General features: G+C 42.9%; 1 protein-coding gene across 2 annotated transcripts; it reads left to right on the forward strand.

Annotated features, from left to right (window-relative positions):
- The first annotated feature begins 28,091 nt into the window (after nucleotides 1-28,091).
- RNF182 (ring finger protein 182) lies at nucleotides 28,092-120,960 on the forward strand. Of its 2 annotated transcripts, XM_075828417.1 has the most exons (3): nucleotides 28,092-28,273; nucleotides 64,484-64,622; nucleotides 116,765-120,960. In XM_075828417.1, the coding sequence occupies exon 3, from the start codon at nucleotides 116,994-116,996 to the stop codon at nucleotides 117,732-117,734; it is 741 nt and encodes a 246-aa protein (XP_075684532.1). In that variant the 5' UTR covers nucleotides 28,092-28,273; nucleotides 64,484-64,622; nucleotides 116,765-116,993; the 3' UTR covers nucleotides 117,735-120,960. The 2 variants fall into 2 exon arrangements, with proteins under 2 accessions (XP_075684532.1, XP_075684531.1); XM_075828416.1 differs by lacking the exon at nucleotides 64,484-64,622.
- Nucleotides 120,961-140,063: the final 19,103 nt, after the last annotated feature.

Below are 140,063 nucleotides of genomic sequence, written 5' to 3' on the forward strand. Positions count from 1 at the left end.
TAAAGACATGTAAAACACATACAATGCATGACATACAAATAACAGGGAACCAGAAGGGTATCTTCTGGGATGCTGCATACTCCCGGACTTAAGACAAGACGTCCTCGTCGTTTTCTTGGATATGAACAGCCTAAAAGATGTAAAAAGGGTTAACATGAAATGCAAACATCTTAATAACATTGTATTCCTGTATTCTTGACTCTCGAAGGGGGAATAGGGGCGAAGATTTCTTCTGTAACAGTTGGAAGATGAGGGGCAGAAGTCTCAAGTCAAGATGAGCGGCAGTGTCCAACAGTTTATGGCACTTAGGATATGAGGGGCTCTGGTACGTCAGAGTCTATGGGGATATTCCCTCTTGAACGTAACAAGGGTTGGTAGGCTTCGGCCTAACTTGGATAGGAATAAATGAAGAAATGAAGAAGGGGCTCTAGAACATAAGAGTCTTTCTTGTTCCCTACTTGCAATTATATTCAATCCCTATAGCGAACTGGTTTCACTCCTTTAGTGGTTCTCTCTGATCTCCTGACAGGTTCAGGTACAACAACAGCAGGTACATGATGTGATCTGTCCTCTGTGTGAGTTGTAGACACTGTAGGTGTAGGATCAGGTGCAAGGAATGACAAAATTGGGGTAAACCACCAACTCAGTGGGTTCTTTATGTCCAAGTGTTGCTCTTGAGTTGAGGACTCAGTAGTTGTTACTTCAATAGCTTCAGTTACTTCTGGTAGATCAATTGCAACTGGTTCTTCAATTGATATTTCCTGTTCAATGGTAGGCAACTGTTGATCTTGTAGGCACAGTTTAAGCCTGTTACGGTGGACAATTTGCGGTTGTTTACCATCTCTTTGGATCTCATAGATATCTGTTCCTTGGTATGGGACAGCCTTGATGGTATAAGGGATTCTTTCCCACTTAGTGTCCAATTTGCTGGTTCTTTGAAAGTTTTTCAACCAGACAAGGTCTCCAACTTGAAAGGGTTTAGCATTAGCATGTTGGTCATAATCCTGTTGTTGCTTCTTTCTCGCTTCTTCCATCCTAGCTTCAACAATTTCATTTGCATCAGCCATGCGTCTTTGGTGTTCACTCACCCACTCTGTGGTTGGTAGAGGGTTCAAGTCATCTGGAACGGACACATTCAATGAAATGTCTGAAGGCAGCTTTCCTTGTCTTCCGAACAATAGGAAGTATGGGGTGTAACCTGTGGAGGCTTGCATAGTGTTGTTGTAGATGTACACCAACTCAGGCAAATGATTTGGCCAGACAGCTCTCTGATGAGGCGGTAAAGTTCTGAGCATCTCAATCAGAATCTGGTTCATCTTCTCACACAACCCATTTCCTTGGGGATGGTAAGCGGTTGTTCTTAGTTTCTTACAGTTGTACAGCTGACAAAGTTCCTGAAATAGTTGGGATTCAAATGCAGAACCTCTATCTGTCAAGATCTTCTCAGGACAGCCATAGGGTAGAAGGAAAGTTTTTAGGAAGACTGCAGCGGTGGTCTTTGCTGTCAAGTCCTTTACTGGTACTGCGACTGTGAATTTGGTGTAATGGTCGATGATGGTCATGGCATAGGTGTATCCTGTTCTACTTGGCTCCATTTTCACATGGTCGATGGCCACGATCTCCAGCGGTCGATGACTCACGATAGGATGCAGAGGGGCCTTTTGGTTTGGCTTCTCTCCTCTTGCTAAGGCACAAGCAGTACATTCTTGACACCATTTCTCGACATCACCTCTAATTCCGATCCAATAGAATCTTCTGCGAATTGTAGCTTCTGTCTTTTGAACTCCAAAGTGTCCAGACTTGTTGTGGTATGCCTCAAGGACAACTTTGGCATCTCTCCTTGGGATGACAATTTGGTGCAGCCGATTACTGGTGATGGGATCCAGCACTCTCCTCAGCAGCAGACCATTCTCTTCAAAGAGACGTTTCCTTTGTCTCCAAAGGCGAAGTAGTTCTGGGTCTGTGTTGCCTCGGCGGATTCTAATGGGTATTTTTTTGGTATCCAGGTAGTCTAGGATATCTCCAATCACTCTGCTCTCAGCTTGCAACAGGGCCCATTGTTCTTGTTCTGGTGACTGCTTCTTGGCCTGTTGGGAAGAACAATGTACCTGGGTTTTGTTGTTGATAGCATCAGGATCTGCAAAGCGGTTGTAGAATGCAGGCATCTCTACTTCCTCTTTGTAGTTGTCATCATCAGGATTCTCCGGGTCTTCTCCTGTAGGCAGGCGGGACAAGGCATCCGCATTGATGTTGGACTTGCCTGTTCTGTATTTGACCACGAAGTTGTAATTTGCTAATCGTGAAGCCCATCTCTGTTCTAAGGCTCCCAGCCTTGCGGTGTTCAGGTGTGCTAGCGGGTTGTTATCTGTGAAGACAGTGAAGGAAGAAGCGGCAAGGTAGTCCTTAAACTTCTCTGTGACGGCCCAGACCAATGCAAGGAACTCCAGCTTGAAGGAACTATAGTTCTGATCGTTTCTTTCAGCTCCTTTGAGTGCTCTACTTGCATAGGCGATCACTCTTTCTTTGTCTCCTTGTTGTTGGGCCAGCACTGCACCAAGTCCTTGGTTGCTTGCATCTGTGTAAAGATGGAAGGGCAGGCTGTAATCTGGGTAGCCCAGAATGGGTGGTTCAGTCAATAATCTTTTTAGTAACTGGAAGGCAATTTCTTGTTCTTCTTTCCAGTTAATGGGAATTCTCCTCTTCAAGTGTTCTTTAGGGTGCCCCCTCAAGAGTTCTTGTAGCGGTTCAGCGATGCGGGCAAAATGAGGAATGAATCTCCGGTAGTACCCGGCAAATCCGAGAAAGCTTCTTACTTCCTTCACAGTGGTAGGTGTAGGCCAACTGTGGACAGCAGCTATCTTCTCAGGATCTGGCTTTATGCCTTCTGTGCTCACTATATGTCCCAAGTACTGGACTTGAGGTTGGAGGAGGTGACACTTGGAGGGTTTGATTTTTAAGCCATTTTTGGTTAGGACCTGGAACACTTCAGCTAGATGCTTGAGATGATCTTCATAGGACTTGGAGTAGACTATGACGTCATCCAGGTATAGGAGCACAGTCTCAAAGTTCCTGTGACCTAGGCATCTTTCCATCAGCCTTTGGAATGTTCCAGGAGCATTGCACAGTCCGAAGGGCATGCAATTGAACTCGAATAAGCCCATTGAGGTGGTGAAGGCTGTCTTCTCCCTATCAGCTGGAGACATTGGTACTTGCCAGTAACCACTTGTGAGATCCAGTGTAGAGAAGTAGGCAGCTGATCCCAGGGCTGTCAGAGATTCTTCAATCCTTGGAAGAGGATAGGCATCCTTGTGGGTAATGTTATTAATTTTTCTGTAATCCACACAGAAGCGAAGGTTGCCATCTTTCTTCCTGACAAGAACTAGTGGTGCAGCCCAGGGGCTGTGACTTTCTTGGATGACTTTGGCCTCTTTCATGTCGTGGACCATTTGTTTCACGTCTTGGTATAGGGCAGGTGGTATAGGCCTGTGTCTTTCCTTAATGGGAGGATGAGTACCAGTGGGAATAGTGTGCTCAATGTCTTTTGCTCTCCCATTGTCCAGAGGATGCTTACTGAAGGCTTCATGGCTATCCTGAGCCACTTCAAGTACTCCTTGGATCTGGTAGGCAGGTGTTGTTGCAGTTCCCACATGGATTTCTCCCCACCAGGGTGTTACTGGTGCTTCTTCTGACGTCTTTAGTTGCTGTGCAGCCTGTTTAGCGGTGACAGTTGGAATGTCCACCAGGTCTTGCACACTGAGTTGGGACAGCTGTGCTACAGGGTAGTACTTCCTCAGGGTTACTGAATGGTCTCCTAAGTTGAGAAGACGGATGGGTACTTTCCCTTCGACCACAGTCACTAAACTTCGGGCAGCCATAACCATTGGATGTTCATCTAGTGGTATTGGTTCCACTAGGGCTTGGTAGTCAAGTCCTTGTAGGCCTGAACGGGCCCGACACCATAGCAGTGTTTCTGTGCCAGGTTTTAGGGTTACTGGATGGTGGTCCTTGATGCGAGCTCTGCAGATCTCTCCTCTGGCGTTGGTGAATCGCTGTTGGGCAGCCAGTACACGGATGGTCTTGTGTATTACCTTCTGGGCAGCCTGGGAAGCCGTGGGGACGGATTGTCGTAGGGCCTCTAGCATTTCTCCATAGCAGTGCTTTAGGATGTTCATTCCCAGAATTACTGTGGGTTGTCCTTGATCTTTAACTTTGATCACGAGGACTCCTTGCTGAGGTAAGTGCACTCCTCCCACTTGGACAGTAGGCTCCCAGTAGCCGTGCAGAGGTAGGGACTGGCCGTTGGTAGCGATGACGTCTAACCAGGCTTCTGGAGGTTGCATCAGGATCTCGCTACTCCAGTGTTGTTCAAAGGCGGCCTGCTGGATGGTTGTCACTTGGGATCCCGTATCCAGGAGGGCAGCAAATGGTACTCCATTGATGCGGATGGTAACTTCTGGACGAGGTCCGACAAACCGTGGCAGCCATTTTGGATCTTTGGGACCTATTATTTCTCCTCCCGAGGAATGGTCCTCTGCCTCGGGAGACGTCCGTTTAACGCCCAGCATTGACGTTCTTGGTGACCTATCTTATGGCAGTGTCTGCAGGCAGGTCTCCCATGTTCATCAAAGCGATCTGTCGACGTTTTGTTGGGACTATTGCGGTAGCCCTTGCTAGGACTATTTGGATAACTGTCTCTAGATGTTGGCAGCTCACATTTTACTGGAGAGCTGGCTTCTAGATTCTCCAGTCGTTGGCAGACTTGCTCCAGGCTTTTGGCAATGAGTTTCAGTTGATCTTGGTACTGATCTCCTCCAGCTGTGATTTGAGCCTGTGTAGCCTGGTAGGTGATGGGCTTGCAAGGTGTTGGATGTGGTGCTACTGGGGCAGGTTCCTCTTCTGCCTCTTTAAGAGGGGTGGTAGCCCTGACTGTTCTTCTTCTGGGCCTTCTTTCTAGTACCTCTATGGCCAGTTCTTTAAACTCATGGAAGGTGCTGTCAGGGTTCTGGACGGACATCATTTGTAGTTGATGACTCATGGAATCTGAGGCGACTCCTTCAATGAACTGCTCCCTCAGGATTCTGTCTGCTTTTTCAGCCTCATGGGGGTCGGCTTGTATCATGGCCCTCATGGTCTCCTGTAAGGAAAGAGCAAAATTTCGGAGTGTCTCACCTGGTTGCTGAACTCTGTCCATGAACCTCATCCTGAGCTCAGAGATGGATTTGGGCTCAAAGGTGGTACGTAGCTGGACCAGGATCTGATCCACAGCCTTCTTTTGGATACGTGGCCAGGACTCCACTTCTTTTAGGGCCACATCTTGTAGTTGTCCCATTAAGATCTCTACCTTCTGTTCTTCTGGAATGGGGTAGAGGCGGAACATGGCAAGCATTTTTTTTCTAAAGTCTTTTAAGGTGTGTGGTTCACCTTTGTAGTGGGGCAGCCATGGGGCCCCTGCATAGTAGGGCATGGACAGCGGCATGATGCAGGGTGCTGCAGCAGGTGTTGTTCTTTCTGTCATGGCCGGTGTAGTGACCGTGCTGAGACCGGGCTCTTCCGTGTCACTTGAGTCCGACATTGTTACTGTCCCTTTAAATTTTTCCAATGTCTATTATTGGCGCTCCCGGACTTTTAACTGAGTCGGGGGTCTTGTTAAAGGTGCTCCCGGACTTTTTATTGGGTCCGGAGTGATGTCCAGGATGCTCCCGGGCTTTTTATTGGGCACCGGTGGTGGTACAGCAGGGGTTAACTTGATGGCCAATTGAATCGGGACTCACCGATGGTATGCTGTTGCTTCCCTCTGGGCTGTACTTTGTTACCGGGCTGTTCCGTTGCTCTCCTGTGATGTTTTTGGGAGAGTTGCTGGTTGCAGGGGATCCGCGGTGGAGGTGCCGTGCAGAGGCTTCACTCATCCAAGATGGCGGCGCCTAGCAGTTTTCGGCCGTTCCCTCTTGCCTGTGCTGGATATTGTGAGTTCCTATAATCATCCAGATGGTGGCGCTAGACTGGCGCCGCAGGTTAACCTGTCTGGAGCGGCTAAATGGAACTGTGACGCAGCAGTTTGTGAGGTAAAATGGCGGATTAACCCCTTTTGGGCTGGAACTGCCGGGAAACAGTGATTTTAACCGCTTTTGGGGCTGAAATAGTCTCTTGCAGCTGTGGTTGCAGCTTTGTACGGTGGGGACCAGGGCTTTGGGACAAAGTCTCTCTGGTTTGGGGCCCACATGAGATTTAAACGTATCCTGTTCGTGACGCCAAAGTTTATATGCAGCAACCACGAGGAAGAGCTTCCCAGGAGGATGGGAGCAGTAGTGAAGTGCACGGTGTATGGCCAGAGGTATCTGTAGGAATCTCTACCTCTCCTCCCTCGCTCCTTCTCGGGCTGGCACAGTGACAGGGGGGCTGCACTATGGAAGATGGTGGTGATAGTCTTTTCCCCCGTAGCAACTCCCGTGATGGTGGTAGTAGTATGTGTGCGCCTGGCAAGGTGGTATGTGGGGTGCCCTTGATGTTATGCAGTGCAGGGACCAGACGACACAGGGGATTTGAATAACTCACGTTTACTGAAGAACTTTATACAGTCTTCCAAAATGGAGGCACGTTATCTTCTGTCCACTTCAGCAGTTGAGGGGAAGAAGGGACCAGTGGGTGACCAATGAGGGTTTCAATTGTCCAGCTATATCTAGAAATCATTCACTTTTCCAGCAGCGTGTGTAATAAATGAACTCACTTTTCTCAGTGATGAGGGTTGTAGTTGAGTGACTTGATAGACACTTCTTATATTAATTGTGGCGTGCGGCAGAACCGGTAACAGCGCCAGCAGGAGTTCTGAGGCCCAATATTATATAGACTTCTCCTCAGAAACAGACAGACAGCTTTTCAGCTAAATAATACTTGCTGTGGTGATGATAGAGATGATATGCTGGTTACAATCTCCTTACTGTTCCTCCTCTTGCATTGGGCTGCAGGTGCTGAGACCTGTTGCCAGTTGAAAGGATTGTATTAATCTGCTGTGTCAGAGCAGCTAGCAGACATGTCTGTCTCCTCACAGACACGACCCGACTCCTCCGTGTAGACTGTGAGACAGAGTCAGAGTGAGGCTCTAGGGCTGTAGCCAGGCTCCACCCCCTTTTCAAACAATGCTAGATGTACAATGCACCCTCTAGTGGCTCCCCACTGATACCTTCATCCTTCTCTTCAGCTGGTGAACAGCACACTGTGTGAAAAATAATAAAGACATGTAAAACACATACAATGCATGACATACAAATAACAGGGAACCAGAAGGGTATCTTCTGGGATGCTGCAGATCTCCACAGGATAGGGGATACATGTGTGATCGCTGGCAGCGATAGGGAGAACAGGGGACTGAAAGTCCCCTGAAGTTCTCCATCACAAACCTCGGACTTCCGGGGTCTGTGTCGGCAGCTCCGTAGAAATTAATGGAGCGCCGGTCGTGCTTGTGGGCATGCGTGACCAGCGCTCCTTTCATTTTTATTGAGCTGTGCTGACGCCGGAAGTCAGAGGTTTGTCATAGAGAAGTTCAGGGGACTTTCAGTCCCCCGTTCTCCCTATCGCTGCCAGCGATCACTCATGTATCCCCTATCCTGTGGATATCCTGTGGAGAGGGGATACATGTATTTTGTAGGACACACAGTAGGTCGCATTTTTTTTGGAGGGGGGACGCTGTATGGCGTTCCCTACAGGGGGGGGAACGCTGTATGGCGTTCCCTACAGGGGGGGGTGGCTGTATGGCGTTCCCTACAGGGGGGGCTGTATGGCGTTCTCTACAGAGGGGGCTGTATGGCGTTCTCTACAGGGGGGCTGTAAGGCGTTCTCTACAGGGGGGCTGTGTGGCGTTCTCTACAGGGGGGCTGTATGGCGTTCTCTACAGGGGGCTGTATGGCGTTATCTACAGGGGGGCTGTATGGCGTTATCTACAGGGGGGCTGTATGGCGTTATCTACAGGGGGGCTGTATGGCGTTCTCTACAGGGGGATGTATGGCGCTATCTACAGAGGGGGGCTGTATGGCGTTATCTACAGGGGGGGCTGTAAAAAAGGCACTATCTACAAGGGGGGGGTTGTGTGACACCCAGGGGAGGGGGGGCCCCAGTCAAAAGTTTGCTATGGGGCCCAGTCTTTCCTAGTTACGCCCCTGTCTACGGGTCAATATGATTATGGCGATACCAAAATTATTTCGGTACATGCGATTTTTTGATCAATTTTTAATCCACTTTTGGGAGGTAAGATGACCAAAAAACAGCAATTCTCGTAGTGTTGGTTTTTGTTTTTTTGCGGCGTTCACTGTGCAAGATAAATAATGTTATATTGTAATAGTTCGGACTTTAAGGATTCGGGATACCAATTAGGTTCATTTTTTATTGTTTACATTACTTTAGGGGGAAAATGGGAAAAGTTGTTTTTTTAAAACTTTTATACTTGTTGTTCTACAGTACATTCCTAAAATCTTTAGCAATTTTTTTTAATTAGTCCCACTAGGGAACCTGAAAATGGTATTGTTAGATTGCTTGCACAATACACTGCATTGTGCTTTTTGCCATCTCCTATTAAGCCCTAGAAGGGCTTGAAGAGGTATTCCCATCTCAGATGTTTATGCTATATCCATAGGATATTCCATAAATGTCTAATAGATGCAGGTCCCACCTCTGGCCTGGTGAGATGCCCGCCATATCCAGCTCTGCTGTTTCTGGAACTTGAAAGTCATGTAAACTGCATCGATAGCTGTTCTATGCTTTTTTTCGCAACTCATTCATTTCTATGGGAGTTACGGAAATAGCGTAGCTCAGCAAGCTTGACTGTTTCTGGAACCTGACCACCTCTGCACCTATTCTGCGCCTTGATGCAGCGGCCAGCAACCATCTTACCAAGCGGGGATGGGGTCGGGGGACCCCCAATCTTGAGATACATAAATATTTAGACTGAACTAAACAAAAAGACTTCTGATACATAGTTACATAGTTACATAGTTAGTACGGCTGAAAAAAGACACATGTCCATCAAGTTCAACCAAGGGAAGGGAAAAGGGAAGGAAAAATTTCTACACATAGGAGCTAATATTTTTTTGTTCTAGGAAATTATCTAACCCTTTTTTAAAGCCATCTACTGTCCCTGCTGTGACCAGCTCCTGCGGTAGGCTATTCCATAAATGCACAGTTCTCACTGTAAAGAAGCCTTGTCGCCTCTGCAGCTTGAACCTTTTTTTCTCCAGACGGAGGGAGTGCCCCCTTGTTTTTTGAGGGGGTTTTACAAGGAACAGGATTTCACCATATTTTTTGTATGTGCCATTAATATATTTATATAAGTTAATCATGTCCCCCCTTAGTCTTCTTTTTTCAAGGCTAAATAGGTTTAATTCTTTCAATCTTTCCTCATAACTTAAATTCTCCATGCCCCTTATTAGCTTCGTTGCTCTTCTTTGTATTTTTTCCAACTCCAGGGCATCCTTTCTATGAACTGGAGCCCAGAACTGAACTGCATATTCTAGATGAGGCCTCACTAATGCTTTGTAAAGTGGCAATATTACATCTCTGTCCCGCGAGTCCATGCCTCTTTTAATACACGACAATATCTTGCTGGCCTTTGAAGCAGCTGATTGACACTGCATGCTGTTATTGAGTTTATGATTTACAAGTACACCCAGATCCTTCTCAACAAGTGAATCCGCCAGTGTAGCGCCCCCTAGGACATATGATGCATGCAGGTTGTTGGTACCAAGATGCATAACTTTACATTTATCTACATTAAACTTCATTTGCCAAGTGGACGCCCAAACACTTAGTTTGTTTAAATCTGCCTGTAATTCATGAACATCTTCCATAGTCTGAACTATATTACATAGCTTGGTGTCATCTGCAAAAATAGAAATAGTGCTATTAATCCCTTCCTCTATATCATTAATAAATAAGTTGAATAATAGTGGTCCCAGCACTGAACCCTGGGGTACACCACTTATAACCGGGGACCATTCAGAGAAGGAATCATTGACCACAACCCTCTGGATACGGTCCTTGAGCCAATTCTCAATCCAATTACAAACTATATTTTCTAAACCTATAGTCCTTAATTTACCCATTAGGCGTCTATGGGGGACAGTGTCAAATGCCTTTGCAAAGTCCAAAAACACTAAATCCACAGCGGCCCCTCTGTCTAGACTTCTGCTCACCTCTTCATAAAAACAGATTAGGTTAGTTTGACAACTTCTGTCCTTAGTAAAACCGTGCTGGCTGTCACTTATAATGCTATTTATTGTCACATAATCCTGTATATAGTCCCTCAATAGCCCCTCAAACATTTTCCCCACAATTGATGTTAAGCTTACTGGTCTATAATTACCCGGGGAAGACCTAGAGCCCTTTTTGAAAATAGGCACCACATTTGCCCTGCGCCAGTCCCTAGGCACTATACCAGTCACTAGAGATTCTCTGAATATTATGAAAAGGGGGACAGAAATAACTGAACTAAGCTCTTTAAGAATTCTAGGGTGTAACCCATCTGGTCCCGGAGCCTTGTGCACATTTATTTTATTTAATTTAGCTTGGACCATATCTACATTCATCCAATTCAGTATATCAACTGATATATTAACAGCACTGGCACCGACTACATCAGCTGCTCTTTCTTCAGTTGTATATACAGAGCTAAAGAACCCATTTAGTAACTCTGCCTTCTCTTGATCCCCTGTGATCAACTCCCCATTACCATTATCTAGGGGTCCTACATGTTCAGACCTTGGCTTTTTTGCATTTATATGCTTGAAGAATTTTTTAGGATTTGTTTTACTATCCTTGGCCACCTGCCTTTCATTTTGTATTTTTGCTAATTTTATTACATTTTTACAGATTTTATTAAGCTCCTTATATTTTACAAAGGCTACAGCTGTACCCTCAGATTTGTATTTTTTAAATGCCCTTTTTTTGTCATGTATTGCCCCTTTCACAGAAGGTGTAAGCCATGTGGGGTTTAATTTGAGTCGTTTATACTTATTACCTGTAGGAATAAATTTTGCACTATAATAACTCAAAGTAGATTTGAAAATCTCCCATTTATCATTTGTTCCATTATTTGACATTAGTTCTTCCCAGTCTATATCCTGAATTGCAGCCCTCATCCTGGGGAAATTGGCTTTCTTAAAATTAAATGTTTTTGCCCTCCCAGCCTGCGTTTGTTTTTTACAGTATAGGTAAAATGTAACTATATTATGATCACTGTTACCGAGGTTTTCACGAACATTGACATTCCCAACAAGATCTGCATTATTAGAAATGACCAGATCCAACAGAGCTTCACCTCTAGTCGGGTCTTCCACAAACTGGCCCATAAAATTTTCCTGCAACAGGTTGAGGAAATGTCTCCCCTTTGCAGTTGAAGCCGAACCATGACACCAATTAATATCCCGGAAATTAAAATCTCCCATTATCACTACAGTACCCGCCTGTGCAGCCCGCTCCATCTGTTTATATATCTGACCTTCCATCTCCTCAGTTATATTGGGGGGTCTATAGATTACACCAAAAGTAATTTTTTCAGTGTTTACCTCCCTTTCTAGTTCCACCCACAAGGTTTCAACCTCCTCACAGTCTTCACCCACTATTGTCTCTTTCACACTCGCCTTCATATCACTTCTCACATACAGACATACACCACCACCTTTCCTATTTGTCCTGTCTTTACGAAAAAGTGTAAAACCCTGTAGATTTACAGCCCAGTCATGTGAAGAGTCCAGCCATGTTTCAGCAACACCAACTATATCTATATTTTCTTCCAGTATCAAGGCCTCCAGCTCCCCCATTTTGCTTGCTAGACTTCTGGCATTTGTGAACATACACTTTAACTTGCCTGTCAGTTGTTCACTTTTATTATCAGAAATGTGATTTGACATTAATCGGTCCTTTTTATTTACACTGATGTTTTGTAACGAAAGGATCTCCTTATCTTGTTGTCTAGTCCTCTCCCCACATTCTGTTTCTCCCCCCACCAATATAGTCTGACCCCTCTCTAACCTGGCTACCCCTTTTTTTTCTACATTGACCTCCCTCCTCAGCCCTAGTTTAAATACTCCGCCACCCCAGCTAGAATTCTCTCCCCCAGCACAGCGGACCCCCTTCCATTTAGGTGCAAATCATCTGCAGAATACAGTTTGTACCCCAATGAAAAGTCAGCCCAGTGCTCTAGGAACCCAAATCCTTCTCCTCTACACCAAGACTTCAGCCATGCATTTAACTCCCTAAGCTCCCGCTGTCTTTCCTGTGATGCGCATGGCACAGGCAGTATTCCTGAGAATACAACCTTGGAGGTCCTTCCCTTCAGCTTGTAGCCTAGTTCTTTAAAATTATTCTTAAGGCTCCTCCACCTACCATTTATTCTGTCGTTGGTACCGACATGGACCACGACAGCTGGATCATCACCAGCCCCTCCCAGCAATTTGTCCACCCGTTCCACCACATGCCTATTTTATTGAAATAGGGGCTGATTGTGTATACTTCACTATCCCATCCATATACATACAAGTAGCCTTCCTTATTATGGTGCAATGATTAAAGTGTACCTCCACATCCCAACCTGAAATCAGGTGTGGAGAGAAGCTCATGCATGCTGGGCAGTAACGTTGCTATGGGAACTGTACGACGCTCGGAAAGTATCGTGAATGGGTCCTCTTAATTAAAATTGGACCCGTGTAAACACTCTCCAGGCTCCTGCGGTTGCCATGACAACTGTACCGCCCAGCGTGCAGGAGCATCTCTCCATGCCCGATGTCGGGTGAGAGATCACAAGTGGAGGCACACTTTAAGATACTTCAGGGATCTATTCTATTTCTAATTGCTGGAATAAAACACTGCATAATGTAATCAGCAAAGCCTGTACTTTATTAAAGACTAAATGCTGAGTGTTACAAAAAGACACAGAACAATATGCTATCTCTTAAATTATAGGAAAAGGCAACGATAGGGTAAATTATTAATATATCCCAATTTATTATTATTATTATTATTATTATTATTATTACTATAAAGGGATGCTACAATCCATTTAGTATAGAATTTCTTATGCACACAGCCGTATTACAGCTCTGTGTTGTACGGAGCAGTGATAGGGAATTTGTAGAGGTGCATGGACTCTCACTGTACCTCTGTATGCCTCTGATTTCATACGGAGGGTATTTTCGGATTTCGCATGAAACCAACAGAAAAAAATGGTGTCAAGCTTCATTGTGTGTCAGATTAGGGAGGTTTTCAACCCTAGAAGCATTGCTAAAGCCTCCAGTTGTGGCATTACAACACCCAGCATGGCCTTCTCATTGGCATTCCAATTGTTTCCCATTTGTATAAATTTCATTAGTTTGATATTGAATATTTTATAAGCTAACATTCATTGTAACTAGAAAATATGACCACAACTATGTGTACACTCACACAGGTACAGAGCAAAGTTGTTGATCTCTGTAAATGCGCTAGAACAAATGCATTTGTTTTGTTCACTTTAATATTTGCATTATATTGATCTTTCCATTTAATTAATTGTTACTATATATGGACCAGGCATAGTTAATGCAAACCTCCAGTCAACATTGATTTGTCCGTGTCCACATACAGCTCTGTACACCAACTCTTTCTGTTTGTGTATTTTATACATACCTAACTTTACCATTCCAGTCTGATTAAAGTTAATGGTAACATCTAATTTCCATACTTCATACATGAAGTGAAACCCCGGGAAAATATTCAGAATTAATAAAATGAAGCTACTAGGGTCATGTAACAAACCAGGGCTATTTCTTGTTAATTCTGATCCATCAAATGCAGGTTTCCAAAGTGCTCTGCACACTATACGTCCTTACTGGGGTTGGCCACATTAGCTATACTATTTCCAAATGAGAGTCAAACGTTAAAATAGACAACTTACTAATACATTATTTTTAGCTAGTTTCCTCTGCGCTTGAGCAGGTCCTGGATAGTCAGGAAACAAAAGCATGTGCAGTGGGTTTCATCGGAGGTGTGCAGACTGACGTCTCTTGTCATTTGTCTATCCATCGGCGAACATATTATGGATAAAGCGGCAGGCTCTCAGAGGAGAAGGACCACAGGAAACAACAAAATGGCCGCATGTTACTGTACTGTATAGAGGAAGTTCCTAAAACAATGCTCCCTCCTCTGACATCACTCAGTGCTCTGCAGCTATTGGCTGAAGTTGCACTTCACAGACTTCCTGCTCGGTCAGTCCCCTGACAAACGGACTCTGTACATAATACTGAGACTTTTATGCCCCATTTTAGCTGCTTCATTCTGCATTTGGATCAGAAAGCAGGGAGAATTTCCTGGGATTCCTAGGTCATGGACCCCAATGTAGTTACCGATTGGTGCTGGGTGCATTACTAGAAACATCTGGAGCAGATGCAGAAACAAAGTCAGGAAATGAGGCCAGATGTCGATACCTGGCATACAAACAGCAGTTAGACAAAATCAGAGAGGTAGACTGAGTCGAAACCAGAAGATGAGCAAGAGATCAATAGCCAGGAAGTCTAACAAGTACCTGGCAATAAAACCAGAGGCAGCAGGGCGAAGGCGAAAATACAAGGACGAAGCGAGGGTCAGTGATCAGAACAAATAGTAGAATAGTCACAGGCTAGTGTACCTTAATACACAGGCAATAAATGCAACGCTGAATTTATTTTTTACCACTTAGTGACAGGGTTTTTTAATCCCTTAGCTGGCACTCAATAGTTAGCGCCAAGCACCGTAATTGTGCGGCACGGCATGTGTAGCCTCAGCAGCTCTGCCTGCACCATGGGCAGCTGGTGTCAGCTGTATACTACTAAGATCCCTGATGATCACACAGGCAGGACCTATTAAGATGTCTCTCAGTTTTACACTATAGTTTTACAGAAGTATTGCAGTGTCTTATGGAAGCAATCACATATTTAAGTCTCCAACTGGGACTAAAAAAAACCTTAAATAAAATGTTTAGGAAAAAAAGAAGAAATTCAAAGTAAAAAAAAAAAGAAGAAAAATCCCTTTATTATGGGAAAAATACAAATATTTAAAAAAGTACACATAATTGGTATTGCTACAACCGTAACGACCTGTACTATAAAATGAATGCTTTATTTATCCTGCATGGTAATCCTGTACTCAATTAGTCCTATGTGGCAGAAAATGGTACAAACACTGGTCAGTTTCTGTCAGTGCCTTAGTCTTTGAATGGAGCTGCAGGGCGCATTCTAAACCACCGATTGATTTAACTCCTTCTAGCTGGGATCTTGTGGCTGGGGGAGAATGGGATTACCCCATTTTGGCAATTGGTAGGGGTCCAAACGGTTGGACACCACCAATCCAGCAGTTATCACTTATTTAGTCGATACAATGGATATAAGCAGTACTAGATCAAAAGACATATAAATATAAATAGGTGGGTGCACGCCTTAGGGACACGGTCCTATGGCCCCTCAATGAACAACAAATGGGAAATCAAACAGCACTCCAAAAATAAAAGTGATTCCCACATGCGACGTTTCAGCTCAGTGTTAGATTTTCTGAAACATCGCATATGGGAATAAAAGGATCACTTTTATTTTTGTAGTGCTGTCCGATTTCCTATTTTTTATTGGCGTGATGTCATTAGAGTGGGCCAGTTGCCAAAGAACCCCACGCAGACAGTGTCTGTGAGTAACGCAGGAGATCCATGCTGAATCGAGGAGAGGTATTGTAAAGGATCTGCCAGACACAACTTCTGTGTCAACGCCCGTGGGTAATCAGTCTGCACCTGCTCCTAAGTCTGAGAGAGTGACACGATCTTCTACCAGTCAGGCTGGGAGGCTGAGGAGTGGGAGAGCCTATCACAGCCTGGCCAGACGGAGCTAGCTCCCGCCCTCTGTCTATTTATACCTGCATTTCCTGCTCAAACTTTGCCTGTGATTCTTTTCTGTTTCCTGGCTCTGCTGCTCCTGCTATGATTATTGACCTTGCTTCATTTTTGACCCTGGCTTTACTGACTACGCTCCTGCTCTGCGATTTGTACCTCGTGCACTCCTGGTTTGACTCGGCTCGTTCACTACTCTTGTTGCTCACTGTGTTTTTCCGTGGGCAACTGCCACATTTCCCTTAGCTTCTGTGTACCCTTGTCTGTTTGTCTGTCGTGCACTTATTGAGCGTAAGGACCGTCGCCCAGTTGTACACCGTCGCCTAGGACGGGCTGTTGCAAGTAGGCAGGGACTGAGTGGCGGGTAGATTAGGGCTCACCTGTCTGTCTCCCTACCCCGTCATTACATAATCACAGGCCATATACCTTTTCTACCCTGGTCCCTGACACAACTATGGACCCCCTTGAGACCCTGGCTCAGCAAATGCAGGGCCTCTCCCTACAGGTCCAAGCACTGGCTCAGAAGGGCAACCAGCATGGTGCTACCCTGGTAGTGCCTCTCACCTCACCTCTTGAACCCCACCTCAAGTTGCCTGACCGGTTCTCAGGGGACCGGAATACTTTTTTCTCCTTTCGGGAGAGTTGTAGTCTCTATTTCCGTTTAAAGCCCCACTCCTCAGGTTCTGAGAGGCAGCGAGTGGGTATAATTATGTCCCGGCTCCAGGACGAGCCCCAAGAATGGGCCTTCTCCTTGGCTCCTGACGCCCCTGAACTTTCCTCTGTTGATCTTTTTTTTTCCGCTCTCGGGCTCATATATGACGAGACTGACAAGACTGCCTTTGCCGAGAGTCAGCTGGTGACCTTACGTCAGGGTAAGAGACCCGTTGAGGAGTACTGTTCCGACTTTAGGAAGTGGTGTGTAGCTTCTCGGTGGAATGACCCTGCCTTGAGGTGCCAGTTTAGATTGGGTCTGTCGAACGCCCTGAAAGACCTGTTAGTTAGCTATCCCTCTTCTGACTCCCTAGATCAGGTTATGGCTTTAGCGGTACGTCTTGACCGACGTCTCAGGGAACGACGACTGGAACGTTTTTGTGCCTTCCCCTTTGACCCCCCCCATGATGGCTCCCGAGGTTCCGTTGCTTTATTCTTCCACGGAAAACTCTGATGAACCTATGCAACTCGGGGCCTCCGTCTCTCCCCAACAATGTAGAGAGTTCCGCAGGAAGAATGGTCTCTGCTTCTACTGTGGGGATGACAAGCATCAAGTGAACAACTGTCCTAGGCGTAAGAATAAGAACTTCCGCGAATAAGTGACCATCGGGGAGGTCATTTGGGCGCACAGGTATTTCCCGTATATATGAAACCTAATAAGATCTTGCTTCCCTTTCAGGTCTCTTTTGAGGGTAGGTCTGCCACCGGCAGTGCCTTCGTGGATTCAGGGTCTTCTGCTAATATTATGTCTGTGGAATTTGCTATGTCTCTAGCTATGCCATTGATTGACTTGCCTAAACCTGTCCCGGTAGTGGGTATCGACTCCACTCCTCTTGCTAATGGTTATTTTACACAGCATACCCCTGTTTTTGAACTCCTTGTTGGCTCCATGCATTTGGAGCAGTGCTCTGTACTGGTGATGCAGGGATTATCGTCCGATTTGGTTTTAGGCCTTCCCTGGTTGCAGATGCATAATCCCACGTTTAACTGGAATACTGGGAATCTTACCAAATGGGGTAATGAATGCATGACGTCATGTTTTTCTGTTAATTTTATCTCTCTCCCTGAGGAGGTGAACACTCTACCTGAGTTTATTCAGGACTTCGCTGATGTTTTTTCTAAAAAGGCCTCCGAAGTGTTACCTCCTCATAGAGAATTCGATTGCTCAATCGATTTGGTACCAGGAGCTAAGCTCCCTAAGGGTAGGATATTTAATCTCTCTTGTCCCGAACGTGAAGCCATGAGAGAGTATATCCAGGAATGCCTGGCCAAGGGTTACATTCGCCCCTCTACTTCTCCGGTAGGTGCTGGATTCTTCTTCGTAGGGAAGAAGGATGGTCGTCTTAGGCCGTGCATTGACTACCGAAACTTGAATAAGGTCACTGTAAGGAACCAGTATCCCCTTCCTTTGATTCCTGATCTCTTCAATCAGGTTCAGGGGGCCCAATGGTTCTCTAAGTTTGATCTACGGGGGACTTATAACCTTATCCGCATCAAAGAGGGGGATGAGTGGAAGACTGCGTTTAACACGCCCGAAGGTCATTTCGAATACCTCGTCATGCCCTTTGGGTTGTGTAATGCTCCTGCGGTCTTCCAGAATTTCATAAATTAGATTTTAAGAGACTACCTGGGGGTATTTCTTGTAGTGTACCTTGATGACATACTTGTGTTTTCCAAGGACTGGTCCTCCCACGTTGAGCATGTCAGGAAGGTGCTCCAGGCCCTTCGGGAAAACAAGCTATTTGCTAAAACCGAAAAATGTGTGTTTGGGGTGCAGGAGATACCATTTTTGGGTCAAATCCTCACTCCTCATGAATTCCGCATGGACCCTGCCAAGGTTCAGGCTGTGGCTGAATGGGTCCAACCTGCCTCCCTGAAAGCGTTACAGTGCTTCCTGGTGTTTGCTAATTATTACAGGAGATTTATTGCTAACTTGTCGGTCATCGCTAAGCCTCTTACGGATCTTACTCGCAAAGGTGCTGACTTCCTCCACTGGCCTCCAGAGGCGGTCCAGGCTTTTGAGGTCCTTAAGAAGTGCTTTATCTCGGCCCCAGTGCTGATTCAGCCTAACCAAATGGAGCCATTCATCGTGGAGGTTGACACCTCCGAGGTGGGAGTGGGTGCTGTCTTGTCCCAGGGTACCAGGTCCCTCACCCATCTCCGTCCCTGTGCCTACTTCTCCAGGAAGTTTTCGCCCACTGAGAGTAACTATGATATTGGCAACCGCGAACTCTTAGCCATTAAATGGGCATTTGAAGAGTGGCGCCACTTCCTGGAGGGGGCTAGGCACCAGGTAACGGTCCTTACCGAACACAAGAATTTTGTATTTTTTTAAAATCTGCCCGGAGGCTAAACCCGAGACAAGCTCGATGGGCATTATTTTTTACTAGATTCAACTTTTTGGTCACCTATAGGGCTGGGTCTAAAAATATTAAAGCTGATGCACTGTCGCGTAGCTTCATGGCCAGTCCTCATTCGGAGGAAGATCCTGCATGTGTTTTGCCTCCAGGTATAATCATTTCCTCTGTTGATTCTGACTTAGTCTCCGAAATTGTGACCGATCAAGGTTCAGCTCCCGGGAACCTTCCTGAGAACAAGCTGTTTGTTCCCCTGCAATTCCGGCTAAGGGTACTCAGGGAAAATCATGACTCTGCACTATCTGGCCATCCAGGCATCTCATTGCCAGAAACTATTGGTGGCCTGGGTTGCTTAAAGACGTTAAGGCCTACGTCGCCGATTGTGAAATTTGTGCTAGGTCCAAGATTCCCAGGTCCCGACCAGCGGGCTTACTATGTTCTTTGCCCATTCCCCAGAGACCTTGGACCCATATCTCCATGGATTTTAGCACCGATTTGTCTCCATCTCAAGGCAAGTCGGTGGTGTGGGTTGTAGTAGACCGTTTCAGTAAGATGTGCCACTTTGTGCCCCTCAAGAAACTACGCAATGCTAAGACGTTAGCTACCTTGTTTGTCAAACACATCCTGCGTCTCCATGGGGTTCCTGTCAATATTGTTTCTGACAGAGGGGTACAATTTGTTTCATTGTTTTGGAGAGCCTTCTGTAAGAAGTTGGAGATTGATCTGTCCTTCTCCTCGGCCTTCCATCCTGAAACTAATGGCCAAACTGAGAGGACTAATCAGTCTCTAGAACAATATTTAAGGTGTTTTATCTCTGACTGTCAATATGATTGGGTCTCATTCATTCCTCTCGCCGAATTCTCCATTAATAACCGGGTCAGTAACTCGTCAGGGGTCTCCCCCTTTTTCTGTAATTTTGGGTTTAATCCACGGTTCTCCTCCGTTTCACCTGGTAGTTCCAACAATCCCGAGGTAGATGTCGTTCATCAGGAACTGTGCACAGTCTGGGCCCAGGTTCAGAAGAACCTAGAGGCATCCCAGAGCATACAAAAGACTCAGGCAGATAGAAGACGTTCTGCTAACCCCTTGTTTGTGGTCGGGGATCTGGTGTTGCTATCTTCTAAAAATTTGCGCCTTAAAGTCCCGTCCAAAAAATGTGCTCTCCGATATATAGGGCCGTACAAGGTCATTGAAGTCCTTAACCCTGTCTCCTTCCGACTGGAGTTACCCCCGTCTTTTCGAGTACACGACGTGTTTCATGCCTCCCTCCTTAAACGCTGCTCCCCGTCCTTGGCTCCCTCGAGGAAACCTCGGGTTCCTGTTCTCACCCCTGAAGGGGTAGAATTCGAGGTGGCCAAGATTGTGGACAGCAGGATGATCCAAGGCTCCCTCCAGTACCTGGTCCATTGGAAAGGATACGGGCCTGAGGAGAGGACTTGGGTACCTGCCCGGGATGTTCACGCTGGGGTATTGCTCAGGAGGTTCCATCTTCGCTTCCCCAATAAGCCAGGTCCACCTAGAAAGGGTCCAGTGGCCCCTCTTAAAAGGGGGGGTACTGTAAAGGATCTGCCAGACACAGCTTCTGCGTCGACGCCCGTGTGTAATCAGTCTGCACCTGCTCCTAAGTCTGAGAGAGTGACACGATCTTCTACCAGTCAGGCTGGGAGGCTGAGGAGTGGGAGAGCCTATCACAGCCTGGCCAGACGGAGCTAGCTCCCGCCCTCTGTCTATTTATACCTGCATTTCCTGCTCAAACTTTGCCTGTGATTCTTTTCTGTTTCCTGGCTCTGCTGCTCCTGCTATGATTATTGACCTTGCTTCATTTTTGACCCTGGCTTTACTGACTACGCTCCTGCTCTGCGATTTGTACCTCGTGCACTCCTGGTTTGACTCGGCTCGTTCACTACTCTTGTTGCTCACTGTGTTGCCGTGGGCAACTGCCCCATTTCCCTTAGCTTCTGTGTACCCTTGTCTGTTTGTCTGTCGTGCACTTATTGAGCGTAGGGACCGTCGACCAGTTGTACGCCGTCGCCTAGGACGGGCCGTTGCAAGTAGGCAGGAACTGAGTGGCGGGTAGATTAGGGCTCATCTGTCTGTCTCCCTACCCCGTCATTACAGGTATAGAGGACCTTGAAATGCATTTGAGGGTCTGGAATGAAATAATTAATTGCCCTGGTATGTTACATGACCCTAGTAGCTCCATTCTACTAATTATGAAAATGTGCGCAGAGTTTCACTTTAAGGAGTCCTAGAAGCTAAGATGTTTGACAGGGACCTCACAATGCAAAGCTGGGGGTCACCAGTATATTTCTTTCATGACTAAACACCAGTGCCACACCTGCCATGAGGCGAGGTGATCCGACAGCCTCAGGCGGCGCCACCTACCCAAAAATGGCGGGCGGCATTTTCAGCCAGGGACGGACTGGACCGGGGGGAGGGTGCATGCAGACTTAGCAGATGTGCCGCATGATGGGCACCTCTGTAACACTCCTCCTCCTCTTTGACGCTGTACGCAGCACATGCCACCAGAGAGGAGCAGGTCTGCAGGAGGAGCGGTCGAGCGAAGAGGAGAAGTGACGAGATGCACGAAGTACGTTCCTGCCTTAGAATGGAATAATCCACCCCATAGAGCCCTCACATCACTATAATGGAAGGATAGGGGGAGGTGGTCTGAGCGTCTGACTTACTGCAGAGGGCTATATAGGAAGGGGATTCTGCCCCCCCCCCCTCCTTTAGAGCAGTCAGTCAGATGCTCAGACCCCCCTAACCTTGCAGTATAGTAACTAGTGAGGGCTCTTTGGGGGGGGATAATTCCCCCCTATAGAGCCCTATGCTGTTAGTAAAACGCCCAGACCCCCCCTTGCAGTATACTCCCGGCCCCCCCCCAACGTTGTCTGACCCCTTTTAAATTAGTAGGGGCAGGAAGCTGAGTGCAGTATAATCCTTCCCCATAAACCTGCCCCCGCTAATTCAAAAGTGATCGGCCGACGCTGAAGGGCGGTGGATTCTAGAAGGGGCGGTCTGACCATCTTACTAACAGCCGACAGCTCTATAGGGGGGGAATAATCTTCCCCATAGAGTCCTCACTAATTACTATACTGCAAGGTTAGTGGGGTCTGAGCGTCTGACTGACTGCTGAGGACTCTAAGGGGAATCTGCCCCCTTAGCAGTCAGTTAGACGCCCCACCTTGCAGTATAGTAATTAGTGAGGGCTCTATAGGGGGAGTGTTCAGCCCCATAGAGCCCACAGCTGTCAGTAAGATGCTCAGACAACCCCCCCCCCCCCTGCCATCACTTAAATTAGTGGGGGCAGGAAGCTGAGCGCAGTAAAGCTCCCCCACAGCAGTCATAGTCAGTACCCTCCTTGCAGTATAATCCCCCCATAGCACCCTCAGTAGTTATTATACTGCAAGGGGGGGGGGGGTTCAGTGTGATTGGTGCAACTTTCTAATGACTTTTGATTAAAAATGATTTTTACTTTTTAAGATACAGCTGCTTTATATCCTGTATACAGAGCAGCTGTATGTAGCGCTGAATCCTGTATCCGTCAGGTCAGCAGGACTGACGGATTCAGTGTCAGCAGGTCCTGCAGGATCGAGCTGTTACCGATCACATCTAAGTTCATAACTTAGAAGTGATCGATAATAGGCGACCTAATGGATTTAAGTCTCAGCGCTAAATACAGCTGCTCTGTATACAGGATAAAAAGCAGCTGTATCTCAAAAAGTTAGAATAATTTTCAATAAAAAGTAGTTAAAACTTTCACCAATCGCATTGATAGATATCTTTTTTATATATATATATATATATATATATATATATATATATATATATATTTTTTTTTTTTATTTATTTATTTTTTTTTTTCAGACAGCCGCGCATCATACGGGGCTGACACACGGAGCTAAGTGCCTTTTACGCACGCAAAACGCAGCGTTTTTTGCGTGCGCAAAATGCACACGCTCGTGTGAATCCGGCCTTAGCCAGTAAAAAGGCTAGCACTAACCCCCTATTATTACCCCGGTACCCACCGCCATCAGGAGTACCGAGAAGAGCCGGGTACGATCCAGTGCCCGATCATCTGAAGTGAAAGGTACTGGGGTGGCCGCAGGCTGGTACTATCCAGCTGGGAAGGGACAAAAACCGTGGCTGGTTATGAAAAATGGAGGGGATCTCACATAATTTTTTTTCAATTATTTATTTTTAAAAAATGACGTGGGGTTCCCCCTATTTTTCATAACTTGCCAGATACAATAAAGCAGCTGCAGCCTAGAATTACCAGGGTGGGAAGGGCCACGGTACTTGGCCCTTCCCAGTCTGATAATACCAGCCTGCGGCCGCCCCGCTACCTGACTGTAATTTCAGATGTCAGGTACTGGATCGTACTCGGCTCTTCCCGGTATCCCTGGCGGCAGTGGAAACCGGGGCAATAATAGGAGTTAGTGATAGCCTTGTTACTGGCTAATGCTAAGCCCAAGCCTTAGTAATTGAACGCTGTCAATCAGACAGCAGCCATTACTAAGGCCATAATAAAGTATGAAAAAAAACAGACATAAGAAAAAAATAAATTATTGGAATCAAAACTCCCCCTTGCAACCCTCTTTCACCATTTTTTTTATTTTTAAAAAAAGTAGATAATCGAAGTAGTCCAATAAATCTACGACGTAGTCCAAACGGTACAGTGGAAACCTACCAAAAAAAAGTTAGCATTATAAAAATGTAAAAATTTTTAATTTGCCACAATAGAAACTAGAGGTCAAGGAAAAATAATTCCCCTTCATGTAACTCTGCAACCTATCAACTGAAAAGTCATCCGCCAGAGGGAAAAAAATGTCCCCATGGTGTAGTACAAGAAAGCTTAATTCCCAGGTGAGGCTTTCTTGTACTCCGTCATCAAGAAAAGTTTTTCCTCCTGGCGGATGATTTTTCCGTTGACAGGTAGCCGAGTTCTTCCATAGCGGTGTTAGGGGGGCAAACTCGCCAATTGCCCAGTGACCCCAGAATGGGCCGCTACTCTTGGGCCAGGGATGTGTGCTTGCCCCCCAGACTAAAATTTGACAGCCAACACCTGGCCATTGGCTCCCTGCTCCGCCGTTTGCTCTTGCGTCCTTTTGGCCAAAATGATTACCAATACCCCAGGTATTTTTCATTATTATGTATATTCGCTTCTCTTGGACACAGCCGGGTCTTTGATGCTGGGAGAGCATGGTGTGTTGTTGTTTGGCATAGCAAGCAGGGTAGCCCGCTCTATGAATTATCAAGGCGTCACAAATAGGCTTCTACCTGGCTATACACGTTGTGCCTCATGACGTACACACTATCCCTCCATGTTTCACTCACTTGCACCCCATTATCCATTTATTTCTATTGAGGCACTTCACTCATTACTGCCCCCTATATTTCACTTATAGTATTACACTTGCACACACACTATTCATTTATTATTTCTTACTACACATCCCATGCACCACACACCACTCCCCTCAAGACTAGTGGGAGTGGCTATTATTATTTAAAGCACCTGCTCGCCCTTTCATCAGCATTTCTGACCTGGCTGTGTCCATTTGTAAGTATGGCCTTTTTCGGTGTTTTTGCATATGTCCCTGTGTTTTTATCGGTTCTGTTTGTGCATCAGGAACGTTCTGTTCCAGTTTAGGAGTTAGGGACTCGCAAGTCTGGGGATCCTTGTCGTGGATTGCGAGCTTGCGTCCTTTTGGCCAAAATGATTACCAATACCCCAGGTATTTTTCATTATTATGTATATTCGCTTCTCTTGGACACAGCCGGGTCTTTGATGCTGGGAGAGCATGGTGTGTTGTTGTTTGGCATAGCAAGCAGGGTAGCCCGCTCTATGAATTATCAAGGCGTCACAAATAGGCTTCTACCTGGCTATACACGTTGTGCCTCATGACGTACACACTATCCCTCCATGTTTCACTCACTTGCACCCCATTATCCATTTATTTCTATTGAGGCACTTCACTCATTACTGCCCCCTATATTTCACTTATAGTATTACACTTGCACACACACTATTCATTTATTATTTCTTACTACACATCCCATGCACCACACACCACTCCCCTCAAGACTAGTGGGAGTGGCTATTATTATTTAAAGCACCTGCTCGCCCTTTCATCAGCATTTCTGACCTGGCTGTGTCCATTTGTAAGTATGGCCTTTTTCAGTGTTTTTGTATATGTCCCTGTGTTTTTATCGGTTCTGTTTGTGCATCAGGAACGTTCTGTTCCAGTTTAGGAGTTAGGGACTCGCAAGTCTGGGGATCCTTGTCGTGGATTGCGAGCTTGCGTCCTTTTGGCCAAAATGATTACCAATACCCCAGGTATTTTTCATTATTATGTATATTCGCTTCTCTTGGACACAGCCGGGTCTTTGATGCTGGGAGAGCATGGTGTGTTGTTGTTTGGCATAGCAAGCAGGGTAGCCCGCTCTATGAATTATCAAGGCGTCACAAATAGGCTTCTACCTGGCTATACACGTTGTGCCTCATGACGTACACACTATCCCTCCATGTTTCACTCACTTGCACCCCATTATCCATTTATTTCTATTGAGGCACTTCACTCATTACTGCCCCCTATATTTCACTTATAGTATTACACTTGCACACACACTATTCATTTATTATTTCTTACTACACATCCCATGCACCACACACCACTCCCCTCAAGACTAGTGGGAGTGGCTATTATTATTTAAAGCACCTGCTCGCCCTTTCATCAGCATTTCTGACCTGGCTGTGTCCATTTGTAAGTATGGCCTTTTTCGGTGTTTTTGTATATGTCCCTGTGTTTTTATCGGTCTTGTAGGCCACAGCCTGGTTTAGGCCTGAGCCCTACAAGAGATCGGGAGCACACTGATGACGTCAACTGGCTGGCACGATGACGTCCACGCCGGGCCACTGAACTCAGTTAAAAATCATAAGTCAAGTAGGTAATAAAAAGGGGGCATAGAAGATGTGTTAAACCATTTTCAGTGATAATGCTGCGTTGCTGATCTATGATACTAAAGTAATACAGTAAGTAGAATTCTTTAAATCTTTTCTATACACTAAACAGCACTTTAGCAAATAAACAACAATTTTTTTTTCTATTTAAAAATGTTTATATATTGCGTGTTTGTTGTGTAAAGCTAGTAATGACAAAAACTCGGATAGATTTGGGGGGGGGGGCGTCTTTTTATAGTTCGCCTCAGGCAGCAGAGGGACTAGTCTCATCCCTGACCAACACAATAAAAAGGGTATTTACATAGCTCTTTATCCTCACACGCAGGTCCTGGGATCGTCAGAAGAAACAGCTCTGATTTACAAACTGTGACTGTAACAAACCGTGCAGCTGTGTGTTTATCACATGAACATGGACAGAATTTTATCCACTGGAACAAAACAATAAATTTTCCTACTGAAAAACAACAGAGATTTTGAAAACCATAAGGAATTAATACAGAAAGTAAACTTGAAAACTTGAGACACTCCAGCAGACGCTGTAGGAATCGACTGGTCACAGTGCAGCCACGTGACATAATTGTGCCCAAGATATTTTTGTATCAAAGCACCCGGTAAGAGGATGGCCTGCCCTAGCTTTTACCGGGTGAACTTTATAAATGGAGCCCGCAATAAAAAAATCACTGGATTGTCTCTTTAAGTTGCCATTTACGCTGGGTTCTCATGGTTGTGAACGTGGCCACGTGACGGCGCAGTTTTCAAATTGACTACAGAGAAAAGCACTTCCATTGTTTATGGCAGTTTACAATGCGGCCATTAACAATGACAGTGCTTTTCTCTAGAGTCAATTTGAAAACCGCGCCAATCTACATATCAGTGCAGTTTCAGCCGCATCGTGAGAACCCAGTCTTAGGTCTCATGCACACGGCCGTGCCCGTAATCACGGCCCGCGATTGCGGGCACAAGCGTCCGCCGCCGCATTTAGTGCCGTGCTCCCACACAAAGTATGGGAGCACAGCCCACAAAATCCGAAAAGTAGGACATGCTCCATGTTCTACGGCACGGACACCTTTCCGTAGCGCTATGGAAAGGTGTCCGCGGCCAATAGAACCAGGAGGGTCCGTAATTGCGGACCGTATTGCGGTCCGCAATTACAGAGTTTTTCCACGGTCGTGTGCATGGGGCCTTAGGCTGGGACTACATAGAGACTATTTGTATAGCAGCTTTCCACTTTTAACTCAAGCTACAGCTGCCGGCAGAGGAACATAGTTATATGCATAGAAGTGCCAACCTCTTAAGATTAGAAAGTAATGCTACAAAGAGTGATAGTCAGGCTCTGTTCACACTAACATCATGGCTTCTGATTATAACAGACCCATGACAGATATGCTGGATCCACTTTTAAACGGATACCTGGCGGACTAACTTTAATGTTGTCCGATGGAGTTCTGATATTTCTGAAGGCAAGAATAGCACTGCAGATTAATTCCAGCACTCAAAAATACTAAAAAGCCAGACATAAAGCTCTGATGTAACCCATTATCATATTGTGGAACTGAGCTGCTGTATTATGCATAAGACATTGTTAGATGAGGTCCTCCAGGATCATGTATTAAACAGGATTATGTTATGTGTTGGGCTGTATGTCTATTCTTTTAACACTGATATCTAATGACTAACTTTATTATACGCCATCTGGGCTTTTCTTTAATGGGTATATAATACATACAAATATACAATAAATCTCTAGATAGTTGTATCAGGGGATAGAAATAAATGTAACAGCCAACTATGATGTCAGAGAGGCTAAATATGTGCATTTTTCTTTTAGCTTAGATCCGCATCGCAGACATACTGTATAAACCTCTGCTATCTTTACATCTTATTTTGGCATGAACGTTACTATCAGTTATTTATGGTTCTACAATGTCAGTTGTGGTCTTGTTAATGACAAAATTGACTCAAAGTTTGGAATGACAAGGCGGTATGACGTGATATGTCACCTAGCCGGTACATTGCCAATTACCATTTATTGGCTGCAGTACCATGCCCATGAGTCCTATTTCTAGCACTATCACACAGCAGCCCTGTAGCATAAAACCAATCAGTGTTGTGCCAGGATGATGGCTCCTCCTGCCGCCTCCATTCCTTACTCAATGGGAATTCTTGAATGAACTCAGGAGGGGGTAAAGCTGCTGCTCAGTGCCCGAGTCTTTAGGCGGTCTGTTGCTATAGTGACTTCTTCCAGGATCTGCCCAGTCTACTGTGTAGTAGTAACAAAGCTGCAACCCTCAGATGCTGATGGGGACAACACAGGGAGAGGAGGAGGAGGAGCAGAGACAACTGTGTACATTGATCCTGCTGTAGCCCCAGGTAAATCAAAGACACCTTCCTTTATTTTAATACCTGTGGCTGTATTATGAGGCACTGTATGGTGGTGCCTCATTACCTCTGCCTACTGTGTACCAGGTGGCTCCCGGTGTATCCAGGCTGTGTCCGTGCAGACAGCAAATACTGCAGCAAGGGATCTAAACATAGAGACAGGAAGGTTACTGCATGGATGAGAAGGAAAACAATGTATCATTATTATTATTATTATTATTATTATTATTATTATTAATAAGTGCTTACAATTAGGTTATGACTCCTGACGACCACGTTAGAAGTATTTCTCCAGAATGTCCTATCTCTTATTGTCCTTGTATATTTCAGATACAATCACTGATTGTATAAAGTCAATATTGAATGAAATGCCATTGGGGTAATAAGCTGTGCCATGGTGTATACGGCTGGTGTTATACAGTGGCATTAGTGTTGTGTGCTGCCTGTCATTACTTATTGTGCACCTTGACTATTGATATTGAAGACTTGCTTACCTTGAACAAAGGAAACTGTGTGTGCTCCGTGCTGCCACACTCCCTAGTAGATCACTGCTGTCTACTCCACACAAAAGCAGCTTTATCTGATTTATGATGTTTTACTATGTCTGTGCAATGGCCCTAAACATAAATTTACATTAGCCTGCGCTTAGGTCCTGTGTCATGTAGTGTTCTGTCATTCACAAGGATGTGACTGGCTGCTGTGATAAGGATAGAAAACCTCTAGCTTTGGAATCATTGTAAATCAGTCACTATAAAGAAAATAGATTTTACGTTTTTACAAGGGTATTACGTGTTTTGTATCAATGAAGTATTATATTTTCATATGATGTTATATGATCACCTGTCGCTTATGTAGCACTGCAGAATACAGAATGGACCTCATGTATAAAAACTAGTGAAAAGAAAAAAGTGGAGCAGTTGCTCATAGAAACCAGAGACCAGTTTCCATGTTTCCAGGGAAGATTAGAAAATGAAAGAAGTCATTATATTGGCTGCTATGGGCAATTGCTCCACTTTTTGAATGTCCAAGCCTTTTATACATCAGCCCCAATGCATTGGTCCCTATGCCCAGTCGGACAATTTATCAGGCACATATATACCTCTTATGGCACTTTTCACAGGTAACCTATGTTTTTGTAATGTGGTAGATAACCAAATATCCTTGAGGAAATCCACCAAATATGGGAAGAACATAAAACCTCCATGCAGATTGTTATTGTTACTACTATTATTATTATTATTATTATTATTATTATTATTATTAATAATAATAATAATAGTAATACACCCCTAAATCACTGTAATATTATTTACTTGTAATGAGTTTTAATGAGTTTTATTCAGTGTTTTCTGGACAAAAAAATACTTCTTCAAATGTTTTTGTACCAAATGCTCCCAAAATATTCACAAACTTTAAGGGGTTATGTGGGGACCAAAAAGCATTAGCTGTGTACTCACTGCAGTATGTGAGTACACTTGCTAATATACATTCCGGTCCCCCCTCGTGCTCTGGGCCGGCCTTAGGGGTGTGCAACCTGTGTGAGTGCACAGGGCGCTGCAGCCTCCCCACATGTACGGGGCGCCACTGTGCGGCCGTTTGAGCTCTGTTCTCTGCTCCTCGTAAGGTTATGTTCACACGCAGTAGCAAAATACGTGTGAAATTACGGAGCTGTTTTCAGGCGAAAACAGCTCCTGAATTTCAGACATTTTTGCAAGTACTCGAGATTTTCGCGGCGTCTTTTACGGACGTTATTGGAGATGTTTTTCAATGGAATCAATGAAAAACGGCTCCAAAAACATCCCAAGAAGTGACATGCCCTTCTTTGACGCGGGCGTATTTTTACACGCCGTCTTTTGAAAGCGACGCGTAAAATTACACCTCGTCTGAGCAGAACATCGTAAAACTCATTGCAAGCAATGGGCAGATGTTTGCAGGCGTAATGGAGCCGTCTTTTCAGGCGTAATTCGAGGCGTAAAACGCCCAAATTACGTCTGAAAATAGGCCGTGTGAACATACCCTTACACACACACAGAGGAAGCAGAGGCAGAGCAGAGGGGGAAACTCCGCCCACTGCCCGTCCTGCAAGAAACCTTTGCAGCAAGGAGAGATGGTAAGTGACTATTTGTGTGTATATGCCTGTGTCTATATGTTACATTGTGTGCGTGTGTGTGTCTGTGTTTGTCTGTGTGTGTGTGTGTGTGTGTGTGTGTGTGTGTGTGTGTGTGTGTGTGTGGTTATCAGAGTGTATTTATCTGTGGTGTGACTGCAGGTAACACTACTACATTATCTGTGCTCAGGGTTATTAATGTGTTATCTGTGGTGTTACATTGGACTGCAGGTGACATCTACTACATTGAATGAATACCCATGATTCTATGTGTGGACATATCACACATCCCAAAAAGGGACAAAATCAAACACCAAGTACACAAGTATGACTTGTAATAATGGCAATACTTTATTAAATATACATAAAAACATGTTGGCCATCAGGACCTAAAATAAGACATACAATTAAAATGCATGGATGTGGCGAACACAAGAGCTGTAACAAGTAAAGAATACTCAAGAGGCAAAGAAAAGCATAATAAACAATTCAAAGAACAACTTGCAAATAAAGAAGTTCAAAAACCACAATGTGGTACATGCACAGTGCCTGCATAATAGAGAAAGTAATGAGCCAAACAGAGTATATAGCGAGCAGAGCCCACCCACACTGGTAAATCCGGTCCCAGTACCCCTTGAGAAAGCTACCGCGAGACGTGCGTTGGGGCTCGTGGTGTGGTGTCCACTTTTAGGCTGATTATGCAGTATACCGGTTGGTATAGGTCCTGGGACTGGATTTGATTTGCGGTTATCCCCTGGTCACTATATCTTTACACTCACACAGTGTGGGTGGGTTCTGCGTATTTTGCCCACGGCCATTGAGCGTCGCGGGCATAAAACGCAGCGAAATACGCTTTCTCTGCCTCTCATTGATGTCAATGGGAAGTCAGAGGTGTAAACGCCCGAAGATAGGGCACGTCCCTTCTTTTTCCCGCGAGCCGGTTTTTCTGCTCGCGGGGAAAAAACGCCTCCGCCTTCTACTGAAATCGATGGGGGGCATTTTGACCCGTTTTTTGTCGCGTTTTCTGCGTCAAAAAACTTGTCAAATACCTCTGTGTGAACAGCTCAGGAGAAAACAGCTGCCTCGTTTCAGTCGTAAATGCTCCTCCTCGCATTTTGCGAGGCTTCTCTGACAGCCGTAAATTTTGAGCTGCTCTTCATTGAGTTCAATGAAGAACGGCTCAAATTACGTCTGAAAGAAGTGTCCTGCACTTCTTTTGACGAGGCTGTATTTTTACGCGTCGTCGTTTGACAGGTTGTCTGCACAGTACGTCGGCAAACCCATTCAAATGAATGGGCAGATGTTTGCCGACGTATTGTAGCCCTATTTTCAGATGTAAAACGAGGCATAATACGCCTCGTTTACGTCTGAAAATAGGTCGTGTGAACCCAGCCTTAGTGTTTGTGTTATCAAGTTTTGTGGTGGTCTGGTTCGGAATGACTATCTATCTATCTATCTATCTATCTATCTATCTATCTATCTATCTATCTATCTATCTATCTATCTATCTAATATCTATATATCTCGTATCTATCTCATATCTATCTATCTATCTATCTATCTATCTATCTATCTATCTATCTATCTATCTATCTATCTATCTATCTATCTATCTATCTATCTATCTATCTATCTATCTATCTATCTATCTCATATCTGTCTGTCTGTCTGTCTGTCTGTCTATCTATCTATCTATCTATCTATCTATCTATCTATCTATCTATCTATCTATCTATCTATCTATCTATCTATCTATCTATCTATCTATCTTTCTATCTTATTCATTTTCTTCTGTTGCTAACAGTTAGTCAGGTGTAGAGCAGTGGGAATTGGCAAGTGAAAAAAACAATCACATCTGCGTTAGTCTCTATATACAGCAGGTCCCATAACCCCTGCTATGTAAATTAAGTCTCTATAGATCACTTGTGAATTTTGCTTAGATAAAGATGCAACAAACAGCGCTCTAACACTGAGGTATAAAGTGTTAAGTCTGCTGTGCATTATCAATCCTCTATCTTTTACATTTACAGCTTGAATAAAAAATGTGTAAGTTTCACTACTAAGGTGTCACTGTGTAACTACAAACCTTTTCAGAAAAATATAATTAACCCCTTCTGACTGCTATGCTTATTTTAGAAGCCTTATTCTAAAGGGAAGACAGACGGCCACAAATCCACCCATACAAACACAGCGCTTTGAGCATAGCGCTGGTTGTCATTAAGGAATAGAACTAGTGGTTGCTCAAAGCCGCAAATGTACAGTCCCACAGAATCTGAATTTGTCAGCTGGGTGACAGCATTACAGGCCGGACTGTCAGTGGTTACTGGTCAAGAAGCATTTTCAAAAGAACTTTCGAGAAATTCTGATTTGATAAGAGCGGCTGACAGACAGGGTTTTATTATATTGTGTCACCCACTTACTAGCTGGAACACTGTAAGAAGAAAAAGTACCTTTCATGAGGCAGTACACATGGCATTTTGGACTGCCTGAAAATCACCTTCCCTCGCACTCTCGTAGCGACGCGTCCCTGCTCATCTGTCTGGTCTTTTTGCAGCCAGGCCTTCTGTGATGTTGTTCTCGTCAGATGCGATCGCTGCAGCCTGTGATTGGATGCAGTGGTCACATGTGACAAAAGGTCAGCAAAGGAGGCCAGCTGCACAGAGATCTGCCAAGAAAGCCGGGACGCTTCGCTACAGAAGCGCCAAAGGAGGTGAGTATAGCTTTTTTTTAATGTTTAAGTGGATATAATGTTTTTTTTTCTACTTGCGTTTTTTGCTGTGTATATCCACAACAGCAAAATCCTTTGCTTTTTGTTGCAGATTTTGACTTCCTCATTGAACTCTATTTGGAAAATCCACAACAAATACGCAAAAATTTAGCGATAATTTTTTTTACATCTTGCGGATGTATAAAATTGCACAAGCATTACATTTTCTGCAGTGTGTGGATGAGATTTGTTAAAATGTTGCTGCTGTAATACACTGTGAATTTTCTACTTGCAAATCCTGACGGAAAATCTGCAGCTATTCTACTATGTGTGAACACAGCCGTAGGGCGGATTTACACGAGCGTGTGCGTCTTGCGCGCGCAAAAAACATGGCGATTTGCGCGTGCAAAAGGCACTTAACAGCTCCGTGTGTCATCACCATATGATGCGTGGCTGCGTGGCTGCTGACACCCTGTTTGTATGTTTGTAAACAGAATAGCACGTGGTGCTTTTGTTTTCATTCATACTTTTTACTGCTCTTGCACGAATCACGCGCGTCACACGGAAGTGCTTCCGTGTGCTGCGCGTGATTTTCACGCAGCCATTGACTTCAATGGGTGCGTGATGCGCGAGAAACGCACAAATATAGGACATGTCATGCGTTTCACGCAGTGGACATATGCTGCGTGAAAATCACAGACTGTCTGCATGGCCCCATAGACTAAAATAGGTCCGTGCGAGGCGCGTGAAAATCACGCGCGTTGCACGGACGTATTACATGTTCGTGGAAATAAGCCCTTAGGGTGGTACCCCAATATTAATAAATGTTCTCCATTATGTATTTGCTAAATACAACTCTCAGGATAATCAGATGTCTTATATGTGTGTTTATGGCCAATGAATTTAGAGAAAAGACTTTTCCACAGCAGATGGACAAAAAGATTATTTCTTTGATTTACACTATACTTACTTGATGTAAAGGGATAACCATAGGCTCCCAGCATTTTTCTTAGCTATGTCTGTGACAGTGTGTTTCATCATACTGTCTAAACATAATTTTCCTTTTACCTTGTATAATATATTATAAATTATTCAAGAATTTGCGTTTGTTCTGTATATTATACATAATAATGACAAAAGTCAATTAGTACCCTGTTAGTCAATCACATCTAATGTGTATGGGGAGGACTGTTTGACCTCCTTGCCATCAATTCTTTGGGGATAATTACAGCAACTGTGGTTAAATTTTTAGAATTTTAGAATACATGTTCTCAGCCATGTCTGACAGCCACTAAGCCTCCATTCAGCTAAGATGACCATTCATGTAATTCGGAGGATCGGAAGCAATAATGATTGGCTGAAAGAACTTTCATCTAGCACTAATTTCATGTTTCAAGTCAGTTTGAGAGAGTCAGTTTTAGGGAGGCTAATTCAACATGTTGCTCATTTCTGTTCGACTAGAGAAGTGTCCTGTGTCTTCCTATAAGACATATCATATTACACCCTAACTAGCAATGCAGAAAAGTATATTCAGATCTTTCATCCCTTAAAGTGACCCTTTTTTCCAGGAGAGAAGACACCCACTTCACCACCAATTTTATAATTACTTGTTTCCCACAATTGTAGAGAGCAAATTGGTTCTTCATATGGGCAGCCAAGGAACCTCCACAGGAAATAACTCTCTGCGTTTGCGTTCTCAGAGCCACCCATTTGAGTGGCAGGGACTTGGTTAGTATAATTTGTGGGGTAGGTGCCTTCCCCATGGGAAAAATATGTACTTTCAGCTTTACCCAGAGGGCCACTTTAAAGTGAATGTCCACACATACAACCTATATAGAAACTCAGCCATCACAATGTCAGGGTTCACCACCAGCCGAAAAGTGGAGCCCTATACTTTTGTTGACACTTCAATAAGCATTGACTGGAGTTTCAAGGGTTAATCGAGTTAAATGGTGGGAATGAAGATTTGTTTTTTATGCCGTGGAATGTCAAAGCCTCACTCCTGCGTGTCATTACGCAGGCACAGAGGAAGTATTTATATTTTTATTTGTGCAAAATGCTCCGCAACTGCAAAGTATATAAGTTGCTTGTAGGAAGAGGTTAAATATGCGAACTGTATTATATTGTACACAGGGCCAGCCTTTGGGGTGTGTGACCTGTGCCTTCGCAAAGGGCGCATTACTCCAGCAGGTAGAAGGGGACTCTGCACTGGCTCCCTTGCTCTGCTTGTGTTTCAGAAGTGCCCGTGCCTGGCGACTCTGCAGCTGCCTTTCTGCCTGGGCGCTTATTTTCTCAGTGGCGTCGCTACCGCTGTAGCAGCCATAGCGGCTGCTAGCGGCGACACTGGGCATGAGAGCACCCGTGCTGCCCGCTGTGGCTGCTACAGCGGTAGCGACGCCGCATTCAATAGTATCTGCGTCTTTAGGAGTTATCTCCCTGCTCTGCCATCTACGAGGCTATAGGCCATTCGGCCTCCAGCCTATCCAGTGCAGGGACAGGATACCTGCGCAGGCCGGCGTGATGACGTTACTGGATCACGCCGGTCTTTGCAAGGATCCTGTCATCGGCGTTGTGGAGCAGCTACGTTCGTCATGGGAATGGGGCCTAGGTGAGCAAATTTTTTTTGTTTGGGGGGCAATGTCTACAAGGGGGAGGTGGGGGTCTGTATGGCACTGTCTACAAGGGGGAGGTAGGGGCTGTATGGCGCTGTCTACTAGGGGGAGGTAGGGGCTGTATGGCGCTGTCTACTAGGGGGAGGTGGGGTGCTATATTGCACTGTCTACAAGGGGGATGTGGACGGTTGTATGGCACAGTCTACAAGGGGGAGGTGGGGTGCTGTATGGCATTGTCTACAAGGGGGAGGTGGGGGGCTGTATGGCACTGTCTATAAGGGGGAGGTTAGGGCTGTATGGCACTGTCTACAAGGGGGAGGTGAGGGGCACTGTCTACAAGGGGGAGATGGGGAGCTGTATGGCACTGTCTACAAGGGGGAGGTGGGGGCTGTATGGTGCTGTCTACAAGGGGGAGGTGGGAGGCACTGTCCACAAGGGGGAGATGGGGAGCTGTATGGCACTGTCTACAGGGGGAGGTGAGGGGCTGTATGGCACTGTGTACAAGGGGGAGGGGGGCTGTATGGCGCTGTCTACAAGGGGGAGGTGGGATGCACTGTGTACAAGGGGGAGGTGGGGTCTGTATGGCACTGTCTACAGGGGGAGGTGGGCGCTGTATGGCACTGTCTACAAGGAGGAGGTGAGGGGCTGTATGGCACTGTGTACAAGGGGGAGGGGGGCTGTATGTCACTATCTACAAGGGAGAGGTGAGAGGCTATTGCACTGTCTACAAGGGTGAGGTGGGGGGCTGTATGGCGCTGTATACAAGGGGGTGGTGGGGTGCTGTATGGCGCTGTCTACAAGGGGGAGGTGGGGTGCTATATTGCACTGTCTATTATACTATGTGGGGGGAAATATACTCTGTAGGGACACTATAATGGGCATTATACTGTGGGGGCATTATACTTTTTTATGGGGCATTTTTTTTATGATGGGGTGGGGCGCCGAAAGATAATTTTGAACAGGGCGCAATCTATCCTAAAGCCGGCCCTGATTGTACAAACAAGAAAATAGCATTCAGTACACAAATATCATGGCACATCATACTGACCAGACATATGACAGTAATCCAGAGGCGTCACTAGAATTTATAAGGCCCCATAGCAAAGTTAGTGATGGGCCCCCACCAGGGTTGCCAACGTCTATAAATTCTTGGAAAATGTGTAAAAGTAGGGAGATTTCCGGTGTCTCTAAAAAACAAATTGATGCGTCCATGATTTTTTTAAAATTGGAGGAGCTTGTACAGATTATTGGGAACATGCTGTGAATGTCTTAATATTACTGTTTTAAGCTATAAACCTACTGTATAAATTCACTGAAGTGATATATGAGTAAAATATAAGTTTATTTAGATAACTCTCTAAAAACAGGGGTACAATCACCACTGTGACAAAAGCCCCACCGTGTGTATTTAAAAACGTATTAAACAGTAAACTACTGAGTCCTGATACCATTGCAAACCCTCTATGACTCAGTATGTTTATAACAGATATCAAACCGGAATCAGCATATAACCATGGGCATAACAGTAGTATAAACCTTGAAACACACTAGAGCCCGCGATAATCGCACCTGGAACTCCCAGTGTTAAAGGATACAATAATTCACACTGTCCCCAATGCTACAATTCCTCAATAACACGACCCTACGCGTTTCTTGTACTTATCATCAGGGGTCTGTACTTGGTCACTCTGGCCGGGATGCCAGCGATATTAATTCAACAGCAGGTATTCTGCTGTACACCACGGAAGCATGCTGTTGAATTAATATCGCTGGCATCCCGGCCAGAGTGACCAAGTACAGACCCCTGATGATAAGTACAAGAAACGCGTAGGGTCGTGTTATTGAGGAATTGTAGCATTGGGGACAGTGTTAATTATTGTATACTTTAACACTGGGAGTTCCAGGTGCGATTATCGTGGGCTCTAGTGTGTTTCAAGGTTTATACTACTGTTATGCCCATGGTTATATGCTGATTCCGGTTTGATATCTGTTATAAACATACTGAGTCATAGAGGGTTCGCAATGGTATCAGGACTCAGTAGTTTACTGTTTAATACGTTTTTAAATACACACGGTGGGGCTTTTGTCACAGTGGTGATTGTACCCCTGTTTTTAGAGAGTTATCTAAATAAACTTATATTTTACTCATATATCACTTCAGTGAATCCATCAAAAAAAATTTCCTATATTGTGGGAGCACAATTTTGTTGCATCAGTTATACAGTGAATCATTAAAACCTACTGTATATTACTAAAAATCTTCATGATTCATTATGGTTTTCCAATTTGTTGTAAAAAATGTTAGCTGTCTGTGATTTTTGGATAAATTGTCCTGAAAACGAAAAATTTGGTTTGGCAACCCTGGCACGCACCACCTAGTTGACAGTAAATGGAACTGTAGTAATACAAACAGAGGAATAAGATATTTATTAACATAGCAGATCTTCTGCACAACAAAGCACCCGCATAGTACGACTAAATAGCAAAAACCCACCATCTTGCTTTTCCCTGCAATAAAAAACAACATTCTTGCACCTGTATGGGCCCTCTCAGCCCCTTAGTGGCTGCTACAGCTATAGTAACGCCCATGCAGTAATCATGAGAGCATAGATCTACATCGGGGCCGGCATCAGCACCCAGTATGGTCAGAGCCCACTAAAGGAGGGAGGTCCCACTGTTATGTAAAGAGGCTCTGTCACCAGTTTATTAATTCCCTATCTCCTAAGTAATCTAATAATCGTTATGATGCTGATAACTAATAATGTGATTTGTTTTAAAAAAATGTTTATTGTTTGCAAAGTTATGAGCATTTTTCTAAATCTGGTAATGTGGCTCTAATAGCCAAATAGGAGGTGACTCTTCTTTTCACTCTGGGCGGTGTAATGTTTTCTGTATGGCGCTGTCCAATCAGCTTACAGCTTCTCCCCCTTCCCTGCCCAGCAACACAGTGTGATCATATAGTATACAGCTTCCATTCCTGACTGTATTCAACTGGTGATATCTCCGGTTGTGTCACAGCTAGAACTGCGATCCTGGTGTCATATGAAAGATTAGGATCTCGTCTTTCATATGCCCGAGATATGGCTATTTGAAGTGATCCCCCCTTCCCTCCAGCCTCAGTCTCTCACACTGTGTGAAGCAGCTTCATGATGATACGACAGCGCCAGAGGCTGTGAGGTAGCTCCACCTCAGGAGAATCGCTGATGTTACCTTCCACTTGTCGAATAAAGGCTCATTTACATATTTAGAAAAAAGCTCATAACTTTTAACATAATAAAAGTTTTGGGACACAATTTTCACTGGCATTATCAGTGTGACAGTGCCTATTAGATTAGCTAGGAGATAGGACATTACTAAACTAGTGACAGATCCTCTTTAAAGAGGCTCTGTCACCACATTATAATAATAATTACATAATGAGATCGGCACTATAATGTAGCAGCTGTGTTTTTTATTTAGAAAAACGATCTATTTTCACCAAGTTATGAGTGATTTTAGCTTTATGCTAATGACTTTCTTAATGCCCAACTGGGCGTGTTTTTACTTTTGACCAAGTGGGCGTTGGGGAGAGAAGTGTATGACGCTGACCAACCAGCGTCATACACTTCTCTCCATATTCATTTACTCTGCACATAGTGATCCTGCGTTGTTCACTATGTGCAGGCACATACACCCACATTAACGTTACTGAAGTGTCCTGACAGTGAATAGACATCGCTTCCAGCCAGGACGGGATGTCTATTCACAATCCCGACACTTCGGTAACGTTTGTGTGGGATTTACAGCACAGCAAGCGTAATCTCGCGAGATCACGCTGTAAATGACAGCTTACAGCGAGATAACGCTTGCTGTGCTGTAAGTCTCACACAAACGTTAGCGATGTGTCGGGATTGTGAATAGACATCGCGTCCTGGCTGGAGGTGATGTCTATTCACTGTCAGGACACTTCAGTAACGTTAATGTGGGTGTATATGACACCACATAGTGAACAACGCAGGATCACTATGTGCTGATTACATGAATGGAGAAAAGTGTATGACGCTGATTGGTCAGCGTCATGCACTTCTCTCCACAACGCCCACTTGGTCAAAAGTAAAAACACGCCCAGTTGGGCATAAAGAAAGTCATTACTATAAAGCTAAAATCGCTCATAACTTGGTGAAAATAGATCGTTTTTCTAAATAAAAAACACAGCTATTACCTACATTATAGCGCCAATCTCATTATGTAAGAGATAGGGCACTTATAATGTGGTGACAGAGCCTCTTTTAAATTTAAGTCATGTGTAGTTTCTCTGACAGTTCTGTGTTAGGTGTTTCAGCACATCTCTGACATTGGGGGAGGGTCCCCCAGCACTTCTCTCCTGCGTGGATATTGCCAGTATGTTTCACTTATTTTCAGCCTCTACTTTGCCCTCGTCTCTGCCCAGTCTCAAAATCAGGGTCTGCTGCAAGGGAGGCAAAAACACTAGCAGTAACTATGGGCTGCACTGCCTCCTATGTGTGTATTCCCTCTCTGCCTAAATGCTTTAACCCCTTCCCGCACCTTGGCGTAAATGCACGTCCAGGGGAGCAGTAACTTCGCGCACCTGGGCGTGCAGTTACGTCCGCGCTTTAACAGTTAACCGCCGCGCGGCGCTACACCGCAGCGGCAGTTAACTGTGCAGGGTGTCAGCCCTGCTCTCCCCGTTGCCGATCACCACATTGAAGAGGTTTACAGCGGATCGGCAGCCCCCCACATGTATTTGCGGGGGCTCGCGATCCTTATCATGGCAACCAGAGGCCAGACAATGACCTCCGGGTTGCCATGTATGGAAGCGTCGGAGAATCAGCCTCCGGCCGGTCCTCCGGTGCTTCCTGTCAGTGTGACAGTTACGTCACAATGACAGTTAGAACACATTACACTACGTAGGTAGTGTAATGTGTTCTAGCAGCGATCAAAGCTGCAAGTCTAAGTGTCCCCTAGTGGGACAAGTAAAAAAAGTAAAAAAAAGATAATAAAAATGTTTTTAAAAAGTGTAAAAATAAAAGTTAGAAGTGACATAAATAAAGAATGCTTTTTTTCCTATAATAAGTCTTTTATTATAGGAAAAAAATTAACACATTAAAAAAAGTACACATATTTGGTATCGCCGCGTTCGTAACGACCCCAACTATAAAACTGTAATATTATTTTTCCCACACGGTGAACACCGCGAAAAAAATAAACGAAAAACATTGCCCGAATCACAATTTTTTGGTTACCAACTCTCCCAAAATATACAATAAAAAGTGATCAAAAAGTCGCATGTACGCCAAAATGGTACCAATACAAACTACATCCCGTCCCGCAAAAAAACAAGCCCTTACACCGCTTTTTTGACTGAAAAATAAAAACGTTATGGCTCTCAGAATATGGTGACACAAAAATGTATTTATTTTATAAATAAGTGATTTTATTGCCCAAAAGCTGCAAAACATAAAAAAATTATATACATCTGGTATCGCTGTAATCGTATCAACCCGCAGAATAAAGTATAATGGTCATTTATAGCCCAGGGTGAAGGCTATAAAAAAATGAATAAAAAACATTGTCAGAATTGATGGTTTTTGGTCACCTGGCTTACCAAAAAATGGAATAAAGCTTGATCAAAAAAATTTCTGGTACCCCAAAATGGTACCAATGAAAACCTACAGATTGTCCCGCAAAGAATAAACCCTCACACAGCTCCGGTGGTGAAAAAATCAAAAAGTTCTGGTTCCCAGAATATGGCGATGCAAAATGTGCAGAGTGTTCCAAAAGCAGATAAGATTGGGCACCATTTATCAGTGCGACACCGGCCACATATCTGCGGATTATTATTTATTTACTGCATTATTATACCCTCTTATTATACCCTGATGTACCCCGCACAGATAACATGTACCCTGATGTACCCCGCACAGATAACATATGCCCCCACATTATAAACTGAAACACCAGTAAAACCCCAAACAGAACTACTATCAAGCTACATCTGCGCCCCAAAAGCCAAATGGCGCTCCCTCCCTTCTGAGCCCTGTAGAGTGCCTAAACACCAGTTTACGTCCACAGATATGTCATTGCCATACCCGGGAGAACTCGGTTAATATTTTATGAGGTATTTGTCTTCAGTGGCACAAACTGGGCATAACATATAGTGCACTAAAATGGCATATGAGTGGAAAATTGTAATTTTCACTCCACACCATGCGCTGCGCATTAACCCCCATCGCGCACCACAAAATAGCATGTCTTAGTGTGGGGGATGATGTATGGAGCGTCTCACGTGAAAAATAAAGCATTTAAAACGGCAAAATCGCTGTTTTTTTGGTCACCTTGGCTCTAGCTAAAAACGTAATAAAAAGTGCTCAAAAAGTTGTATGTACCAAAAATTGGTACCAATAAAAACGACAGCTCGTCCCTCAATAAATAAGCCCTCACTCCGCTCTATTGACTGAAAAATAAAAAAAGTTGTGGCTCTTGGAACGCGGGGAGGAAAAAACTAAAAAGGAAAAGAAAAAAATGGATCAGTCCAGAAAGGGTTAATTACTTTCTAATGAAAAACCATTTATGACCACACGTGGGGTATTGCCGTACTCGGGAGAAATTGCTTTACAAATGTTGGGCAGCTTTTTCCCCCTTTATGCTTTGTGAAATTGAAAAAATGCAACATTTTAGTGGAAGAAATGTTGATATTCACGGCCTAATTCTAATAAATCCTGCAAAAGACTTGTGGGGTCTAAATGCCCACTATATCCCTAGATAGATTCTTTAAGTGGTGTAATTTCCACTTTTGGGGGGTTTCCACTGTTTTGGCCTCTCAGGGGCTTTGCAAATGCGACATGGCACCCAAAACTTTCACCATTTTTTTACATTATTATTGTTAGATACATGAACTTCTCTTTTTTTGTACCTATAATCTCCTGGTATATTTCTGTATATCAGTACATTATTATTAATAATAATAATAATAATAATAACAACAACAACAACAACAACAACAACAACAACAACAACATTAACCCCTTCAGGACTGAGCCTGTTTTGGCCTTCAGGACGAAGCCGATTTTTCAAATCTGACATGTGTCACTTTATGTGGTAATAACGCCGAAATGCTTTTACCTATCCAAGCGATTCTGAGATTGTTTTCTCGTGACATATTGTACTTTATGTTAGTGAAAAAATTTGGTTGATAAATTCAATATTTATTTGTAAAAAACACCAAGATTTGGAGAAAATTTGCAAAAATTAGCATTTTCCTAAATTTAAATGTATCTGCTTGTAAAACAGATAGTAATACCACACAAAATAGTTACTAGTTAACATTTCCCATATGTCTACTTTAGTTTGGCATCGTTTTTTGAACATTCTTTTATTTTTCTAGGACGTTACAAGACTACCAATAAAAACTACAGTGTGTCACGCAAAAAAACAAGCCCTCACAAAGCTCCGTCGACATAAAAATAAAAAAGTTATGACTCTCAGGATATGGTGACACTAAAATATTTTATTTATAAAAAGGGTTTTTATTGTGTAAAAGTAGTAAAACATATAAAAACTATATAAATTTGGTATTGCCATAATCGTATCAAACCGCAGAATAAAGCAAACATGTTGTTTATACTGCACAGAGAACGCCGTTAAAAATTGATTAAAAAAAAACAGCGAGAGAATTTCTGTTTTTTGGTCTCCAAAAAATTGAATAAAAACTGATCACATTATCACATTTACCCCAAAATGATACTAATAAAAACTACAGCTCGTCACATGAAAATTAAGCACTCACACAGCTCGTAATACAACATACGGGATTTTGTTAATTGCAAAACAGCGGGGGTGGTTTACCTAATTACATGCCCATGCCCCCTAAATTATGTGGGCAAAACAGCACGACAATTTCGACGCCGGATAAGGGAGCATGTTGGAGATATTATCCATGTTAGGGACACCCCAATATCTAAGCATGTGCATGCTAAACACCAAGGCCATGCAGCATGTTTAAAGTTTCAAGCAATTGAACTCATTAGACCCCCAAAAAGAGGAGGTGACTGGGACAACCTAATTCTACGCAAAGAAGCCCAATGGATCCATAGACTGGCATGCATACAACCAGCGGGTTTAAACGAGCAGACTAATTATACATGTTTTATTTAATATGCAATACCATTCCCCTTAAGGTGGCCAAATTTCACCTTGGGTTGCCTTTTTGGGTGGGTGGGTTCCAGTTGCATAGTGCACTATGTTCGATATGGCCATATTGGCCAGCCAACATATAAAGAGATCTTTTGTCAGTTTTTTCAAATGGGAGGGACTCAGTAATCTTGTCCACCTAATATGTGTTTATTAACCTAAGAGTTGCTTTGTGAGGTAGTCCACTTGCGGTGGGTAACTGTCCCGCAAGATATACTTACAAAATTAATTATCGTTTTGCGCTTACCTTCCTCTTGCTTGGCAGTCCGGGCGACACGTCCTTGGCTTCTACTGCGCCTGCGCGTTCGGTATGATGCGGTCGATGATGACCCCTGGCTGTCAGCTGACGGCGGGGGGTCACATGGGCAGGTGTCACGAATCGAGAGGGTGTTGTGATTGGTCAGTTCAGGTATCGCCGCCAAATACGAGGGGTGGAGTTTAGGTGTTTATAGTAACCTAGCGCCTGCAATGAAGTATGCCGTTGACATCGATACGTGCATCTTCCCGTGACGCACAGCAGAATATCTGCTGTTGAATATTATTATCGCTGGTGATGAGGCCAGAGTTACCAAGATACGGACCCCTGAGGATGAGTATCTGAAACGCGTAGGGTCGTTTATTGTATATGGAAAGTCTGCATTGGGGACAGCAACATTGTGTTACACCCAGCGCTAGTAGATCCGGTGATTTATTTCGGACACTGGTGCTTCTTTTGGGGATTGTACTATTGTTGTGCCCAGGATATATGCTGGTTCCAGACAAATATTGTTATAAACACTGAGATATATTTATCATAATGACTCAGTGTTTTCTGTTTAATACATTTTTTAATTTTCACGGTGGGGCTTATTTCACAGTGGTGTGTTACCCCTGTTTTTAAAACGAGTTACTATTAAAAGGTATATTTTACTCAGTTGTCACTTCAGTGAACCACTCACACAGCTCGTCAATGGAAAAATAAAAAGTTATGACTCTTGGAACGCAATAATGCAAAACGACGGCCCAGACTAATTTATATGTGCAGCAGTTCTTCACCTAAAACCCCACGTTATCATTTGCAGCCCCCATTTGTAGACCCTGTAAATGCAGCGAAAACTATGACATTTTGGGGTCTGTGCTACATATGGGGCTAGTGAAGTCAAAGATTAGACAATGCTGGAGTGCGGATATTTTGTACAATACCACGGACACCCTTTAGAAGTGCGACTCCTACACCCAAAAATCCGGCCTGTGCATGAAGGATTGGTTCAAAGCGTACGTCACTATCCGTGGATCATTCATTGTATTATTCATTCTCCCCATTATTACATCATCCTATTATGACCTGTTGCACTCCGCACAGCTTACGTATACCCTGATGTACTCCACATAGCTTACATATACCCTGATGTACTCCAAATAGCTTACATATACCCTGATGTACTCCGCCCAGCTAACATATACCCTGATGTACTCTGCGCAGCTTACATATACCCTGATATACTCCGCACAGATTACATATACCCTGATGTACTCCGCACAGATTACATATACCCTGATGTACTCCGCACAGTTTACATATATCCTGATGTACTCCGCACAGCTTACATATACCCTGATGTACTCCTTACATATTACATATACCCTGATATACTCCGCACAGATTACATATACCCTGATGTACTCCGCACAGTTTACATATATCCTGATGTACTCCGCACAGCTTACATATACCCTGATGTACTCCTCACATATTACATATACCCTGATGTACTCTGCACAGCTTACATATACCCTGATGTACTCCGCACAGTTTACATATATCCTGATGTACTCCGCACAGCTTACATATACCCTGATGAACTCCGCCCACCTTACATATACCCTGATGTACTCCGCCCACCTTACATATACCCTCATGTACTCTGCACAGCTTACATATACCCTGATGTACTCTGCACAGCTTACATATACCCTGATGTACTCTGCACAGCTTACATATACCCTGATGTACTCCTCACATATTACATATACCCTGATGTACTCCGCCCAGCTTACATATACCCTAATGTACTCCTCACATATTACATATACCCTGATGTACTCCGCCCAGATTACATATACCCTGATGTACTCCGCCCAGTTTACATATACCCTGATACACTCCACCCAGCTAACATATACCCTGATGCACTCCGCCCAGCTTACATATGCCCTGATATACTCCGCCCAGCTTACATATACCCTGATGTACTCCTCACAGATTACATACACCCTGATGTACTCCTCACACATTACATATACCCTGATGTACTCCGCACACATTACATATACCCTGATGTACTCCGCACAGCTTACATATACCCTGATGTACTCCGCACAGCTAACATATACCCTGATGCACTCCGCCCAGCTTACATATACCCTGATGCACTCCGCCCAGCTTACATATACCCTGATACACTCCACCCAGCTAACATATACCCTGATGCACTCCGCCCAGTTTACATATGCCCACATATTATAAGCTGAAACACCAGTAAAACACTAAACAAAACTACTACCAAGCAAAATCTGCGCTCCAAAAGCCAAATGGAGCTCCTTCTGGGCCTGGCAGTGTGCCCAAACAGCAGTTAATGACCACATATGGGGTATTACTGTACTCTGGAGAACCCCTTAACAATAATTTATGGGATGTGTGTCTACGGTGGTACAAGCTGGGCACAACACATTGGGCACTGAAATGGCATATATGTGGAAAATGGCAATTTAAAATCTGCAACATCCACTGTGCACTAATTTCTACAAAACCTTTGGGGTTAAAATGCTCACTACACTTCTAGATTAATTCCTTGAGGGGTGTAGTTTCCCAAATGGGGTCACTTTTTGGGGGTTTTCACTGTACTGGTACCTCAGCGCAATGCAACATGGAGTAAAAAAGAAATTTTGTAAAATCTCCACTCCAAAAACGAAATTGCGCTTTTTCCCTTTAGACTCTTGCTGTATGTCCAAATAGCAGTTTACAACCACATATGGGGTACTTCCCTATTCAGGAGAAATTTTGTCACACATTTTGGGGTGTCTTTTCTCCTGTATTGCTTGTGTAAATGAAAAATTATGTGCTAAATCTATAGGTTATTGGAAAAAAAATGTTTTTCATTTTCACGGCCCAATTCTAATAAAATCTATAAAACACCTGAGGGCTCAAAATGCTCACTACACCTCTAATTTAATTCTTTGATAGGTATAGTCTACAAAATGGGATCACACCTGGGGAATTTCTACTGTACTGGTACTTCAGGGGCTCTGCAAATGCGACATGGCCCCCGGAAACCAATTCAGCAAAATCTGAGCTGCAAAATCCAAATGGTGCTCCGTCCCCTCTGAGCCCTGCCGTGGGTCCAAACAGCAGTTTATTACCACATATGGGGTATTGCCGTAATCAGGAGAAATTGCTTTACAAATGTTGAGGTGCTTTTTCTCCTTTATTCCTTATAAAAATTAGAAAATTCTATGTTTTTTCAGAAAAAAAGTCTATTTTCATCTTCACAGACTAATTCTAATAAATTCAGCAAAAAACCTGTGGGGTCAAAATGCTCACTATACCACTAGAAAAATTCCTTGAGGGGCATAGTTTCCAAAATTGAGTCACTTTTGGGGGGTTTCCCCTGTTTATGTCCCTCCAGGGCATTGCAAACACGACACGGCACCGAAAAATATTCCAGTAAAATCCGTGCTCCAAAATCCAAATGGCGCTCCTTCCCTTCTGAGCACTGCCGTGGGTCCAAGCAGCAGTTTATTACCACATGTGGGGTATTTCCGTAATCGGGAGAAGTAGCTTTACAAGTTTTGGGGTGCTTTTTCTCCTTTATTCCTTGCAAAAATTCGAAAATTCTAAGTTTTTCCACAATAAAAGTAGATTTTCATTTTCACAGACTAATTCGAATAAATTTAGCAGAAAATCTGTGGGGTCAAAATGCTAACTATACCCCTAGATAAAATCCCTCACGGGTGTAGTTTCAAAAATGGGGTCACTTTTGGGGGTTTCCACTGTTTTGGCACCACAAGACCTCTTCAAACCTGACATGGTGCGTAAAATATATTCTAAAAAATGGAGGCCCCAAAATCCTCTAGGTGCTCCTTTGCTTCTGAGGCCTGTGTTTCAGTCCATTAGCGCACTAGGTCCACATGCGGGACATTTCTAAAAACTGCAGAATCTGGGCAATAAATATTGAGTTGCATTTCTCAGGTAAAACCTTCTGTGTTACAGAAAAAAATGTATTACAAATGAATTTTGTAAAAAAAAATGAAATTTGTAAATTTCACCTCTACTTTCCTTCAATTCCTGTGAAACGCCTAAAGGGTTGAAACACTTTCTGAATGCTGTTTTGAATACTTTGAGGGGTGAAGTTTTAAAAATGGGGTGTTTTATGGGGGTTTCTAATATATAAGGCCCTCAAAACCACTTCAGAACTGAACTCGTCCCTGAAAAAAATAGCCTTTTGAAATGTTCTTAAAAATATGAGAAATTGCTGCTAAAGTCCTAAGCCTTGTAACGTCCTAGAAAAATAAAAGAATGTTCAAAAAACGATGCAAACATAAAGTAGACATATGGGAAATGTTAGTTAGTAACTATTTTGTGTGGTATTACTATCTGTTTTACAAGCAGATACATTTAAAATTAGAAAAATCATAATTTCTTCAAATTTTCTCTCAATTTTGGTGTTTTTCACAAATAAGCAATAAATTTATCGACCAAATTTTTTCACTAACCTAAAGTACAATATGTCACGAGAAAACAATCTCATAATCGCTTGGATAGGTAAAAGCATTCCAGAGTTATTACCACATAAAGTGACACATGTCAGATTTGAAAAAATGGGTCTGGTCCTGAAGGCCAAAAATAGCTTGGTCTTGAAGGGGTTAAGTAAAGATGACAAAATAGTAAATAACATGGACATATTTGGTATCCTTGTAACTGTAACAACCCTTTTAATACCATTATCGCAATAATTATAGTTTCTGCATTTCTTTCAAAATAAAAGTTAATATAAATTAAGCGTTTACTTATGTGTATCGCACAATGGTGCCTAAAACTACCACTTGTCTCCCAAAAAAGAAGCCCTCATACAGCTGCATCTACATGAAAATAAAAAAGTTATGACTGTTGGAAAAAATTCCTCTTGCCCTCTGAACAAATGCAGCCCCCAAATTTCCATCAGTGAGAGCGCTAAACTTTGTTGCAAGCAGCTGCCTTCCACACTCTTGGGATGAGAACACGCAAAGTGGTAGCCGCACGCGGCCGAAACTATGCCCACATGGGGTGGTGAATGGCCGCACGATTTTGCCTATACTCGTGCAGCCATTTGCCACCGCATGGTGGCTTGGTTGTAGGCCGCATGCGGCTACCGCTCCGTGTGTTTTCATCCTTGTGGTATGTTTACATTTTGTGACATTCCTTGTCAAAAATGTAAAGAAAAATATATTCATAGCATAAAAAAAAAATCTGGCAAAAAACACGTTGAAAACGTCACATTGAACTTGGCAAAAGAAGCTGAGATATTAGTTCACACGTCAGATTTGCTGCAGAAATTTCTGTGACTCATCTGATTGGGACTTGCAGAAATTCATTCACATGCTGCAGGAACAGCCAATGTCAAATGCATGGAATGGATTATTCAGATGCAGAAATATCTGTAACAAATAGACTGTAAGACTGTGTCAAGCTGGGTGCTGTGACTCCTGGAGCTGGCCATGACCTGCATCCTCCCAAATATCATACTAATTGCGTCTGACTAATGTTTAGTATAAGGTGGAAAATGACAATTGTGTGACATCTACCGATTTATTTATGAGGTTAAAGAGACATGATAAAAAGTAGACAATAAAATCTGAGTGTCCTAATGATGATGGTAATCTCCTATAATATGAGAACAATTAAAATAAACTAAAAACAATACACATTTTGATATGTAAGAGGACCTAAAGAGAGGCGCTGCTGTTAGTGAAGATGATGATGATGACAAGTAGTTAGCAAATAAATAACTTGTTTTAATGGAGATAAGCAGGCAACACGTTTCAACGTTGGACTGACGTCTTCATCAGGCCAATGAAGACGTTAGTCCGACGTTGAAACGCTTATCTCCATTAAAACTATTTATTTGCTAACTACTTGTCATCATTATCTTCACTAACAGCAGCGCCTCTCTTTAGGTCCTCTTACACATCAAAATGTGTATTGTTTTTAGTTTATTTTAACTGTTCTCATTTATTGCGATAACCTTCACGGTTTACCGGATTGGACCTGGCTGCAGCTGTTTAAAATTCTTTCCCAGTATTGTGCCTGTGTATAGCACAAACTTACAAGGTGAGCCTTTTCCTTCGCTACCTTGTATATGCCTATCTGTTACCAGCATTTATTTTGGACTATGTGGCGCCGTGCTCTCTTCTTTCTCTCCTACAGCTATCTCCCATAATATGGCAGTCTGACACTTCTAGAGGGTTTCCAAGCACTTGAGAAAACAATTTAAGGTTTATGGATATTTTCCCTAGTTAGCCACTAATGTTTTTATATTATGTGGATTTACGCGTGGTTTGTTGTGTCAGCAGAGCACACTTTTCATCTCAATAAGAGTGTGCACAAAGTAATACACACAACATAGACAGGGAATGGAAAGCAGATGGGAGCATGAAACTCCTTGTAATAAATGTGGATTGCATGCAATCGTCCTCTTATTTCCCCATCTGCCTCATTCTCCACATCATCCTTTCTTTTTCTACACTCACTCTATCCATAGGGAGACAAACACCTATTAGTGAACTGTTCATAATAAGCTTGTAAGTCTCTGGGGGAATGTGACAAGGTTACACAACTGTGTATGATGTAACCATTTAACTCTGCTTTGTATCAGGCTAAGCTGAAAGCCACAGAACACCAACTTTGCCCATAAAACTGTCCATAGACATCTCGACCTATTAAATTTTGCCTCCTCCCAGTTATGAGAGTTAAGGAAACAGCCAAGTCCTGCTCTGGCAGACCGTGTGCATCCTTACATTGCATGGAGGACCACTCATTTGAATGGCCAGCATGTAATACTATATTTCCCCTGCAGAAATATACGCCTAGAACGTGGCTTCCCCAGTAATAACAGATGATTGCCAAGGTTAGAGAAGCCATACCCGCAGTGATCCGTTGATTGTTGCACAAGCTTCTTTTTAAAAAGAAGCTGTCTTTATGAGACAATCCCTATAAATATTGGTCACTATATAATTTCAGCAAAGCATCATGGTCTTCTTAAACTTTGATACCATTAAAAGGGCATTTGTGCGTAATTTTCTTTTCAATAGCCTCTAGTGCCATATTATATGTGCTTGTGCATTGTTCAATGACTATTTCAAATGTGATTGTCAGACCTTTGAAAATAAACCTGCTGATAAGATGCAACAATGTATACTGATAAATGCGCTCATCATGTTCCCGCGTCACATCAACATTCACATTTGGAATAAATATTTAATCAGGAAGCATCATGAAGAATTGTTACTGTCTTTACAATATCAATATAAAAAGTGCTACTGGGGACTAGCCGAATTTTATAGTAAGGACTCTGCAACCTCTTTTGCTTCATGTGTGCTGTGTATTTGTGCAGGGAAGACTGATGAATGATGCACAAAGACTAATATAATGAAATATTATATGGGTGGGCAATAGAGATAAAGAGACAGTGAAATGAATTGTGGGGCTGATACATAGGGATTTAACTAGTGGTGGACAATAGGTAAACTAGACAACAAGGCGAAGAGTTCTAAAAACTAGTGCATTTTAATTGAGCATTGGATTCCTGCTGTCAGACTACCTTTGGAACTGAAAAAGTCACAATTTCATTAGTAGGTTGGGGCAACTACTCCACTTCTCTGACACATATCTCTCAAATACACATGAATTGGGAATCTGATAAATAGGGGAGAAAAAAATAAGAGTTCACCATTGGAATGGAAACTGGATGAGGACATGCGCAAATCTGAAACCATAAAATATAATTAGAACCAAATTGCAAAGAAGTATGCCTAGTATGGCTGACAATAGAGATTATACTATTCAATGAAGATCCATAGTGCTTTATCTGTATATACAGTTAGGTCCAGAATTATTTGGACAGTGACACGTTTTGGCATTTTAGATGTTTCCCAAAACATATTGAATATACAGTTATATAATCAATATGGGCTCAAAGTGCCGACTCTCAGCTTTAATTTGAGGGTATTCACATCCTAATTTGAGGAAGGGTATAGGAATTACTGCTCTTTAATATGTAGCAGCCTCTTTTTTAAGGGACCGAAGGCAATTGGACAATTATCTCAAATGCTATTTAAAGAGGCTCTGTCACCACATTATAAGTGTCCTATCTCCTACATAAGGAGATGGGCGCTATAATGTAGGTGACAGTAGTGCTTTTTATTTTTTTTAAAAACGATCTATTTTCACCATGTTGTTAGCGATTTTAGCTTTATGCTAATGAGTTTCTCAATGAACAACTGGGCGTGTTTTACTATTGACCAAGTGGGGGTTGTACAGAGGAGTGTATGACGCTGACCAATCAGCGTCATACACTTCTCTCCATTCATTTAGTCAGCGCATAGGGATCCCTTTAGATCGCTATGTGCTGTCTTATACTAACACATTAACGATACTGAAGTGTTTAGACCAGTGAATAGACATTCCACGGGATGTCTATTCACAATCCCAACACTTCGTTACTGTTTCTGTGGTAGTTACAGAAGAGCAAGCGTAATCTCGTTGTAACCTGTCATTTACAGCGTCATCGAGCGAGATTACGCTTGCTCTGCTGTAACTACCACAGAAACATTAACGAAGTGCCGGGATTGTGAATAGACATCCCGTGGAATGTCTATTCACTGTCTAAACACTTCGGTATCGTTAATGTGTTAGTATAAGACAGCACATAGCGATCTAAAAGGATTCCTATGCGCTGACTAAGTGAATGGAGAGAAGTGTATGACACTGATTGGTCACTGATTGGTCAGCGTCATTCACTCCTCTGTACAACTCCCACTTGGTCAATAGTAAAACACGCCCAGTTGTCCATTGAGAAACTCATTAGCATAAAGCTAAAATCGCTAATAACATGGTGAAAATAGATCGTTTTTTTTTTTTAAATAAAAAGCACTGCTGTCACCTACATTATAGCGCCCATCTCCTTATGTAGGAGATAGGCCACTTATAATGTGATGACAGAGCCTCTTTAATGGGCTGTATGGGCTATTCCCCTGTTAATCCATCATCAATTAAGCAGATAAAAGGTCTGGAGTTGATTCCAGGTGTGGCATTTGCATTTGGAAGCTGCTACTGTGAACCCACAACATAAGGCCAAAAGAGCTCTCAATGCAAGTGAAACAGACCATCGTTAGGCTGAATAAAAATGAAGAAATCCATCAGAGAGATGGCACAAATGTTAGGAGTGGCCAAATCAACAGTTTAGTACATTCTTGAAGAAAAAGAGCGCACTGGTGATCTCGTGAACTCCAAAAGGCGTGGACGTCCATGGAAGACAACGGTGGTGGATGATCGCAGAATCCTTTCCATGGTGAAGAAAAACCCCCTCACAACATCTACTCAAGTGAAGAACACTCTCCTGGAAGTAGGGGTATCAGTATCTAAGTCTACCATAAAGAGAAGACTTGATGAGAGCAAATACAGAGGGTTCACCACAAGGTGCAAACCATTAATCAGCCTAAAAAATAGAAAGGCCAGATTAGACTTTGCCAAACAACATGTAATGAAGCCGCCCAGTTCTGGAACAGCATGAAACTAAGATCAACCTGCACCAGAATGATGGGAGGAAGAAAGTATGGAGAAGGCTTGGAACGGCTCATGATCCAAAGCACACCACATCCTCTGTAAAACATGGTGGAGGCAGTGTGATGGCATGGGCATGCATGGCTGCCAAAGGCACTGGGTCACTAGTGTTTATTGATGATGTGACAGAAGCAGCCGGATGAATTCTGAAGTGTTCAGGGATATACTTTATGCTCAGATTCAACCAAATGCAGCAAAATTGATTGGACGTCGCTTCACAGTACAGATGGACAATGGCACAAAACATACAGCGAAAGCAACCCAGGAGTTTTTTAAGGCAAAGAAGTGGAATATTCTGCAATGGACAAGTCAATCACCAGATCTCAACCGGATTGAGCTGCATTTCACTTGCTTAAGACAAAACTTTAACCCTTTCAAGACCGAGCTCATTTTGGCCTTCAGGACCAGCCCCATTTTTTTCAAATCTGAAGTGTCAATTTATGTGGTAATAACTCTGGAATGCTTTTGCCAATCCAAGCGATTCTGAGATTGTTTTCTCGTTACATATTGTACTTTATGTTAGTGGAAAAATTTGGTCAATAAATTCATTGCTTATTTGTGAAAAACACCAAAATTTAGAGCACTTGCAAAAATTATGATTTTTCTAATTTTAAATTTATCTGCTTATAAAACAGAGTAATACCACACAAAATAGTTACTATTTCACATATTCCATATGTCTACTTTATATTTGCATCGTTTTTTGAACATCCTTTTATTTTTCTAGGATGTTACAAGGCTTAGTACTTTAGCAGCAATTTCTCACATTTTCAAGAAAATTTCAAAAGGTTATTTTTACAGGGACCAGTTCAGTTCTAAAGCGGCTTTGAGGGCCTTATATACTAGATAGACCCCAGAAATCACCCCATATTAAAAACTGCACCCCTTAAAGTATTCAAACAGCATTGAGAAAGTTTCTTAACCCTTTAGGCGTTTCACAGGAATTAAAGCAAAGTAGAGGGGAAATTGACAAATGTTATTTTTTTTGTTGCAATTCATTTGTAATAAAAAAAATTCTGTAACACAGGTTTTACCAGAGAAACACAACTCAATATTTATTGCCCAGATTCTGCAGTTTTTAGAAATATCCCACATGTGGCTCTAGTGTGATAATGGACTGAAATACTGGCCTCAGAAGCAAAGGAGCACCTAGTGGATTTTGTGGCTTTCTTTTTTTTTTTATATATATTTTAAGCACCATGTCAGGTTTGAAGAGGTCTTGTAGTGCCAAAACAGTGAAAATCCCTCAAAAGTGACACGGTTTTGAAAACTGCACACCTCAAGGAATTTTTTTTATGGGTATAGTTAGCATCTTGACCCCACAGGTCTTTTGCTATATTTATTGGAGTTTGCCTGTGAAAGTGAAAATCTACTTTTTTTTCTGAAAAAATATTAAAAAAAATATTTGCAAGAAATAAAGAATAAAAAGCACCCCCAAACTTGTAAAGCTACTTCTCCCGATTACAGCAATACCCCATATGTGGTACTAAACTACTGTTTGGACCCACGGCAGAGCTCAGAAGGGAAGGAGCGCCATTTGGATTTTGAAGCGCAGATTTTGCTGGATTGGTTTTCAGTGCCATGTCGCATTTGCAACGCCCTGGAGGGAGCAAAACGGTGGAAACCCCCAAAAGTGACCCCATTTTGAAGACTACACCCCTCAAGGAATTTTTCTAGGGGTATAGTTAGCATTTTGACCCCACAGTTTTTTTGCTGAATTTAGTGGCATTAGGACGTGAAAATGAAAATCTACTTTTTTCTGAAAAAACATAGAAATGTTTAATTTTTACAATGACTAAAGGAGAAAAATCACCCCAAAATTTGTAAAGCAATTTGTCCTGATTACAGCAATATGCCATATGTGGTAATAAACTGCTGTTTGCACCCACGGCAAGACTCAGAAGGGAAGGAACAATATTAGGCTTTTGGAGCTCAAATTTAGCTGGAATGGTTTTCGGGTGTCATGTCGCATTTGCAAAGCCCCTGAGGTACCAAAACAGTGGAAACACCCCAAAAGTCTCTTTAGGGGACTGGAACGAGCGATCATTAGGTCGCTGGTACAATACACTGCAATACTAATGTATTCTCATAGGCTGCTGTGCATGGCAGACCCGGGGGCTGTTGTATGGCCTCCAGTTTTGCCTTATAACCGACTGCAGCACCCGCAATCGGTCCCCGGGAAAGTCTGTTGTAGCAAACTTTCCAGTTCGTTGCTACAACAAACTTTCCCTACGATCACATGACCGGGACCTGAACCAATTAGGTCCCGGTCATGTCTCCGGGACTAGAGGCAGGGGATAACATCGTGAATTCACCGTGAATTCACGTCGGCGCTGCACAGAGCCCAGCAAGCGCCGATGTGAATTTACAGTGGGTGGTCGGGAAGCGGTTAAGGCAGAAAGCGCCACAAACAAGCAACAACTGAAGACAGCTGCAGTAAAGGCCTGGCAAAGCATCACAAAGGAGGAAACCCAGCGTTTGGTGATGTCCATGGGTCCCAGACTTCAGGCAGTCATTGCCGGCAAAGGATTCTCTACAGCGTATTAAAAAAAACAACATTTTATTTATGGTAATGTTAATTTGTCCAATTACTTTTGAGCCCCTGAAATGAGGCGGCTGTGTAGAAAAATGGTTGCAATTCCTAAACGTTTCACAGGATATTTATGTTCAACCCCTTGAATTAAACCTGAAAGTCTACACTTCAATTGCATCACAGTTGTTTTATTCCAAATCCAATGTGGTGGCATGCAGAGCCCAAATCATGAAGATTGTGTCACTGTCCAAATAATTCTGGACCCTTCTGTATATTAGGATTCATAGGTTGACAACATTAAAATTTAATTTGGAAGAGCATTATTACAATTTCATTCACAACTGTCTAGCTGCACAGGCTAAAGAGGTTATAAATGAGGAGAATCTGAATTTAATGCGGAGCTACCTTTTAAAGGGAAAATATCAAAGTTCCTGTAAACGATCTGCCAGGCACAACTTCTGTGTATACGCCCATAGGTAATCAGTCTGCACCTGAGTCTATGCCTCTGAGACTGACTCCATCTTCCACCACTCAGGATGGCAGGCTTAGGAGTGGGAGAGCCTATCGCAGCCTGGCCAGACGGAGCTAGCTCCCGCCCTCTGTCTATTTATACCTGCCTTTCCTGTTCCTCCTTTGCTTGTGATTCTTCTCGTGTGGTTTCCTGGCCCAGCTACAACTTCTATCTATTTGATCCTGCTCCATTCTGACCATGGCTTACTGACTACTCTCCTGCTCTGCGTTTGGTACCTCGTTCTCTCCTGGTTTGACTCGGCTCATTCACCACTCTTGTTGCTCACGGTGTTGCCGTGGGCAACTGCCCCTTTTCCCTTAGCTTTGTGTACCCTTGTCTGTTTGTCTCGTGCACTTACTGAGCGTAGGGACTGCCGCCCAGTTGTACCCCGTCTCCTAGGGCGGGTCATTGCAAGTAGGCAGGGACAGAGTGGCGGGTAGATTAGGACTCACTTGTCCATTTCCCTACCCCCATCATTACAGTTCCTTTTATTTTTTTTTCATGATTGAAAATGTCGATTTTTTTAAAAAATTTGTCATGTCCTAAATTCAAATAATGTAATATTGCAGTTTTCAAATGTGCCTACATCTTGTGGTCGAATAGACTATATGAAAAAAAATAATCTAATTTTACAGTCTACAGTGAAATTAAATTTGACCGCTTAATTATTACTAGTAGAGAGAGGTAAAAATTAGATAAAAGGATCTGCTTTTTTTTCTAAAAACAGTGCCACATCAGTTAATGGGGTGTCTGGTATTGCAGCTCATACCCATTCAGGTTTATTTATCGCCTTAGGTAAGACACAAATAGAAGAGTGTAGACAGTAGACACAGAGCAGCGAGGAAGCTGGTAATGTCACTGCCCAGCTCAGATTCTAGGCTCTTGACTTGCTTGTAAGGGTGAAGTCACTCGTTACAGATTTTGCTGCAGAAATTTCTGCGACTGTAAATCATTTCCAGTCATCTGAATGTGGTTGTTTCTGCAACAGGTGCATGTATTTCTGCAAGTTTAATTTAGATGAATGGAACTAATTTTAAGTCGCAGAAATTTATGCAAAAAAATCTGTCACATGTTTCCCCTTATTTCTGTAAAGAAAGAGTAAGGGTCAGTTCCACTGGGACCCCCAACAATCACTAGGGGTCCCGAGCCCCATTTTGAATGGAGCGGCAGTTGTGCATTTGTGGAATCAGACTAATGATCGGTGAGGGTCTCAGTGGTGGGGCCCCAGCGATTATACATTATCACCTATCCTATAAATAGTTGATGAATGTGCTTAGCAGGAAAGCGAATACCAAAAATTTATGTTTTATGACTTTTATTTAATAAATGGTTTAGGTTTTTAAATATTCCAAAGCATTATAGCCTGTGCATATATTTCAGGCATTATCCCAGGACAGCCCTTAGGGCCTTTGTTAGGCCAAAAACTCACTGTCCCATTAAAAACTGCAAGCCCCAGTCATCGCAATGGCCTAGATGACAACAGACAGACAAAAGGAGCTCTTTGTTGATGCTGCAATCGCTACAGATCATGACATCGCAGGGTTAAATAACCAGGATCAGAGTTTTCTCTAATCCTGGCCATTGCTGCAGGGTGGTGGCTGTCAATCAGCACCGTAAATGTACAGCACTAAGCATTAGGGATCAGCTGCCAGATTCGTACATATATGGCACTGTGCATTAAGAGGTTAAGCATACAATAACAGGCTAAAATATTATAGGTCATATCAAATTGCAGTGTGTACATAACTTATCTGTAAATGAAAATGCTTCCCAGTGCAGCTATTTCATTGTGGCTCAAATGACAACTTGGAATGTTTACTACAAGATTGTTAGCAGGATAATCTGCCTAATCCTTTAATGCGGTACATTCATTATAAATGCATAGCCTAGCACTGTATTCATTTTAATATTTTAAAATATTTGAAAGTGAGATTTTCATAAGCTTCTCATTTCACTGGAGAAGTTTATTTGTTTACACACTATTTGTATCACTTCACTAATGTAAGTAACATTTAACCATAATGTAAAAGGATCCAGTTTGGCTGCTTTCACACGGCAGTATTTTGGGAAGTATTTTGGATCAGTATTATCAGAAGAATCTTCGGAAACAGTGGTGAAAAAAAAGTTAATACCGCCTGGGCGTTGCCATAGCGACGTGCCGTCTGTTCACCGTGCAGTTCGGCCTCCTGGGATAACGCTGCAGCCCATGTGTTCCCCGCAGCCTGTGATTGGGATAAAACGTCATCCCAGGAGGTTGGCCTGGACGGAGGACAGAGAATTGCGTGTCTATTATCGATCACAAGTTATGAACTGTGATGTGATCGGTAACGGCTCAATCCTGCGTGTCAGACACGCAGGACCCGCTGATACTGAACCTGTCAGTGCCGCTGACCTGACAGATACAGCTTTCAGCGCTAGATGCAGCTGCTGTGTATACAGTATACAAAGCAACTATATCTCAAAAAGTAAAAATTATTTTTAATAAAAAATATTTTCAAAGTTGCACAAAACACAATGATAGACAGATATATTTATTTATTTTAAATATTTTTTTTTAAAATATTTCAAACTTGTACTTTAACTTATTTATTAATTTTAAACAAAAATAGTTTGTTATTTTTCTGACTTGCAGCTTTAGGCTATGTTCACGCAGGGTATTTTGCCGAGTTTTTTGATGCGGAAACCGCGTCGCAAAACTCGGCAAAAACGGCCCGAGAACGCCTCTCATTGATTTCAATGGGAGGCGTCGGCGTCTTTTTCCCGCGAGCAGTAAAACTGCCTCGCGGGAAAAAGAAGCGACATGCCCTATCTTCGGGCGCTTCCGCCTCTGACCTCCCATTGACTTCAATGGGAGGCAGGAGAAAGCGTATTTCTCGCTGTTTTATGCCCGCGGCGCTCAATGGCCGCGGGCGAAAAACGGCGCGATAATCGCCGCGAAAATCGGCGTGCAGGGAGAGGAATATCTGCCTCAAAGTTCCAAACTGAATTTTGAGGCAGATATTCCTCCCCCAAAATAATCAGTGTGAACATAGCCTTAGGGCTTGTCCACACGCAAAAGTCACAATATTTACTATTTGTTGCCAGTATTACCTCACCATTGAATTCAAAGGGGAAAACTCGCAACAAATCCGCAGCAAAAATTGACATGATGCGCATTTAAACCAGCAGCGCAGGTCAATTTATGAACGTTTTCGCTGCGTATTTCTTCTGCATTGTGTGCATGAGATTTGTTCAAATCTCATTCCCTTTGCTGCTACTGTAAATGCTGCGGAATTTCCACACAGAAGTCCATTGCGGAAATTCTGCCGCGTTTACGCTACGTGGGTACCCAGCCTAAAACTAGTAGTGGAACCTACACAGAGAAAACGTATAAGGCCTTTTTCACACAGCAATATTTTGGTCAGTATTTTACATCAGTATTTAAAAGCCAAAACCAGGAGAGGAAAATAAATAGAAAAAGTATAATGGAAAGATTTGCACCTCTTCAGTATTTTGTGCCTACTTATGATTTTGGCTTACAAATACTCATGCAAAATACGGACCTAAATGCTGCCGTGTGAAAGTGGCCTTAGGCCTCTTTCACACGGTAGTATTTAGGTCCGTATTTTGCATTAGTATTTGTAAGCCAAAATCATAAGTAGGCACAAAATACTGAAGAGGTGCAAATCTTTCCATTAAACTCTTTGTCAGGATTTCACTCCTAGTTTTGGCTTCCAAATAATGATACAAAATACTGACCTAAATATTGCTGTGTGAAAAAGGCCTTAAACAGTTTAGAATCAAAAGGTGCACCAAATTTATCATCAAAAACAGTATTAGTAAATCTGCCCCATTGAGTTTTTTTAGTAATGCACAGATGTCAGAAGTGCTCCAGAGCAGAACTGCTTATTGCAGTGTCTCTCTGCACTGGGTAATAGAACGAGGTCCAGATTGGGTGGACCCCCATTTCTCTTATCTCCATAATCTCTATTAGAGTATATATAAGGGGTTCTTTAAAGAGGCCCCCTTTCAACAGTGTTTTCTTGCAAGGATTTTATCTGGAGATTCAAATGGAAGTAACATATTGTAAGACTATTAGCACGTCAAATGACTGGTCAGGTGTGAAGTGTCTCCAACACGTCATTGCAGAGTCTGTAGCAGAGGATAGTGCACAACAGTTTGCATTCATATAACCAACCATGCTCTATATTTAGTATTAAAGGTCATCTTGGAGAAGAGGACATTTATAATAACAGTGGATCAAAAATAGCTGCACCGGGACACAGGATGCATTGCCAGATAAAGACCAATCTGAAAGTTAAGAAGAAGCTTGTGGTCTTATTACCATAAATCTGCATAATTCATATAAAACAGTCATTTTAAACAGTGTCATGCATGTTTTATAGATCCTCCAGGATTCCCTATACACGTATTAGATTGTGATTAGAAAATATGGACTAATTATAGAATAACATATGCGATGTATGTCCTAAGGACAACTCAACGTCACTGTCAGTGATTTCTCTAATTTGTCCTTGGTGCTAAGCTTCATTAACAATTGCCAATAACTAGGACAAGCCATATATTTCATAGCAGCGAAAGTGATTCGGAATAGTAGTTTGCATATAGGTCTCAATGTCAAATTGACTCAATGTGAGAAGGATGATGTCTTAGGTGGTAGCTCCTTTTATATTTTAATGTTGTGACGTAAACGGTTTACAGCCTTAGGCCCTATGCACATGATTGTGCCCGTAATTATAGTCCGTGATTACGGGCACGGCCGGCTGCGGACAGCCACCTGCATTTGCGGGCCATGCTCCCATATAAAGTATGGGAGCACGGTCTGTAAAAAGAAAAAAATAGGACATGTCCTATCTTTTGCCGAGCCTTTGTATGGCACGGACACCTTCCTGTAAATAGATATGAATGGAATGGGTCCGTAATTACGGACTAAATCTACAATCGTGTGAATAGGGGCCTTAAGTGTCATTTTGTCAAAGAACTATTAACCTATATGTGTAGGTCAATACTTGTCAAATTTATGGGGGCATGAGAAGGTCAAGGTACTGCTGTCCGGGTTTCTTGTCTGTTTCTTTCTGATCATTTATTGAGGCATCCTCAGAAAATAGGGCTACTGATGGATATTGGGGTCCATATTACATCTGCAACACCTGATCCCAGAGTGGTTTTAATGAACCAAACAGATTGCAGTGATCTATTTTCGGTTCAATACAACTACGGGGTCCAGGTGTTGCAGCCGTAATATGGACCATAATATGCAACTGTAAAAATTCTCCGAAATTGCGGACCGTAATACGGTCCGCAATTACGGACCCATTCACTTCTATTGGCCGTGGACACCTTTACATTTTCCGTATCGCTACGGATAGGTGTCCGAGCTGTAGAAGTGTACCGCAAAAGATAGGACATGTCCTATCTTTTGCTTTTTACGGGCCGTGCTTTCATACTTTGTATGGGAGAACGGCCCGAAAATGCGGGCTGCGGCCCACGGGCCGTGATTACGGGCACAAACACTAGGCCCGTAAACATTAGGCCAGATTTACTCATGTGAAAAAACATTAGGCCAGACTTATTCATGTGATTGCGCCTAGACCGTGTTGTAAAATGCACCAAAAAACATATGTTTGCATCTAACTAGACACTTTTCAAAAGTGTCTGGAAAGGTGGTGTGGCTTAGAGAAAAGGGGGCATGACTTAAAATACATTGTCGTAAACTGAGCCAACCAAGAGGTTGTATAAGAAAGAGATACATTTTTAACATGTCTAGCAAGATGCGCCAAATTTATCATTCAGCAAGCGCCACTGTAATAATTTTGGCGCATATTCGGACTGCCTGGTCTAAGTTTACGCTGTCTAAAACGTAAACATTATTACTAAATCTGCCCCATCAATCCTTAGGATATTCCGTCAATGTGTGATCGGTGGGGGTCCGACCCATAGGACAAAGTATAAAGTACTAGTCACAGCCAATGGCGGATTATAATATGGGTGGTTCGGGCGGCCACCCGGGAACCGCACACACCGCAAAACTATGCAGCGCTGCTAGCTGCTGCGCTGTCCCGCTTCCAACTGAATCTGCGTCCGCAGGACGCAGATTCAGTTGGGTTGAATGCTGGAGCCTCGCTCCAGCATTCACTCTGCCGTGAGCGGCTCGGTGCAGGCAGGGGCGTTATAGTGACGTCATCGCGCTTGTCTGCACGGAGTCACTCACAGCACAGTGCAGAGGAGGAGAAGCATCCCCCACCGTCGTGGCAACCGGGATAGTTAAGTACTTTTTTTCATTTATTAGGTACGTTCATATGGAGGCATTATACTGTGTCACAGCTATGGGGGCATTATACTGTGTTGTAGCTATGGAGACATTATACTGTGTTGCAGCTATGGAGGCATTATACTGTGTTGCAGCTATGGAGGCATTATACTGTGTAGCAGCTATGGGGATATTATACTGTGTCGCAGCTATGGGGGCATTATACTGTGTCGCAGCTATGGAGGCATTATACTGTGTAGCAGCTATGGGGGCATTATACTGTGTCACAGCTATGGGGCATTATACTGTGTCGCAGCTATGGGGACATTATACTGTGTCGCAGCTATGGAGGCATTATACTGTGTAGCAGCTATGGGGGCATTATACTGTGTCACAGCTATGGAGGCATTATACTGTGTTGCAGCTATGGAGGCATTATACTGTTTTGCAGCTATGGAGGCATTATACTGTGTTTTGCCGCTATGGAGGCATTATACTGTGTTGCAGCTATGGAGGCATTATACTGTGTTGCAGCTATGGAGGCATTATACTGTCTAGCAGCTATGTGGATATTATACTGTGTCGCAGCTATGGAGGCATTATACTGTGTCGCAGCTATGGAGGCATTATACTGTGTAGCAGCTATGGGGGCATTATACTGTGTCACAGCTATGGGGCATTATACTGTGTCGCAGCTATGGGGACATTATACTGTGTTGCAGCTATGGAGGCATTATACTGTGTAGCAGCTATGGGGGCATTATACTGTGTCACAGCTATGGAGGCATTATACTGTGTCACAGCTATGGGGGCATTATACTGTGTCACAGCTATGGAGGCAATATACTGTGTCGCAGCTATGGAGGCAATCTACTGTGTTGCAGCTATGGGGACATTATACTGTGTCGCAGCTATAGGGACATTATACTGTGTAGTATCAGCTAAGGGGAAAATTATACTGTGTAGAGGCAGCTATGAAGGGCATTATACTCTGGGGGCAGCTATGGGTGGCAATATACTGTGGGGGCAGCTATGGGGGACATTATACTGAGCAATTACAAGAGCTGCAGGTCCAAGGGGGGAGACACTGTGTAGCACTATATACAAGGGGGGATTGTTGTATAGCACTATATAGAAGGGAGCGCTGTGTATCACTATATCTAAGGGGGATTGCTGTGTAGCACTATATACAAGAGGGGGAGGGCTATGTGACACTATTTACAGAGGGGGAGGACTGTGTAGCGCTATTTACAGGGGGCTGTGTGTGGTGCTATCTACAGTGTTTGACACAATTATATTCAGGGGCGCAGTCTATGGTGCTATAATATTTAGGGGCACAGTGCTTGTACTATTTTATTCAGGGGCGCAGTGTTTGGTGCTATTATATTTAGGGGCACAGTGTGTGGCACCATGATAATATTATCTTTGTTTATAGGTGTGGAAATGTTGGAAAAGTGAGGAGCCAAAGACATCTGAGTGGCAAATTCTGCAGAAATGGGTCATGGCCGGGAAAAGTCGTCATGAAGTCTGGACTGGATGGAGAAGAAAAGAGGAAAAAAACTACGTCGTCACCTGTGAGTCACTCGGTTTATAGACAATCTGTCATCTCTACTGACATGTTTATTATAGGAAATCCTTGTATTTCACAAAGTCTTTGTGCAGTCCAGGACTGATAGAAAAATAAGTGTTACTATTCCCCTTGTCAGGAGAATGTGTCCCTACACGGTGCGATACTGTCAGCGATGGTTGGAGACTGTCAGTATGTGGGGACACAGCCTTTTGACAAGGGGAGTAGTAACACCCATTTGTTAATGTCTGGACAAAAAGGAAGTGTTAACAATAGTTACAGGGCGGCGGTGGAGAAGGGGGGCCCAAGTTTGGATAACAGCCCAGGGCCTATGGTCTACTTAATCCGCCACTGGTCACAGCTGCATGTATGAACGAGCCGTCAGGCGTCGTTGGTTTCCGTGTTGCGACTAATCTGGAAGCTCCAGTTTTTCATTGCTTTTCTCCTATGATGGAACAGAACAACAGAAAGCCCGAGTGCAGGTGTGAACAGAGACTTAGAAGTGTGATGGTTGTCACTTTATAATATATAATATATATATAATATAAAAAGGGAAAAATAGATGTAATTAAGGCTCTGTTCACATCTGCGTTGGGGTCCCGTTCTGACGATCCATCGGAGCTTTCCATCAGAACGGGACCCTGAACAGACACAAACTGACACAAACGGAAACCAGAGGTTTCCGTTTCCATCACCATAGGTTTCCACGATTGATCCGGTGCCCATGGTTTCGTTTGTCTCTGTTGTGCAACGGATCCGTCGTTTTGCCGGAAGCAATAGCGTAGTTTACTTGTGTCTGTTCAGGGTCCCGTTCTGACGGAAAGCTCTGACGGAACATCAGAACAAGACCCCATCGCAGATGTGAACAGAGCCTAAGAAACATTTGCTAGGCTGCTAGAATTTTTAACACTTAACAAAAGGGGACAACTAAAGGACTTCTGATTATACTTTAATTTTAAGCGTAAGTTCTCTATTAATCCGTTAGTGACCACCCCATAGTGTTTTTACGGCGGCCACTAACGGCTTTATTCCGATGCATAGGCCTTTTTGCGGCGCTGCATCGGAATAAATAAACAGAGCAGGGAGCTGTTAACTGTCCCTGCTCTCAGCTACCAGAGGTAGCTGAGGGTTGGGGACATCCCTGCTCGAACGGGTGAGATCGATATCACTATCGATCTCACCCATTTAACCCCTCAGATGCGGCGCTCAATAGCGAGCGCCGCATCTGAATTGTTTTCGAGAGAGGGAGGGAACTCCCTCTCATCCCACCAGCACCCGGCGATAAGATCACTGGGTGACGGTGTCTTCTATGGCATCCGGGGGGCCTAATAAAGGCCCCCAGGTCTGCCTGTTGTGTATGCCTGCTAGGCCATGCCAGAGGCATGCCCTAGAAGATGCCTGTCCGTTTTACACGGACAGGCATAATACACTACAATACAGAAGTATTGCAGTGTATTATAAATGCGATCGGACGATCACATAGTGAAATCCCCTAGTGGGACTAGTAAAAAAGTAAAAAAAAAGTTTAATAAAAAGTAAAAAAAAAAAAGAACGAAAAACACACTTTATCCCCTTTACAAACTGCTTTATTATTAAAAAACTAAATAAAGTTAAAAAAGTTACACATATTTGGTATCACCGTACCCGTAACGACCCCAACTATAAAGTTATTACATCATTTAACGCGTACGGTGAAAGTCGTAAAAAGTAAAATAAAAAACAATTCAAAAATTGCTGTTTTCTTTGAATCCTGCCTTAAAAAAAATGTGATAAAAAATGATCAAAAAGCCGCATCTACTCCAAAATGGTACTAATAAAAACTGCAAGTCGTCCCGCAAAAAAAAAAAAAGCTCTCATACAACTGCATCAGCGAAAAAATAAAAAAGTTATGGCTCTTCAAATATGGAGACACAAAAGCAAATAATTTTGATAAAGTGTTTTTACTGTGTAAAATTAGTAAAACATAAAAAAATCTATATACACTTGGTATTGTTGCAATTACAACAACCCAATGAATAAAGTTATTGTGTTATTTATACCACACGGTAAACGGCGTAAATTTAGGATGCAAAAAAGTGTGGCGAAATTGCAGTTTTTTTCTGTTGCCCCCCCAAAAAAAAGTTAATAAAAGTTAATCAATAAATAATATGTACCACAAAATGGTGCTATTAAAAATTACAACTTGTTCCGCAAAAAACAAGACCTTATACAGCTATGTCGACGCAAAAATAAAAAAGTTATAGCTCTGACTGAGACTATGGAAAAACGTAAAAAATAGCTTGGTCATTAAGGTCTAAAATAGGCTGGTCATTAAGGGGTTAAAGAGACTCTGTCACCACATTATAAGTGCCCTATCTACTACATAAGGAGATGGGCGCTGTAATGTAGGTGACAGTAATGCTTTTTTTTTTTTTTAAACGATATTTTTTCACAAAGTTAGGAGCGATTTAAGTTTATGCTAATGAGCTTTCTTAATGCCCAAGTGGGCGTACTTTTACTTTCGACCAAGTGGGCGTTGTACAGAGGAGTGCATGACTCTGACCAATCGGCATCATGCACTCCTCTCCATTCATTTACACTGCACTAGCGATATAGATATATCGCTATGTGCAGCCTCATACACAAACCCTAACATTACTACAGTGGCCTGATAATGAATACACATGAAATCCAGCCTGGACGTCATGTGTACTCAGAATCCTGACACTTCTGACTCTTTTTTGTGAGATTCCAGCAACGGATACGAAATCTCGCGAGATCTCGGAGCTAAACGAGATTTGGTTTCACTTGCCGGAATCTCACAAAAAAAAGATTCAGAAGTGTCAGGATTCTGAGTACACATGACATCCAGGCTGGATTTCATGTGTATTCATTATCAGGACACTAGTAATGTTAGGGCTTGTGTATGAGGCTGCACATAGCGATATATCTATATCGCTAGTGCAGTGTAAATTAATGGAGAGGAGTGCATGATGCTGATTGGTCAGCATCATGCACTCCTCTGTACAACGCCCACTTGGTCGAAAGTAAAAGTACGCCCACTTGGGCATTAAGAAAGCTCATTAGCATAAACTTAAATCGCTCCTAACTTTGTGAAAAAAGATCGTTTTTTTAAATAAAAAGCATTACTGTCACCTACATTACAGCGCCCATCTCCTTATATAGGAGATAGGGCACTTATAATGTGGTGACAGAGTCTCTTTAATAAAGCCTGTAAACACATCTTTCTTTTGCCGCAATCTATTAATTGTAGAACAGAATAAACTGATAATTTTTATGAAACAAGCCATCATTTATTTTTAGAATTTCTGTATCTTTTGCATTCTATTCATAACTTTTTATTTGTTTTTTTTTTGGAATTAGGTTTAGAATTTTAAAGGAACATGACTATAGAAATTAATTAAAAAGGTCAACAGGAGATAAACTTACTCACACAGCTTGTCAGTCTACAGGATCTCCTATTTGTTCCTGAAACAAACAGTCTTGTAGAAATCCAGCAGAGAACACAGGAGTTTCCTGCTAATTTATTCTATTTGAACAGGTGAACAGGTGTTGAGGCGGAGCGTGACAAAGGGGGTGGGCTTTAGCAATATGTTTGTCCTATTCAGTGGCGGATTAAGTGTACCATGGGCCCTGGGCTGTTGATACAACTTGGGCCCCCCTCACACGCAAACGCAATGCAACCCCCTTTCCCCATGCGAGACTCATGAAAAACGCTTTTCTTCTTTAAACTTTTATTTAAACTTTAAATCAAACAATGCTAATAATATTTGTTTTCAAATGTAAAACCGTAGTTATTTTTTTTCAGAAAACTATTGAATATAAAGTGGCATTTACTTTATTATGTCATACAGAAAAATAAACCTAAGGCAACACAAAGTACCATATGTAAGTGCAATTATGGTCAAAGATATAAATATTAATTAGAATAAATAATAATTTAACAATTTTAACTTAGAGAAATATAAAACAAATAAAGTGGTATATACTGTATTACATCATACAGAAAAATAAACATACAGCAACATAAGAGTACCGTATAGAAGTGCAAATAAGGACAAGAAAATTATACATTTGAATCTAACAATTTTGAAAAATATGAAAACATAAATAATGAGGCAGTTCACTTCACAGTAATTAACAGTTATGAAAAGTGCAATGTGTGAGCACAGGCAAAAAATTCTCAATGGATTAAAGCCTTAGTCCAAAATTTATTATAGAGTTGCTTTACGGGCCTTCCTGTTGCTAAAATCATTGATGATTTCTGAGAGATCCAGGGTCCTTAACAGATCATGTTCAATGCTCATTAAAGAAAGATGATTGAGTCTCTCTTGCCCCATTTGACTCCTCAGTTCATTTTTAATCCGTTTTAATTTTGAGAAAGATCTCTCACCTGTGCAGTTTGAAACCATCATGCATAGATATATTCTCAGAATTATCTCTGTGTTGAAAAAGGTTTGGGTGAGGCCATTTTGATGAAGAAATAAGAACATTTGGCGTTCCGGTATTTTATCATCACAGGATGTCATTGTTTGTGACTTGGAAGTAGAAAGAAAACTTGCAAATTGGATCAGTTCTGTTTCTGTAACACCTGGCATGAGGTCTTCTGGATATGACTGGACCAGGTTTGCAGCAGCTTTTTTAATTTCTGAAGTGGACAGTGTAGACAGGTTGGCTAAAAATCCAAACTTGGAGCACACTTCACTATAAGCCTCCAGTCGTCGCTGTAAACCACTGTATAAGTGATCAATGACTGTGGTAAAGACTTCACATCTAAATTTTTCCCTGGGTGTTAACACAGTGCTTTCCCCTTGTCCATCATCATAGCGTGGATTACGTGGTCGAAAACGTTTCTGAGCATCATTATACTCATTATGGCCACACAACTTGATGGCGTCCTGTTCATAGTGCTCAAATTCTTCTCTCTGGCTCTGTACAAAACTTGAAAGAGATTGCAATAATGCAACGACGGTGTTCAAATTCAAACCAGCTTCTTGGAGTGACAGGTTTGTAGTATGAAATCTTTCTAAAATGGTATTCCAAAGAACAACAAGGATAGTGGAATCCAGTTGACAGAAAGTGTCCAGCAAAGAGCAGGCTTCGTTTCTGCATGAGCTGTAGTCAGGATCAGAGGACATGCATTCTAACAGACTGCATATAGACTCATAGCCCTTGTAAAGTGCTGATACAGCATCATGTCTCGCAGACCATCTAGTACCAGAAAGATGCTTAACAACTGGCAGGCCTAAAGCTTTCTGTTTTTCTACCAGCATTCTCCATCTGGAAGTTGAGGATGAAAAAAAAACATACAGTTGCTCAAGATTGTTAAAAAATCTGTAGACAACTGGGTTACATTCTGCACTGTTTTTACCTACCAGGTTAAGAGAGTGTGCAGCACATGGTATAAATGTTGCATAAGGGCACTGCTCCCTAATGATTGTTTGTACACCGTTGTACTTGCCACTCATGTTCGCTGCATTATCATAGGATTGCCCTCGACAATCTTTAATGTTGATTTTCTGTTCGTCCAAAAAATCCAAAATTAGTTGTGCAATGTTTTTGCCAGAGTGACCAAGCACTGGTAAAAATTGTAAAAACCTCTCCACAGGCCCAGTTGGTAAAACATATCTAACAATGAAAGTTAATTGATCAGAGTGAGTGATATCAGGCGTGGAATCCACAGAAATCGAATAAAACTTTGCTTTCTTCAATTCTTGCCCAATTATACTCAGAATTTTGAATCCCAAAATTTGTATTAGTTCTTCACAGATAGTGGAGGAAAGATACGACGTGTGGCCTTTTCCTTTGTTGGCATATTGTTTGATATGTTCGTCTAGAAACTCATCAACATTTGCCATAGTTTCTAAGATGCCTAAGTAATTTCCATTGTGAGGGGAGCCAATAATTTCATCTTTGCCTCTCAGTGGAAGGCCCCGTTCAGCAAGGTACTGGATAACAATGAGACATCTTTTAAGTACCTTGCGCCAGTACAACGTTTCACCCTCCAATTGGGAAATTATCTGGCTGTCAATTCGTCCAGAGATTTTACCTCTTTCCACTATTGATAAGACAGATTGTTTGTGGATATCACTACATTCATGATTGAAGATTCTATCCTCTGCGTGCTTCCAGTCATTAAATCCATGAGTAAAAGGGCCACGTCTACTGGCGATCAGTTTGCAAGCAAAGCAAAATAATTTTCCATTAGTTGGGGAATAACATAACCAATTTCTCTTTGAGATTTCTTTCGTTTTTGGGTTAACATGGGTGAAGTATGATTTGTTGCAGTAACGATAATATCCTTCACTTGAGAATACTCCTGAGTTTTTAAAGTCAGCATCAACATTTTGGCAAACCTTGCTTCCCCTTGAAACCCAGTATTCCAGCACTTCTTTGGAAATATTTTCGCCCCACAGTCCAACATCCGAAGGAAATTGCACAATTTCAACATGTGCACCCAACTCTTCAATACTTTCCACGGGATCATCTGCCTGAATATCTAACTCAGCATTAACTGACCCTGATTCAGTGGAAACATTAGTTGGGTCAGATGCTGAAGTAGACGGTAAACTGCTGCTGGGCTCTTGGTCTGTTCCAGGTTGGGTTTTCTTTTTAAAGAATGTGTCCAACTTTGGAATTTTAGCAATCTCTTCTTTTTGTTGTTGTTCTCTAGACTGTTGCACTCTTCGTTTTTGAGCGCCCGATTTATGTGTTGACTGCATCTATTAAAATATGATGGTGGAAATTGTGTAAATATGTATTGTGCCATGCACATACAGATGTGTCCTTCCTTACATTTCTGCTTGTTTTGAGATATCCCTACATATGTGGTGTGAGATGACCAGATTAGAGTAAAAACATAAATAGAAAACAATGTTTGAAAAGCTGCTCATCTCATGCCATATATCTGAGGATATCTCAAAACAGGCTAAACAAAAGTAAGGAAGGACACATAACCAACAAAAAGCTGTTCATATATTTTATGTAGTGGAGCAACTCTTTAACCCCTTAATGACCAGCCTATTTTAGACCTTAATGGCCAAGCTATTTGTTAAGTTTTTTCATCGTCTCATTCAAAGAGCTGAAACCTTTTCTTTTTTGCGTCGACATAGCTGTATAAGGTCTTGTTTTTTGCAGGACAAGTTGTAATTTTTAATAGCACCATTTTGGGGTACATAGAATTAATTCATTAACTTTTATTAACTTTTTTTGTGGAGGAATAGAAAAAAAACAGCAATTTCGCCACACTTTTCTGCGTCCTAAATTTACGCCGTTTACCGTGTGGTATAAATAACACAATAACTTTATTCAGCGGGTTGTAGCAATTGCAATGACACAATATTTGTATAGATTTTGTATGTTTTACTACTTTTACACAGTGAAAACACTTTTTTTTTTCAAAAATGTTTTTGTGTCTCCATATTTTGAAGAGCCGTAACGTTTTTATTTTTCCGCCGATGCAGTTGTATGAGGGCTTTTTTTTTTTTTTTTGCAGGACGGCTTGTAGTTTTTATCGGTACCATTTTGGAGTAGATGCGACTTTTTGATCACTTTTTATTGCATTTTTTTTAAGGCTGGATTCAAAGAAAACAGCAATTTTTGCATGGCTTTTTATTTTATTTTTTACGACGTTCACCGTGCGGGTTAAATGATGTAATAAGTTTGTAGTTGGGGTCGTTGCGGACGCGGCGATACCAAATATGTGTGACTTTTTTACTTTATTTATTTTTGTTTGTTAATAATAAAGAAGTTTGTAAGGGGAAAAAGTGTTTTTTTTTCATTTTTTTATTAAACTTCTTTTGTTACTTTTTTACTAATCCCACTAAGGGACTTCACTGTGCGATCGTCCGATCGCATTTATAATACACTGCGATACTTCTGTATTGCAGTGTATTATGCCTGTCCGTGTGCTAGGCCTCCGGTATGACCTAGCAGGCATTCACTACAGGAAGACCTGGGGGCCTTTATTATACCCCCGGCTGCCATCGGAGACACAGACACTCGGTGATCTTATCACCGGGTGTCAGTGGGATGAGAGGGAGCTCCCCCCTTTCTCCAAAACCACTCATGCGGTGCACGCTATTGAGCGCCGCATCTGAAGGGTTAAACGGGTGAGATCAATACTAATATCGATCTCACACGTTCGAGCAGGGACGCCCCCAGCCCTCTGGCAGATTTCACAGCTCCCTGCTCTGTTTACTTATTCCGATGCAGCGACGTAAAAAGCCTATTGCATCGGAATAAGGCCCGTTAGTGACCGACGTAGAAACACTATGGGCTGGTCACTAACGGGTTAAGTCTTAAACTGCCACCATTATTTAAATTCTATGATACTTACGCAGTGGGGCACGATGTGTGCCCCACTGCGTAAGTATCATAGAATTTAAATAATAGTTTACAGAATAAATGTGAGAATAGTGCAGTGTCTAAAGTGGAGTAATAGGGGAAGAGTGCCTACCTTTTCATGTGGAGGACCAAGTCCTGATAGGTTGATATTGGTATCTGGACTGGAAGCACTTGATGCTGCAAATACTTCTGGTCGGTGCCTGTGTCCACTATAAAAAACAAAACATGAAATTCATTACACATCCGTAAAAGGCTTTTTGAGCTTTTAAACAATTAGAAAAATGATAGTGAATACTCTCTGTTCATAATTTATTAAATGTGGAACAGCAACTCCGCCCGTGTAGAACTCTGCTAGGTGTCAAAGGAAAAATCATCCGACAGGAAATAATATTTCTCGATAGCGGAGTAAAAGAAAGTGTCACCTAGGAATTAGACTTACTTGTACTCAGCCATGGGGAAACATTTTTACCTCTGGTGGATGACTTATAGTTTACAGGTAGCAGCATTACATGAGGGGGAATTATTTTTTATTGACCTCTAGTTTCTATTGCAGCACAGGGGAGAAAAAAGGACAGAAGACTGCTCTAGGTGAGTATAAGTTTTTTATTTTTTGTACTAACTTTTTTTTTCTTTTCAGGTAGGTTCCGCTGGACCGTTTGGACTACAGCCTAGACTTGTTGGACTACTTTGATGATTTACTTTTGTTTTTTCTTCTTAAATGATATGGTGAGAGGGTTGTGTGGGGGAGTTTTTATTTCAATAAAAACTGTTTTCTTATGTCTCGGTGTATTTTTAATACTTTATTACCTCAGTAATGGGCGTTGTCTGAATAACAACATCCATTACTAAGACGGGGCTTAGTATTAGCCGGTTAAAAGGTTAGCAATAACTCCCCATTATTAGCCCGCTACCCACCGCTACCAGGGGTACTGAGAAGAGCCGGGTACGATCCAGTACCTAACCATCTGAAGCGACAGCTGGGTACTGGGGCGGCCGCAGGTTAGCATTATCATGCCCGGAAGGGCTAAAAACCATGGGCCTTCCCACCCTGGTAATGCTAGGCTGCATCTGCTGTGTTGTATATGGCTGATTATGAAAAATGGGGGGGACCCCATGTTGATTTAAAAAAAACATTAAAAAAAACAACATGGGGTCCCCCCCCCATTTTTGATAACCAGCCAGATACAACATAGCCGTAGCAGGCAGCATTACCAGGGTGGGAATACCAGTCTGCGGCGGCCTCAGTACCCATCCCTCACTACAGAGGGTCGGGTACTAGGTTGTATCTGACTCTTCCCAGTACCCCTGGTGGCGGTGGGTACCGGGGTAATAATGGGGGGTTAGTGCTAGCCTTTTTACTGGCTAACACTAAGCCCTAGCCTTAGTAGTGGACACTGTCTATTACACAGCAGCCATTACTAAGGTGGTAATAAAGTGTTGAAAATCACAGAGACATGAGAAAAAAATTTTTTATTGAGATAAAAACTCCCCTACACAACCCTCTTTGACCATTTTATTTAAAAAAAATGTACATCGAAGTAGTCCAACGAATCTACAACGTAGTCCAAATGGTCCAACGGAACCTGCAAAAAAAAAAAAAAAAAAATTTGTAGTATGAAAAATAATAGAAACTCTGACACACACGATCCAATAACGTAGATGTGATCGATTGCAGCTCGATCCTTCGTGTCAGAGACCCGCAGGAGCCAGTGACTCTGAAACTATCAGACCCGCTGTCCTGACAATACAGGTTTCAGTGCTAGATACAGCGGCTCTGTATAACAGGATACAAAGCAGCTGTATCTCAAAAAGTAAAAATTATTTTTAATAATTATTTAGAAAGGTTGCACCAAACACCATAAACCATTTAAAAAAAAAAAAAAATTGTGAAAGGTTTACACAGCCTTTAACACATCAAATTGTAACACCTCTTTTTAAGGCCTCGTTTACACGAGTGTGATATACGTCTGTGCAACGCGCGCGCTTTTCACACGTGTCGTACGCACCTATATTACTCTATGGGGCAGTGCAGACAGTTGCGTTGAATTTTGCTCAGCCCGAGTCCGCTGAAAAAAACTCACGACATGTCCTATATTTCCCGTTTTCTCACGGGAAGGTGCCCGTCCCGTTAAAAAGATAGAACATGTTCTATTTTTTTATTTTACGGGCCGTGCTCATAATTACGACTCGTGCTGTCATTATAAAGTATAGCAGCACGGCATGTAAAATAGAAAAATAGAAAACGGGAAGGTACCCGTGGGTAACAGAAGTCTATGAGCCCGCAATAACGGGTGTTTTTACGGTCGTATGCATAATGGGAGCACGGCTCGTAAAAACGACCGGCTGCCGTGGCCAGCCGTGCTCATCTCCTGAAATACTCTGTGCTGCCTTAAACTCTGTGGACAGGTCAGGATCCTGTTTCTTTTAAATGCTCGATCCACTATATAAGGCTGCGCTACAGTGCAGCATTTAAAAGAAACAGGATCCTGACCTGTCCACAGAGTTTAAGGCAGCACAGAGTATTTCAGGAGATGAGCGTGCAGATTCAGTGCTGCTGTGAACTCTGCTCTTACCATTACGTAGCCCTCAGTCTGTTACCTCTCCTCCACTCCTGTCCTCAATAACACCTTCATGATTGGCAAGTCACCACGTAACGGTAAGAGCAGAGTTCACAGCAGCACAGAGTATTTCAGGAGATGAGCGTGCGAAAATCTCTCAGCCGCGCATCATGACACACGCAGCTGTTAAGTGCTGTTTGCGCACGGAAAACGCTGCAGATTTTGCGTGTAAATGAGGCCTAAAGGGTAAGTCAATTTTTAACAAACTTCTAACATGTCATAGTGACATGTCAGAACTTTTGATGGGTGGGGGTCCGGGTGCTGAGACTAAGTGGCAGAAGCGCTCATGTGAGCGAAGAGCCACTTCATTTCTGTTTGGCTTTTTCCGGAAAGCCAAAGTAGCGGTGACTTTCTATGAGCCCGTACATAAGCTGCTCAGCTTTCCGGAAACAGAAACCAAGCGGCTCAGCGCTCACACGAGTGCTTCTGCCGCTTACTTTTAGTGATCAGAGGGAGTCGGCGAGAGACACTGCTTCCGTAACCATCATTCAGTTTTATGGGACTTACAGATGGTGGATGTCATACATTTTTCTTGAGGGCTGTATGGGGGGGATTATATTGCAAGGGGAGGTGAGTTTGTCTGACTTCTGGGGGCTCTATAGGGAGGTCTGAGTGTCTGATTCTGACATCTCTGTGGGGGGGTTAGCCCCCCCCCCCCATAGAGCCCGTCGCTCAGACCCCCCTATACAGCCCCCAGAAGTCAGACAATTTGACTTACCCTTGTAATATATTAGTAACTAGTGAGGGCTCTATGGGAAGGGGGGATTATACTGAATGGGGGGGGGGGTTCTAACCATCTAAGTGACTGCGGAGGACTCCATGAAGGGGGGAATAACCCCCCATCGAGCCCTCAGTATTTCAGTATTTATTATACAGCAGGGGGGGGGGGCTGAGCGTGTAACTCACTGCTGAGTGTCTATGGAGGGAAATTATTGTCCCTCCATAGACACTCTGCAGTGAGTTACACGCTCAGCCCCCCCCCCCCCCCTGCTGTATAATAAATACTGAAATACTGAGGGCTCGATGGGGGGTTATTCCCCCCTTCATGGAGTCCTCCGCAGTCACTTACATGTAAATTAAGATGGAGACGAACATGAACACTAACCTCCTCGTTGCTCGACCACCGCCCTTCTCGTCTGTTCCTCACTGGCGGTACGTGAAGCGTCAGAGGGGCGTGTTCTACCACGACACGTCTGCTAGTTCTATCCAGACGTTGATATCCATCCCCCTCCTCCTCATCAGCACTGCGCTGCCCTCTGTTGCAGTCCGCCCGCCCCTCCCTCTCAACGGCCATTAGCGGCGCTTCTTCTGAACGGCCATTAGCGGCGCTTCTTCTGAACGGCCATTAGTGAGTCCGACCTTAAGCGGTTTAAAATGATGTGCGTTTCGGGTTGCGATGGGCCCCCTAAAAGCTTGGGCCCCGGGCGGCCGCCCGAAACGCCCATATTATAATCCGCCACTGGTCCTATTGAGGACAGTGCTGAGGGGCAAGCGCCAGCTCCAGCCTGTTTTCTTATGTCCAGACACAGGCCTGTGATAAGAAGGAGGGGCAACATGGCTGATCTCCTGGAACACAAAAAAATATATATTAATAATTCTCATAATTTAAACTACTGTCACTTTATTTTTTTCTCAGAACCGAGCTTTTCTTTACCTAAAAAGTGCTAAATATTTGTGTGCAAATGTTTCACCTAATAAATAATTTGTAGCCTTTGGAGGACTCCTTTTGTAAACATCCCAGGTCAGGACGTATCTTCACTAAATCACATATATCTGGCATTACAAGACTCACAAACAATTTATAGTCAGACATCACAGCACATGTGCTGAAAGCTAAACAATGTCTACATTTGAATTCATATTCTCTTTTCCAGCTGGCTCATCCTTTCACCTATGTGTCTATTTTGGGTGCTGTACTTCTCAAAAAGTAATTAAACATATTTAGTTTGTAAAATGGTTGTTTCACGAAAAACATTTATTATGTATCCACAAGATAGGTGATAAATGTATGATTGCTGCAGGCCCCACATTGATCATTAGAATATGGGGTCCCAAGCTCCCTATGCCCCCCTCACTGCATGACCGCAGTGAAGAGGCGTTTGAATGGAGCAGTAGTCATGCATGCTCCGTGCCCCTCAATTTAAAATCTATGGGGCTGACAGAGACAGCCGAGTACAGCGCTCATCTGTTTCCACAAGCCCCATAGACATTAAATAGTGCAACAGGACGAATGTGTGACCACCGCGCAAGGGCGGGCTGGGTCAAGGCAGGGGCCCCATCCCCTCAGCACACATTGAGGGCTGCACAAAAATTACAAGTGCTTACACCCACTCTCTATAATATAATAAGTGATAGATTTCCAGTAGACTGGGTACAATTTAGGCTCTGTTCACATCTGCATCGGAGGCTTCATTTTTTTTTAAACATTTTTTACAGGGAAAATATCACTGCATGTAGCTCTATTTTTCACCTCAGCGGAACCCGACAGGCCGCATTATAAGTCAATTATAATATAGGTTAATAAGGAATGTCTATAATATAAAGTGAACTCACATATTGGTTATGCTAATAAAACAGGGACACTACTATTTAAAGTTTTTTATTATATTAGAACTCTTTATTTATAGAATTGTTGATTCATAATATAGAATAATTAAAAATGATGACTGTACATCCTTTTTTTATTCCATATACCAAGGGGTGGAATTCAAGTTTTTAACAGGTTCGGGGGGTCGCAGTGTTTTGCGCCATGGAAAATGATTCTAATAATCAAATAAAACAATTACAATATTCCAAATAAACCCTATATTGAAGTGGACTCTAAATAAAGAAATTCCCAGTCCAGAATGTTTAACTCGATTGCCACACTATATATAATTATAGTACATACCTACCTACCCACGCATTATATTAAACACACCCATTACGTATAGACCTATATGCGCACATTCAATATCCTAAGCGTTCTCATCCCATTTAGTTAGGCTGTGCAATGTCAGAAGGGTGGAGGACAGTGTGGCATGCGCAGTTAGCTGCGACAAATCTCCCGGTTAATGCACAGATACGGTGCCAGAGCCAAGCTAAGTACATATATACAGCGCCAGAACCAAACCCAGTACATATATACAGCAACAGAACAAAACTTAGTACATATATACAGCACCATAACCAAGCTCTGTACATACAAGACAATAACCACAAAAGCACAATAATTCACAAAAAAGAACGATACACCCATTATCTTGCTGCAGATATGCAGTGTCCCAGATACTATTATTCAACCATCTCCCATGTATTCAATCTGCACCCACGTAACCAACAAGGGCACCCCAAATACCATCAGACCGGGAGTGCTTGAAGGCCCAGCCACCGTGTCCCTATACCGCCCTCGCACTATCCCATCACCACCGGGCCGTTGCATTTTTGGCATCACGAACAGGATTTTTAGATCACCTCTGTGCCTCCTAAAGAAATTTGCTAAGAGACTTTATTGCTGTTGAAAAATCGCTGCATAGAGAATTGCAACCACCAAAATAGGGGTTAATCAGCCATCTTGGAAAACCCAGTGTTTTCAGAGCAGTGTGATTTCAGAGACTTTGTGTGTGAAATTTACTGTGGCCCATACAGAGTCCATTACGAGACTGTTACATGAAGATATCGCTGCTTGTGTGAAGGAAAAAGTGTGGCATTAGAGACTGTATTTTATTTAGAAATTGTCTGCTGCATCACTACCGCATTTTGTTCCAGCCCACGAGGGGTTAACCAGTAGACAGTGTTACAGCGGGAAAGCGGAGACCAGAATAAGCGCCAAGTAACAGCCCGCCCACTTCCTTGTGGGAAGAGCCAGAATCTGCCTAGCAACAGTGAAACATCACGTGAACAGCGGAACCAAAGTTCCTACCTCTTGTTGTGCCGGGGACGGAAAACACCAGCCGCAACTACCGGAAGTCCCTGGGCGCCGCCATCTTGAAAGTTACCCAGCTGGAGCCGCAATAGCCGCCGCTGCTGAGAAAGATAAATAATTTATTCTCACTTAGCCCTGTGAGAGTGGAAGTGTCCTACAGCCAGTTTGAAAAAAAATTTGCACAGCGTTGCTAAGGGCAACGGACCACAAATATAGCAGAAATGTCTGACGATGGGGAAGAAGTTTCTCCCAGCAACAGTGGACTACCCCCAGCTGCCCAGGTGATGCCACTCACATTGCCCTAGTACTTTGGAGCACCGTGGCTTCCCTGCTACCAGGGAGAAAATCATTCACTGAAAGATTTCAGACAGAAGATGTTGTCCATGTTTCGCTTGTATCCTCTCTCCACAGAGCAGAAGGTTGAGATATTAACTGGACAGCTAGAGGGTGCAGTTTTGAGAGAAGTGAAATCCTGGCCCAGAACTGAGAGAAAGACAGTTGAACAAATTCTGGACCGGCTGCGTGCCATTTTTGAAGTGAGAACTGTGGCAGAAATCAAGATGAGGTTCTTTGGAAAAAAACAGCCTGGTGAGTCATTGAGAGACTTTGCTTTATCCCTGCAGGAGGCGCTACGAGCAATTATGCAGTTAGAACCCATGGAGGCTGCAGCTGCTGACAAGGCCTTAAGAGAGCAATTTGTGGAGGGAGCTGGATCTGAAGCCCTAAAAAGTCAGCTCCGAATGTTGGCCTCCGAGAACAAAGACTGTCCTTTCCTGGACTTTAAAGAACTAGTCATAAGGATCCTGGGGACTGAAGCTGCATCGACTCCAACTAAAGTTTGTCCCTATTCCATAGAGACACCCCATGAGCTTCCCACTGACTACCGAGTTACATTGGGAAGCCAAGCTGCCATTGCTCCGTCAACCCCCAAGCCAGAGCCAGATTCAGTTGCTGCACTGAGAGAACAAGTTGCTGTTTTGACCAAAAGCCTCACTAAAGTGTGTCAGAGCTTGGAAGATCTGAAGCAGCACCAAGAGGAAAGCCACCGGTACACTAGTAACAGGTTCCGTGATAGACCTGTTGGAAGAACGTTAACTTACCAGAATCCGGGTAGGCTCCCTACTGACAAGTTTGATGCTAAGGGAAGACCCATTTGCCGCAGGTGCCAAGGAGCTGGCCATGTTGAGAGAGAATGCCGTCAGTTAAATGACAAACCCCACGAGGCAATGGACCGCCCCTCGGGAGGGAGGCCACTAGGTCCATCAACTCCAGAAAGCATACCCTGCAATGTTGGGCAGTGTCCAGTGATCATCATCCACATAGAGAGAGTCCTAATTCCCGCCTCACTGGACACTGGCTCATAGGTCACCACGCTGCAAAGAGGGTGGTTTGAGAAACATTGGGACACTGATCAGCTGATACAACCTCCAGACCCATGGCTGAAAGTCATAGCTGGTAATGGACAGTCAATACCACTACATGGTTACTGGGAACCTACAATCCAGGTGAGAGAGATGCAACTACCACAGCAAGGCGTGATTGTGATAGATCTGAAGGATGATGAATTTCCACCAATGGTGCTGGGCATGAACATACTCCACAACTGCTATGAAGAAATGCTATATGCCCTACATGGCGCCCTTCTTACAGCTTCTACCTCTAAGCAAGTTACGCTTCAGAACGCCATACGTTGCCTGACTGCTCAACAGAGATTCTGCAATGAAAACGGTGAGATTTGCCGTGCTCGTATTATGGATAACCAACCAGTGACTCTGCAGCCAGAGACAGAAACCATGGTGTGGTGCAGAGCTCGTTCAGATTTACAAGGTAAAGACTATCAAGCTCTAGTGGAACCTCTTCCACTGGAAGAACACCCAACCGTACAGGCAGCTAGAAGCCTAGTGACCGTTTCCAATGGGAGGGTACCCATCCGCCTCCTGAATCTTGGCGACCAAGCTGTGGAGCTGAAGAAGCATTACCCAATTGCCAAGCTGTCACAGATCTTTGTGGAAGACATCTGGAGTCCAGAAACTGTTGTGTCCCAACATGCTAACCAGAATCGTGTCACACCTGGGAAGACAACAAAACCCTGGTGGACCGAGAGCCACGTTGGCGATGCCAATACACAAGAAGAACAGATTGAAGGAGTCCTAACAATAGCCCAAGATCACCAGCAAGCTTTCAGTAAGCATTCCATGGACTTTGGAAAAGCTACCATCATACAGCATACCATTCCAATGGGTTAACATCCACCCATCAAGGAAAGGTACCGTCCTATTCCACCTGCTATGTACCAACAGGTGAAGAAAAAGCTTCGGGAGATGAAGGATGCTGATGTGATTCGAGAAAGTTACAGTCCATGGGCTGCACCCCTAGTCCTGGTGAAAAAGAAGGATGGTGATATCAGGTTCTGTGTGGACTACCGGAAACTCAATAAGATCACCCACAAGGATGCGTATCCCTTGCCACGCATTGAAGAATCCTTGACTGCCTTGGGGTCTGCTGCCTATTTCTCTACTTTGGACTTGACCAGCGGGTATTGGCAAGTACCCATGGCCCCTGAAGACAAAAAAGACTGCTTTCACTACTCCTATGGGATTGTTTGCATTCAATGACATGCCCTTTGGACTCTGCAATGTCCCAGGAACTTTCCAGAGACTGATGGAATGCTGCCTGTGTCTTCAGAACTTTGAGACCATCCTCCTGTACCTAGACGATATCATCATCTACTCAAAGACGTATGAAGACCATTTGCAGCATCTGGCTGAAGTATTCCAGACCCTCATAAAGTACGGCCTGAAAGTGAAACCCTCTAAGTGTCCTCTCCTGAAACCAGAAGTCCGTTACTTGGGTCATGTCGTCAGTGCAGAGGGGGTGCTTCCTGATCCAGAGAAAGTGGCAGCTGTGAAGAACTGGCCAACTCCTAAGACCATCAAAGAGGTGAGAAGTTTTCTTGGGTTTGCAGGATACTACAGGCGTTTCATCCCACACTTCGCTCCAGGGATTATTAAGAGGCCAGTCCAAAGAAGCCCTGAAAAGAAGAATCCCAATTGAGTGGGCTGAAGCCCATGAAACTGCCTTCAAGAAGCTAAAACAACTGCTGATTGAACCACCAATCTTGGGATATCCTGACTATCAGCAACCCTTCAAATTGTACACAGATCACAGCAACAAAGGGTTGGGAGCAGTCCTGTCGCAGGTACAAAAGGAGAGAGTCATTGCTTATGCCAGAAGAGGCATCCAATAAGAATGCTGACGCCCTGTCCACATTGCCCATTGATGATGAAATCGCCCAAAGTCAAGATGAGTGAGAAGAAGTAGAGATGCCAACTTTCTACTCCCAGTTTGCTGCACAAAATACGCTGATCGCCAGAGAAAGAAAAGATCACTCTGAGCCAGAGTTTCCTGATCCTTCTAAGGATCCAAGACAATGGGTTAAGATCCAAAGAGAAAGTCGAACTCTCCGAGAACTCCAGACTTCTCTTCTACAGCACAAGACTCCTGACCGAATACGAAGCAGTAGAGCTGATCTAGAATTGATTTGTCTATGGAAACAAAAGAATCGCCTCTTCGTGTTAAGAGGGCTGGTACAGAGAAACACTCTAGATCCTATTACAGGTGAACGTCTGCATCAAATTTGTAGTACCCCGGCGAGATGCCAAAACAGTGTTGGAAGCCTATCATAACCGATCAGTACACTTTGGGATTCAGAAAGCTGAAGCTACCATCCGCAGACTATTTTACTGGACGGGAGTGAGAAGTGACATAGAGAAGTGGTGCCGGGTATGTCCTATTTGTGCCCAGAGTAAAGGACAGCCTTCAGACCAGAAAGCCCCACTCCATTCTATCATCAGCCATAAACCTCTGGAGCTCATAGCCATTGACCATGTCAAGCTGGAACCAAGTCGCTCAGGGTATGCCTATGCCATTACAATCATTGACCATTACACCAAGTTTGTTGCTGCTTTGCCTGTGAAAGACCTGACTGCCAAGTCAACTGCTGCCATCATTTGGAAGTATTTTGTTCTTCCTTATGGCTGCCCAGACAAGATTCTGACTGATCGTGGATCTGCATTCGAGTCCCAACTGTTCCACGTTATGTGTTCCCTACATGGCTGCCAGAAGCTCAGAACCACCGCTTATCATCCGTAAGGAAATGGCCTGTGTGAGAAGATGAACCAGACGCTCATTCAGATGGTGATAACTGTTCCATCCCAGAAAAGAGCTGATTGGCCAAGTCTACTGCCTGAACTGGTGTACCTGTACAATAATACCATCCATTGTTCCACAGGGTACACAACCTACTATCTCCTGTTTGGCCGACAAGGAAAGTTACCGTCAGATATGGCCTTGGATGTCGAGGTGCCAGACACAATCAATCCCCTGCCAAAGATTGAGTTGGTGAGTGAACGTCGCCTGGCTGAAGCGAACGAGATTGTGGAAAATCGGATGGAAGATGCTCGTCAAAAGCAACAGGCAGATTTTGACAAGAATACCCGTGCAAAGCCATTCCAAATCGGAGACCGTGTATGGCTGAAAAACAACCATCGCACCAGCAAGTTAGACAGCAAGTGGGAGAAAGAACCCTACACTGTAAAGTCTATCCCATATCCAGGTACTGATGTCTACAAGTTTGAGCGAGAGGGCCGAGATCCTCAAGTTGTACATCGCAACAGGCTTAATCCCTACCAGAAGGAAGACAGACCTACAGAACCACAGTCGACTGAAGAACTTCCTACAGCTGGAGAAGCCCCACAGCCTACAGAGGAATCTCCTCCAACTAAAGATTCTCAGCCCTCAAAAGATGAGCCGATGTTCCGTCCTTTTGATTGGTTCCTCAAGCCATGGATGTCAGTGTTCATCCCCAGTGTTGTTCCTGCAGTGTATACCATCCCACCGCCATCGGCAACAGAGTCCAGACCTCGTCCGGAAGAATCCATAGACCATGAGGTTGTGACAGAAGAGCCCCTGAGAAGATCCGAGAGAGCTACCCGAGGTAAGATGCCAGCCAGGTATCAGGATTGAACTATTATGGAACTCTCGTACTGCGTTTGTTAGTCAGTGTTCATCCATTCAATTGGCTGACTAAAGCTTAAGGCTGGGTTCACACGACCTATTTTCAGGCGTAAACAAGGCGTATTATGCCTCGATTTCCGCCTGAAAATACGGCTCCAATACGTCGGCAAACATCTGCCCATTCATTTGAATGGGTTTGCCGACGTACTGTGCCGACGACCTGTAATTTACGCGTCGTCGTTTGACAGCTGTCAAACTATGACGCGTAAAATTACAGCCTCGTCGAAAGAAGTGCAGGACACTTCTTGGGACGTTTTTGGAGCCGTTTTCTCATAGACTCTATTGAAAACAGCTCCATAAACGGCCGAAAAAACGGCGCGAAAACGGCGCAAAAAACGCCGCGAGAAACGTGAGTTGCTCAAAAAACGTCTGAAAATCAGGTGCTGTTTTCCCTTGAAAACAGCTCCGTATTTTCAGACGTTTTTGGCTCAGCGTGTGAACATACCCTAAGAGAGACCAAGAGCATTTGCCTCTGCTACGTCCCAGATGGGCCTAAGTGCCCATGTTTCCAGTTTAGTGCCGGACTATGGACACTACCCCAGTTACGTTGATTGATTGATCTACAGCCCTGTTCCCCTTCTAGAAGATTCGTCGTCCCATTACCTACACCTTTGTGCCTTTAAAGATTTAAAGGACTTTTAAATGTTTGCCGTATATGTGTACATGTCATGTTTTACAGGTCCACAGACACCGAGGATGGCTTTCTTCAAAAAGAGGATGTATGCAGTGTCCCAGATAGACTGCAGCAATGTACTGTGATTTCTGACATTATATGTAAAAATATGTGTTTAAAACTGTTCCTTTAAGGCTGGACTGAGGGGAGGAGTCAAGGCGGATCCCTTGTAGTTTTGAATCAGTTAGTTCTGAGAGCAAGTAACGGTTGGAGTGAGGAGTAGTTGCTGGGTAGGAAGAAACCCTGCAGCTCTGAGGAGAAAATCCAGTTTAGAGATCTTGGATCAAACCTGGAGAAACACACACAACTAATCCAGTTGTGTAATTACCACAGAGAGCGAATCCAGCTCATGAGAGAATCAAAGGAGGAAATTCAGAAGGAATCCTCTGCCTTGTCTCCTCACCTGCCAGCCTGCAGCCATTGCATCTGTGCCCTACCAAACCTGAAGTAAGGACCGTAAGTTACTATTTACAAGTTAGTCAACAATCTCCCATGTATTCAATCTGCTCCCACGTTACCAACAAGGGCACCCCAAATACCATCAGACCGGGAGGCTGTACAACAGGGTGTGCCCCAGGGGGAAACTACAACTACTACCATCTACATTCACAATGCAGTGCAGACCCCCTCCATTTTCCCTGTAACGGCTCCGGAGGGAGTGCTTGAAGGCCCAGCCACTGTGTCCCTATACCGCCCTCACACTACCCCATCACCACCGGGCCGTTGCAGATCATACAGTGACTACAGTACTGATCAGTCACAGGGAGAATAAAAATTTACATTTAGTGACTCACAGTCTTCTCAGATTGGAGTCGTTCTTTTTCTCTTCTCTTTTCCATCTGGTCCAGACCTCCATGACGACGCCTCCTGGCCACAACCCATTTCTGCAAAGTTTGCAGATCAGATGTCTTTGACTGCTCACTTTTACAACATTTCCACACCTATAAACAAAGATAAAATTCTCATGATGCCACACACTTTGCCCCTGAATATAAAAGTATCATACGCTGTGCCCCTGAATATAATAGCACCATACACTATAGTGCCCCCATAGAGTCCCCTGTAGATAGACTCCCCTTTAGAAAGGGCCCCTGTAGATAGGACCCCCAATACTGCCCAATGAAATAGAAAAAAACAACATTACATGCTCCCCTATCATTGTCGAAGCGCTAGACAAATCAATTGTATCCGTGTCCTAAGGACGCAGATAAAATTGAGTGTAGGGGACCAGTTCCTTATTCCTGCTGTACCCTGGTTCTCCAAACCGACTGTAATTTTAACAACCGCTTCGGGAGAACCGGGGCGAACCCCTGCGTATACCCCATTGCTAAGTACCATTCTCATGGTAAGCAAATCCCCCGTTGACTGTGTCCATGTGAAATAGGTAAATTAGCTATCTGTGTATATGGATTTCTTCCTCTCTTCCCGAGCATGCGCGCTACCAAAGTAACAGTTCGTGCTTTGGCAAAGTCTGCTTCCACTCGGCTCTATTGTGACATCAGTTTCCCCTTTGGTCCATCCTATAATCTGCCTATGACTATTTTATATTTATTATAAAATCAGTTACAAAGTAATGAATAATTATACCCTATCTATCCAATGATGTTATAAAAGGTTGCAAAAATAAGGAATGCACAAAACTAGGATATTGAGCAAAATCGTCTTAGACATTTATGGCGAATCTACAGAATATGGCATAAATGATAGATGTGGGTCCTAACACTGGGACTTGCACCTATCTTCAGAGTAGGGGTCACCCCACCACCGTCTTGCCCTGAATATTGAAGATATCTTGCAGATAAAGTATTGTAACACTATTCAAATTGGGGGTAAATTAACTCATGTATGACCAGAGTTTTCCAGTTTTAGTTAAATAAAATAACTGAATAATAAAAAGTGGTACACCTTGCGGTCAGTGAATGCAAACATTGTGGGAAACGTATTGATTTTCACGAATTGGGTCGTATTTCTCAAAATTGGATAAAACAAATAGTAGATGAGAATTACCTATAAATACTGACTTACAGTACTTACATTTTTTGCGTTCCTCACTGGACAGTTGTTCTTTACAACTCCTCTTTTTCTAGACAAAAATGTCAAGGATAGCGTAAAAAGTATTTAAAACACATATTAAATTTTGCGCACCCCATGTTCAATATGTGACATAATTCTGACACATTTTGCTCATCTCCCCCTTGTGTGCTATTTTTAAAGAGCATCTGTCAAATCAATCCTCTTTTTCTATCTACTTTGAACAATCATTTTAGACAGATCTAGTAATTACAATCTGCACTACTGTATATGAGGGTTTTGTCCTACATTTAACTTACAATGTGATCCTCCTGAATTTCGTCCGTGTATATTAATCAAAATAGCTGCTCATGAAAGATCATCAGGAGTTCCATCCCTTTCCGACTCACTTTGAATACATAATTTAGCAGCATCCTCTACATACAGATGCAGGGGTGTAACTGTACAGGGTGCAGAGGTAGCCGTTGCTTTCTTGGGTAATACTCCCTGCTTTCTGGTCCAAAAGTAAGGAGGGAGCAGCTAAAATAGAGCAGAGAGTTTTCAGTATTACTAGTTTTATGTACAGTTTACATGCAGGGGTCGAGCAAAGCAGGAAGTCTGTGATGTGCAGCTTTAGCCAGTAGCTGCAGAGCAGGAAGTGATGTCAGGGCGTATTTTGGCAATTTCTCCTGTAATATGCAGCAATTTTATTATTTCCTATGGTGTTAATGTTCTTTAGCGTACAGAGTACCTTGGAAATGTGTATTTGAGGCACCAGAAAGAAAGAAAGAGAATTAAGCCCTTCCCGACATTTGTCATAAGGGTACGTCATGGAAAGTTAGTGTTTCCCGCATTTTGCCGTATCCATACGACAAATGGTGGACACCGGCTCAGAAGCTAAGTCGGTGCCACCATCCCCGGGTGTTGGCTGCATGTTACAGCTGACACACCGGGGTAATGGCGGGGACTGAAGTTTGCTCTGATCCCTGCCATTAACCCCTTAAATGCAGCGGTCAAAAGCGATCGCTGCATTTAGGTGTTTGCAGCACATCGGCACCCCAGCAATAAAATTGCTGGGGTGCCAGTTGCGGCAAAGGCAACCGGAGGCCTAACACTGGTCTCCCGGTATGCCTAGTACGGAAGACTTTCAGGCCCCGACCGGCCAAAAAGGCTTCCGTAGCCGCCGGCAACATGGCACCGGCTCAGGATCTGAGCCGGCGTCATTAGCGGTGGAAGTCAGCTGTAATGGCAGGAACCGGAGCTAGAGCCGATCCCTGCCATTAACATATCTAAAGCGATCGCTACATCTTTGTGGTTGGTAGCAGATCGGCAGCCCTCCTATAGCTGCTATGGCAACAGGAGGCCTAACAATGGCCTGCTGCTCTGCCATTACGGAAGCAGATTAGGCCCCGCACGGAGGCGAAGCCTAATCGGCTTCCTGGCAGTAAATGACTGACAGATCTAATACATTGCACTACATAGGTAGTACAATTAAATAGAAAAATAATCTGACAGTTGGACCTTCAAGTCCTCTAGTGGTGCTCCCTCCCTTCTTACCCCTACAGTGTGCCCAAACAGCAGTTTACTTCCACATATATGGCATTGCCATACCCGGGAGAACCCTTTTAACAATTTTTGGGGTGTGTCCCCAGTGGCACAAGCTGGGCACGACATATTTGCCACTGAAATGGGATATCTAGGGAAAAATGAAAATGTTTACTTTGCACCATTCACAGTGCAATCATTTATGGAAAAGACCTGTGGGATGAAAATGCTCAATACACCCCTTAATAAATGCCTTTGAAGGAAGGGTGTAGTTTCCAAAATGGGTTCACTTCTCAGGGCTTTCTTTTATTATTTCACATCAGATCCCTGAAATTGTGAACCAACACTTTGTAAATCGCCAAATTAGGCCTCAACTTCGCATGGTACTCTTTCACTCATGAGCCTGGTCGAATGTCCAGGCAAAAGATTAGGGTCACATGTTGGGTGATTCTAAAACTGGGAAACAAAGTATAGTTGTAGTTGTTATACTGGCACAAGCTGGGCACCACATATTGGCATATTTATGCAAAAAATCCCTTTTTTACTCTGCAACATAGAGTGCACACTAATATCTGCAAAACACCTGTGGGGTTAACATGCTGACTACACCACCTAGGTAGTTTCCAAAATGGGGTCACTTCAGATGGGTTTCCACTGTTTTGGACCCACAGGGGCTTTGCAAATGCGAAATAGAGCCCAGAAACCAATCCAGCAAAATCTGCACTCCAAAAGCCAAATGGCGCTCCTTCCCTCCTGAGCCCTGCCGTGTGTCCAAACAGCAGTTTATGACCACATATGGGGTATTGCCGTACTTGGGAGAAATTGCTTTACAAAGGTTGGAGTTCTTTTTTTTTTTCTTTATTTGTTGAGAAAATTTAAAATTTTTAGCTAAAGATACATCTTATTGAAGAAAAGGGATTTTTTTTATTTTCACTTCCCCATTTTAATAAAGTCTATGAAACACCTGTGGGGGTCAAAATGCTCACTACATCCCCTAGATTCATTTTTCATGTGGTGTAGTTTCATGAATGGAGTCACTTTTGGGTAGTTTCTACTGTACTGGTACCATAGGGGCTTTGCAAAAGTGACATGGTGCCAAGAAATCAATCCAGCAAAATCTGTACTCCAAAAGCCAAATGGCGCTCCTCTTCTGATCCTTGCCGTGTGCCCAAACAGCAGTTTATGACCACGCATAGGGTATTTCTGTATTCTAGAGAAGTTGCTTTACAAATTTTGGGACTCTGCCCTGCCGTGTGTCCAAACACACGTTTATGACCACATATTGGGTATTCTTTTACTTGGGAGAAATTGCTTTACAAATGTTGCGGTGCTTTTTCTCCTTTAGACCTTGTGGAAATTAGAAAAAAATAGCTAAACCTACATTTTCTTTGAAAAAAAATTAGATTTTCATTTTCACGTCCTAATTCTAATAATTTCTGCAAAAAAACTGTAGGGTCAAAATGCTCACTATACCCATAGATCATTTCCTTGAGGGATGTAGTTACCCAGATACGGTCACTTTTGGGGGATTTCCACTGTTTGGCACCGCAAGAGCTCTTCAAACCTGACAAGGTGCCTAAAATTATATCCTAATAAAAAGGAGGCCCCAAAATCCACTAGGTGTTCCTTTGCTTCTGAGGCCGGTGCTTCAGTCCATAAGCGCACTAGGGCCACATGTGGAATATTTCCTAAAACTGCAGAACCTGGGCAATAAATATTAAGTTGCATTTCTCTGGTCAAAATGGATTAAAAATTTTTACCTGTACATCGCTTTAATTCCTGTGAAACGTCTAAAGGGTTAACAAACTTTCTAAATGCTGTTTTGAATACTTTGAGGGGTGACGCTTTTAATATGGGCTGACTTATTGGGGGTTTCTAATATATCAGGCCCTCAAAACCACTTCACAACTGAACTAGTCCCTAAAAACATAGCCTTTTGAAATATTCTTGAAAATGTAAGAAATTGCTGCTAAAGTTCTAAGCCTTGTAATATCCTAGAAAATTAAGAGGATGTTCAAAAAAAAAATACCGATGCCAATCTAAAGTAGACATATGGGGGATGTTAATTAGAAAAAATTTAGTGTGGTATAACTGCCTGTCTTATAAGCAGATACATTTAAATTTAGAAAAATTTAAATTTTTTTACATTTTTCTCTAAATGTTGGTGTATTCCACAAAAAAATACTGAATGTAGAGCAAGTTTTGCCATTAACATAAAGTCCAATGTGTCACAAGAAAAAAAATCTCAGAATCGCTTGGATAGGTAAAAGCATTTCGAATTTATTTTCACATAAATTGAAACATGTCAGATTTGAAAAAAGAGGCTCTGTCAAGAAGGTCAAAAGTGGCCAAAGCGGGAAGGGGTTAATGTTCTTGGAATGTTACTGTCCCTGGAGTTGTCGTATTTGTGTTCAACATGGCTGGAAGTAATAAAGCCTGGATGAGTCTAGTGCAATCCAGCCCACTTAAAGTGTAAGAAACATGCAAAAAAGAGGAAATCAGAGTCAAAAAGCCTGGAGGCAAGAGGATTGACAGTTGTGGCTAATTCATAAGTAACAGAACAAACATTTTTTCTTAGTTAACTGATAAGGGCAGCATGGTCGCTTAGTGGTAAGCACTGTTGCCGTGCAGGACTGGGGTCCTTGTTTCAGATCCAACGAAGGGCAACACATGCATGGAGTGGTTTTATGCTCTCCCCGTGTTTGTGAGGGTTCCCTCTGGACTCTCACTGATGTGAATGGTGGCAATCTCTATACAGGACTGAGAAATATGGGGGTGCAACTTAAGCAACTACTCGTAAACTGAAAAAAAAAATCTTCTGGTTTGAAATGAAAGGTCATTGTGAAGGTTATTGTAATTATTCATGATTGTTTTATCCCCCTTGTGGTTTGTACAACCTACAGTTCAATCATGTGCACAGTATGAGATTGACTACTTACTATTTTTTGGTGTAGTTATTTCCATAATGTTCAAAAGCATACATTGTATGTGCTGTGCATTTCAATGAAATCGTAACCGTTTTACATGAATTTGTAGAACCTTTTTTTTTACATGTCCACTTCACAAATAAAAAATAATACATGTAACTACCACTGTAGCAGCCGTAGTGGCTGCTATGGGGCCGGCGGCATGAGGGGGCCCGTGCCGCCCGCTGACTTGCCCCCCAAATGACCGGTGGGGCTGCTAGCAGCCGTTATGGCTGCTACAGAAATAGCAACGCTACTACGGGGCCCGCGCCGCCGAGCCTCTAACATTTATGAGCCAGACGGCGCGGGCCGTCTCATGCCCAGTGGCGTCGCTAGCACCGGCGGCCACCCCCTCTTGCAGTAATATTACCTGCGTCTATAGCACGCAGGTACAAATACATCATAAGCGCTGAATGGCCGGGCACGTTCCACTGATGCTGATTGGTGGGGAAAAATGACTTGCCTCACCAATCCGCGCCTTTCAACAACGCTAGCGGCTTCCGTTGTTGAAAGGCGCTGATTGACTGGGCAAGTCATTCTGCCCTGCCAATCAGCGCCTTTCAACGATGCGCCGCTTATGTCGTTCAGCTCCAGCAGACCTCCTCAGAAGAGAGGAGATCTGCATTGCCACCGGACGGCATGGGAACGAGATCAGGGTGAGTATGTAAAGGTTTTTTTTTCTACTAAAACTGAGTGGCATTATCTACAGTGGGGGCTCTATCTACAGGGGGGTCTCTATGTTGGGATGTAGAGCACTATATACAGGGGGAGCTATGTGTAGGGTGCTATATAAAGGGGTGGGCTATATGTAGACCACTATCTATAGTGGGATCTATTTGTAGGGCACTATCTATAGGGGTGGGCTATATGTGGGACACTATATGCAGGGATGAGTTACCTGTGGGGCACTATCTACAGGGGGGCTATATGTAGGGCACTGTCTACAGGGGTGGGCTATATGTGGGACACTATATACAGGGGGAGCTATATGTGAGGCACTATCTACAGAAGTGGGCTATATGTAGTGCAGCACGGTGGCTCAGTGGTTATCACTATTGCCTTGCAGCTCTGGAGTCCATATGTGGGCACTATCTACAAAGGGATGTATGTGGGGCATTATCTACAGGGGCTTCTATGTAGGGCACTATCTACAGAGGCTCTATGGGGGGTCACTATCTACAGGGGGCTATGAGGGCACTATCTACAGGGGGCACGGTGTGTGTGTGTGTGTGTGTGTGTGTGTGTGTGTGTGTGTGTGTGTGTGGGACACAGTGTATAGTACTATTATAATCAGGGACATAGTGTATGGCACTATTGTATTTAGAGGTGTTGAGAATTTTATCTTAGTTTATAGGTGCAGAAATTTTTTAAAAGTGAGAAGTTGAAGAAATCTGAGTGAAAAACGGCAGAAATGGGTCGTGGCCAGGGGAAATCCATCATAGAGGTCTGGACCAGAGGGAGAAGAAAAGAGAAAAAGAACTAGAATATGAGAAGCCACCGGCGAGTCACTTAATGTAAATGTTTACTCTGTCTCTAATCAGTACTGTAGTCACTTTTTTTTGTGAAACAGCTTCTCCCAGCATATCCTTACCATTGTTCGGGCCATGCTGGGAGCTGTAGTTTTACGCCGTACAAACTTATACGGCAGGAGCTGTATTTGTTCTGGTGTTGTATATATGTACTGAGCTTGGTTCTGGGGCTGTATATATGTACTGAGCTTTGTTCTGGTGCTGTATATATGTATTGATCTTGGTTCTGATGCTATATTTAAGTACTGAGATTTTTTCTGGTGCTGTATATATGTATGAGCTTTGTTCTGGTGTTGTATTTATGTACTGCGCTTGGTTCTGGTACTGTATATATGTACGGAGCTTGGTTCTGGGGCTGTATTATGTATTGAGCTTTGTTTTGGTGCTGTATATATGTACTGAGCTTGGTTCTGTGGATGTATATATGTACTGAGCTAGGTTCTGGTGCGGTATTTATGTACTGATCTTGGTTCTGGTATTGTATATATGTACTGACCTTGGTTCTAGTGCTGTATTTATGTACTGAGGTTTGTTCTGGTGCTGTATATATGTACTGAGCTTGGCTTTCATGCCGTATATATGTATGAGCTTTATTCTAGTGCTGTATTTATGTACTGAGCTTGCTTGTGGTACTGTATATATGTCAGCGCTTGGTTCTAGTGCTGTATTTATGTACTGAGCTTGGTTGTGGTACTGTATATATGCATGGGTGTGGTTCTGGAGCTGTAATTATATTGGATATATTTATAATAAAAAAATTGCAGGGCAGATGGAATGGTTTTCAATTGATTGTATATTTAATGGGAACCTATCTGGTAGTTTTAACCCCTTGAACCGCCACCATGCGGTAATACGTGACCTGACAGAATTTCCAAATGTATGTTCTTTCAGATGCAGCAAAATCTATAAAATCAACTTTTAAAACGGTGCACACTATATGCTAACTACTCATTTAAGGGTCATGGGGCGGTGCCGCTATCCTGAAGAGTCACATAGTCCTGCCTCCAAACCCACCTTTCCATGTTTGATAGACATCCCCCTGACTGATACAAATTTCTCGAATGCACCTTTGCCTTGTACTACTTGGGGGGCTGTGTGGCACTATATACAAGGGGGCCCATGTGGCACTATACACATGGGGGAGCTGTGTGGCACTATACACAAGGGGTAGCTGTGTGGAACTACTAAAGGGGGGCTGTGTGACACTATCTACTGTGGGGGCTGTATAGCACTATTTACAAGGGGAGGGCTGTGGCTCTATCTACAGGGGGCTGTGTGTGGCGCAATCTACAGGGGTCTGTGTGTGACACTAACTACTAAGGGGGGACTGTGTGGCACTATGTACTAAGGAGGGGTTGTGTGACACTGTCAGGTCCGTATTTCAGGGTAGCTTCCTTCTCCCTGTTATTTCATACCGAATAACTACCTCTGTAAATTGAACCCTCAATGCATGCCTGGAAAGAAGTAAACCAGCCAGAGAGATGTTGGTACACAGCTTTCCTCAGGTAGGACAGGAAGTCAACTGAACTTTATTTTAGAACAAAGAACACAAAAAGACACATGTCTCCTCCCTAGAGATGTGGGACGTGCTTAAGCCCCCCTTGGCTCCTCAGCTGTAAGTTCTTCTGTGCATTCCTCTTTCATTCCAGGGGCGGTGTCTCCATAGGCGTGTCCATCATGAACAAAGAACTTGTTATATATCAGTATATTACACAAAGAACTGAAATGTATATACATATGTGTGAGGATAATATTTTTGCAAACAATATACATGGTAATGATCCCTGACAGTCCCCCCTAAAAATATTATTCTACCACTGAGTCTTGCCTAGCAACCTACTACTGACCACTCGAACCAGGCGGGTAGGGGTTTGGATTTCTTCACCAGCTTGAGATGAGCTACTCCTTATAAGTAACCCCCCTTTGTACCTGGACTTCCAAGGTTTCGGAGTGGTCCTAACTTTCCCTATTCTCCTCTGGATACAGGATGGTTGTCTTGGTATAATCTACAAGCCGCTGCTGGTTGTAATATATATCTAATTAATCCATTCTACATTTTTATTAATGGTAACAATTGTCGCACTGTCACTTATTGTCCTAATGGGACTTTTACCCCTGCAGATATAACAGGTCATGGGCAGCATCTTCCCCAAACCTAAAGACCCCCCGGGTAACATAACCTCCGGGCTGTCATTGCTGCCATGTACTTCTTACATATGAGTGACAACAACCAGTGACCTTCACCTCACACCTCCACATAAAACTCCTCAGAGCGTAATTTGCAGTGCCGCGGCATATTTACACACATTATAATTATAAACCTCAGACATTATAAACAATAGGGCCTCAACTAATAACATAATGCTATCACCAATCTCATGCTATCACCCTCAAGTCTCGGATCCCATCAGTTCATTGCCAGTCCTGTACATCATCATCCCCTTCTTCTCCTGTCTTCTGCTCTTCACTGACTGTCACCCTCAGGGTAACCCACACAATTGTGGAGTCAGACTACGTTGGTGTCCAGTGGGGGAGTTATTATTACCACCTCCTAGCCACTTACTTATTAAAACACTTGATGCTGCTGACGGATTCACTCAGGTCTTTGGTCTTTCCTTGGATCTTTGCTGATGTCATCAGGACTTGGTTTGGTCCTTCTCATCTGTCAGACACCGTCTCCTTTAGTTTACGTCACCGTGCTGTACATAACACCTCATGCTGTGAGCCTGGGGTGAGATCCCACGTAGACGGAGTAGTGGAGTTGTATTGTGACTACCACAAACCCTCCGCATCTGTCCTCTTCCTCCGGCAAGTTACTTGTCTGGGCGGCTGCTTAGAATTGTGACACTGCCGTCAGTTCATGATAAACGCGTTGTACTGGCTCAGGCTGTGCCTGCCGCATCTCAGTGATGGAGTTCATCATGTTAAAAGACTTTTAGTTCATATTTACTGGCACTTGCTGGGGACCCCCAACTCTTGTCAATTGTTAAAATAAATACTAATCTGGTGATAACATCATCCGCATACATTATAAACGTTATTCTAAGTACATACAATAATGTCAGGCCCATAAACGACATCAAACACCTTTATATAAAGAAAAAACTTCTCTGTTACAATGAACAGGGCACCTAGAAGATGTGTAATTATTGGGTACATTTCATTTGCACTTGGTGATACTTTTTCAGCAGGATTTGTACCTTGATCTCAGCTGATTGCCTAGAACATCTCCACCTCACAGAAATATACACAGATTCCACATGTTTATCTGACAAGTGTCTCAAACCAATTTTTCTTACTCTAATCTGGTTCGTTCTACCTGGGAAGGCCTCTCAAGGTCTGTTCTCTTCGTGGGAGGCGGGTATGATAAGGTTGGCCCCGGTCTGCCAGGACTATTCTGTAGGCAAATCAAACAGCTCTAACAGAATTTAGCAGCAACAGCTGTAAAGCCTGGGACATACCAATTAGATCTTACCACATCGATCCTTGCAGTCTTGGGGCATATGTGAGGTCATACACCATCAATACAAGTGCTATCAAGAATGCATTGGGCGCTACCGGTTCACCTTCCTTTATCCGTCCACATTCTGTTAGAATCTGGTTCTCACGAATTCCGCTCCCAGTTGGACTCTTCCTGTGAAGAACAAGCTTTTCATAGCCTAATCAGTAATTGATCTTAATCAGATAATTAACTTGAATAAAAACATTAACAATGACATATTTATGTTAAACGTTCACACTGGTCAGTAACTAAAACTGATACCTACAAACTGATTCTTCTTCTCTTTATATATATCTATACATACACATATACACTGCACAGAATTCTCTGCTCTAAAATTTCCCTTTCACAACAACAACAAAAATAAACAAAAATGTTTTCGAATGGGAATATTCCGCTTCTGTACCTTTTATCTGACACATCCAATAGTCCAATGCTGAGGCTGGTCTAGAACTTTACATAATACTTAACCTCAGTATTTAATATTCCCACAACACTTCTTAAATACAGTTATTAAACAAACTAACTTTGGGATAACACTGGAGAACTGCTGACATCTTATCATTGTACAAACATCAGTTCAATGCTTGGGATAACACTGTTCCCCTGTTACTACACACAAAGTCTGCAGTGGGGAAAATACCGGCCGGGCTTCAGACCCCCTTGAGAACAGTTCTACACACACGAGCACATTGTCATACACTTCTACCTCGGGTAGTTGTATGTTCTGCAGTCGCTGGGACGGGTAATCTGGCCGGGCTGCACTTTTCACAGGTACCTTTGCTGTTTTACCTATGTCACGCCGTGCACACATCATGCCGGCTGCTACAAACCTAGTGGTGGCATTATTGTATCCAGGGACAAGCCAATTTACTGACACCTGGCTGCACATATCCTTGTTGTCAGTTCTTTCTTCTCTTGCTCTCTCAATTGGCTTACCCGATGATCCAATAAAGTTCCTACTACCAATGGGCCCATAATTGTGGGCGATGCCAAAAGCGTACCTAGAGTCAGTGTAAATGTCGGCCGTCTTACCTTCTGCCAGGTTACAGCCTCAGCGAGCACCTTCAGTTCCGCTCCTTGAGATGAACAAGAAGGTGAGAGTGGTTTCTGGGTAATTTACCTGGTGCCTCGTGTCCTGTCTTGTACATACTGTATATGATCAAGTATCTTTTCATTATAAATTGACATTAAAAAAAACCATGTCACATATAGATAGAACATCTCAAAGGGGTGGCGTCTTCATTCTCTAAAATAAAACCAAATGTTATACACTTCTCCACACTCATCTGATAATCCAGAACACTTTGAGAATTTCACTTTTATCAGGGTCTGTAAATACTTGATTAATACAAAAACAAATAAAAATATATTACTGAAATCTGGCATAAAATAAACAATGTTCAGACAATTTTTTTTTTTTTGTTTTGCCTTCTCCCCCATTTAAATCTATAAAGACTCATCTGTGAGTGACATCTCCTCGCCTCCTGTGTAAATTTGCTGGAGGGGGATGGTCTTTTACACACTACCTCATATTGGGTGGAGCCTACAGCACAGCTTACCCAGTGCCATATTCACCGTTCTGGAAAGATCTGGAACCATCTACACAGAAAAACCTCAACATTTAGGTTACTCTCATACACATTTAATCCGGATTACTCATTGGGGTCTCTTACACATTTTGTAGATCTCCTGAAACCAAATTCATTAATTCAAAACAAACCAAAATTGTACCTGATCAGTCCCTCCCCCCCTTTGTGGACTCTGCGAAAGTAATGTAGCAGGGTTCAAAACTACATATCAACATAATAAGGTTGGGCACTCTGTGTGGGGGGCACTCGTTTAACCCCCTGTAATGTACAACAGCCTGAAACAAAAATGACTTTTCCCTGATAAAAATACATTTGATCTTTACAATGACATAACTCATGTGTGAAATCAAAAACAAAACAATTGTAGTTAGTTATTCAATAAAACAGAAAAGATTATATCTGATAACATTAATTACTGCAAACCAACAAACTGTATATAAAAATAGGGAACGGTGGGGGGGCACATACATTTTCAAAACCCGTGTCTCACAGTATCTATAGTTTAATACATCTCAATTAACATCAAAACACATTAAATCTGATCACATCATAACACATAAATATCGTAACTTTTAGAAACAACAGTGCATGCGCAAAGATAAGAAATTAATTTAGGTTTGTAGACATTACTGATATATATATATATATATATATATATATCAGTGCAATATTGTAATCCTTTGTCTGCAGACTGCACCCAGTCAGCCCCTCCTCCTCCTCCCAAACACGGCATACCACAGGAGGGGGGGGGTCACATACTCACTCCTCACAGCTTCTAGTCTCACAATCTTAACCATTTCAATGCCGGCAAAACAACTTCCGTATCTGCAATCATTCATCACACCATTGTATAGGAATTATCTACGTTCAAAACATCAAACACATAATCCGTAACAATCCAATCTGTCGGCCACCATCTCTATATTATGATGACGTGTTGTTTCATCAGTGAACAGCGTCCTGCACACTGGAACGGAATCTAAAATAGAAAAAAAAAACACTGCAGCATGTGTTACCAATGACCAAATTAACAAGGCGATTATTTCATACTAATTTGGTTGGGCCGGGCGTGGCCACAACAGGGGCGGGGGGGGGGCAGCCTCTCCCATTGGAAACACATTGCGCAGCTGTGAGGGGGGGGGTTTCCGCCCACAATGAGAACACACTCGACATGAGGTACAGACGCCATTACCGGGCGTCGGCTGGTCCTGTGTTTTCTAATACATATAACATACAATACCTTTCTTATTCCTAACTTCCATTCGCTTCACCAAATCATATGAATAGGATCATCCGGGTACGGGTGATCCTCATGATTTGAATATGGACCGTAAACCATCCATTCTAACAGTCTATATTATACACGTAATTTATATAACAATCTTCGGTCTATAACTCTCTGACCTGGTTAATATATTACCCACGACTTATCACACAACTTAACAGGTTTTTTTTTATCAGTTTATACACCCCGCATGTACCTTATCGCATGACTTAGCAGTGTTTTTTTTATCAGTTTATACACCCCACATGTACCTTATCGCATGACTTATCAGTGTTTTTTTATCAGTTTATACACCCCTCGCATGCCGTATCACACGACTTATCAGTGTTCTTGTACAAGACGGGTTATATTTGCTATCTAGTCCCTAATTACCCAGAGGATGGTTAGGCGGGCGCGACTAATGTCTCACAGGTTTTTGACCTCACAGCGGAAAATATCACCTCTGTCGCCTGAGATAATCCAGGAAATCAACAAAAGGGTTCTACAGATCGCCACAAGACTGTCCACAAACACAGATAAGACGAAGATTTATAAAATCAACTCGCTTACCGTGCTTTGTGGAGGTGATCAAGCTCCTATCAGTGGGCAATCCCCGGTCCTCTGTTTCACCCTGTGATTGTCGGTTGTCCGGATTCCGATAACTCCTCAAGTGAGGTCCCTGTTCGGGCGCCAAAAATGTCAGGTCCGTATTTCAGGGTAGCTTCCTTCTCCCTGTTATTTCACACCGAATAACCACCTCTGTAAATTGAAACCTGAATGCATGCCTGTAAAGAAGTAAACCAGCCAGAGAGATGTTGGTACACAGCTTTCCTCAGGTAGGACAGGAAGTCAACTGAACTTTATTTTAGAACAAAGAACACAAAAAGACACATGTCTCCTCCCTAGAGATGTGGGACGTGCTTAAGCCCCCCTTGGCTCCTCAGCTGTAAGTTCTTCTGTGCATTCCTCTTTCATTCCAGGGGCGGTGTCTCCATAGGCGTGTCCGTCATGAACAAAGAACTTGTTATATATCAGTATATTACACAAAGAACTGAAATGTATATACATATGTGTGAGGATAATATTTTTGCAAACAATATACATGATAATGATCCCTGACAACACTATATAGAAAGGAGGGGGCTGTGCGGCACTATATATGGGGGGAGCTGTATGGCGCTATGTACAGGGGGATGTATGACACTATCTACAAGGGGGATGTGGGGGCGCTATCTAAAAGTGGGGTGTGACACTGTCTACAGGCGGGGCTGTATAGCACTGTCTATAGGGGGGCTGTATGGCACAATCTACAGGGGGCACTATCTATAAGGGGGGCTGCGTGTGGCACCAGTCACGAGTTTGCTATAAGGCCCAGTCTTTCCTAGTTACGCCCCTGCAGTGTATGGTACTATTATAATTAGAGGTGCAGTGTATGACGCTATTATATTTAGGGGCGTAGTGTGCGGCACCATAAGAATTGTATCTTCGTTTATAGGTGCAGAAATGTTTGAAAAGTGAGAAGCTGAAGACAGCAGAGCGGAAAACTGCAGAAATGGGCTGTGGCCAGGAGAAATCAACTGGATGGACCGTATGGAGAAGAAAAGAGATAAAGAACAACTAGAATCTGAGACGTCACCGGTGAGTTACTTAATGTAAATTTTTATTCTGCCTCTAATCCGTAATGTAGTCACTGTATGATCTGCAGTGAGATGAAGGGTGGTATGATTTTTTTTTTTTTTGTGAGGCTGCTAGTGATGTAGTACAGGCTTGGGGGCCTCAGGCAGCAAAAAAATCTAGAATCAGCCCTGGGTACAGTGGCTTAGCAGACAGTAGCACACTTGATAGGCTTAGATACATCATCTCAGCAAGCAGTATCACACATAATATGCTTAAATACATTGGCTCAGCAGACAGTATCACATATGATAGGATTAGATACATTGGCTGTCACGAACAAATACAGGTAAACAGTGAGGTCCCTGTTCTTCCCAAACCTCTGTCCCTACCTACTCGTACGACCTGACCTAAACGACGGCGCACAACTGGGTGGCATTCCCTATACTAGTACAAGTGAAACTGACAAACGGATAAGACAGAGACAGTACGAAATAAGAAAGGGTCACCTGGGAAGTACATGGAGGGAGAGGCAGGACAATTGCGCCACGGACAAGTCAGAGTGCAAAAGGCAGAGTCAGGCAGGCAAGGTCAAAACCGGGAGAGTGTGGAAAAACAAAAAGTCAGAAGGCAAAGAAAAGTCAGGAGTCCAGCCGGGGTCAGGGGTCACAAAGGAGTCAAAATGCAAGTCGCTCAGGGGAGTCTGAAACAAGGGAAAGCACCAGGCTAGGTAACTCTAATTACAGGCAAAGGCCTACTACCCCAGGCTGAACTAAATAAGGAGAGGGCGGGAGCTCAGGAACGTCAGCCAAGCTTTGATTGGCCTGACGCTCCTGAGCTCCTATTGGCTGCAGACTACCTCAGTCTGCCAGGCCGGGCGACGCCCGAGCGAGTAACTCTCGATGTCCTGGAGACAGAGGGAGCCGCAGGAAGGGAGTACGTGACAGTGGCTCAGCAGACTGTATCACACATGATAGGCCAAGAAAGGTTGCCTCAGCAGACAGTATTGCACAAGATAGGCTTAGATACAGGGTCTCAGGAGACAGTATCACACATTATAGGCTTAGATTAGATACAGGACTCCAGTAGACAGTGCCACAAATAAGCTTAAATACAGGGCTCCAGCATATAGTATCACGCAAACTAGGCTGAGATACAGGGCCTCAGCAGAGAGTATCTATATAATTACCCTCCCGGCTCGAGTCAGGTCTTCTTCAGCTCCGGGCGCAGCACTGGGTCCTGACACCATTTAGTGGTATTACCACAACCTTGCTGCAGCTTAAATTTTTCCCTATGGGAAAAAAAGTCTTGCAACTTTTTTTCCCATTAATGCCGCAATTTTACCAAGACCTGTAAGCGACACTGTTTTGGCCTACGAAAAGCTACGATGTATACTTTAAATGTAGGCTGTGACAGATGCTTAACAGTGGCATCTGTCACTAATAGGCTATAATGGTGTCCATTTAACAGATGTCATGAATTATCATGACCCTTTTCATGATGTATTCGTTAATTGGGTACCATTATAGCCTATTTGTGATGAATGCCACTGTTAGGCATCTGTTTAACACATACGTCTCCCAAAGGCTCTAATGACATCCATTTAAGACAGGGGTCTCAAACTCGGCCGGGTAAGTGGGCCGCATATAGAAAAAATGGGAAGTTGACGGGCCGCATTACTTTCACATTTTATACAATACAAAATTATTGTTAATCAATTAGTTATTTGAACTACTATAACACTATATTACTATAATAATACTGCTACATTACTATAATAATAGCGCTAGGTTTAAAATTTGAGATATTTCTCCACGTGCTTATTTTAACAATCCAGCTTTCCAGTTTAAGTGCCGCTAAATGCAGTCCGGCAGCTCAGTTAGCACACGTCAAGATTGGGCAGCCCCTTTTTAGATAGTGCCACAGTGCCCTCGGATGCTACTGCAGTGCCCTCGGTGGATGCTGCTGCAGTGCCCTCGGTGGATGCTGCCGCAGTGCCCTCGGTGGATGCTGCCGAAGTGCCCTTGGTGGATGCTGCCGCAGTGCTCTCGGTGGATGCTGCCGCAGTGCCCTCTGTGGATGCTGCCGCAGTGCCCTCTGTAGATAATGCAACACACCCCTAGATAAGGCCACAGTGCCCTCTGTAGATAAGGCCACAGTGCCCTTTGTAGATAATGCCACAGTGCCCTCTGTAGATAATGCAACACACCCCTAGATAATACCAGTGTCCTCTGCAGATACTGCCACACACCCACTTGTAGATAATGCCACAGTGCCCTCTGTAGATGCTGCCACAGTGCCCTCTGTAGATGCTGCCACAGTGCCCTCTGTAGATGCTGCCACAGTGCCCTCTGTAGATGCTGCCACAGTACCCTCTGTAGATGCTGCCACAGTGCCCTCTGTTGATGCTGCCACAGTGCCCTCTGTTGATGCTGCCACAGTGCCCTCTGTTGATGCTGCCACAGTGCCCTCTGTAGATGCTGCCACAGTGCCCTCTGTAGATGCTGCCACAGTGCCCTCTGTAGATGCTGCCACAGTACCCTCAGATGCTGCCACAGTGCCCTCCGCAGATGCTGCCACAATGCCCTCCGCAGATGCTGCCACAGTGCCCTCCGCAGATGCTGCCACAGTGCCCTCCGCAGATGCTGCCACAGTGCCCTCCGCAAATGCTGCCACAGTGATGTCAGGGGCTTCCCCAGAGCTGGAGTCGCGGAGCAGAGCCGCTTCTGGCACTCTGCCTGGGATTCCAGCTCTGCTCCTGACATCACTGTCCATATATGGACTGAGATGTCAGAGGCAACCCCAGAGCTGGAGTCCCGGGCAGAGCGCTAGTAGGCTCTTCCTAGGACTCCTGCTCTGGGGAAGCCCCTGACATCATTGTCGATGTATGGACAGCGATGTCAGAGGCTTCCCCGGAGTCCCAGAGCAGAGCCGATACCAGCGCTCTGCCTGGGACTCCGCTCTGGGGAAGACCCTGACACACTGTCCATATATGGGCAGCGATGTCAGGGAATTCCCCATAGTCCCGGAGCAGAGCCGATACTAGCGCTCTGCCCGGGACTCCGCTCTGGGGAAGACCCTGACACACTGTCCATATATGGGCAGCGATGTCAGGGAATTCCCCAGAGTCCCGGAGCAGAGTCGATACTAGCGCTCTGCCCGGGATTCCGCTCTGGAGAAGACCCTGACACACTGTCCATATATGGGCAGCGATGTCAGGGAATTCCACAGCGTCCCGGAGCAAAGCCGATACTAGCGCTCTGCCCGGGACTCCGCTCTGGGGAAGACCCTGACACACTGTCCATATATGGGCAGCGATGTCAGGGAATTCCACAGCGTCCCGGAGCAGAGCCTGTACTAGCTCTCTGCCCGGGACTCCGCTCTGGGGAAGACCCTGACACACTGTCCATATATGGGCAGCGAATGTCAGGGAATTCCACAGAGTCCTGGAGCAGAGCCTGTACTAGCGCTCTACCCGGGACTCTGGCTCTGGGGAAGCCCAAGACATCGCTGTTCATATGTGGACAGCGATGTCAGGGAATTCCACAGCGTCCCGGAGCAAAGCCGATACTAGTGCTCTGCCCGGGACTCCGCTCTGGGGAAGACCCTGACACACTGTCCATATATGGGCAGCGATGTCAGGGAATTCCACAGCGTCCCGGAGCAGAGCCTGTACTAGCAATCTGCCTGGGAGTCCGGCTCTGGGGAAGCCCCAGACATCGCTGTTCATATGTGGACAGCGATGTCAGGGAATTCCAGAGTCTCGGAGCAGAGCCGATACTAGCGGCTCTGTGTCCCGCGGGCCGCAGATGACAGCCCCAGGGGCCGCATGCGGCCCGTGTGCTTGAGACCTCTGATTTAAGAGATACATCATGAAAAGCTATTGGAAAGCTGATGACGTGCCTGTTTTTCTGGTGGCCTTGATGGATGCTATACAGTCACCAATAGGCTACCATGTTAAAGAAAAATTATATGTTTGATATATATGTTGTTTTACTGGACTTCACAGTATGGAATAGCATAATCTTCTATTGCACGGATGGGGCTAGATGTGGCAGGTTGCGCCAGATGTGGCGGATGATACCAGATGACACCAGAGGTGGTGTATAACAGCAGGCGGCAAAACACGACTCCAACACTAGCACGGGATACAGGTAGCAGGGCATGGGAACACTGGGAGCAGGATAACACAGGATAACACTAAGGGACCATTTGCAATGCGAACATGGGAAAAGGACAAAAACTCTCAGGCATGGAGTGGAAGGGCGGAGATCTTTTTATAGTCCAGGATGATCAGGGATGGATTAGGAAATTCTTAACAGGTACAGGCACCCTAACACTGAGAGCAGGGCCGGATGGGCACGAGTGCCAGCATCTCCTAGGGGGGAGAAGCTGGCAGTATACCAGCGGTCTGTGGTAGCGGCCGTCACAAGATAAGGAACGGCGGCGGTCCATGACCACGGTTGTGACAGAGGGTAGTTCTATTATTGAAAACAGAACCACATCAGATGGGGAATAAGACCTCCTTGTGTTCAAGAGCTATTGGGATTCCGGCTATCAGACCCTTACCACACTTTTGTGACATGCCTGACTGATATAAATGTGCTTAAGATTCTTTTACACGGGCCAATAATCGTGTGAACGAGCATTCATATGTACGAATGCTCATTCACAATCTTTGTCTGTGTAAACAGAAAAACGATCAGCCAATGAACAAGCGGACGCTCGCGAGCTGATCATATAATTTATGCGTCCATAAAAATGGTCGCTACTCGACAGCACATCTCCCTTTGTAAGCAGAGGAAGTGCTGCCGACAAGATGATAAATGTATGGGGACAAATGTTCGTAGTAACAATCGTTCTTCCCCATACTCCAGATCATTGCTCTCTTTCAATGGAGCAAATGAGCGCCGATCGCCAAGTTGTATTGTCAATCAGAGCTCGTGAAGGGTAGTAAACACTGGCAAATATCTGTCCATGTAAAACCACCTTTAGTCAGAATAAATCTCTTGAAATATTCTTTATTGCAGTTCCATGACATTAAAGAGGACCTATCACCAGGTCCTAACATCTATTTAACATATTGTAAAGAGTGTGCCAGACACAGGTTCTGTGTCGACGCCCGGGGTTAATCAGCCTTCATCAGCTCCAAGGCCTGCTAGAGTGACGCGATCTGTTACCACTCAGGCTAGCAGGCTGAGGAGAGGGAGAAACTATCACAGCCTGGCCTGACAGTTCTATCTCCCGCCCTTGGTCTATTTATACCCTCACTTGCAGTTGTTCCTTGCCTGTGATTGTCTTGTTTCCTGGCTCTGCGTTTCCTGCTATTTTCCTGATTGACCGCTGTTTCATATTAACCGACTTGACTGACGATTCTTCTGCTCTGATTTTGCTACTACGTACTCTCCTGGTTTGACTCTGCTCGTTCACTCTGCCTGTTGCTCATGGTGTTGCCGTGGGCAACTGCCCCAACTTCCCCCTTTGCTTCTATGTGCCCTTGTCTTGTGCTGTCTGTCTTGCACCTATTGAGCGTAGGGACCGTCACCCAGTTGTACGCCGTCGCTTATGACGGGCCATGCAAGTAGGTCAGGGACTGAGTTGCGGGTAGACTAGGGCTCACCTGTCCGTCTCCCTACCCCGACTCATTACACATATATTACCTTTAGCCCCCTCCCTCCTTGTTTCAATTAGCGTTTTTTTTTTCTTGTTTTGTCCCCCCCATTACTGAGTAATTGTGCTCCGTAGTCAACGGGGCGTGAACTACATTGAATCTCCCAGTGTCGAGCCATCTTCACTATCTCAGATGCTGTCCAAACAGCGCGAGGTAGCTTATGACAAATGTGCTTGATGAGAAGTCTTCTCCCAACGGGGGTCTCGTGAGATCATGCTGGGCAAGGATTGTCATAAGCTGCCTCACACTGATTGTACAAAATCAAAGGCAGTGAAGATGACGCCACCCGGGGATATTCACAGTAGTTCACACCACATTGGCTAACTACAGTGAATTACGACATCGTGCGCCAAAAGAACGGGGGATGATTACTCAGGAACAGGGGGAGAAGAACAAAACAATAACTAGGAAGGAAATAGTGAGGAAGTAGGCTTTAGGTAATATATGGAAATTGGGTGTGGGTTCTTTTTAAGCTATTTCTTTAAAAAATAAAAACACTTTTATTTGAGTGCCTTTATTGATTTTTGTTGTTAGAATGTATTTATGTCCTGTGTTCAGTAATGTATGTAGAAATATCTTAAGATCCTAAAGCAGTGCCTAAGTTTCCGTGCATGCCACCATCAAAATTTCTGAAAAGTGATATGAAATCCATATAGCTATGGAAAAAAAAAAATTGTGAAATGAAATGATTCTAGATGATTTCTCCATACCTATGGAGTCTGATGGAACATGCAAAAAAAAAATTAAAAAAAATATGTATGAAAGAGGGATACGGAGGTACAGTAGAGCTATGGCAGCACTATTTCAGCTCTGTACATAACTGAAATGTAATATGACCTATGTGCATGAGCCTCTAAGGTATTAAAAAACAAAGAGGCAATAGAATGATTAATTTTTTTGTAGAATATAAGCAGAGAAAATTGTGTTAGACTTAGCAGAGAAACATAAAACCTTATCAGTAAAGTTATTATGTGCAGTTTAATAAACCCTGAAAACTTAGACTAACTGCACCTCAAAGTTGACAGCCCACTGTCTACATATTTTTAAGCCTGAACAGTTCTCAGGTTCTGTGTAATTAGTGTGACAATAAAATATTGAATATTTTCATTTTAGAGATGCTTCTGTCACCTACTGACAGTTAGTGATGACTGTGACATGACTTTACAATATGTAAATTCAGAGCAATGGTATTGCAAAATAAGACACTTCTTTACACTAGTTCAGTTTATTCTCTGTATTTCATGCACTCTACTGGTTATATAATTTGTATGGACTCTACTGGTTATATAATTTGTATGGACTCTACTGGTTATATAATTTCGTATTGTAATAAACTCTAGTTATTCCCCAGATAGTTGGGTAATGCCTTGTCATAAAAAGCCTGATCTAATCAGTATTCTGATATTTTCACTATTAGGATGTTGATTGGTCAATTGGCATACATTGCGTGATATCCACAATGATGCAATTAATTTGTATTTGGAAAACCATTCTCTTTCTTATAAATATTATTATGTTCAGTACTGCACGTGCATTTTCATGTATAAGCTGATGAAATTATAAACTTGTGGTGTTTAATGGGTAACAACCCAAAAAATTAAAGGGTAACTAAACTTTCAACAAACTTCTGACATGTCATAGTGACATGTCAGAAGTTTTGATCGGTGGGGGTCCAAGCACTGAGACCCCCACCGATCGCTAGAACGAAGCAGCAGAAGTGCTTGGGTGAGCACTAAGCTGCTTGGTTTCTGATCAATTTGTCTCGGAAAGCTGATGTAGCGGTATACGGACTCAATAGAAAGTCTATGGGCCCGTTCACCGCTAATATGACATGTCAGAATTTTGTTGAAGGTTTAGTTACCCTTAAGTCCTTAGTCTACTACAGCTGATAAAACAAATGTTCATAGTCCAGAATCAATTGTTAGTAGTGTGATTTATTCTCTTCTCACAAGCCACAACTGGCGGTCGGTTATTGAGATGACGACGTGGGGATTTGAAAGCGGACTTGGCCGCTGGGAGACTGGTGGCTGACATAATGCTTCAGATCCTCTGCTTTGTTTGGAAAACAAGTTTTACGTATTATTATAACCAAAATTATAATAAAGCTGTGACCAACACCTGTTCAAAAAAAAAATTATAATAAAACTGTGACCAACCCGGTCAAATTTTTTTTTATAAATGTGTGTGTTTGTGTGTGTGTTTGTGTGTGTGTTATTTCATAAGAGGGCGAGCGGTAAGGCAACATTATTAGTGTGGTCATTATGATCTCTGCAGTTGGTATAGGTTGCAAAGGGACCTCAGTTGACTGAAGCTTCCTAAAATGTGGGAGGTTTAAACTAAAGCAGATAAATACAGATACATATTGGACAGACTCATAAGACAGGTGAAAAAAGAAAAAACCAGACAATTAGGTCGACATTTAGGGTAAGAGAAAAGATTTAAAGGGGTTGTCCAGGAATACATTTTATTCATATTTTAACTTAATTGGACATATTTAACCCCTTCCCGTCGTAAACAACTTTCAGATTTTCATTTTCGTTTTTTCCTCCCCACATTCCAGAAGCCATAACGTCTATTTTTCCGTCTATATAGTACTATGAGGGCTTGATTTTTGCGGGACGAGTTGTAGTTTTTCGTAGCAGAATTTATTTTGCCGTATAATGTAATAGGAAACGGGAAAAAAAATATTTGTGGGGTAGAAAATTAAAAAAACAGCGATTCCTCCATGGTTTTTTGCATGCCGTTTTTACGGAACTCACTGTGCAATTAAAACAACATGTTAACTTTATTATGTGGGTCAATACGATTATGGCGATACCAAATATATATCGTTTTTTCTATATTTTACTACTTTTACATGTAAAAACCTAAGTGTAAAAAAGAAAATTTATTCTGCGTCGCCAAATTCCGAGAGCCACAACTTTTTTATTTTTCCGTCGATTAAGTGGTATGAGGGCTTATTTTTTGTGGCATAAGCTGTAGTTTTTAATCATACCATTTTGGTGTAAATACAACGGTTTGATCACTTTATTTCATTTTTTTGTGGGAGATGAGGTGACCAAAAAATAGACATTCTGGCGTTTACAATTTTTTTTTACGGCGTTCACCGTGCTGGTTAAATAATGATATATTGTAATAGTTCAGACTTTTACGGACGCGGCGATACCAATTATGTTTATTTTATTTTTTTACTATGCTCTAGGGGGAAAATGGGAAAAGGGGGCTTTTAATTTTTTTTTACACCCAAAAAAACTTTATTTAACTCATTTTTACTTTTTGTATTAGTCCCCCTAGGGGACTTCAACCAGCGATCGTTAGATCGCTTGTACGATATACTGCAATACTAATGTATTAATATATAGACTCCAAACAAATTTGTAACAAGGGCTGAGAACTGTTTAAGCCACAACTGTCCCCCCATATCATCTAGGCAGCTCCATGATAATACATATACCACTAAGAGAAAAATAAGAGCCTTTAACGCCAATATATATAATATAAAAAGTTAAATCTTTATTATACAGACAATGTACATACTAAAATAGCACAAAGAGAACTCTAGTATAAAAGCGGAGACCGCACCGAGTGTTATAGCCACCAATTAACCAAGGGTAGCTGCATACATGTTAGACTGAGTACCAGATTCACAATTAAGTATACAATCAATACACCATTTAGCTCAAGAGTAAGGAAGGGAGAACAATGTCTCCATAAATAACTAGTTTGAGTAGAAGAGGGGTGCAGTGTATATCGTACTGGATGGTAGTTGAATCAAACAAAAAATGACTAAGATGCAGACTTACCCATAGATGGGATGAAGTGGTATGAAGTGAGAGGTGTCCGCTCCGTAACATAGACCCCGACGCGCGTTTCGCCACGTAGTGCTTCCTCAGGGGGATGTAAGTTAATTCAACATACATAATTAACTTACATCCCCCTGAGGAAGCACTACGTGGCGAAACGCGCGTCGGGGTCTATGTTACGGAGCGGACACCTCTCACTTCATACCACTTCATCCCATCTATGGGTAAGTCTGCATCTTAGTCATTTTTTGTTTGACTCAACTACCATCCAGTACGATATACACTGCACCCCTGTTCTACTCAAACTAGTTATTTATGGAGACATTGTTCTCCCTTCCTTACTCTTGAGCTAAATGGTGTATTGATTGTATACTTAATTGTGAATCTGGTACTCAGTCTAACATGTATGCAGCTACCCTTGGTTAATTGGTGGCTATAACACTCGGTGCGGTCTCCGCTTTTATACTAGAGTTCTCTTTGTGCTATTTTAGTATGTACATTGTCTGTATAATAAAGATTTAACTTTTAATACTAATGTATTGCAGTATATCGTGATTCTGACAGGCACCTATTAAGCCCTGCCAGAGGCAGGGCTTAATAGGTGTACAAAGATGGCGGACCTGGGGGCGTTCATTAAGCCCCCAAGCAGCCATAGCAACCATTGCCCCCGCGCGATTGCGTTGCGGGTGGCGCGATGAGTTGTTAGAGGGGGTCACCCCACTCTTACTGACGATTTAAATGCCGCAGTCAGTATTGACCGCAGCATTTAACGAGTTAAACTAGCGGGATCGCACTCGAGCCCGATGCCGCTAGTTATTCTGAAGTGTCGGCTGTAACATTCAGCCGACACCGTCATCGTATGGAGCGAGCTCACTGCGTGAGCCTGCTAAATACTTCCCCTACCCGACTTTGGCGTATGGATACGTCAAATGTCGGGAAGGGGTTAAGTAAATTTGTAATATAATGTCTGTTTACCTGTGGCAGCGTTACCCTGTTCTGATCCGCGGTCACGTGACCGCACCGAGAGTAAATTTTTCATTTCCTGTGATGTTCCGTGTCTTCGCTCAGCCAGCACTTCCAGCTGAGAAATTATCATCCGTGTATTACCTCATCATCCCTGTGGATGATGAGGTAATACACGGATAATGAGGTAATACACGGATAATGAGGTAATACACAGGGATGATGGGGGTTATATACAGGGATGATGAGGTAATACACAGGGATGATGGGGGTTATATACAGGGATGAGGAGGTAATACACAGGGATGATGGCAGTTATATGCAGGGATGATGAGGTAAGGATATATACTAGGAATATCCAAATAGGCTCCACAGGAATGCATGGGGAGCCTGACTTCCGGTTTTCTGAAAAGCAGCGATTCCAGACAAGGTCAGAGGGAAGATCACGTGAGCGGCGCTGGACCCGAAAAACGACAAGATGCGTTGATCGGTAAGTAATTTTGCACACAGCACCCCACTGAAACACCAATGTACAAATGGAGGGTGTAATAAAAAAATAAAGTGGAGTGCTACTTTAAAGGTAATGTATTGTCAGGAAATTACATATTATTTAACTCAGGGTTTTTATTATACACATTTTTTTTTATTTTTGGTGGTGTTTTTTTAATTTTTTTCACATGACTATCCACATAACAAAATGTTGAAATATTATCATTTTCACACTGGCCTCAAGAAAGGTCATAATAAGCTGATATTTACTGTTCCCTGTAGCTCACTTATCAGCTTTGCTGTATATACAGGCCCAGGATGAGGAGAATCAACTCATTATCATTAAAGGATGGGCAAGTTAATGACATCTCTATTGTATCACTGGAAGCCTAGATAAGGCAGTTGAGTCTCATTAATTTCAGCTGGCATGAAGCAAACACACCCTGCTATTCTGACTGCACAGGAAGTACAGGAATGGTGTGCCACCAACATGGCTACCCCCACGGAAGATTTTACAAATAAAAAAAAAAATAGATACAACATTTAAAAAAAGGACCAAACACATTACTTCTCATCTATAAACTTAAATCTAATAAATTTAACTAAAATTAAATACATGGCACATTCCATTTAAAGCAGTAGTGGTTATCTATCTAGAGACTTTATAGAGATGAATATTGCATGCTGCATTTTCCAAAATGCCATTCTTTGCCCATATAGTGTCATATAGTACCAAGAGAGCAATATACTTTATCCACATAAAGCAATTTAGTGCCCACATAGTGCCTACAAACCCGCTTTTTCTCCATTACAGAGCCAAGCTCTTCTGCACTGTGCAGAGTGTTATGCTGCCCACTTTCGAGATAAATGGAGAAAAAAAGGAGGATAAAATTCTCCAGCGCTGTCCAAATGTTGTGGAATTGAAGGATTCAATCCAAGGCAAGAAGTTTAAATAAGATATATGTTTAATGGATAAGAATGCTACACGTTACGAGATCGGACCGATCTCTTCATCAGGCAAAGAAACATACATGTTGCTGGAGGACCCAGCATTAAATAGCTTAAAAAGACCGCCAAAAAGAACGTTGCTGGAGTCAACTGTTAAAAAAAAACTAGAAAAAAACAAAAAACTTGAACAAATACCCAAAATTGATGATTAACATAGAGACTGTACACATGAACTATATTACTGTTCTGCAGTGTATGTGGCTCAGTGTAAGAGAACCATGAGAGAGTTTTTGCCGTTGTGCTCGTGGAACTAAAAAAAAATAAAAATTTCCGCCAGCATTACGGCCATTTACATTTCTAACCATGTGATCAAAGATTAAAACTTTAAGGGCTGGGAATGCTGTATATCATACTAACGGTTAATGAATGTTCCGGAATATGTGTCTGCCGTTTACAGCGGGGATCACAGGATGTGCATCTCAGATCGCTATGGAGATCGAGCGCTAATGCTCGGAATCCAGGAGACGGGTTGGCGTCTCTGGTTGCTAAGGAGACGGGTTACCGCGTCTAACACAGTTTCAGGTGTCAAATGATGGTTTCAGTGACCTCATTGGGGCCCATAGGTTTGAGAGTATCTAGTTTGTAGATCCAAAAGATCTCACTTTTACATAAATTCTCAAAACTGTTACAGAGGGAGGGGTCTATTTGTTCAATTGGAGTGATCAAAAAACAATTAAAATCTCCCTTATGTTCGGTAGTGCAATGACGTGATATGCTGTGCTGCATAAATTGTTTCATACAGTTTGACCTATGTTTGTTGAGGCGACAGTGTAGGGGTTGTATTGTTCTACCTACATACTGTTTTTTACTGGTGCAGCTACTTAGATAAATAACATTCTATGATTTACAGTTGAGGTGGTGTTTGATGGGGAAGGAGGTTCCTGTGGAATTTGATTTGAAATTGGTAAGTTGGTGGGTAATGGTGTTGCAACAAAGGCATTTTGTTACCCCACAATTGTAGCTCCACAATGCTCCAATTTTATTCTCAGAGGGTTTATGTTCATTCCAGTGTCGTACTCTGCTGGGTGCCAGTATGTTTTTTAGTGTGGGGGCACATTTGAAGGTTATTGTGGGTTCGCGAGGTATAATTTATTTAAGATATGGATCAAATTCAAAAATATGTCAGTGTCCCTTCAAACTCTCACAGATTTTTTTATGTGCTATGTGGTAGGTGGTAATACAATTTAGATAATTGACAGTTGGCATTCAGGTCTGAGTCAGGAAAGGGGATTTTTTTTAGGAGCTAAAGAAGCTTCTTGGGATAGTTGGGAAGTTTTTTTGAAAGCTTCTAATAGTAGTTGCTTGGGGTAGCCTTTTTCGCAGAATCGGGAGTTTAGAATTCTTGACTGAGTGACAAAATCTTTGTCCAGGGTGCAATTTTTTCGGATTCTTTTATATTGGCTAAATGGTATGTTCTTTATCCATTTCGAAAAATGTCCACTTTTGTAATCCAAATAGCTATTCGCATCTACTTTTTTGAAGAAGGTTTTTGTTGTAAATTGGTGATTAGTGAATGAAATAACAAGATCCAGATATTCAATGGCTGTATCACTCAAATTGCTGGTGAAAGTGAGGCCCCACGAGTTATTGTTTAGGGATTCACAGAAGAGTATAGCTTTCTCCTTATCGCCTTTCCATAGAAAGAAGAGGTCATCAATGTACCTCTTGTACATCAGTATATTTGGTTTAGCCCAGGGATGGTTCAAGATGTATGAATCTTCGAAATCCCCCATGAAAAGATTGGCATAGCTGGGGGCCACACGGGGGGTTCCCATAGCTGTACCTGTTATCTATCTAGAGACTTTATAGAGATGAATATTGCATGCAGCATTTTCCAAAATGCCATACTTTGCCCAGATAGTGTCATATAGTACCAAGAGAGCAATATAATTTATCCACATAAAGCAATTTAGTGCCCACATAGTGCCTACAATCCCGCTGTTTCTCCATTACAGAGCCAAGCTCTTCTGCACTGTGCAGAGTGTTATGCTGCCCTCTATGGCAGCAGCCAATAAAACTAGTAATGTTTAATTGTCCTTACTTATTGTATTATACAATAGTTACTTCGGTTTAAAAAGTACATGTCCTAACACAGGTTTTTATCTCTTTTGTGTACCCTAAAATTGTATTTGCTTTTGCTGCTGCTGTTTGGCATTGGGTTTCTAGTAACTAGTATGCACCATCCTAATATTCTTGTAGTCTAGGTGGATTACTTTAAATATACAATTACATTTTATCTGCCATTTACTTGCCCAAACTTCCGGCTTGTTGAGGTTTTTCTGTAATATGTTGCAATCAAATTGTGTTTTAAAGGGGTATTCTGATCAAAGCCATTTATTGCATATCCACTGATAGGAGTAGAATCCGGACAGAGCTGGCCTGTCCTGCTTTCTGGTCCAATTGCAAGAAGAATTAGCTGAAAGGGAGCAAAGAGCATGATGTGAGTGTGCAGAGAATAAAGTCTGTGTGATGCAGCTTCGGGCAAAAGCTACAGAGCTGATGTCAGAGATAGTGCTATTGTTCCAGCATATGCTGCAGTAGAGCCTAATAACATTCAGCAGTTATTATTTGTGAGGCCATGAAGCTATAGTATACAGTACATGCCCATTTTACTCATTATAAAAAATATACAGTATAATTTAGCTCCAACAAAACATTTTTACGAAAATTGCGGTAGTGAATTTTGACTGCTACCACGATTTTAACAGAAATAATTATAGCATGCCGATGGATGTCGCCATTATACTCATACTAATGAAAGTACTCCATCAAGCTAATGGTCCTATAATGAGAAACAGTGTCAGGGTTTAAAATCTCCTGCAAAAACGTTCCCCTTGCAACTGCAGGCACAGTTGATTTTACAGTAGTATATATATGTAGTCATATGCCGATTCCCGAAGCACGGTTGAGGCTGCAGCAGCGAATTTGGAGTACAGTGGCAGAAAGTTTAGAGAATTCATACAGCTTTGGTTCTGAAATAGAGCTTCTTCAGTGATATAGAAGTATATTATGAAATTGCTATATATGCCACTACCTCTGTACTGTACCTCTAAAATAGAGAACTACTTTAGTTCAATAGTTTGGGGCTCAAATTAAATAGTACTTGACAATGACCGGTTATCTTGTATTCATATAGTAACACAGATTAAAGTACAATGAGTTTGTGGTATGTGGGTATGTTCACACACTAATAATATAAATAGTAGATTACATAGCACTGAAATCATGAGGATCTGCACAAAAACGTTAAAAAAAATTCACTATTAACGACTAACCTTATTAATAACTTCTGCTAACCTTGTATAGCAGTCAATGGAAATCATATTTAGTAAAGTTTTGCAATTAAATTATAAATTCCTGGATCAGTTGAAGTGTAAAAGAAAATGTTTCATTCTATTTGCTTTCCATATATTACAGAACTGTCTGGCAGGGGTACAAATGTCATTCAGTCCTTTTTGAAAAGCAAACACAAATGTGATACTGTCATTGTGCTGCCTCGAAAGGTCCAGAATTTTCATCCAGTTCAATTTCCTGGCTTTAGACTTGAATATAACAATGTAAAATCCTGTGTTGCAGATTCCAGCAATGTGACTGCCACTAAGGATGGTACAGAGTGAAGAAAATGTTAACCAGAAAGGCAATCCTAAGTGATGAAGACGCGATCTGTCCTGTCTCTAAAGTTTGGCTGTGTCTTCTCCTACAATGTGTGCAGTCTATGGCTGCTCATAGGCTCTAAACTTGTACAATCATCGTATGGGTCTTGTTAATATTTTGCAACTTGTGGAAGGGCTCGCACTAAGATACAATGACTGGACATCTAAGTGAAGATACTTCAGAGTCTCCAAACCTGAACTCAGATGAGCTGGAGTGCAAAATATGCTATAACCGCTACAATTTAAGACAGAGGAAACCAAAAGTTTTGGGCTGTTGTCACCGAGTATGTGCTAAATGCCTTTATAAACTCGTGGACTGTGTGGAGTCTCCGCAGTGTGTCATAGTATGCCCATTTTGTAGGTTCGAGACACGTCTGCCTGAGGATGAAGTCAATAGCCTTCCAGACGACAACAACATTTTACTTAACCTGGCATGCGGTGGAAGGGGAAAGTGCTCTGGAGATAATCCGACAGAATTACTGCTAACCCCGAAACGTCTTTCAACTCTGGTTACACCTTCCCACAGTTCTACCAACTGCCTGGTGATCACTATTATGGAAGTCCAGAGAGAAAGTTCTCCAGCTCTCAATGCTACTCCTGTAGTGGAGTTCTACAGGCCTTCCACATATGACCCAGTTTCACTGCCTCATAACTGGACAGTGTGGAACTGTACATCCCTGATCTGCCAAACCTCTGTGCGTGTCTTTGTTTGGTTGCTAGGTCTACTCTACTTTAGTTCCTTGCCCCTAGGGATTTATCTGCTGGTTTCAAAAAAGGTAACTCTTGGAGTAGTCTTTGTCAGTCTTGTCCCTTCCAGTCTTGTTATACTAATGGTATATGGCTTTTGTCAGTGTGTCTGTCATGAATTTTTGGATTGTATGTCCACCTCGTAAATAATACAATAGGAGAGAAATACCTTCATGAATTAATATCCCAATGTATTGTGACAGATGCATTATGAGGAATACAATCTTATTACTTTACCTTCAACTTTTGAGCAAGCACAGTAACTACCAAGAAACATCCGATGATTCTTGGAAAGGGTCATTCCTGAAAGGCAAAAGGAAACAGGCACTTATCGTATATATACTGTATCTCTTATACTAAAATATGTTGGTTAGTCAGAAAAAATAACATAATTGTCCTTTGCTACTTGATTTGAATTGTATTTTGTATTATCATACCCCCGTTATGAGCAGTCGTTTTTGGCTAGCTTACTTTGAGAGGAGATGTCCTCCGTGATTTCTGTCGTTTCAAGTTAAAATATTTTTTTGTATAGTTTTTCTTTCTTCGTTTTAATTCTGCATTGTCACACTTAGTTTGCAGTCATTTCAGGGTATCTGTCAATAATACAGCAATACTCTAGAAACGTGATTTTTACTTGATGATACCTCAGGGAAAATAATGTCTATTTCTAACTTACAGTAGGAAATGTGATATTATTTGCTCTAATTTAATAGAGCTGAGTGGATCTTGGCCTTAGACACCATTTAAAAAAAATAAAAAAATAAATGTTTTAAACAGTGATGATTGTACATTTATGTAGAATGCAGTGATGTTAAGAATGTAATATTAATAGAAGTTCTACACAAGGGATCTGCAGCCCGCCACCTGAATAAAATGCAATTTTATTCACTCTCCAATAGACTAAAAGAATGAATAAGAAAATATGAAATTACCATAGTATGTTTTGTTTGCTGTCTAAATGACCAGAATAAAGGGATTTTGTATTTAAAAAAATCACTTTATGATGTGATAATAAATATGATACGGAATACGTGATGTCATTTTTACAATTTCTGGCCAATGAATAGATGTCTGCCTGTGCTGGTGACAATTAATGCTCAAAGGGGATGTCCATGATTGGAAGAAATTGTCTGTTTTTACAGAAACAGCGCCACTCTTGTCTATAGGCTCTGTCTTGTATTGCAGCTTAGCTCTATACACTTAAATGGGGATGAACTGAAAGGCGCCGTTTCTGGAAAATAGAGCAGACCATTTTTTCCAATCCTGGATTGTCCCTATAACATCATTTTATGTACCACAAATGAAAACACTCAAGTTATTTGAACGACCACAATGATCATGAAACAGGCAGGCTGCAGACCCCTGCACTGTGCTAATATATGTCAATTATTTTTTTAATAATTTTTTTTACAATTTTTATTATGAATGCAAATCAGTGATGTTTTCAATGAAGGCTGTCTGCATTGTCATGTGCTATTTACGTGACTATAATTACAGGGCAATACTCCATTCAAGTCCAATTGTCAGCTGGAGGGGACCACTCTTAATTCATAGGTGTATTTTAACTCTTACTCTGCTGTGGAACTGTATTCATTGTAAACCGAGACCTAGTAAAACATTATGTGTCCAATACATGTTTGGCAAATTAATGTGACAGATTAGATGTAATATGTTCAGATATATATATATATATATATATATACCAAATTATCCCAATCCGTTAAAAATTGTAATATTGTGCAGTGAGCTGCAGCATCAGCCTCTAGAGGTAAGGTGACCTTGGAAAAGACAGAGAATACATTTTGTTTGGGATAGATTTCTTGGTAATAAATGTCATCATTTCAATATTAAGACTTCTACATGTTTTTTATAAGGCAGTGCACTGGCCCCTATGTTATACTGGTGGTCCATACAAGCCAAGCGTTAGTGTTTATGGGGGTGTCCAGACGAATAACTGTCCACCAAACTAGCTTGTTCAGCCAGGAGTTATTTAATGTGTATGGCCACCTTTACACCGATAGAAATTAGGATTATCTGTATATATTGGTGACGTGTGCACTGAAGGACTCTACCAATCAGAAGAAACAGAAGGTCTGTATGAAGACTGTAAGTATGTGTAGCATTCTTCAGTATATAATCACAGATAACATGACAGTACAGTGCTTCATGCCTTGTGGATGTCAATGGTTACCACATAACCTAATAAATGAGTCTACAAAGTTGTTACTTCCACAGTGTGCGGGCAATAAATAAAAAGTAAGAAATGTTACTAAAAGGAATATGAATAAAAAACAATGCACTTTATAATCTTTAATGCTGGATATGTTCTGAGATGTAAAATGCTACAGTGGTCTGCCTAAGAAAATGGAGAATATACTTCTCATCTCATTCAGCAGAAATATGTCATTCCACGATGCTTCTATAGGGACCTTGTGTGCATGGCAATGTGCTAATAGGATGGTAAATGTATTCACATAATTCATTATCCCCTTTAAAAAAAGTAAAAATTAAGGGTATGTTCACACGAGGTCAATACGTCCGTAACTGACGGACGTATTTAGGCCGCAAGTACCGGACCGAACACAGTGCAGGGAGCCGGGCTCCTAGCATCATACTTATGTACGATGCTAGGAGTCCCTGCCTCGCTGCCGGAAAACTGTCCCGTACTGTAATCATGTTTTCAGTACGGGACAGTACGGGTCAGTACGGGACGTAATGACCTCGTGTGAACATACCCTAACTCTTTACCAATCTGTCACAATTTACTTTCCTCGCTGGTCCACCAGCAGTGGTTGAGTGGTATTTCTCCGCAGTAGTACCTGTTTCTAGATGTCTGCTTACATGTACCTTAGAAAAGAGTCCTTTATGATATACATATATTGCTGCAAAGTCAATTTGTATCATTCAGCAAGGATAACTGAGCATCCCCTAAGAAAGCAAATATATTTTATATGGTCTATATCAGATATAGTTTTGTGAATAGGGTAGCTGATGAAATAAGTGCCAGTTTGGTAGCACATTTACTCCCTTCCCGTAAAAAATGCCATTATTAAGCCTTTCTAGCCATTGATGTAGTTTTAGTACTGTATGTACCACATTCGTGACAGAGTTTGCTGCACTAACTGCTATACACTAGTGTGATAGTACAAACCTGTTCTTGTGTTGAAGTGTTTGGGGCTAACCTTGAAACTGTGATTTGCAGTATGTGACAGGTCCAGTGGTAATAAAAGTTTTGTATGTGATGTCTTCTAGTCTGCCAATTGTCACAATTGTAGTATGGTCTGTCTGCTTTTATCTACTTTGTGATTTGTAAAAAAAATAAAAATAAAAATAAAAAAGAAATGTGTATAAAACCAATTGATCTATTTACAATCTGGACATGAATATGTGTATAAAATATTTATTTATTCATGAATGGACTTTATTGTGTTTATTGCGTGTGTGTGAGTGTGTGTGTGTGTGTGTGTGTGTGTGTGTGTGCGTGTGTGTGTGTGTGTGTGTGTGTGTGTGTGTGTGTGTATGAAGCAGGCATTTTATCAGGTTTTGCTTTGAGTAGTAAGTACAAATTAGAGATGATAGCGTTGATATTAAATAACGCTGTCCAGAAGCAAGAAGACACAGAATAGTCACTCATCACTCAGCATCAGGTTAAGATCCTATCTTAAAGGCTATGAACACCTTTAAGGGCTTTTTTCAATTTTTTTTAAATTAATAGATCAGTCAGTGTGTTTAGTGTAACCTCTTAATTCGTTTTTATTAAAAATTTGTTTTCGTTTTTGGGATACAGCTGCTCTGTATTCTCTATGCAGAGCAGCTGTATAGATCACTATTCACTGAATCCGTCAGTCCCGCGAACCTCATGGGTTCAGTGTCAGCGGGTCCTGCGTGTCTCTGGCACGCAGGATCCACCTGTAATCTATCACCTCTAAGTTATGAATTTAGATGTGATAGATTACAGGTGTATCCTGCGTATGAGACACGCAGAACCGGCTTTCACTGAACCCATGGAGAATACAGGACAGCTGTATCTACAAAAGTTAAAATAATTTTTAATAAAAACTAATTAAGAAGTTACACTAAACACACTGACTGATCTATTAATTTAAAAAAATACCTTAAAGGTGTACATAGCCTTTAATATTATTCCACTGTTGTGTTCCATCATGGTGTGCACCTGTATGACTGTGTCTGAACTTTTGGGGGGCAAAACTAAAAGGAGAAAAAGTTTCAACATAAGAATTAGGTGTCCTGCACATGGCACAATTACTTTTTGGTATGGGCCCATACTGTACTTCTGTGTGCCTCCAATTTTTAACAAAAGGTTTTATTCTCACGGAGTAAAATAAAATAATTGTTAAAGGGAAGAATATGGTTCCTGTAGAGGCTCAGTGTGCCGCCTTACATGCTTTGCTGTGTGAGTCCTTAGGGTGTTCCAGAAATGCACATATGAAGGGTAAGGCCACATGGGGCGGCATTAAGGGGGGCACGATGTGAACGAAAACCGCACAAAATTTTGTTTGGTACTCTTTTCAAATTGATGAGGATGCGCAGTGTTTGGGTTAAAACTTCTAATTACCTGTAAAATTGTGCGGTGATAAGGGTCTATTCATTAATTGACGCGTGATTTTGCAGGTAAACAGCAGTTTAATGTTACATTTACGTAGCAGAATTGCAGCATATTACAGCAGCAGCAAAGTGGATGAGATTTAAACAAATCTCATCCACCTGCTGTGGAAAATTTCTGTTCAGAATTTAACCTGCGGTGTGGAATTTTAAAACTGCAGCATTTCAATTTAAAGAGGCTCTGTCACCAGATTTTGCAACCCCTATCTCCTATTGCAGCAGATCGGCGCTGCAATGTAGATAAGAGTAACGTTTTGTTTTTTATTTAAAACGAGCATTTTTGGCCAAGTTATGACCATTTTTATATTTATGCAAATGAGCCTTTCTAAAGTACAACTGGGCGTGTATTGTGTATGTACATCTGGGCGTTTTTACTACTTTTACTAGCTGGGCGTTGTGAATAGAAGTGTCATCCACTTCTCTTCAGAACGCCCAGCTTCTGGCAGTGCAGACACAGCCGTGTTCTCGAGAGATCACGCTGTGACGTCACTCACTTCCTGCCCCAGGTCCTGCATCGTGTCGGCCACATCGGCACCAGAGGCTACAGTTGATTCTGCAGCAGCATCAGCGTTTGCAGGTAAGTAGCTACATCGACTTACCTGCAAACGCCGATGCTGCTGCAGAATCAAATGTAGCCTCTGGTGCCGATGTGTCCTCGCTCGTCCGACACGATGCAGGACCTGGGGCAGGAAGTGAGTGACGTCACAGCGTGATCTCTCGAGAACACGCTGTGTGTCTGTGCACTGCCAGAAGCTGGGCGTTGTGAAGAGAAGTGGATGATGCTGATTCGTCAGCATCATACACTTCTATTCACAACGCCCAGCTATTAAAAGAAGTAAAAACGCCCCGATGTAACACATAATACACGCCCAGTTGGACTTTAACGTTAAACACGCCCAGTTGTACTTTAGAAAGCCTCATTTGCATAAATATAAAAATGGTCATAACTTGGCCAAAAATGCTCGTTTTTAAAATAAAAAAACGTTACTCTTATCTACATTGCAGCGCCGATCTGCTGCAATAGGAGATAGGGGTTGCAAAATCTGGAGACAGAGCCTCTTTAAGCTGCAAAATGGTTGCTTATTTGTTGCAGATTTTCCCTATTGAGTTCAATAAGGAAATGAAAATCCGCAACAAACAGGTTGCAGGTTTTTGCTGTGTAATAGCTGCGTTTCCGTAGCGATGCGTTCCTGCTCCCGAGGTCTCTGTCACCTGTAACTGCACCCTTAGGCCTTATTCACATGGACGTGTCCGTTTTGCGCACGCAAAAGGTCCGTGTGTCATCAGCATATGGTGCGTGGCTGCGTGATTTTCGCGCAGCCGGCATCATGATGACACTCTGGTTTTCTGGTGCTCTTCTGTTTTCATTCATTTCTTTTACTGCTGTTGAATGAATCACGCGCAGCACCCGGAAGTGCCTCCGTGTGCCGAGCGCGATTTTCACGCACCCATTGACTTCAATGGGTGCGTGCAGCGCGAAACACGGGCAAATATAGGACATGTCATGAGTTTCATGCAGCGCACATACACTGCGTGAAATTCGCTGTCTGAACGGCCCCATTCATTAACATAGGTCCGTGCGATGCGCGTGATTTCCACGCGCGTAGCACGGACGTATTATATGTTCGTGTCAGTAAGGCCTTAGGCTGAGTTCACACTGAGGTTTTTTTATGCTGATTTTGATGTGGAAATCGCATCGGAATCAGCGGCAAAAAGACATCCAAAACGGCCTCCCATTGATTTCGATAGGAGACGTTTTTTCTGCAGCGTTTTTTAGCCGCTTGCGTTAAAAATAGCAGCATGCTCTTTTTTGCCGCGGTTTGACCTCTGACCTCCCATTGAAATCAATGGGAGGCAGAGAAAGCGCTTTTCACTGCGTTTTTTTGCCTGCGGCGCTTAATGGCTGTGGCCAAAATACGCTGTGAAAATCACCGCAAAAACCGTGGCAGGGAAGTGCAGGCAGGTCAAAATCTGCCTCAAAATTCCTGAAGGAACGTGTGAACAGTGCCTTGGGAAAATGTTTAGGTGGCAAAACAGAAACCAAACAATATTCATGTTATAACGTTAAATTATGAATTTAAAAATGATAAATTATCCTCTAGTTTTCATTTTAATCATTCTTACAGGTCCCAACAACTTTCACTCCAATAAGACGGATTTCCATGGTGAGAATTTGTTTTTATCCGTTACATAAGCAGATAATTGATCCTAAAATCTGTGTGCAAATACTTTATAACATCAAGGGCACGGCCAGACGTGGCGGAATTGCTGTGGAATTCTGCTGCGGACAGTCCGCATTGGAATTCTCCAGCAGACGGATTTTACATTTGTTTCAATACATTTTTAGGCAGCGGACCATAGGCTGCGCTGTGGAATATTCAGTCCGCAGCATGCACTGTCTGTTGCGGAGAAGAAGCGTATTTTCACTGCGTATTTCAGCCTTTGCAATGCAAAAACTGAAATCTGTGGCAAGTCCGCTGTGTTTTCTGCAACGTCTGAATTACCTGTCAAATATGCAAATGTTGGTGCAGATTCGTTGCGTAATTGCCCCAAATCTGCACCAACATTTGCAGTGGAAAAACTCTGCCACGTCTGGCCGTGCCCTTAGGGTATGTTCAGACGCTTAGCAAAAAACGTCTGAAAATACGGACCTGTTTTCAAGGGAAAACAGCTCCTGATTTTCAGCCGTTTTTTAATCAGTTTTTCGCTGCGTTTTTTATGGCCGTTTTTGGAGATGTTTTTCTATAGAGTCAATGAAAAACGGCTCCAAAAACGGCTCAAGAAGTGACATGCACTTCTTTTTACGGGTACGTCGGAACAGAACGCCGTATTTCAGTTTGAAATCAATGGGCAGATGTTTGGAGGCGTTCTGCTTCTGATTTCTCGGCCGTTTTTCGGCTGTTTATGGCCCGAAAAAGGTCCGGAAATAAGCCGTGTGAACACACCCTCAGTATAAAAATGTTATATTTACCATTCACATAAGTAGAATACAACATGTACATACCTCAGATGATGCATACTTTTCAAAGACACAATCTCATGCTACAACTATGGGATTCTGGTCTTAACAACACACTCCATTTGCATTCCTCACATAGGTTAGGTTAACACATGAGAGGCCCGTCAGATAGCTTGGTGGTTGAGAACAGAACGAATATTGCATAAGAAAAATGCAAGTTTAACCCCTTCACGGCTATATACGTTCCAACTTCCGATGCCCCTTGCAGTTGTCACGTATATAAACTTTGGCAGCCTGAAACAGGGTTTAATGTGCGCAGTGCTGCCTAAATGTAATCAGCGCTGCACTTTCATGTCTGCTGGGGCTTTGAGAAGCACGGAATACACCCACCCTGTAGCTAGCGCTACACACAACTCCCTGTAGATAGCGGCAACTAAGGCCCCTCTAGGAGTGGAATCCCAGGTCAGAGCGCATTGGCCGGGGTTTCCGCTCCTAGAGGGAGCCCCTGACATCTCTGTCCATATATTGACAGTGACGTCAGGGACTCTCTCTAGGAGCAGAGTCCCCGGCCAGAGCATAGGCAACACTCTGGTCAGGGACTTCGCACCAAGAGGGAGCCCCTGACGTCAATGTCCGTATATGAACAGTGACGTTAGGGGCTCCCTCTAGGAGCGGAATCCCCGGCCAGAGTGCTCTGACCTGGAATTTCGCTCCTAGAGGGAGCTTAGGTGGCGCTATCTAAAAGGTATGGGGGAAAATTTTGCTATCTACAGGGGGGTGTTGTACTATCTACAGGCTGTGTGGTGCTATTTACAGGGGGTGTGGCACTAAGTAGAGGGGGTGTGGCACTATCTACATGGGCACTGTGGCACTATCTACATGGGCACTGTGGTACTATATGGGCACTAACTACAGGGTACACTGTGGCAAGATCTATATAGGCACTGTGTGTGGCACTATATGGGCACTATCTACAGTGGGAACTGTGGCACTATGTGGGCACTGGCACTATCTACAGTGGGCACTGCAGCACCATCTACATGGGCACTGGGATGTTTTAAAGGGGTTGGGACAAAAAAACCCTAACAAATAAAATGCATCCATTTTTTTAATGGGCATGAAAAACATGGATTCAAATTTTGAGAAACACTGTTGCAAAACAGCCATGAAAAACTGACAGTTGATCCATTATTAACGGACTTTTTTTTTCACGTCGTATGAATATAGCATTATAGCCCTCTTCACTCTCCCGTCACAGTGATCCAGTCTCACGGAGAGAGAAGATTAATTGTTACAGAGCTGCAATATGTATATATATATATATATATATATATATATACATACATACACACACTACCGTTTAAAAGTTTGGGGTCACCCAGACAATTTTGTGTTTTCCATGAAAACTCAACTTATATTTATCAAATGAGTTGCTAAATGACTAGAAAATATAGTCAAGACATTGACAAGGTTAGAAATAATGATTTTTATTTGAAATAATAATTTTCTCCTTCAAACTTTGCTTTCGTCAAAGAATGCTCCATTTGCAGCAATTACAGCATTGCAGACCTTTGGCATTCTAGCTGTCAATTTGCTGAGGTAATCGGGAGAAATTTCACCCCATGCTTCCAGAAGCCCCTCCCACAAGTTGGATTGGCTTGATGGGCACTTCTTGCGTACCATACGGTCAAGCTGCTCCCACAACAGCTCTATGGGGTTGAGATCTGGTGACTGCGCTGGCCACTCCATTACAGATAGAATACCAGCTGCCTGCTTCGTCCCTAAATAGTTCTTGCATAATTTGGAGGTGTGCTTTGGGTCATTGTCCTGTTGTAGGATGAAATTGGCTCCAATCAAGCGCTGTCCACAGGGTATGGTATGGCATGGCGTTGCAAAATGGAGTGATAGCCTTCCTTATTCAAAATCCCTTTTACCTTGTACAAATCTCCCACTTTACCAGCACCAAAGCAACCCCAGACCATCACCTTATCTCCACCATGCTTGACAGATGGCGTCAGGCACTCTTCCAGCATCTTTTCAGTTGTTCTGCGTCTCACAAATGTTCTTCTGTGTGATCCAAACACCTCAAACTTTGATTCGTCTGTCCATAACACTTTTTTCCAATCTTCCTCTGTCCAATGTCTGTGTGCTTTTGCCCATATTAATCTTTTCCTTTTATTAGCCAGTCTCAGATATGGCTTTTTCTTTGCCACTCTGCCCTGAAGGACAGCATCCCGGAGTCGTCTCTTCACTGTAGACCTTGACACTGGCGTTTGGGTACTATTTAATGAAGCGGCCAGTTGAGGATCTGTGAGGCGTCTATTTCTCAAACTAGAGTCTCTAATGTCTCTTTGTTGCTCAGTTGTGCAGCGGGGCCTCCCACTTCTCTTGCTACTCTGGTTAGTGCCTGTTTGTGCTGTCCTCTGAAGGGAGTAGTACACACCGTTGTAGGAAATCTTCCGTTTCTTGGCAAATTCTCGCATGGAATAGCCTTCATTTCTAAGAACAAGAATAGACTGTCGAGTTTCACATGAAAGCTCTCTTTTTCTAGCCATTTTAAGAGTTTAATCGAACCCACAAATGTAATGCTCCAGATTCTCAACTAGCTCAAAGGAAGGTCAGTTTTATAGCTCCTCTAAACAGCAAAACTGTTTACAGCGGTGCTACCATAATTGCACAAGGGTTTTCAAGTGTTTTCTAATCATCCATTAGCCTTCTCACACAGTTAGCAAACACAACGTACCATTAGAACACTGGAGTGATGGTTGCTGGAAATGGGCCTCTATACACCTATGTAGCTATTGCATTAAAAACCAGACGTTTGCAGCTAGAATAGTCATTTAGCACATTAACAATGTATAGAGTGTATTTCTGATTAATTTAATGTTATCTTCATTGAAAAAAACTGTGCTTTTCTTTCAAAAATAAGGAAATTTCTAAGTGACCCTAAACTTTTGAACGGTAGTGTATATATATATATATATATATATATATATATATATATATACATACATATGTGAAAAATGTGGTGTTTTCTTTTTTATATCAGTAAGGATTTCACTTCAGTAAGGGATATTAGTAAGGTTTAATAACTTTAGTAATAGTGCTCTATACAGTAATAGTGTCCCCTTTTGTGCCTCCCACACAGTATTGCCTCCCTCTGGGCCCTCATACAGTAGTAATGTCCCCCTTTGTGCCTCCATACAGTAGTAATGTTCCCCCTTTGCATCACCATGCAGTAGTCATGTTGCCCCTTTGTATCCCCAACCAAAGTTGCTGTTGTTCACACTCCTCTCAGGTGGGGGAGGGTGTGGATGTGAGGGTTTCCAACAAATGAATATAACTGGGGTCCTGTCATTAAATGACCTTTGGGCCAATTAACTCCTTATTTAACTGCAAAGTCTATCTCTGTTGGGGTGAAGGGCCTCCTGACTATGGTTAATAGGCCCCCCTGTGGTACTTATTGCCTCTGATGAGGAAAGATTCTCCCTGCAGCATCTCCCTCTGTTCTGTCTGGTCCCCCAGAGCCTCCAAAGGCAGTATCCATGAGCAAATCCAGGCTCTCTGGTGTTTGACACAACCCCCAAACAAGAGTTTTGTGTACAGACACAGCATCATATTCAAGCTTAATTAATGGATACAGTGACAGAACCAAGCTCATAACATAAATACAGCACCAGAACAAAGCCCAGTACATATACTCAGCACGAAAACCAAGCTGATAACACACCAGTACCAAGCTCAGCACATAAATACGATGCCAGAACGAAACTCAATACAAGAACATAATGCCAAAACCAAGCTCAGTACGTATATACAGCACAAGAACCATGAAGCTCAGTACATAAATAAAGCACAAGAATCAACCTGAGTACATAAATACAGTACCAGAACTAAACTCAGAAACCTATATATAATACAGGCACAAATATAGCTCAGTACAGGGATTATTTGTAAATTCAGGTTAGCCTCTGCCATATAAGTTTGTAAGGCCTGAACATTGGTAAGGGCATGCTAGGAGTTTGTGTTTCACAGAAAAAAATTGTCCCACCCATAATCTCGCTTCAGATCATAGAGTGACTACAGTACTGATCAGTCAGAGGTAGAATAAACATTTACATTCAGTGACTAACAGGTGGTTATCTTCTCTGATAGTCGTTCACCTTTCTTTTCTACATCATCCAGTCCAGACTGCCATGATGACTCCCCAGGGCCGGACGTAGGATAGATGCGCCCGTGCAAAATTTTCTTTTGGCGCCCCATTCCCATCATAAAAAAATTCCCCATAAAAAAATAATGACCCCCACAGTATAATGCCCTTTTTAGTACCCCCACACAGTATAAAGCCCTTTATAGTGCCCCCACACTGTATAATGCCCCCTTTAGTGCCCCCCACACTGTATAATGTCCCCTAAGTGCCCCCACACAGTATATTGCCCCCACACATTATAATGCCCCTTTAGTGCCCTCCACACAGTATAATACCCCTGTAGTGCCCCCATACAGTATAATGCCCCATAGCTGCTCCATACAGTATAATAATACTTAATAATATAATATATTATAACCCCTTTAAAGAGGCTCTGTCACCAGATTTTGCAACCCCTATCTGCTATTGCAGCAGATAGGCGCTGCAATGTAGATTACAGTAACGTTTTTATTTTTAAAAAACGAGCATTTTTGGCCAAGTTATGACCATTTATGTATTTATGCAAATGAGGCTTGCAAAAGTCCAAGTGGGCGTGTTTAAAGTAAAAGTCCAACTGGGCGTGTATTATGTGTGTTACATCGGGGCGTTTTTACTACTTTTACTAGCTGGGCGTTCTGATGAGAAGTATCATCCACTTCTCTTCAGAACGCCCAGCTTCTGGCAGTGCAGACACAGAGCGTGTTCTCGAGAGATCACGCTGTGTCGTCACTCACTTCCTGCCCCAGGTCCTGCATCGTGTCGGACGAGCGAGGACACATCGGCACCAGAGGCTACAGTTGATTCTGCAGCAGCATCGGCGTTTGCAGGTAAGTCGATGTAGCTACTTACCTGCAAACGCTGATGCTGCTACAGAATCAACTGTAGCCTCTGGTGCCGATGTGGCCGACACGATGCAGGACCTGGGGCAGGAAGTGAGTGACGTCACAGTGTGATCTCTCGAGAACACGCTGTGTGTCTGCACTGCCAGAAGCTGGGCGTTCTGAAGAGAAGTGGATGATACTTCTCGTCAGAATGCCCAGCTAGTAAAAGTAGTAAAAACGCCCCGATGTATGCACATAATACACGCCCAGTTGGACTTTTACTTTAAACACGCCCACTTGGACTTTTGCAAGCCTCATTTGCATAAATACAAAAATGGTCATAACTTGGCCAAAAATGCTCGTTTTTTAAAAATAAAAACGTTACTGTAATCTACATTGCAGCGCCTATCTGCTGCAATAGCAGATAGGGGTTGCAAAATCTGGTGACAGAGCCTCTTTAAGGACACAGTATTTTGTCCTCTAAGTGTGCCCACACAGTATAATGCCCCCTAAGTGCCACACACAGTATAGTGCCCCCTGTAGTGCCCCTACCCAGTATAATGTCCCCTTAGTGGCCCCCACACAATATAATGCCCCTTAGTGGCCCCCCACAGTATAATGTCCCCCCTCCCCTGGGTGCCACACACAGCCCCCTGTTCAAACTTGAAACTACACCACAGAAAAAAGTGGGACATAGAATAAGATTAAAAACACAAAAAAAGGCCATATACTCACAAATTGGGCAGGTATAATCCCAGAAAGACGCAGACAGGTCAAAAATGCTGCTGAAGGAAAGTGCTCAGGTGTGTTAAATAATAATAGCCACTCCCACTAGCCTTGAGGGTAGTGGTGTGTGGTGCATGGGAGGTGTAGTAAAAAAGAAATGAATTGTGTATAATGTGCAAGTAGTAATAATATGTGTGAAATATGGGGGGCACTACTGAGTATAGTACATAAATGAAAATAAATGAATTGTGAATAATATACAAGTGGTGAATAACATGTGTTAAATATGTAAATTATAGGGGGCAGTACTGGGTATAGTGCATAAGGGTCAGGGATGTGAGTGATGCATTAAGTGTGGGTGCAGTGTGTGAAACATGGAGGGATAATGGGTAAATCATGAGGCGTAGCGTATATAGCCATCCTTGTCGTGGATTGCGAGCTTGCGTCCTTTTGGCCAAAATGATCACTAATACCCCAGGTATTTTTCATTATTATGTATATTCGCTTCTCTTGGACACAGCCGGGTCTTTGATGCTGGGAGAGCATGGTGTGTTGTTGTTTGGCATAGCAAGCAGGGTAGCCCGCTCTATGAACTTTCAAGGCGTCACAAATAGGCTTCTACCTGGCTATACACGTTGTGCCTCATGACGTACACACTATCCCTCCATGTTTCACTCACTTGCACCCCATTATCCATTTATTTGTATTGAGGCACTTCACTCATTACTGCCCCCTATATTTCACTTATAGTATTACACTTGCACACACTATTCATTTATTATTTCTTACTACACATCCCATGCACCACACACCACTCCCCTCAAGACTAGTGGGAGTGGCTATTATTATTTAAAGCACCTGCTCACTTCTTCATCAGCGTTGCTGACCTGGCTGTGTCCATTTGTAAGTATGGCCTTTTTCAGTGTTTTTGTATATGTCCTTGTTTTTATCGGTTCTGTCTGTGCATCAGGAACATTCTGTTCCAGTTTAAGGAGTTAGGGACTCGCAAGTTTGGGGATCCTTGTCGTGGATTGCGAGCTTGCGTCCTTTTGGCCAAAATGATCACTAATACCCCAGGTATTTTTCATTATTATGTATATTCGCTTCTCTTGGACACAGCCGGGTCTTTGATGCTGGGAGAGCATGGTGTGTTGTTGTTTGGCATAGCAAGCAGGGTAGCCCGCTCTATGAACTTTCAAGGCGTCACAAATAGGCTTCTACCTGGCTATACACGTTGTGCCTCATGACGTACACACTATCCCTCCATGTTTCACTCACTTGCACCCCATTATCCATTTATTTGTATTGAGGCACTTCACTCATTACTGCCCCCTATATTTCACTTATAGTATTACACTTGCACACACTATTCATTTATTATTTCTTACTACACATCCCATGCACCACACACCACTCCCCTCAAGACTAATGGGAGTGGCTATTATTATTTAAAGCACCTGCTCACTCCTTCATCAGCATTGCTGACCTGGCTGTGTCCATTTGTAAGTATGGCCTTTTTCGGTGTTTTTGTATATGTCCTTGTTTTTATCGGTTCCGTATATAGCCATGTAGCAGCCTATTTGTAACGCCATGATAATACATAGAGCGGGCTGCCCTGCTTGCTATGCCAAACAGCAACACACCATGCTCTTCCAGCATTGAAGACCTGGCTGCGTCCAAAAAGTAGTAAATATAATGCAAGTAACCATGGAAAATACATGGGGTATTGGTAGTAATTTTGGCCAAAAAAACGCTCTTTCCTTCAGCAGCATTTTTGATCTGTCTGCTTCCTGCTGGGATTATACCTGCCCAAGATTCTGCAATACAGCCCTTCCTGTAGATAGTGCCATACAGCCCCCACCACCCCCTTGTAGACAGTGCCCCCACCTCCCCCTTGTAGATAGTGCCCCCACCTCCCCCTTGTAGACAGTGCCATACAGTCCCCCACATCCCCCTTGTAGACAGCGCAATACAGCCCCCACATTTCCCACTTGTAGACATTGCCATACAGCCCCCCCACCCCCTTGTAGACAGTACCACTTAACAAATGAAACAAAAACTTTATACCCACCTTTATACCCACGACGAACAGAGCTGCTTTACAACGCCAAAGGGATCCTTGCGTAGGCTGACTTGATCCAGTGACATCATCACGCTGGCCTGCGCAGGGTTCCCGGCCCTGCGCCTGATAGGCTGCAGGCCGAATGGCCTGTAGCCTAGTAAATGCCACAGCAGGGAGATAACTCACTGCTCTGCCATAGTGTTCAATAGTATCTGTGTTCTAAGGACACAGATACTATTGAATGTGGTGTCACTACCTCTGTAGCAGCCATAGCGGCTGATAGCGGCGCCACCTGGCAAGGGGGGCCCATCTAGGCAGGTGACACGGGCTCCCTCATGCCATGGGACCCTTTAGCAGCCGCTATGGCTGCTACAGTGGTAGTTACGCCGAGAGCAGAGAAGGAGCGCCCGGGCGGAAAGGCAGCTGCAAAGTTGGGCGCTTCAGAAACACAAGCAGGAGAAAGTAGCCAGCGCAGCGCCCCCTTCCATCTGCTGGAGTGATGCGCACTGTGCGATGGTTATCATGCATTGATGACAAGCCACGTCATGCTGACACGTTATTTAGCAATGATACTGGAGTTCCTGGCATTCACTATCTCTTCTCCTTACTGACGCTTGCGCAGTAAATATATAAGCACGCCGACTTGGCCCATTATTCAGCTTCAGGCTGACAACAAATGTCTACAGGAGCTTTGCAGGTAAGACTCTCTCCCTATCACATTGTGATTTAATATATGAATAGTTCTATAATTTATGTTCCGAACATGTCTTAGAGTCTTGTGTGACTCAAGTTGTTCTCATTGTACGTTGCTATTTAACCTCATTATATAGATACAATATTTTCCCTGTAATGTTCCTAAACAATAGTGTTTGCTAAATTATAGAATTGTGTTTGCTATAAAATCTATACTGACTTCTGTATTTCTGTACTGTCTAACTAATTATTTGGGATAATGTATGTCACTCCTATTGATTGGTAGCCTTCTTTCTGGAGTAGGTCTCATGTGGAGTAGGTCAATCAGCGAGATTGAGCTGGAATTGCTTTCCACGTCTAGAAATAAGATGGACTCTTCCTATGTCTGGAATGCCCAGCGGACTCCTAACTGCTGATTTACAGTAAGGGTCCATCCATTTAATTTGGTAACACATAAAGGATACACCTAAGAAAAATTATAAAGTTAATGTATTGTACTACAGATTTTAAGGTTAGAAAAACAGGAAATATGAGATCCTTGTCCATATTTTTTATAAAAGGACATCAAACTTTTATCAATTTGCATATGAACATCTTTGACCTATATAGGCCTCAACAGGGACGTGACAACTTAACTTTTGCAGAGGATCAATTTTTGTTGGAAACTGTTCTTGCACTGACCGCCGTAACATTTCCTAAAGGTGACTAATACAAATGTGCAAAAGAGCATAAAAAACCTGATCTATGGGATGTCATTTTGATTTATGAATTATTACCTTCAGCAGTTATTGGAAGTGTCCATCTCTGCTACTCACTGCAGGTAATCAGTTCAGGAGCAGGGGGTGGTATTATTTTCCAGTTAGAATTATTGCTGGTATTTGAAAAATGATACATTTGTTAGCACAAATAAAATAATTATATTCTGTTGATAGCAGCCAGCATCACATAGAATAATAGCTTTAACTGTTTAGCTTTGATTGATGTTTGTCTTTAGCCGTAGGCACACTGGGAGAATAGATTACAGGAAACCTGTCACTAGGTTTTAAGCCACTAAACCACCAGCATGTCGCTATGTAGTTCGGGTTTAGGGTTTCAGAGTCGTCTCGGTAAGGAGTCCAGCCGCATTGGGCGCTTGCACATTGCACATATAAAGCCAAGGACGAATATTCATGTGCGCAAAGAGCCCCATTGCTCATATGAGCTGCTGCTATGGTACCTTAACCGATGAGAAGCTGACACAAATAATCTGTCAAATGACGTTGTTACAAATGGTGACAAGCAGAACTTTGAATGCCCTGCCTTGAATGGATGAATCAATGGCTCTTTAGTCCCACACGGACCACTAAATTAACATACAAAGTGAGCTTTTTAGTGGCATCCAAATTGGAAGTTTGGAGCATCTACTAGTGTCTTTTACTTAGGGCATCTAAAGTGGTCTGTCCTGTTGAATGATTCCATTTAATTGTCTGACAATCTTAAGCAATTACAGCATTTTATTCTCATAAATTATGCTATTGTAGATGTACGACGAGTTCAACCTAAAATGATTGCCAGTAATCTTCTAAAGACCCATGATTGAAGAATATTTGGGTTAAGAGGCTTTTAGCTAACGTACTTTTAGAAATAGAAGAATCGTGTAGGGATGAAAACAATTTTGTTTTTACTAAAAAAAAAAGTAAAATAGAGATATACAGTACATCAAATACAGGTGAGATTTTCAGGGGGCATAGGGGAATGTTTACAAACTAAAACTATTTTCTACATTTCCACAGATAAAAAAAAAAAGTTGAGGCTCTGTTCCTATTAGTGTTGAAAGCTTTCTTTCGGTGTTCCAGTAACTTTTTTCAGCAAGAACAGCACAGCATTCATTACTGTTCTTGCCATCAAAATGACAGAAACTTGAACAGTACACCAATGGTGTCCATAGGTCACTGTTTGGATTCGTTGGTCACTGCTGTCACAATGTCATTGTAAAGGATCTGCCAGACACAGCTTCTGTGTCAACGCCCATAGGTAATCAGTCTGCACCTGCTTCTATGTCTGTGAGACTGACTCCATCTTCCACCACCCAGGATGGCAGGCTTAGGAGTGGGAGAGCCTATCACAGCCTGGCCAGACGGAGCTAGCTTCCGCCCTCTGTCTATTTATACCTACCTTTCCTGTTCCTCCTTTGCTTGTGATTCTTCTCTGCTGGTTTCCTGGCCCTGCTGCAGCTTCTTGAACTACTGACCCTCTGCTTGTTATTGACCTTGGCTTTACTGACCACTCTTCTGCTCTGCGTTTTTGTACCTCGCTCATCTCCTGGTTTGACTCAGCTCGTTCACCTCGCTTGTTGCTCACGGTGTTCCCGTAGGCAACTTCCCCATTTCCCCGGCTTCTTTGTACCCTTGTCTGTTTGTCTGTCGTGCACCTATTGAGTGTAGGGACCGTCGCCCAGTTGTACCCCGTCGCCTAGGGCGGGTCGTTGCAAGTAGGCAGGGACTGAGTGGCGGGTAGATTAGGGCTCACCTGTCTGTCTCCCTACCCCAACATTACAGTCATGGCTTTCATTCTAAACTGAAGTCGTGAGTCTAGTGTGAACTGAGCATATCTTTTAAGGCTTATTCATAAAGATCATATGGAGTCCTCTAAAGGCCCAGGAACATCTCTACTGTGCCATAAAATCAATGACAGTAGATTTTAGATAGATACATTATAGTATAATAATATCTACACAATAAGATACAAAAGGCCAGCTTTACCTAGCTCCTAGGTGGTTAGAAAGATCACAATTTAATTTAAGCTTAACACAGACTCTTACATGTAGCCAAATATACCGGTGATTGCTTTCCTTTAAGACAATATTATTGCGTTTCCAATGGTCCTACAATTCTGTTCATTGCTATTATAGCTATTTTTGCAGCATATATACGTTTTTGACCCAGGTACACTGTCACTTCTTATTAGGGATGTTTTCTGTAGTGTGTCCTGTAATACACTTTATGGACTAGCTTTTCTTTGGTCTAGTATAATAGATGGTAGGCTTAGATACAGGTCCAACAGACAGTATCACACATGTGCCATGTATCTAAGCCTACCACATGTGTTACTAATGTTTTGTGCTTATTTTTACAGGTTCGGTTGTTGGACTACATTGGATTCGAAGACTACTTCGATGAAGGCCTTTTTCACTAACCCCTCATTATTACCCCGATACCCACCAGCACCAGGGGAACCGGGTACGATATAATACCCGACCATCTGTACTGATGGTCGAGAACTGAAGCGGCCACAGGCTGGTATTATTAGGCTGGGAGAGCCCAAAAACAGTGACCCCACCCTGCTAATGCCAGCCTGCTGTTGTGTTTCTGGCTGGTTATTAAAAATGGGAGGGCCAAAGATGTGCCAAATTTATTAAGAGGTGTGCACCTCTTAAAAAAGGGGGCGTGGTCTAGGGGTAGGGAGCGCGGCTTCAGTCTCAGATTTTAATTTCTGTCACTCAGACAGCCAAAAATGTGCCACAGTTATTAAGAGGTTGAAACACCAGTCTTAATATATTCCCCACAGTGTTCTTTCAACGTACTATTGCTGCTGGGCTGCTTACAATAGACATTATAGAGAGCCTATAAACTACATGTCCCAGAAATGTTTTACTACATTACCTCAGTGCTGGATTCTCAGCTACAATGCTTCTTACTTCTGTATAATGGATCTTCTCTGTGTGCTGTGTATAGGGTGTATAGGAGACTGTTAGGTAGTCTTCTGCTTTTGCTTCCCTCTCCGTTGAACATAGACTTCTATGGGCAGCTGTAACCTGATCTCTCTGTGAAGTAGTGAATCTGTATTCTCTCTGCTCTAGGGATTCTATAAGTGAATTCAGAGTGAGCAGGGGCGTAGCTAAAAGCTCATGGGCCCCGGTGCAAAAGTTCTTCTTGGGCCCCCTCAAACTTCTTCTCATGGCCGACAGCCCTCAGCTTTCAGTGACTAAACGATGCAGCACTAGCAGCCAGTCGTGTCACTAAGGTCTTAATATGTCACGGGCAATAGCCCCAATACATATCTCCCCCCCCACCCAAAAAATAAATGTGTGTGTGTGTGTGTGTGTGTGTGTGTGTGTATTTATATACATACATATATATGAGACAGCAGATCTATAGCACTACGATCCTAAAGCTAGTGATAGGATTAGATACAGTGGCTCAGCAGACAGTATCACACTTGCCCACACTGTGAATCTCCGACACAGCGCGATTCACAGGGCCCCCAGCAGACAGTAATAGTATACTCACCCTCCTCTTCGGCTCCGGCCGCAGCGGAGGTCCTGACTCCATCTAGTCGGGATGTTGTGCGCGGCGCACAGCGTTGTGACGTCATGATGTGAAGAGATGTCAGGACCTCCGCTGTGCTCCGAAACGAGGAGGGTCAGTACTGTCAGTCACTATAGTAACAGGGGCCCGTGTAGTTTATTACAAAGGCCCCAGTTACTATTGTAACTCTTTATAGACGTGGTGTGGGAGGCCATGGGCCCCCCTGGCTTCAGGGCCTGGTAGCAATTGCGACCCCTATAGTTACACCATTATATGTATGTGTGTGTTTATTTATATATATATATATATATATATATATATATATATATATATATACATATATACAGTGAAGGAAATAAGTATTTGATCCCTTGCTGATTTTGTAAGTTTGCCCACTGTCAAAGACATGAACAGTCTAGAATTTTCAGGCTAGGTTAATTTTACCAGTGAGAGATAGATTTTCTTTTTTTTTTTTATATATATAATCTATCTCTCACTGGTAAAATTAACCTAGCCTAAAAATTCTAGACTGTTCATGTCTTTGACAGTGGGCAAACTTACAAAATCAGCAAGGGATCAAATACTTATTTCCTTCACTGTCTATATAATGTATAAATGTATATATATATTTCTAGATAGATAGAAAATAGATATGAGATAAATAGATAGACATTGATAAATGGAGATAAATAGATAAAAATAAATAGATAGATGGATGGATGGATGGATGGATGGATGGATGGATGGATGGATAGATGGATAGATGGATAGATAGATAGATAGATAGATAGATAGATAGATAGATAGATAGATAGATAGATAGATAGATAGATAGATAGATAGATAGATAGATAGATAGATAGATAGATAGATAGACTTTGTCTGTTATGCTAAACGGTCAGCCCTGAGGTGTGACTGCTCAGCATGACAGACATACGTACACACAGTGAAGGGGTTAATAGCTGGATTACTAGTTGCTACTTATATCTGCTGTGGGGTCAGAGAGCAGCTGGTACTGCCGGGGTGGAGCAGACATGCACACCATCTTCTTGCTGTAGCCATTCCTTTCCCTCTGCACAGGTCACGAGGAAGAGGGAAACAGCAAGAAGTGAGCTGATTGGGTGGACAGTACAGTGGGTGGACCTGGGTCTCGTAAGATGGGTGGATTCATCTATTAATCATTTTCCACCCTCTTGTTCCCCCTCCGCGCAATGACTCTCTGACAGCTGAGCTGCCACCAATGCTTTAAGCTACATTACTGGGTCTCTTTTGTACCCCAGCAGGGACCCAGCAATGTAGAGTAATCATTGCAGCGCTAGTGTGATGAGGGGGGCCTACGGGCCTACAGTTGCGACCGCTGCGACCCCTATAGCTACGCCACTTAGAGTGAGTAAACCGTTAAAAAAACGGGGGGGGGGAGAGGAAAGGAGCCTGATAAGTGGAGAAAGAGGCATTTTTCTATAATAAGATTTATTACTAAGTTTCTTACTTTAGCTTAATTTATTAAATCTTGTTTTATATTTGAAGGTACACTTTAACCCTTTGCCACTGCAGTTTTGACCTTCCTGGCAGAGCCTTACTTCTTAAATCTGACAAGTCTCAATTTATATGGTTAGAACTTTATATTGTTAGAACTTTGTAGTGATTTTACTTATCCAAGCGATTCTGAGATTGTTTTGTCGTAATATACTGTATTTTATGTTAGTGGTAAAATTTGGACGACGCATTCCGTGTTTATTTGTGAAAAAGATTAAAAAAATTAGAAATTTTTTAAAAATTAGCATTTTCTAAATTTGTTTTTATCTGCTTTTAAGATGTATAATTATACCACACAAAATAGTTATCAATTAACATTTTCCATATGTGTACTTTTCTCTTCTACATTTTTTTTAACGCCCTTTTATTCTTCTAGGACGTTACAAAATGTATAACATTAGCAGCAATTTTCACATTTTCAAGAACATTACTTTAACCCAGTGGGCAATTGCGACCGGGCCCCGAAGCCAGGGAGCCCACGACCCCCCGCACCACATCAATGAAAAGTTACTATAGTAACTAAGGCCTATGTAATAAACTGTTACCGACAGTACTTACATGCCTCCTTCTGGAGCGGAGT

The sequence above is a fragment of the Rhinoderma darwinii genome, chromosome 5, assembly GCF_050947455.1.
Source record: "Rhinoderma darwinii isolate aRhiDar2 chromosome 5, aRhiDar2.hap1, whole genome shotgun sequence".
Taxonomy (NCBI): Eukaryota; Metazoa; Chordata; class Amphibia; order Anura; family Rhinodermatidae; genus Rhinoderma; species Rhinoderma darwinii.

Coding starts and splice junctions, on each gene's coding strand:
- RNF182 (XM_075828417.1), top strand. CDS start 116,994: ATGACTGGACATCTAAGTGAAGATACTTCAGAGTCTCCAAACCTGAAC.